At 53.1% G+C, this 103,465-nt stretch overlaps 7 protein-coding genes and 1 pseudogene across 11 annotated transcripts; 3 read left to right on the top strand and 5 right to left on the bottom strand.

Annotated features, from left to right (window-relative positions):
• Nucleotides 1-564: 564 nt before the first annotated feature.
• Nucleotides 565-10,699, bottom strand: RBM42 (RNA binding motif protein 42). Of its 3 annotated transcripts, XM_012437949.3 has the most exons (10): nucleotides 10,451-10,699; nucleotides 10,068-10,212; nucleotides 6,672-6,756; nucleotides 6,504-6,578; nucleotides 4,899-4,964; nucleotides 4,648-4,823; nucleotides 3,874-4,206; nucleotides 3,519-3,636; nucleotides 898-1,092; nucleotides 565-808 (listed from the first exon to the last, which is right to left on the bottom strand). In XM_012437949.3, the coding sequence occupies exons 1-10, from the start codon at nucleotides 10,576-10,578 to the stop codon at nucleotides 696-698; spliced, it is 1,434 nt and encodes a 477-aa protein (XP_012293372.1). In that variant the 5' UTR covers nucleotides 10,579-10,699; the 3' UTR covers nucleotides 565-695. The 3 variants fall into 3 exon arrangements, with proteins under 3 accessions (XP_012293372.1, XP_012293380.1, XP_064237537.1); XM_012437957.3 differs by lacking the exon at nucleotides 4,899-4,964 and having other exon boundaries at nucleotides 4,648-4,802; XM_064381467.1 differs by lacking the exon at nucleotides 4,899-4,964 and having other exon boundaries at nucleotides 10,451-10,587.
• A 4,832-nt stretch (nucleotides 10,700-15,531) lies between these two features.
• Nucleotides 15,532-28,198, bottom strand: HAUS5 (HAUS augmin like complex subunit 5). 2 transcript variants are annotated; one of them, XM_012437980.2, is made up of 19 exons: nucleotides 28,029-28,198; nucleotides 27,152-27,214; nucleotides 27,044-27,076; nucleotides 26,885-26,909; nucleotides 25,882-25,987; nucleotides 25,641-25,800; nucleotides 23,268-23,337; nucleotides 23,091-23,173; nucleotides 22,559-22,616; nucleotides 22,277-22,401; nucleotides 22,010-22,073; nucleotides 21,788-21,918; nucleotides 21,439-21,601; nucleotides 20,652-20,732; nucleotides 20,407-20,552; nucleotides 20,047-20,158; nucleotides 19,843-19,975; nucleotides 16,910-17,042; nucleotides 15,532-16,760 (listed from the first exon to the last, which is right to left on the bottom strand). In XM_012437980.2, exons 1-19 carry the CDS (start codon nucleotides 28,124-28,126, stop codon nucleotides 16,643-16,645), a joined length of 1,902 nt encoding a protein of 633 aa, XP_012293403.2. In that variant the 5' UTR covers nucleotides 28,127-28,198; the 3' UTR covers nucleotides 15,532-16,642. The 2 variants fall into 2 exon arrangements, with proteins under 2 accessions (XP_012293403.2, XP_012293387.2); XM_012437964.2 differs by having other exon boundaries at nucleotides 20,407-20,732.
• A 7,374-nt stretch (nucleotides 28,199-35,572) lies between these two features.
• Nucleotides 35,573-36,480, bottom strand: PMIS2 (PMIS2 transmembrane protein). Its single transcript, XM_064382128.1, has 2 exons — nucleotides 36,169-36,480; nucleotides 35,573-35,701 (listed from the first exon to the last, which is right to left on the bottom strand). Exons 1-2 carry the CDS (start codon nucleotides 36,478-36,480, stop codon nucleotides 35,573-35,575), a joined length of 441 nt encoding a protein of 146 aa, XP_064238198.1.
• Nucleotides 36,481-41,775: 5,295 nt separating this feature from the next.
• Nucleotides 41,776-42,656, top strand: LOC105707737 (protein NipSnap homolog 1-like; annotated as a pseudogene).
• Nucleotides 42,657-48,920: 6,264 nt separating this feature from the next.
• On the top strand, nucleotides 48,921-62,186 carry ATP4A (ATPase H+/K+ transporting subunit alpha). Its single transcript, XM_012437991.2, has 22 exons — nucleotides 48,921-48,961; nucleotides 49,052-49,195; nucleotides 49,311-49,370; nucleotides 49,914-50,117; nucleotides 51,773-51,886; nucleotides 52,100-52,352; nucleotides 52,620-52,888; nucleotides 53,484-53,682; nucleotides 53,996-54,105; nucleotides 54,186-54,320; nucleotides 54,785-54,977; nucleotides 55,511-55,686; nucleotides 56,784-56,920; nucleotides 57,007-57,157; nucleotides 57,272-57,440; nucleotides 57,530-57,684; nucleotides 58,514-58,637; nucleotides 59,043-59,188; nucleotides 60,642-60,775; nucleotides 61,115-61,216; nucleotides 61,301-61,392; nucleotides 61,592-62,186. The coding sequence occupies exons 1-22, from the start codon at nucleotides 48,950-48,952 to the stop codon at nucleotides 61,618-61,620; spliced, it is 3,108 nt and encodes a 1,035-aa protein (XP_012293414.1). The 5' UTR covers nucleotides 48,921-48,949; the 3' UTR covers nucleotides 61,621-62,186.
• A 2,677-nt stretch (nucleotides 62,187-64,863) lies between these two features.
• TMEM147 (transmembrane protein 147) lies at nucleotides 64,864-66,755 on the bottom strand. The gene is made up of 7 exons (XM_012437999.2): nucleotides 66,564-66,755; nucleotides 66,423-66,492; nucleotides 65,810-65,869; nucleotides 65,588-65,724; nucleotides 65,367-65,451; nucleotides 65,156-65,277; nucleotides 64,864-65,067 (listed from the first exon to the last, which is right to left on the bottom strand). The coding sequence occupies exons 1-7, from the start codon at nucleotides 66,638-66,640 to the stop codon at nucleotides 64,944-64,946; spliced, it is 675 nt and encodes a 224-aa protein (XP_012293422.1). The 5' UTR covers nucleotides 66,641-66,755; the 3' UTR covers nucleotides 64,864-64,943.
• A 251-nt stretch (nucleotides 66,756-67,006) lies between these two features.
• On the bottom strand, nucleotides 67,007-78,452 carry GAPDHS (glyceraldehyde-3-phosphate dehydrogenase, spermatogenic). The gene is made up of 11 exons (XM_012438007.2): nucleotides 78,305-78,452; nucleotides 75,546-75,720; nucleotides 73,842-73,938; nucleotides 73,562-73,668; nucleotides 69,917-70,007; nucleotides 69,718-69,836; nucleotides 69,313-69,394; nucleotides 68,868-69,019; nucleotides 68,537-68,699; nucleotides 67,381-67,478; nucleotides 67,007-67,289 (listed from the first exon to the last, which is right to left on the bottom strand). Exons 1-11 carry the CDS (start codon nucleotides 78,369-78,371, stop codon nucleotides 67,217-67,219), a joined length of 1,224 nt encoding a protein of 407 aa, XP_012293430.2. The 5' UTR covers nucleotides 78,372-78,452; the 3' UTR covers nucleotides 67,007-67,216.
• A 3,964-nt stretch (nucleotides 78,453-82,416) lies between these two features.
• SBSN (suprabasin) lies at nucleotides 82,417-87,398 on the top strand. 2 transcript variants are annotated; one of them, XM_012438932.2, is made up of 5 exons: nucleotides 82,417-82,821; nucleotides 84,013-84,240; nucleotides 85,865-85,930; nucleotides 86,034-86,078; nucleotides 87,232-87,398. In XM_012438932.2, the coding sequence occupies exons 1-5, from the start codon at nucleotides 82,447-82,449 to the stop codon at nucleotides 87,253-87,255; spliced, it is 738 nt and encodes a 245-aa protein (XP_012294355.2). In that variant the 5' UTR covers nucleotides 82,417-82,446; the 3' UTR covers nucleotides 87,256-87,398. The 2 variants fall into 2 exon arrangements, with proteins under 2 accessions (XP_012294355.2, XP_012294358.2); XM_012438935.2 differs by lacking the exon at nucleotides 84,013-84,240.
• Nucleotides 87,399-103,465: the final 16,067 nt, after the last annotated feature.

The raw sequence follows: 103,465 nt of genomic DNA on the forward strand, positions 1-103,465 counted from the left end.
CTGGAAAGCCCCACAAGAGACTTAGGGGTGGACAGTTCCTTCAGGAAGGGTCCCCTCACCCACAGGTCAGCGCTCTGGCACCCCCATCCTGCCCTGACCACTCTGGGCCCTCACTGTCAGGGCACTGGGCCTATTTTCTGCCACTGGACCTTGAACTCTAAGGGTGGAGGGCCCAGGACTTTCAGTCACCATCGTGTCCCCAAGCACTGTCCAGACCCTCGGTGAGAGTCTGCTGGATGGAAGAGGGCCGAGAAGGCTATTAGTTCCAGAAGGGTAGGGCCTAGAAGATCCCCTACCTTGGTGCTGAGAACACAGGAAGCAGCTGGAACACAGGTCTGGGCCTCAGCTTGTTTTCACCCTTGCCATCCACCCCTGTTCTCCTCTGGAATACTTGGCACTCAGCATGTGTGGAAGAGGTTTGAAGAGGGAATGGGAGCACAGGAAGGGCTCAGAAGCGCCTGCCTGGGTGTTCATCTGGGTAAACTCTCCAGGCTCCCTGCCACTTCCAGGTGTGGGGAAGCCAAGCCCTGCTCCCCACAGCATGCTTCCACACCCAGCCAGGGGTGGAAATGAACATAAATTTATTGAAACTGGTTTTGGGGTGGGAGGTGGATGGATAGCTGGGGGGTTTCCAAAGAGAACTGAGGAAGGAGCTAGCGCCCGGCCAGGTGGGAGCGGGTGCCCAGCCACAGACCCTATCTCAGGCCCAGCTTCTTCTTTTCCTTCTGCTTCTTGCGGACCACGTCCAGGTTCCGGTCCTTCCACATGCTCTTGCGAAGCTTGATGGGGCGCGAGCCCACATACTTCCCTGTGGGGACAGAGGGTTCAAGGCAGGCTCGGGTCAGGCTTAGGCCAGTGCCTGCCACACCCGATTTCCCCAGGAGCAGCCTCACCCACCATTCATCTCACGCATGGCGCGCACGTAGTCACTGGGGTCCTTGAAGCTGACGAAGCCGTAGCCCTTGGTCTTGCCTGTGCGCTTGTCACGGATCACCTTGGCCTTAAGGAAGGATGGGAAGCGGCTGAAGGCGCGTGCCAAGATGTCATCGTTCACCTCATTGCCCAGATCCCCACAGAAGATCCGGAAGTCATCTGGGGGGTGGGGGGACGATATCAGAAGATGCAGAGGCTTTGCCCGGTGTCTACCTTGTCTGAATGACCCCACCTTTTCAGAGGCATCCAGTCTCTGCCTAGGGACCTCTTAGTAATAATGGCCAACACCTACTGACCCTGTGCCAGGAGCTCGGCTGAGCACCTGGAGGGAGGTTTCCATTTCTGGCACTCCCAATGATGCTTTTACACTGAGGCACAGAAAGGTCAAGTCACTGCCCAAAGTGACACAAGCAGGAAGTGGCAGAGCTGGGAAAAGCAGCACCTGGCTTGAGTCCTTACTTTTAACCTTGAATTGCACTGCCCTCCCCACCCCAGGGCCACCTCACTCATTCCCCTGGTAACACTGCTCTCTGCCTCAGCCCTGGCCTTTCCTCTGAGCCTTGGTGTTCCTTGGTCCCCTGACACCCACTGGCTGACCATCATGGCACCTCAGGAACATGGGCTTCATCTTTCCTCAGCCCTGCTTCCCCTGCAGAGCCTGCCCTAACGCCCCCTTGAGACCTGGACATACACTGCCTGCTCCTCTGCCACGACTGCACCCAGCTGACATTCTCACGCTGCCTCTGGGTTGGGCCTGTGCCTCTGCCGAACATGCTCCGTCCCAATGAATTCCTGTCCCCACAAGGCGGGGGATGAGGAAGATGAGGCTTAAAAGGCTAAGTGAGCCAAGTGCAGTGGCTCACGCCTGTGATCCCAGCACTTTGGGAGGCCAAGACGGGTGGAATCACTTGAGGTTAAGAGTTCAAGACCAGCCTGACCAACATGGTGAAACCTCATCTCTACTAAAAAAAATAGAAAAATTAGCTGGGTATGGTGGTGAGTGCCTGTAATCCCAGCTACTCGAGAGGCTGAGGTGGGAGAATTGCTTGAACCCAGGAGGCGGAGGTTGCCGTGAGCCAAGATTGCACCACTGTACTCCAGCCTGGGCAACAGAGCGAGACTGTCTCAAGAAAAAAAAAAAAAAAAAAAAGGCTAAGTGACTTGCCCAAGGTCACAAAGCTAGGGTTTTCTCTGGGCCACGTAGATGTTCCAAGGAGAGAAGACAGAAGTCAAACACTGAGGCAGGAGGGGGTCCATGTCCTTCTTCAGCCATTGCTGTGGCTGCCCCATGGCTTCTGTGGTGATTTGGGACATTCTAAGCACACGTTAGGCCACGCCAGGAGCAAAGAACCGGACAAACGACGACTGCCCTGGATGTTTCCAAAAACATACACAAAACAAAGAGGTAGGAAAGCGACTGTTCTTAAGATATAATCGAGGGACATAAAATTGCATGCTTCCTGATTCAGGGCAAAAACATGAATAGCTCTAACAGAGTTTTAGGATGCCTAAGGAAATACGCATATAAACCTTATATATGCATATAAGATATGCATATAAGATACGACTGCAGAATCAGTTAATTTTCTTAGAGATGATAATGGTATTATGATATGCAAAAAATATCTCTTTTTCTTTTTTTGAGATGGAGTCTTGCTCTGTTGCCCAGGCTGGAGTGTAGTGGAGCGATCTTGGCTCACTGCAAACTCCACCTCCTGGGTTCAGGCAATTCTCCTATCTCAGCCTCCCAAGTAGCTGGGATGACAGGCACCTGCCACACGCCTGGCTATTTTTTATTTATTTATTTATTTTGAGACAGAGTTTTGCTCTTGTTGCCCAGGTTGGAGTGCAATGGCGCGATCTTGGCTTACCGCAATCTCCACCTCCCGGGTTCAAGGGATTCTCCTGCCTCAGCCTCCCGAGTAGATGGGATTATAGGCATGTATCACCATGCCCGGCTAATTTTGTACTTTTAGTAGAGACGCAGTTTCTCCATGTTGGTCAGGCTGGTCTCAAACTCCCATCTCAGGTGATCTGCCTGCCTCGGCCTCCCAAAGTGCTGGGGTTACAGGCATGAGCCACTGTGCCTGGCCAAAATATCTCTTTTCTTAGGAGATAAATACTGAGGTATTTAGAAGTGAAGTTATTATGTCAGTTATAACTTGCTTCCAATGACAAACCATCTACATACACAAAAAGGAAAAAAGTGAACACAGCAAAATGTTAATTGCAGAATCTAGGTGGTGGATAGAAGGCTGTTTACTGTGCTATTCTGTGTTTACAATTTTTCCTAAGAGTTGGGAGACAAAATGCTCTCTGACCTTTAGGAAGCCAGGTGCTTCCTGAGTAAAACAGGGGCTACAAAACCCCATGTCCCAGTTACCCCCACCAAGCTCCAGCCCATGGCTGGGTAAGGAACAGGCCCCTGAGCCACAGCCTCCCCTCCCCGAGGTAGGCTAACAACAGCACCCACTCTACTGAGATGGATGGAGTTACTGGGCTAACCCTCCCGGCCCGAGGCCAAGGATAGCAGCCTGGTTTGACCTTGGCCGACCCATGCCTGACCTCGAGCTTCAGCCACTTACCTGCATCCCACTCCAGCAGGCTGGGGTCCTCCCAGCTGCTCCCCGCTGCTGTGCGAATGCAGCGTTTCAATTTCTCTGGCTTCCCCTTCTTCTTGTCTTCACCCAGGGGCTCTGGGACCTGCAGAGAAGAGGGGAGGGGTGCAAAGGGCTTGGTATTGGGGTCTCCCACTGTCTTTTGGCCCCTGGGCCCCCTGCCACCGTGGTAAGGGCTGGATGTGCTTCTGGATGTGGGGAGCATGTGTCCACCTCCCTCCGCCCAGGTCCTACCACTGCCCAGTCTGTGGTATGGAAGTTCCTGGGACCCTGTCTGTCCCCCCATCCCCTCTATTCCCTCACTGCTAGACTCCCTGCTCACCTCGAGAGCCATGAGGCCAGGGGGTGGCTCTGGCCGAGGGGGCCGGGGCCGAGGACGCAGGGACAGGAGTTCAGGAATGCGCAGTGGGGGCAGGAGGCCTCGGACGACTTCCAGCGGGAGGGGCAGGGGCTCAGGCTCGGGCAGTGGCATGGCCAGGGCCAGCGGCAGGCTGGGCCCAATGACGGCAGGGCCAGCTGGGGCACCTCCTGCCCCCACGGCCACAGCCGCACTAGCCTCCTCCAGCCCAGCCGCCGCCGCCACCACTGCCTCTTCCTTTTCTTTCAGGCCTAGCCCCAGGCCTAGGCCCAGCTCTCGGGGTGCTGCTGGCTCTTCCTGTAGGTAAGAGGAGAGCATGACGAGGGCTGGCTCACAAGCTCAGACCTTACTCTCATCGCCATTCCATCCAACAAACAAGTGCCTGGGGCCCAGAGAGCAGCCCAGAGACACCCAGGCACAGAAGGAATCTCCAACCAGACAAATGCAGAGCAGGAGGAACACAGGCAGAGAGAGACAGACAGCCACAGACAAGAACATCGGGAACAATCACATGAGAAATACTCCAATAGCACGTGTTTCTCTCTGTACTCCCTTCACAGAAGGAGAGAATAGATTTTGTCACAGAAAGACAGATGCAGAAAGAGACAAAGGCAGAGGGAGAAGGTAGAGAAACGAAAAGCCAAGGGAGAGGCCGACTCAGACACAGCCCATAGGGCCAGGATGGATGGTGTCCCCGCCCACCACACCTCTGACCATTAGTTTCCTTTCCACACTCACCAGAGGGGGCCTCAGCGCAGCCATGGAGCCTAGTGGGGGCCCTGGAGCCCGAGCCATTGGTGGCAGCATCATGGGTGGTCCAGGGGGCCCAGGCAGAGGGGGGCCCACGAGGGCCTGGTGAGGGGGCCGCAGGGCCATAGGGCGGGGGCCGGCTGCTGCAGAGGAGAGAGCGGAATCTGTCAGGGTGTTAGTGGGGAGTTCCAGGGCCTGGGGGGAGATATGTGGCAGGGCTGATGACCCTGGCCCCTCACCTGCTCTCTGTAGCACGTGGGGGATGAAGGCTGGACGCAGGATAGGGGCCCTCTGGGGGGCCACAGCTGTGGGAGAGAGAGATGGGGGTGTGTGTCATGGGGGACAGGGGCACTTGGGGCAAGGTGTGCACATGTGTGTGTGCAGTCTCAGGATCCAAGAAATCCTGGAGAAGAGTCTGGGGAGCCCTCCTGGAGATATGGGGCCTCTCCCCTGGTTCAGTCCATGAAAATTTACCAGAGGTGCTCCTCCGGCTCAGCCCTGTGGCAGGCAATGCTGGGATACACCAACAGGCCCAGGGTCCTCAGGGAGCTCCTGGTCCAGAAGAGGAGGGAATGGCGGCATCACTAGACAAGGAGAGCCCACGGGGACCAGGGCTGGAAGCAGGGAAGCCCAGGCAGAGGGATCAGTGCTAAGAAACGGGAGCCTAGGGAGCCTCTGGCGCCCAGGGCCAGCCTCTGACCCAGCCAGGCCTAGGGAGGGCTTCCTGGAGAAAGGGACCTGTGAGCTGAGACCCGAAGGGCAATGAAGCATTAGGCAAAGGGTGAGTGGGAATATTATTGGCAGGGAGAAAACCTATAAGCAAAACCTCTTCCCTTTTCAGTTTAGTGTAGAAGAAGTGGGGATTAGAGAGCATGGTGAGAGGGGCTGCGCGGCCAGCAGGCACCCAAGCACAGCTTGTTTGTTTGTTTATTAAGCACAGCATTCTTGGCTGAGCCATGGGTATCCTGAGGGCAATGGGGAGCCATAGCAGGGTTGGAAGCTGGGCAGGGGAAGTCAGATTTGCATTTTAATCAAAACCATACTAAAAAGTAAAAGACATTACAACTTCTCAGAGATCATCAGATTAAAAAGTACTAACAGGATTTAGGTAATGTAAGTAGCATGTTTGGTTTAATAGAGATTATACCATAATTTTACATCCAAATAAGAACACGCATCCTTTTCATACATATAAGGAAGTAGTGTCCTACAAACTGACAATTGACAGTGCAAGTAAAGGTTACCTAAGGAACAAAAGGTGGAATGTGGAAAATGGCCTGGGGGAGGATGGCTGGAAGATTACAGCCAGGTGACAGTGAGCAGGGAGAGAAGGGACATCAACAAAAGCACTGCTGTCACATTCCAGAAATGTGCGGGCTGCTGGGATCTCTCTGCAAGGAGCTAGGTCACACAGGGTTGTGACTGCCAGAGGAAGAGCCTGGTGCTTGTCTGGTCGGTCTGTCCATCCCATCAACAGACAGTACACAATGCTTCCTATGCAGCAGATACTGAGACTTCTGCCCCTCATGGAGCTTACATTTCAGAGAAAGCAAAAGATGATAGCTATACTACATAAGAAATGGTATAGCTTGTTATAAGGTGTTAGGTGCTGTGGGAATTTGGGAATAGGACTGACAGCAGGAGGGTTGGTTTGCAATGGTCAGGTTGAAACAAAGTTGACTTGACATAATCAGGAAGGACATGATCAAATTTGTGCTTTAGGATGACAACATCAAGTTAGGGTGAAATGCAAAGGGTGATTTGAGCGAGGATTTAGGCAAGAGGCTGAAGTCATGTAAACAAGAGTGCCTGATTAAATGTGGGGTCCCTGGCCCCAGACTCACCTGCTCGCCGCAGGAACATGGCTTCTCGAGCCTCTGGACTGTCCAGGTGACTCCGATCTCCAGGGCCAAAGCCAACTATTGGGAGGGGAGAGACAAGGATGGTGGGAGGAGAGTCCTGGGCACACGTTTTTACCACCCGACCCCCTCACCTTGCCACTCTTTACTTACCAGGACCCACAAAAGGAGAGCCACCCACCATGGGAGGAACTACTGTGGCTGCAGCGGCTGCCCGGGCCTCCAGAGTCTGCTGGACCTGTCGGGGGAGAGGTCAGGGTGAGGGGCCTGACTCAGCACTCCCCATCTGCTGTGACTAGCTCACCCCAAGAGGCCAAGAGCTTCATGCTTAGTGCTCTGTATATGGCTATCTCAGGTCTCAGCTAAAATGCCACTTCTCGGGGAGGCTTTTGGGATCACACTAGGGCTCCCTGGCCCCGGCTTCTCTTACCACCTTATTTCATCTACCCTATAGCACTTAGCACTGACTGAAACTGTGTTCAGCTTGTCCTCCCCATCTCCTATGCACAACCTCCATGCAAGCCACCATTTGCTCCTGCCTAGATTACTGTATGAGCCCCTTCCTCCATCTCCTGGATTCTGCCCTCGTCCCTTACAGTCTATTCTTTTTTTTCTTTTTTGAGACTGAGTCTTAATCTGTTGCCCAAGCTGGAGTGCAGTGGCACCATTGTAGCCTACTGCAACCTCCACCTCCCAGGTTCAAGCCATTTTCCTGCCTAAGCCTCCTGAGTAGCTGGGATTATAGGCACGCACCACCACACATGGCTAATTTTTGTATTTTTTAGTAGAGTAGGGGTTTCACCATGTTGGCTAGGCTGATCTTGAACTCCTGACCTCAGGTGATCCACCTGCTTCAGCCTCCCAAAATGTTGAGATTACAGGTGTGAGCCACCATGTCCAGCTTACTGTCTATTTTTACACATCCAGAGCTAAGCTGTTAACCTCGAAGTTGGACCACATTATCTTTCTGCTCAAAATCTTTCAACAGCTCCCAATCTCACAGCACAAGCCAGGGTCCTTTTTTTTTGTTTTTTTTTGTTTTTTTTTTTGTTTTTTTTTTTTTGAGACAGAGTTTCCCTCGTTACCCAGGCTGGAGTGCAATGGCGCAATCTCGGCTCACCGCAACCTCCGCCTCCTGGGTTCAGGCAATTCTCCTGCCTCAGCCTGCTGAGTAGCTGGGATTACAGGCACGCGCCACTATGCCCAGCTAATTTTTTGTATTTTTAGTAGAGACGGGGTTTCACCATGTTGACCAGGATGGTCTCGATCTCTTGACCTCGTGATCCACCTGCCTCGGCCTCCCAAAGTGCTGGGATTACAGGCGTGAGCCGCTGCACCCGGCCGCCAGGGTCCTTTTTTTAAAAAAATTTTTTTTTGAGATGGAATCTCACGCTGTCGCCAGACTGGAGTGCAGTGGTGTGATCTCGGCTCACTGCAACCTCAGCCTCCCAGGTTCAAGCGATTTTCCTGCCCTAGCCTCTCTTGTAGCTGGGAATACAATCAAGTGCCACCACGCCCAGCTAATTTTTGTATTTTTAATAAAGATGGGATTTCACCATGTTGGCCAGGATTGTCTTGATCTCTTGACCTTGTGATCCACCCATCTCAGCCTCCCAAAGTGCTGGGATTACAGGTGTGAGCCACCACGCCGGACACCTCAGGACCTTTGCATTGGTAGTTTTCTGCTGGGAATGCTCTTCCCCTAGACATCTGCATGGTTCCCTCCACTGTCTCCTTTGTATCTTTGCTTAAATGTGATTTCCTCAGAAAGGGCTTCTGTGACTGTGCTAAGGAACTTCCATCTTTCTTAAAATACTTTTATTTATTTACTTATTTTGAGATGGAGTTTCACTCTGTTGACCAGGCTGGAGTGCAGTGGTGTGATCTCAGCTCACTGCAACCTCTGCCTCCCAGGTTCAAGCGACTCTCCTGCCTCAGCCTCCCAAGTAGCTGGGATTACAGGCATGTGCCACCAGGCCCGGCTAATTTTTGTATTTTTTTTTTCTTTCTTTCTTTCCTTTTTCTTTCTTTCTTTCTCCCCCACCCCCCGCCTTTCTTTCTTTCTGAGACAGAGTCTTGCTCTGTTGCCAGGCTGGAGTGCAGTGGCATGATCCCAGCTCACTGAAACCTCTGCCTCGAAGGTTCAAGCAATTCTCCTGCCTCAGCTTCCCAAGTAGCTGGGACTACAGGTGCATGCCACGACACCCAGCTATTTTTTTTGTTTTTAGTAGAGATGGGGTTTCACCATGTTGGCCAGGATGATCTTGATCTCTTGACCTTGTGATCCAATCACCTCAGTCTCCCAAAGTGCTGGGGTTACAGGTGTGAGCCACCCGGCCCGGCCAATTTTTGTATTTTTTTTAGTGGAAACCGTGTTTCACTAGGGAGGCCAGGCTGGTCTCCAACTCCTGACCTCAAGCAATCCGCCCACCTCAGCCTCCCAAAGTGCCAGGATTACAGGCCCCAAAAATACAGTGATTATTTTTGTTTTGTACTCAGCTATATGCTGAATGCCTAGAAAAATGACTGGTGCATAACAGGCACCTGATAATTATTTGTTGACAGAATGAACAAGTTTCATTTGCTCATTTTCATTTTTTAACTTTAAGTTTTTGCAGAGACTAGGTCTTGCTCTGTCACCCAGGCTGGAGTGCAGTGGCATGATCATAGCTCACTGCAGTCTTGAACTCCTGGGCTCAAACAATCCTCCTACCTCAGCCTCCCTAGTAGCTCTGACTACAGGCTTGTGCCACCAGGCCTGGCTAATTTTTCTGCTTTTTTTTTTGTAGAGACAGGATCTGTGTTGCCCAGGCTGACTCCTGGCCTCCAGCGATCTTCCTGCCTTGGCTCCCAAAATGCTGGGTTACAGGCGTGTCCAGCCTATCTTCATCATCATAATTTATCTCTCCTTCTCTACTATTCATATATGGTTGGCTATTGAGCACTTGAAATGTGACTAGGAATAAGGAACTATTAAATATAAATTTTAGGGCCGGGCGCAGTGGCTCAAGCCTGTAATCCCAGTACTTTGGGAGGCCGAGGCGGGTGGATCACAAGGTCAAGAAATCGAGACCACCCTGGTCAACACGGTGAACCCCGTCTCTACTAAAAATACAAAAAATTAGCTGGGCATGGTGGCGCGTGCCTGTAATCCCAGCTACTCGGGAGGCTGAGGCAGGAGAATTGCCTGAACCCAGGAGGCGGAGGTTGCAGTGAGCCGAGATCGCGCCATTGCACTCCAGCCTGGGTAACAAGAGCGAAACTCCGTCTCAAGAAAAAAATAAATAAATAAAATAAATAAATTTTAAATACATCAGAACATTTCCGTTATTGCAGAAAGCTCTACTGGACAGCATGCTCTAGAATATAAGCTCCCAAAGGGCAGAAATGTCTGTCTCAGTCATTACTGTGTTCTCAGTGCCTGGCACATAAAATATTTGTCATGCTAATTAGTCAACAAGCCAAAACGTCAACAGCTCTCTGTACACAAACACCTACTGTGTTCGAGGTATTGTGTTCCCTAACTTATATGCCTTAGCTCAACCGTACCTGCTGGTATGTGTTGGTCGCAATAATTGGGCGGATCACAGGAGCCGCTGGGACCTGCATCGCTTCTACCGTGGGGACCGTGGGCACTGCAGGCACAGCAGCTGGGATTCCGGGTACTGGAGCCCCCAGAACTTCCTGCTCAAAACTGGAGGAATAGAACAGACACCAGAGCTCAGGATCTCGTACCAATTTTGGAACTCTGGATATACTGCGCGGGGACCCTGACTCCTGCCAACCTCTCCCCTATCCCCACACCCACAATCCCGAAGGTCCCATTTCCCCATATGAGAGCCGTATCTCTGGCCAATCGAGGCCTGGAGGCTCCGGGATTCGGAGGCTCTGGCTCTGGGACGACTTTCATCTCTCCCTGTCCTGGGCCTTACAGGGCCATCTCCGCCTCCATTTCCTTCAAGCGTTCCTCGCCGCTCTTGCCCGGGATGCCAGTGCCAGGGCCAGGGACCACAGGTCCTCCTGCACCCGGGAGTCCCGGGGCTGGCCCCGCCCCAGCCATCGCTGCCGCCGTCGCTGTCGCCGCTACTACTGTCTCAGCCCGGCCGCCGCCGCCGCCGGTTCTGCTGTCTACTCTCCGCCTTCGTCAGGGTGGGCTCCCGAGGATGACGTCCAGCAAAAGCGACGGGAGCTGGCACATGACGTCATACGTCCGGGCGCGAGGGCCAATGAGACCTAGCCACACCCTCAGGGGGAATATAGGCCAATCAGAGTCAGAGAAGGACAAACAAACGCAAGAACCTGGGCCTATGACAGCGCAGCGAAGATAGGCGGTTCCGCCTTCCTGGAGGAACACAGGCTAATGAGAGCAAAGCAAAGTCAGTTGGTCCCGTCCCCAATGTGGAATCCGGACCTTTGAGAACGCAGGAAAGTTCGGAGGCCCCTCCCGTGCCACCGCGAAGTCCGTGCTGGAAGTTTTAAAAGACGCTGAAGTCGGCGTCAGCCTCAGGGTTGGGCAAGGCTAGGAGGCCTAGCGGGGGTCTGGGACTGAAGACTGGGGGCTCCTACCCTGGGGTAGGTTGACACTCGACCTGTGGTTCCCATGAAGACTAGAGATGCCCAGGAGGAAGCACTTGACCCTGGCTTCGTGGCGGAGGACACCTGAAGACATTTAAAGATGAGACGAGATGTTCAGGGTGGGAGCCAAGGCCCACACTAGTGCAACGCAGAGGGGCACGTGCGTAGGCTGGGTGCCTGGCCTTTCTTGGGCCACAGCTGACCCCTCTTTTTTTCCCCCGTAGCCCTCAAAGTGTTTTATTCTGATTATTTTCAAACATGCACATTAGAGGGACTAGTATAACAAACTCTTAAGTACCTCTCAAACGCTACCAATATTCGACACTTCTGGATTTCACTTGATCTATGCTTCTCTTTTTAATTTTAATTAATTAATTTTGAGACAAGAGTCTCGCTCTGTCGCCCAGGCTGCAGTGCAGCGGTGCCGTCTCGGTTTATTGCAACCTGCACCTCCCAGGTTCAAGCTATTCTCTTGCCTCAGCCTCCCGAGCAGCTGGGATTATAGGAGGGTGTCACGACGCCTGGCTCATTTTTGTGTTTTTAGAGGACACGGAGTTCCACCATGTTGGCCAGGCCGGTTGTGAACTCCAGACCTCAGGTGATCCGCCCGCCTCAGCTTCCCAAAGTGCTGGGATTACAGGCATTAGCCACCACTCCCAGCTATTGTATATGTATGTATGTATGTATTTTTGTATGTATTTATTTATTTAGAGGCGGAGTCTTGCTCTAGTCGTCCAGGCTGCAGTGCAGTGGTGCGATCTCGGCTCACTGCAACCTCCACCTCCTGGGTTCAAGCAATTCTCCTGCCTCAGCCTCCTGAGTAACTGGGACTACAGGCGTGTGCCACCACGCCCAGCTAATTTTTGTACTTTTAGTAGAGACGGGATTTCGCCATGTTGGCCAGGCTGGTCTCAAACTCCTTACCTCAAGTGATCTGTCCACCTCGGCCTCCCAAAGTGCTGGGATTGCAGGCGTGAGCCACTGCGCCTGGCCAACCAGAACTATTTTTTAAAAGTACCCTTAACTATGCCATTATGAATACAAATTAATTTCTTAGTATCATCTAACACCCAGACTGTTCAGTTTTCCCTGTCTCAAAAATGTCTTCATACAATAGTAAAATCAGGATCAAAACAAGGCCCAAACATTGCATTTGATTGTCTTTTTTTTCCTGTCAAAACTTAATTTTTGCTTGCTCCGATGTTTACTAACAAGAAAAACTTTAATTTTATTGGCTGCCTTGGTTTCTTGAAACTGCAGCCTGAATCAGTACAAATGAATACCTGCCTGCCTCCTTCCTTCCTTCCTTCCTTCCTTCCTTCCTCCCCTCCCTCCCTCCCTCCCTCTCTCTCTCTCTCTTTCTCCATTCCTCCTTTTGCCTTCTCTTTATTGAAGAAACGGGATCATTTATCCTATAGGGTGTCCCACCCATATTTTGAATTTAATTACATTCTTTAATTTTGTTTCGCTTGTTTCTGACTGCCTCCTGCCTCTTTCCCATATACTTGTAGTGAGAGCTAAGGCTGGATGAGATTTAGATTTAATTTGGTAAAAGCACACTTCATAGGTAATATTGTATGGTATCATATCCCATGGTGTCCTACTGGGGAATCCCATCAGAAGCACAAGATGTCTGGTTGCCTGCCTTCGGTGTCAGGATTGATCAGTGCTGTCATCCTGGTCTATCCATTTGAAGAAGCCTAATCAACCTTTCCCCCAATAGTTTTAGTAGCCCTTGATCATCATTACCTGTATCCATCACTTAATCAATGGCAAATGGTGGTTTTTGAATTCTATTATTCTCTCTGAAGTTATTAGTTGTGATTCTTCCATAAATAACCTCTTCATTAGAAATTTGGTTACCTTTGGCTGGGTGCGGTGGCTCATCCCTGTAATCCCAGCACTTTGGGAGGCCAAGGTGGGAAGATCACCTGAGGTCAGGAGTTTGAGACCAGCCTGGCCAACATGGCTAAACCCCATCCCTGCTAAAAATACAAAAATTAGCAGGCATAGTGGCATGCACCTGTAATCTCAGCTACTTGGGAGGCTGAAGCAGGAGAATCACTTGAACCCAGGAGCCGGAGGTTGCAGTGAACCAAGATCTCACCACTGCACTCCAGCTTGGGCAACAGTGGGAGACCCTATCTCAAAAAAATAAAAAACATTTTTTCGGTTCCTTGTTCACATATAAGAAAAATAGAGGGGCCGGGCACATTGGCTCACACCTGTAATCCCAGCACTTTGGGAGGCTGAGGCAGGTAGATCACCTGAGGTCATGAGTTCAAGACCAGCCTGACCAACATGGAGAAATCCTGTCTCTACTAAAAATACAAAATTAGCTGAGCATCGTGGTGCATGCCTGTAATCCCAGCTACTCAGGAGGCTGAAGCAGAAGAATCGCTTGAACCCGGTAGGCGGAGGTTGTAGTGAGCCAAGATCGTGCCTGTGCACTCTAGCCTGGGCAACAAGCAAAACTGTCTCTCTCACACACACACACACATACACATACACCCCACACACACAAAGAAAAATAGAGAACATGCTTCTTTCCTTCTTTTACATATAAAAAACATTTTCAAAATAATGAGTGGGTTTCTAGTACTTTTCAAAGGTGACTTCAATGAGGTATATGTGTATGAGTGTCAACATGAACTTACACATTCAGACATATTTGATGTGCTTCAAACCACTGTGGTACTTTTTTTTTTTTGAGACAGAGTTTTGCTCTTGTTGCCCAGGCTGGAGTGCAGTGGTGCGATTTTGGCTCACTGCAACCTCTGCCTCCTGGGTTGAAGCAATTCTTATGCCTCAGCCTCTTGAGTAGCTGGGATTACAGGCGTGAGACACTGCACCCAGCCCGACTGTGGTACTTTTTGCTGCTCAACATGTCCCACTTTTGGCCAGTGAGAGCCCTTCAGACTGGCTCCTGAGTCCCTTTGACTTGGCCACAGTAGTCTTGGAAGACTTCTTTGCTTCCTGGTACAAACTATCCTGTACACATTTTGCACATTTCTTGCCTCAGACCTGGAATCAGCTGTTTTCACAAGGGTCCCTGGTTCTTAGAAATAGTACTTAGAGACCACAGTCTGTACACTAGTGCTTCTCAGTGTTACTGAGGTGTCATTATATTTATTATATATATCAGACCTTTTTAGTGGACTTAACTAGGAGAATGTGTGTGTGTGTGTGTGTGTGTGTGTGTGTGTATTTCTCTGAAATGGAGTCTTGGTCTGTTGCACCGGCTGGAGTGCAATGGAGAGATCTTGCTCACCACCACCTCTGCCTCCCAGCTTCAAGCAATTCTCCTGTCTCAGCCTCCCGAGTAGCTGGGATTACAGCCAAGCACCACCACGCCCGCCTAATTTTGTATTTTTAGTAGAGACGGGGTTTCTCCATGTTGGCCAGACTGGTCTTGAACTTGTAACCCCAGGTGATCCACCCTCCTCGGCCTCCCAAAGCACTGGGATTATAGGCATGAGCCACCGCACCCAGCCTTGAAATACATATTTTTCAGAAAGAGAGAAATCATGACTTTCTTCTGATATTTCCAATTCAAATGAAAGATTATAGGGTATTTACTTCTTTGATTTTATATTTGTTATCTTTTTTCATTTACACTAAAAATCTTGGTCCCCAATGACATTAGATCTCTTCTTCTTTGCTTAATATATAATTTCAAAAACTGTAAGGTAGAGTCTCAAAAATTTAAATGGTCTATTTTATCAAAATAATAATGCCAGTGTTACTACTAACAATGTGACTCCTGTACGAAGTTTAAGATTTTGCTGAGTTCAATAGGAGGTGGGGGCTGGGAACTGTGCTGAGGAGAGAGAGGAGAGAGAGGAGGAGTGGGCTCACTAAGGTCAGTCATGGGAAAGCCAATGTGGACAGGCTGGGAAACAGCAGCCAGGGCAGGAGGAAAGCTGGCAGAAGGAAGGGGCTCTGGTGGCCAAGAGAGGAGCTGTGTGGGAGATGGACAGCGAGGTTCAAGATCATAAAGCTGACAAACTCCCAAATGTGAAAACTTACTGCAACACCAGTAAAACTACTGTCTGTGTTTGTCTTTTTTCTGGGATCAGGCAAATTAAATATAACGTTCACTTAATTTATGAAAAAAAAAATTATCGAGACAGGGGAAACTATAATCCCAGCAGGTGAAGAATTGGGAGACAGAGGCGGCAGATCACTTGAGGTCAAGAGTTGGAGAGCAGCCTGGTCAACATGGTGAAGCCCCGACTCTACAAAAAATACAAAAATTAGCAGGGCATGGTGGTGTGTGCCTGTAATCTTAGCTACTGGGGAGGCCAAGGCATGAGAATCACTTGAACCTGGGAGACGGGGGTTGCAGTGAATTGAGATCATACCACTGCACTCCAGCCTGGGCAACAGAGTGAGACTCCATCTCAAAACAAAACAAAAGAGAACAAAGACACATATGACAACGTGTCATAAGCCTTTCTATTAAACTACTGTGGTAATGGCACATGGAGGGTTAAATACAAAGCAGGTCTGGAGAGAAGCCAGATACAACCCAATTAAACATGGAAATTTAGTGCATAAAAAGGTAGTATCTCAAAAGCAGTAAGGCTTTGCTTTATAAATTGAGTAACCCACGCAGTGAAATGCACAGGCCTTAAGTCTACAGCTAGGTGAGTGCTGACAACTCTCCATACCTGTGTCATCTCTGCCGCCCTCGACACGGCACATTCCCATCACCTAAGACGTTTCTGCGTCTCCTCCTCAATTGATCTCTGCCACCCACCTTGCCTCAGAGACAACTGCTGCTGTGACTGGGAATTTCAATAAGTGTTACTAGGATCCCTGTAAAATAAAACAAAATTGGATCCACGTGCTAGGATAAATTCCAAATGGCTGATTTACATGTGAAAAAAGAAACTATACAAACTAAAAGGCAATTTCATCTTTTAATACATTCCTCCTCCCACCCTATACTGCCCCCCGCCAATGGCCCTTATTCCAGCACATTTTGGCTCAGGGCCTTTGCACGTGCTGGTGCCCTGAGCTGCAAGTCCTTCCTCGGCCACCCCCGTTGCTCCTGCTCACCACTTGGTGTGTGACCTGGGCAGTGTGGCCCTTGATTCAAATCACACCTCCTACCTCCTGCTGGATTTCCCACACAGCAGTTAACCTGCAGCATACTACATATATATTTTCCTTATCTCGTAAACTCCATCTCCCTGCCCTAGAACTCAACTCCTGGAAGGCAGGGCCTTCTCTTTTGTTCAGTGTGGACTCCCCAGCGCCTAAAGGAGGTGCTCAATTACTTTTTGCTGAGAATGAAAGTGACGAAGGGATCTCAGGGGTGCCCAGGGTGGGGTCCAGAGTACCCCATTCTCTTGGCTTTAGCAGGATGAAAGGATAGGGGCCAGGGAGCTGAGCGGAGCCGCAGAACAGCAAGTGAGGGGACTGCAGATGCTGGTGGGGATGACAGCCAAGGAATCCTGGCGCTGCTTTCTTCCAGGTGTCCTGGGGGAGGCGAGGTGTCGGGATGAACAGCGTGAAGTTCTGGGCTTCTGTGCGCCCTCTCTTCAGCTGCACAGCTTCTGCAGGGCCCCCTGGGCCTGAACCCAGCGCAGCCGCCACTGGGGCAGGGAGAGGCCCTGGCAGAGCTCCTCAGAGAGGGCAGCCTGGCCTGGCTGCTCCCACCTGGGAAAGGGCACAGCGTCAGAGGGGAGGCCTGGCCTTCCAGACCCTTTTTGGCCTCCCCGCAAAACCATGGCCTGCTCCTTCTCACCGGCCCCCTGGCCTGAGTCCTGACTTTTCTGTTTCCCACCCGCAGCACGTTCCCCTCTCACCAGTCCCCCACGACCCCCTGCAGCTCAGGGATTCGCTCCAGCGCCTGTTTCAGCAGCTTCTCCAGCCTCTTCAGAGCTTGCCCCAGGTTCTCTTTCTGCTCCTTTTCCTGGGATGCCTGGATCTGCAGCAGCTCTGAGGGTGAGAAGGCCGGGAGGCAGCTTTGAGTCCTCTGGCTCACTGGAACCTTACAGCAAAGGGTCCTCAAATCTCCAGTCCCCAAGTCTTGACCTCAGCATGTCTTGCAAACCACCTGTCCCTCTTCCCAGGTCCTCATCTCAAGGGCAGTTTCCCCCATTCAGCTGGCCTAGGCCTCTTCTGGATGCCTTCCTCCCTGAGAGCCCATCCATCTCCACGGCCTGTCTGCTCTGTCTCCTGAGCATTTCTTCCTCTCCTCTGCTCCAGGCCTTGGTCTCCACTCTGTTCACCCTTCGCATTACACCACAGTGATCTTCCTGAAGCCTAAATGTGATGCTCTCCCTCCCCTATCTAGAACCCCCCAAGGCTCCTCAGTGCCCCCAAGGCAGAGTCCAAGCTCTTTGGAAGGTATTTGAGTTTCATAATGTGGCAAGGCCTGGCCTATCCGCAGGGCCCACACGAGACAGCATCTTTCCTCCTGGAGGCCCTTCCAACACTCCTCACCCCAAGGCTTCCTCCTCCACCTCCTCCAGCTTCACCCTAGCGGTGCTTTCCCTCTGGGACTAGGACTGGGCCTACTCTCTCTCCATGTGCGCAGAACAGGCCCAGCTCAGCAAGTGCAGACGAGCAGCGTGATCATGCCTGCTGGGCCTGAATCCTGACCCCATCTCATCCCTGCCCTGTGACCTTGATCATGACACTGGCTCTTTCTTCAGCTCTGTCTGCTGTCAGGTAGAATTATTGGAGCTGTAGGCTAGTGGGGCACGGCCGACGGGAGAACTCGGGGGATGGGACACTTAGGGCTGGCTGAAGGGTTGAAGCTGATGGTGGTGGGGTTAGGGAGCTAGGAAGAATTAAGGATGACTCCTGGGTTTCTTGGTAAAGCACTTGGATGAGGAAGGTGAGTTTTTTTTTTTTTTTTTGAGACAGAGTTTTACTCTTGTTGCCCAGGCTGGAGTGCAGTGGCACAATCCTGGCTCACCACAACCTCCACCTCCCGGGTTCAAGTGATTCTCCTGCCTCAGCCTCCCAAGTATCTGGGATTACAGGCATGTACCACTATGCCTGGCTAATTTTGTATTTTTAGTAGAGATGGGGTTTCTCCATTTTGGTCAGACTGGTCTTGAACTTCTGACCTCAGGTGATCCGCCCATCTCCACCTCCCAAACTGCTGGGATTACAGGTGTGAGCCACCGTGCCTGGTGAGGGTTAGATCATTTAGGAAGGGAGGACACTAAGAAGTAGAGGAACAAAATTGTTTTCTGGAGTAGAGAGAACCAGGAGTTCCATGACAGATGTGTAAAGTTCAAGATGCCCATGATTACAAGAAATATAAAATTAGTCAGGCATGCTGGTGTATGCCTGTGGTCCCAACTACTTGGTAGGCTGAGGCAGAAGGATGGCTTGTGCCTGGGAAGTTGAGGCTGCAGTAAGCTGGGACGGAACCATTGCACTCCAGCTTGGGTGACAGAACGAGATCTTGTCTCCAAAAAAAAAACGCATTAAGGTAGGCAGAGGGCACAGTGGGCAGAGGCTGTGCGGGGTCTGGGGCTGCTTTCATTGCTCATGAACACACTGCTCCCTCCCCTCGTGGAGAGGTGGAGGGCAGGGAGCCCCAAACCCAGAGGCCTGAACACAGTCTCTTCCTCCAGTGCTGCTGGCACTGCCAGTCCATTGCTCAGCAGTTCTCCTCTTCCATCTGTTTATCCTTTCATTCTTTACTCCTTACTTCCATCGGGGGAAACCCCTGGGGTGCGGAGCTTCCTCCTCATTCCCCTTCAAGCCATCTGGGCTGGCAACTGGCAGATGCCCAGTGAGTATTTGCTGAGTGAATCCAGGAATGAACGACTTCTCTGAGCTTCAGTTTCTTCATCTGTTAACGGGGGGTCTTAAAAGTCCCTTTCCAGCAGGGATCGATGGCTCACGCCTGTAATCCCAGCACTTTGGGAGGCTGAGGCGGGCAGATCATGAGGTCAAGAGATTGAGACAATCCTGGCCAACATGGTAAAACCCCATCTATAGTAAAATACAAAAATTAGCTGGGCGTGGTGGCAGGCGCCTGTAGCCCCAGCTACTCAGGAGCCTGAGGCAGGAGAATGACTTGAATCTGAGAGGCTGAGGTTGCAGCGAGCCAAGATCGCGGCCACTGCACTCCAGCCTGGAGAGAGAAAGACTCCATCTCAATAAAAAAAAGTCCCTTTCCTCATCATAATGACTCCAAGAGACTGTGTGTGCACACAGACAATGATGCTAATCCCACTGGATATGCAGGGTGCTTACTGCATGCCAGGCAGTGTTCAGTGCCCTGTGTGGGTCCCCTGCCTGGATCTGCCCAGCACCTCGGTAAGACACTGTTATTATGCTTACTCCACTGAGGAGGATACTAAGGTGCCGGGAGGCCGCACAGCTAGGAAGAGACAGGGTGGAGAGGATTCCCAGGCTCCCAACTGTGTACTATGTCATGCTGATGAATGAACATGTGGAGAGCTGATAGGCAGTGTAGCTTAGTGGTTGGGAGCACAGACCCATTTCGGACCACCTGGATTAAAATTCTAGCTTTGCCATTTGGGCAACCTATTTACCTCTGTCTCAGTTCCCTTCTCTGTAAAATGGAGAAAACAGCAGTGCTTACCTCATGGGACTGCTGTGCTGTGCAGATGAAACAAGGGAGAATGTTTAAAGCCCTTAGCACACAGTGGGCACTGTGTAAGCAACAGGGTTGCTGGTAAGGACGCATGCAGGCTACTGGTAGTGGGAATGGGTGGGGAGGATGGATGGGGCAGCAGGGCAGGCCTACCCTGGGTGGAAGGGCCCGGTGGCAGGCTGGTCTTCATGTGGAGTAGATCCCAGCACCGGAGGCCCTGCTGGTCCTGCAGGAACAGAAGGTCCTGGCGAAGAGAGGCAGCTGCCGGCAGGAGCAGCTCTGAGGCCTGGAGGAGGAGGGAAAGACGGTCACCTTGGGCGGGGCTGGGGAGACAAGTCACAGGAGACCGGCACTCACCTTCCCTGGGGGCAGCCCCAGCTTGTGGCTCAGTGCTATGAGGCTGGAGCCCTTCGGGGATGTGGGGTGCAGCTGATGGATGGACGGTAGGACCGTGGGCAGGAGCTTCAACCTGGGGGTGGGAAGTCTGGGTTGGGTGGGCACTGAGAGGAGGCCTTGGGTTCTGGAGGATCTGGGGGCCCAGGAACTTCAAGGTGGGTCTGGGGACTAGGATGCCAGACCAGGGCTGGCGACCCGAGGGTGAGGTCTAGCAGCCTATGAACACTGGGGGTCTGGGTTATCTGTTTGAAAGAGGTTCAGAGAGTGACAGGCATCCATGGCAGGGGATGTGGGGCAGGGCTGGGGCAGCCCCAGGCTCACTCTCCAGGGCTGTGCCGCAGCAGCGGGCCCAACAGAACATGGGGCAGATGCCGGGCTTCCTCCTCCAGACAGCGCAGCAGCTCCCGGCTCTGCGGTGCCACTGCCTCAGATGCAGGGACCACCTTTCGCTCGACCAAAGTCAGCACCTGTGGGGAAGGGGAGAGATGGCTGGGGCAGACTGAGTCCATCCAGCCCCATCCCGGCAGATCCAGCCCTACCAAGACCTCACCCAACTCCCCTCTCACCTCCCCTGGGCTCTGGCACAGGCGGGTCTTACTGGCCGAGTTTCCCTTGATGAGCAGGCGGATCTGTTCCTGTGTCTCCTCCTGAGGAACCGGGATACCCCGAGACTCACTCCTCCCACCTCCCAGCCTCAGTGCGCCTCTCTGCTCAGGTCCTGCTTCTGCCTGGGAGTCTCACCTGGGCTCCTCTAGCCTAGGAGGTCCAGTTCTTTTTTTAAGTGACAGTATTCTCTCTTTTTTTTGTTTTTTTTTGAGACAGAGTTTCGCTCTTGTTGCCCAGGCTGGAATGCAGTGGCATGATCTCGGCTCACTACAACTTCTGCCTCCTGGGTTCAAGTGATTCTCCTGCCTCAGCCTCCCAAGTAGCTGGGTTTACAGGTCCAGATGCCTGCCACCACGCCTAGCTAATTTTTTGTATTTTTAGTAGAGACAGGGTTTCACCATGTAGGACAGGCTGGTCTCGAACTCCTGACCTCAGGTGATCCACCCATCTCAGCCTCTCAAAGTGCTGAGATTACAGGGGTGAGCCACCATGCCTGGCTTTTTTTTTTTTTTTCAAGTGACAGCATCTCGCTCTGTCACCCAGGCTGGAGTGCAGTGGTGTGATTGTACCTCACTTCAGCCTTGAACTCCTGGGCTCAGGTGATTCTCCCACCTCAGCCTCCCGAAGTGTGGAATCACAGGCATGCGCTACCACACCAGGTTCAGGCCCAGTTCTTAGCCACAGTTTTGAAGCCTCCTCTCTGGCCCTCTACAAGGCCCCGGCCTCTCCCCAGGCCCTGCCTCTCACCACCAGCTGGCGCCAGCGCAGGATCCGCTGCTGTTTGGCCTGTAGCTCCTTCAGCAGGAGCTGCCGATGCCCGGCTGCATCCTCCAGCTCCTGGCTCTGAGCACGCAGGGCCTTGAGCTCCACCCACAGGCCACAGCCCCGAAGCCCCAGTATCCATGCCTGCCTGCAGGGCAAGCAGAGGAGAGCAAAGGAGAGGAGGGCAACTGAGTCACACAGGGGACCATAAACAGGGAGAGAAACCGCAGGGAGAGGAGGCAGAGATAGGAGCCATAGGGGCTGAAAAAGTCCAATGGGCTGAGATACCCAGAAGCAAGATGGCCTAGAGGCCTTTGCCCCAGGGGCCCCTCACCTCTCACTGGATCCTAGGGCGCGTCTCTCCACCTCTTCCACCAGGCTCTGGAGGCACTGGGTCAGGACTTGATGCTCCTTCAGGAGGGCACTCCTCTGGGAGACCAGTGTACCCACAGTCCGCCAGCCCTCCTGCAAGGGGGGTATAGAGTCAGGGTGGGCATGGTGCATGGGTGAGGGGATTAAGAGGGTCTTAGAATGAGGGGGTGAGCCCTGGGGTCACCTGGATGAGATGAACCATGGACGGCAGGGTCTGGCTGGAGTCTGACTGGTCCGGGGCCTGGGGCCTGGGGTGGGGGCAGAGCTGCTGAGGGAGCCGTGCTGTGGCCTTGCCTCGGTACTCGAGGGTGGCCAGTATCAGTCCTGCCACCCCACCAGGCAGTGCGTTTCAGTCCCACCCATGAGCAGGTGGCCGGGCCAGGTCCTGACGCTGTCCCAGCTCACCCATCCACCAGGCCTTCCCCAACTGTAGGAACACCCTGCCCCACACCTGGATATCTCTGTATCGCCAAGCCCATCCGCACTGCACAGCGACCGAATCTCTGCCTCCCGTTCTGCAGCCAGGTGCTCCAAGGCAGCCAGGACGTGGCCCGGGGGGTGGTTTGTCAGCAGCGTCTAGGGGCAGGGAGGGTGAAGTCAGGGCAGGATGGGGGCAGGGCTGTGAGCTAAGACCCCATGGGAATGGGGCTGTCATCAAGAGTTAGGTCCTGGCACCCTAAGTTTTGATCATGGGGCCAGAGGGGGTGGGCTTTCTTGAGAGCCCCGCTCTCACCTCCACGGAGCTCAGCCACTGCTGGTAGGAAGTGCCAAAGTGGTCATCATGAGGGGTTCTGTGGGGTTGGATAAGGGGACAGAGAATGTTACAATACACATCAATTATCCTCTAGTTATCACCACCACCCTATAAGGTAGGGGCTGTCATCATCCCTATGCCTGCAACACTTGAGTTCCCCAATTATACCAACTTGGGGCCTTTACATGGGCTGTTCATCTGGGACACTCTCTGGACCCTTCACCCCAGGTAAGTCTCCTCACCAGAGAACCTCTCCCCTCCCTGCCTTGTTAGCTGGGAAGGGCACTGCCTCTGGGTGCTCAGAGCCTCTCAGGCCTCCCCATTCCCCCGACAGCCCTGACCTGGCTGTCACTATTAGTATGAGTCTGTCTCCTTCTCTTCCCAGCCTAGAAGTCCCCTTCTCTAGAATGTAGCCCAGAAGCTCAGTGTCTGAGGAATTAATAAACAAGAGACACCACCTCCCTCAAAGCCCAGGTTCTCTGCAGGATCTCTGGGGGCTGGGAACACTCACGGGAGGCTGCCCCTCTTGGCCTGGGGAAGCAGGAGGTTCTGCAGGAACTGGGCCCGGAGGGCGCAGGCTGCTCGGACATCACGCTAGGGAGAAGAAGAGGAAGGGACCTGAGGGGGACCCTGGCGTCTGCCTGACTCCAGGCTCCCTGTCCCTTCTCCCATGACGGGAGACTCTTACCAGGACCACAGGCTCCAGGCCCAGAGCTGCCGCCGTCAGGGATCCAAAGGTCACGTCTACTTTGGCTTTCCTGGAGGGAGAAGTGCAGCTGGGGCTAGGATCCCTGGGAATCTCAGTTTCTGTACCCCATCTTCTCTCACTACCAGCAAGGCCAGTCAGAAGAATCACTAAGCCTAGATCTCGGGAGCCATCTCCAGATTAGGCCACTGTCACCTCCCAGCTGGATTATTGCATTAGCCTCCCCACTGCTCTTGCCCCATGAGACTGTTCTCCACTCAGGAGTCAACGACTCTGTCAAAACTGAAGGATGATCATGTCCCTGCTCAAATCCCTTCAAAATAATGTGATGTTTCCCCAGTACATTCAGAATAACAATGGGCCCAGTGTGGTGGCTCATGCCTGTACCCCAGCACTTTGGGAGGCCGAGGTGGGTGAATCACTTGAGGTCAGGAGTTCGAGACCAGCCTGGCCAACATGGTGAAACCCTGTCTCTACTATAAATACAAAAATTGGCCAGATGTGGTGGCACATGTCCATAATCTCAGCTACTAGGGAGGCTGAGGCAGGAGAATCGCTTGAACTTGGGAGGCAGAGGTTGCAGTGAGCTGAGATCACGCCACTGCACTCCATTTCAAAAAAAAAAAACCCAAAACCCCAGAATAGTAACAATGGCTAATAGGCACTTTTGTAAGCACTTTACATGATTTATTCCACCTAATGATCATGCCTACCCTATAAGTTTGGTGTTAATATTATCCCCATTCCACAGATCTTAGAATCTGAGGCACATAGAAGTTAAATACCTTGCCCTAGGTCATCCAGTTTTTTTTTTTTTTTTTGAGACAGAGTTTTGCTCTTGTCATCCAGGCCGGAGTGCAGTGGCGCAGTCTTGGCTCATTGCAACCTCCTGTTCCTGGGTTCAAGTGATTCTCCTGCCTCAGCCTCCTGAGTAGCTGGGATTACAGGTGCCTGCCACCATGCCCAGCTAATTTTTGTATTTTTAGTAGAGATGGGTTTTTACCATGTTGGGCAGGCTGGTCTTGAATTCCTGACCTCAGGTGATCCACCTGCCTCAGCCTCCCAAAGTGTTGAGATTACAGTCATGAGCCACCACTCCCGGCCTAAGAGCACTCAATATATGTATTTTTTTGAGACAGAGCCAGGCGCCAGGCTGGAGTGCAGTGACGTGATCTCAGCTCACTGCAACCTCCAGCTCCTGGGTTCAAGCAATTCTCCTGCCTCAGTCTCCTGAGTAGCTGGGACTACAGGCACGCACCACCATGTCCAGCTAATTTTTTTATTTTTTAGTAGAGATGGGGTTTCACCATGTTGGCCAGAATGGTCTCAATCTCTTGACCTCATGATCTGCCCACCTCAGCCTCCCAAAGTGCTGGGATTACAGGCGTGAGCCACCACGCCCAGCCCAATTTTTTTTTTTTGAAATGGAGTCTCACTCTGTTGCCCAGGCTGGAGTGCAGTGGTACGATCTCGGCTCACTGCAGCCTCTGCCTCCTGAGTTCAAGTGATTCTTCTGCCTCAGCTTCCTGAGTAGCTGGGACTACAGGCATGTGCCATCACGCCCGGCTAATTTTTGTATTTTTTAGTAGAGACCGGGTTTCACTTTGTTGGCCAGGCCTGTCTCGAACTCCTGACCTCAACTGATCCACTGCCTTGGCCTCCCAAAGTGCTGGGTTTACAGGCGTGAGGCACTGTGACCGGCCTAAGGCCATCCAATTTTAAGTGGCCAAGGCAGGGCATGAACCAGTATCAGGGTAAAATCGCAATGCATCATCTACAGTTCTCTGTCCACTCCTTCACCCTCACCTCCTCAGGTTCTCTATCTTGCCTGAGAAACTGGAGCTGACTTGGCCCCCTGGCTGCTCTTCCTGCATGCTGAGTGCACTGCCTCTGCTCTTGCTATTCCCTCTCCACAGAAACTCCTCTCCCAACTCAGTGTTACCTCCTCAGAGGCCTTCCCTAACCACACTTGCTAGGGCAGCATCTCCCTCTCCCTTCTATTATAGGCTTTTCTTCACAGCACTCATCTCTACTGGAAATGATAGGGTCTGTTTGGTTCCTAGTTTACTATCTGTCTTCTCTGTATCAGAGTATAAGCTCCAGGAGGGCAGGGACTTGTTCTCTGTTTGTGGCTGTTTTCCCAGAGCTGGTGTTCTAGGTATACAAGTGGTATCATTCTAGGCACTAGAAATACAGGTGACTGAGATGACAAAACCTCCTGGTCTCATGGACCTTCCATCCTAAGGGTGGGAGCTGAGAATTCTGGAACCCAAGAAGGGATCAGGGCAGAGCCCTGGGGTCTCTAAGAGAATGTCCGGCGGCCCAGCCTGGTGAGGGTGGGTCCCTGAGGCCCACCTCTCCATGTCCTGCAGGCGCCTCAGTTGATTCTGCAGCCGCTGCATGGGATCTCGGAGCCTATGCTGCTGTCTTCGCATGGCCCCAGCTTGGGCCCGGAGGAGGAGAGCTCGACGCTGGGTGTCTTGTGTGTGCTGAAGTGCCTGCTCCATGGCCGTGTCTGTGGGAGGAACAGGGTAGCCATCAGCACCTTCCCTGCCCCACATTCTGCTGCTGCCCATCTTCTGGCCCCCTGGATTACCCTGAGCCTCAGTGTCTCGCTCCATCAGCTCCAGGCTCTGGTTGAGCTCCTGGATCTCTGCCCGCAGGCGGCTCACAGCAGCTTCCAGCTCTAACTTCCGACGGACCTGGGAGGATCAGATTCAGGGTCCGATGCACGGTCTGATCGGGGCTCAGCCTGGCCTGTCTTTGGAGGGGTACCAGGCTCCTCAACTGGTGGCAGAGGTTTTTGCTCAGCAGTTTCTGTGTCTGATGCAGAAGCATTAGGGTACTGGCTCCCTCCTTCCTCCTGGGATTGCCTCACCCACCCTTCCAGCCTGTTTCCTGACTGTGCTGGTGACACCCACATCTTTGTCCCAGTCCTGATCTCCTCCCAGAGCCCTGCACCTTGAAGTCCCAAGGCCTCCTGGAAGCCTCCCCTTAGATGTCATCTGAGCCCCTTGCACCCGCTAGGTCCCACACTGGCCTCAGCATCTCTCCCAAACCTGTCCCTTCTCTCCTCATCAGCTTTGCTGCCACATATCTATGCCCCACCCCTCCACCCCCAGCTAATTAATGCTACTCTTTTTTTTTTTTTTCTTTTTTTGAGACAGAGTCTTACTCTGTTGCCCAGGCTGCAGTGCAGTGGAGCGATCTTGGCTCAGTGCAGACTCTGCTTCCCAAGTTCAAACGATTCTCTTGCCTCAACCTCCCAAGTAGCTGGGATTACAGGTGTGCACCACTATGCCCAGCTAATTTTTGTATTTTTAGTAGAGACAGGGATTCAGCATGTTGGCCAGGCTGGTCTCGAACTCCTGACCTCAGGTGATCCACCCGCCTTGGCCTCCCAAAGTGCTGGGACTACAGGTGTGACCCACTGTGTCTGGCTGAGCTAATGCTATCTCCACTGGACTATAAAACCTGTGAGGACGGGGATCAGGGCTGTCTTGTGACCCAGTGTCACCCAGCACCTAGCTGGACTTAGAGCAGAAGATCTACAAGTCATTTTTTGGATGCAAGAGAATCTTGTAGCATATGCTTCTCACCTGTGGACTGTCCTGGTGGCCATACCTAGGAAAATGAGGCCAGAGTCAGTGGATGACAGGGGCTTGCAGGGGGGAGGGCAAGAAGTGTGACAGCATGGTAGGGACAGGGGTTGATGGCAGTGGGGAAGATAGGAAGGGATAGCCTTAAAAAGCAGTTACCAGAGTAGGTTTCCCCGGATCTTCTTGACAGTCCTACAGTGCAGAGGCAGAAGGAGAAGTTACTGTGGGTCTCACTGGTACCCCCTCCCCTGCTCCAGCCCAGCTTACCTCTGACTGTGCACATGCTGCATGATGTAGGCCCAGATGTCAGCCCCCTGGCCCAGACACAGCCTGTGGGGACAGTGTGTAAGCATATGCCTGGGGCAGCACGCAGGGTGCCGGATCCTCATCCTCATGGTAGTAGGGAAAGTCTTTACTAGGGAGTTCTTATTTCTGGGGGAAGGAAGGCCCATACATTTTTTTTTTCTTTTTTTTCTTTTTAAGAGACAGGGTCTTGCTCTGTTGCCCAGGCTGGAGTGCAGTGGTACAATCATAACTCACTGCAGCCTCAACCTCCTGGGCTCATGCGATGCTGCCACGTCAGCCTCCAGAGTAGGTAGGACTACAGGCAGGCACCACTACAACCGGCTAATTGGTAAAACATTTTTTTTTTTTTTTTGTAGGGACTGGATCTTTGCACTAAGTGTGGTGGTATTCTCATTCCGGGGGGCAGGAGAGGGGAGAGGGCGGCTGTGCTCCCTTTCTCCTGGGAGAGGGTTATCCAGTCACATCCAGAGGTGGAGGTGGGGGATGTACTGCCAGGAAGTGCGTTCTCATGATCAGGTGTGGGCATCACTCCTACAGAGTCAATCCCCATAGGGTGGCCACGGCTAACTCCTGAGTGTCCTCCTTGGTTAGGGTAAGTGTGGGAAGGGGAGGTGCTGCGGGGACAGCCTCACGCTGGACATCCTATTCCCACACGGAGAGGGGTCTTCGCTAACTCGTGGAGAATCCTCACCAGTGCCAGGGACCTCACTCTGGGGAGCCTCCCAGGGTAGGGAGCACTCAGTAACTCGGGTCCCTCTCGATGGAGAATGAGGGGTCGAGTTCTCCCGGAGACTCAATCTCCAGGGTGGGGAGTCCTCACTCCAGGAGGGATCCTCACCTGCGCAGCGTCGATTCTGGGGCCCGGGCCGTCACGGGCACCCCCATCTCTTCGGCTGCCCAGCAACCCAGTTCCCGCGCTTCCTGTGCTAGTTCCATGACAGAGCCACGGCGGTGCCACCGCCACCGCCTCTCTCAGCGTCTTCAAGTGTGGCGCCCGCCTCTGACGTCACGGACGCGCCATCGGTGACGTCATCGGTTGCCGGGCTAACTGTAGGACCCGGCGCTGCAAAGTCTTGGTGCTGAAAGGGTGGGTGTTGCAGCTCTCGCTTTTCCCGGGTGGGTCTCTTTGAGTGAAAGTGAAGAGAGCGTGGAGAGACGGCGGCCCCGCTCACCTTTCCTCGTTCTCCCGCTCACTACCAGCTAACCCGGAAGAGGCAAAACAGTCCCTGATGCTTCCCTTTCTTTCTTTTTTTTTTTAAGATGGAATCTTGCTCTGTTGCCCAGGATGGAGTGCAGTGGCGCGATCTCCGCTCACTGCAACCTTCGCCCCAAGGTTCAAGCGATTCTCCTGTCTCAGCCTCCCGAATAGCTGGGATTGCAAGTGCACCGCCATGCCCGGCTGATTTTTTGTTATTTTAATAGAGACGGGGTTTCACTGTGTTGCCCAGGCTTGTCTCGAACTCTTGAGCTCAGGCAATCCACCCGCCTCGACCTCCCAAAATGCTAGGATTACAGGCGTGAGCCACCGCGCCCGGGCACTTCCCTTTCTTTTCTTTTTCTTCTTTTAATTAAACATTTTTATTTTAGTAGAGATGAAATCTCACCAGTGTTGCGCAGGCTAGTCTCAACTTCTGGGCTCTTGAACTCCTGAGCTCAAGCTATCCTCCCGCCTCGGCCTTCCAAAGTGTTGGGATTGCAGGCGTGAGCCTCTGCACCCGCCCTCTTTATTTGCTTGACAAAGTGGCACTTGCATCCTAGGAGGACTGGAACCAGGCGATGAGATCCTGGACTTAATGCTCTTTGATTTCAGAAACAGGTTTCCCGGGCCGGGCGCAGTGGCTCACGCCTGTAATCCTAGCACTCTGGGAGGCCGAAGTGGGTGGATCACCTGAGATCAGGAGTTTAAGACCAACCTGGCCATCATTGTGAAACCCCATCTTAAAAATGAAAAAAGAAAAGAAAAGAAACAGGTTTCCCATGTCTGGGTGGAAGGTAGGGGCAGATAGCATGACCCTAACATTTCCCTGGCATCCATTTTCCCATTCATTCGTGCTTACCATTCCATAAACTCAGGGAGCTGACCCTGTGCTGGGTGATCCTGGGGACACCACTGTGACCAAGACAGCCCTGGTCCCTATTATATGGAGCTCACAGTTCAGTAGGGAGAGTGGCACACCACCAGGTAGGGGTGCTAAAAATAAGCAGCAGGGGTGGGTCAATTTGGGACACCGCAGGTGTGAGAGGTCTGTGGGATGCCCCAGAAAGTAGTAGGGCTGGAGTTCTGGAGAGCTCTTTGGGCTAGGACAGAGACGTGGAAGTGCTGGGTGTGAGACCCAGAGCAGAGGAAGATGCGGGCTTAGACCCGGCCCTGAGGAATGGCAGCATTTAGGGACCTTTCATTCAACATGCTTGCCTAGGTCACCACTTTATCCTCAGTGTCCAGTTCAGAGCTTGGCTTTCGAAATAGTTGTTGAATTAGGCCGGGTGTGGTGGCTCATGCCTGTAATCCCAGCACTTTGGGAGGCTGAGGTGGGTGAATCATTTGAAGTCAGGAGTTCGAGACCAGCCTGGCCAACATGGTGAAACCGTGTGTCTACTAAAAATAAAATCATCCAGGCATGGTGACTTGCACTTATAGTCCCAGCTACTTGGGAGGCTGAGGCAGGAGAATCGCTTGAACCCAGGAGGTAGAGGTTGCAGTGAGCCAAGGTCATGCCACTACACTCCAGCCTGGGTGACACAGTGAGACTCTGTCTCATAAATAAATAAACAGCTGTTGAGTCAGCAAGTGGGGGAGAGATGATGGGGTGAGACTAGAACTTGGTACCCAGGGAGGAGACTGGAGTAAGATAAGGGGTGAAGGGTGAGGACAATGCTGGGGCAGGGTGGGGCTGTTGGGCAAGGAGGAGGAGGCCAAGTAAATGGGTCATAAGTATGATGGACTGCAGGGAGGGAGGGGATTCAGGGTGAGGCTCAGGGCTCCTGGCCCGGGGATTGGATGGGGCAGACTTTGAAACAGGGACGTGTGAGGAAAAGCTGTTTTGGGAGAGATCCTGAGGACAGCATGGAGCCTCAGGAGTGTGAGGAGCCAGAGAGACTTCCAAGGGGCGGCTCAGGTCTCTGACCCAGGGGACCGTGATCACCACTGAGACAGGTTTGCAGGAAAAACTGAAGCCAGCTTCAGACACCTCTCGAGGACTGAGAGGCAGAAGAGAATGCCATGGGCTGATGCGATCCAGGTGGGCTTCCTGGAGGAAAGATTGGCAGCTGTGACTCCTGGATGTCTGGTTTATTCACAGCTGTCATTTGCCCCAATTATACCCATTCTTCTACCTGTGTGGAGGGTTTTTTTGCTATTAAAAAAAAACCAATTAGATACCACATCTGCCATGGGTCTATGAGCTTTTCAGGGGGCTCTTAACATGTTTGAGACCTTTAAAACATATTAAGAGAATGAAGTTGGGTGCAGTGGCCTGTACCTGTAATCCCAGCGCTTTGGCAGGCCAAGGTGGGAGGATTGCTGGAGCCTAGGAGTTTGAAACCAGTCTGAAGAACATAAGAGAGACTCCATCTCTAAAAAAAAATTTTTTTTTTAAGTTAGGTAGGTGTGGTGGCATGTGCTGGTGGTCCCAGTTACTTGGGAGGCTGATGAGGGAAGACCGCTTGAGCCCAGGAGTTCAGAGGCTACAGTGAGCTAGGATCATGCCACTGCACTCCAGCCTGGGCAACAGAGCAAGACCCTGTCTGAAAAAAAAAAAAAACCACGAATGGAAAGACAAGTCACAGACTAGGAGAAAATATTTGCAAAACACTTGTAAAGGAGTATCTAAAATATCTAAAATACATAAATAACTCTCAAAACGACAATAATTGGCTGGACACAGTGGCTCAGACCTATAATCCCAGCACTTTGGGAGACCCAGGTGTGAGGATTGTTTGAGCATAGGAGTTCGAGACCAGCCTGGGCAATATAGTGAGACCCCATCTTTACACAAGAAAAAGAAATTAGCCAGCCGTGGTGGTGTCGACCTGTAGTCCAGCTTCTCAGGAGGCTGAGGTGGGAGGATGGCTTGAGCGCAGGAATTTGAGGCTGCAGTGAGCTGTGATTATGCCACTGCATTCCAGCCTGGGTGACAGAGCAAGACCTTGTCTCAAAAAACAAAGCAGTCCAGGTGTGGTGGCTCATGCCTGTAATTCCAGCACTTTGGGAGGCAGAGGCAGGTGGATCACTTGAGGTCAAGAGTTTGAGACCAGCCTGGCCAACATCGTGAAACCCTGTCTTTACAAAAAATACAACAATTAGCTGGGCATGGTGGCGGTCACCTGTAATCCCAGCTACTTGGGAGGCTGAGGCAGGAGAATCATTGAACCCAGGAGGCGGAGGTTGCAGTGAGCCGAGATCATGCCACTGTACTCCAGCCTGGGTGACAGAGTAAGTCTCTCTCTCCAAAAAAAAAAAAAAAAAAAAATCCCTCCCAAAGTATGGGGATTACAGGCATGAGCCACCGTGCCCGGCCGTCATTAATTTTGATGGCAAAAGCCGCAATCATTTTTGCATCAACTACACACACACACACGTATATATATCTCATGTCACCTGTAGATAGAGATAGTTCTATGTCTTCCTTTCCAATCTATGTGCTTTTTTTCTTTTTTGAGATAGGGTCTCACACTGTTCCTCAGGCTGGAGTGCACTGTGGTGTGATCATAGCTCACTGCAGCCTCAGAGTCCTGGGCTCAAGTGATCTCCCTGCCTCAGCCCCCTGAGTAGCTAGGATTATAAGCTCATGCCACCACGCTTGGCTGATTTTTAAATATTTTTTGTAGAGATGGGGTCTTACTGTGTTGCCCAGGCTGGTCTTGGCCTCCTGGCCTCAAGTGATCCTCCTGCCTCAGCCTCCCAAAGTGTTAGGATAACAGACATGATCCCCTGCGCCGGGCTCTGTATGCCTTTTCTTCTTGCAGTGACTAGCACTTCCAGCACTATGTCAAATAGGAGTGTCAAGAGCAGACATCCTTTTCTTGTTCTTGAACTTAGAGGTATTCTGTCATTCACCATTAAGTATATCATATATTTAGTGTATTTAAATTTATTATAGTTATTATTATTTTTTTTTTTGAGAAGGAGTTTTGCTCTTATTGCCCAGGCTGGAGTGCAATGGCGTGATCTCGGCTCACTGCAACCTCTGCCTCCAGGGTTCAGGTGATTCTCCTGCCTCAGCCTCCCAAGTAGCTGGGGTTATAGGCATGCACCACCACACCTGGCTAATTTTTGTATTTTTAGTAAAGACAGGGTTTCACGATGTTGGCCAGGCTGGTCTCAAGCTCCTGACCTCAAGTGATCCACCCGCCTCAGCCTCCCAAAATGCTGGGATTATAGGAGTTAGCCACCATGCCCAGCCAGCGATTCTCCTGCCTCAGCCTCCTGAGTAGCTGGGATTACAGGCACGCACCACTATACATAGCTAATTTTTGTATTTTTAGTAGAGATGGGGTTTCACCATGTTGGCCAGGCTGGTCTCGAACTCTTGACCTCAAATGATCCGCCTGCCTTTGCCTCCCAAAGTGCTAGGATTAAAGGCATGAGCCACTGCGCCTGGCCAGATAAGATCTTAAAGACAGAACTTGGCAAGCAGATTCTAGAGCTCATCTAGAGAATAAAATACATGTAAGTTCCTAAGAAATCTTTGAGAAATGAGAGAAGACCTAACCAATCAGAAAACAAATAAAGCTATAAAACAGTAGTAATGCAAAATTGATTTTGGATCAGAAATAAAGTCTAGGAGCAGTCACACATTAATGTGAAAATTTTGTATATAGTAAAGGTGGTATTTAAAGTCAAGGGAAAGGATAGACAAATTAATGTTTCTTCTTGATTGGATATTCAATTGGAAAAATAAAATTTGATCCACTAACACGACAGACAACTAGGCATCATCCTGTCTTCAGGCATCCCCATAACATGGAGCATTGCCCCACAGACACACGGGATCTGCCCAGACACCCAGGCCCACAGAGGAGAAAGACAGCATCACAACGGTTAGAATTAAGGTGGACTAAAACCTTTGTTATTTCCTTCTATCCACCCAGCAAGACTGATGTCTCTGTTGGGTGTGAACTTGAAGCTATAATCCCAGATGTGCAAGGAATAGAACTGTATTCTTCTGCATCTGCACTGGTTCAGGTGGATTGCTGCTTGACCACATGAGGCAGTTGGGGGAAAGGAGACTGTTCCTAGAATGATTCAGGGATCCAGGCTAATGGGCTAATGGGGGCTCTGCCATGTCTACAACACGTGGCCTTCTTTTTTTTTTTTTTTTTTTTGAGACGGAGTTTCACTCTTGTTGCCTAGGCTGAGTGCAATGGTGTGATCTTGGCTCACCGCAACCTCTGCCTCCTGGTTCAAGTGATTCTCCTGCCTCAGCCTCCCAAGTAGCTGGGATTACAGGCATGCACCATCACGCCCAGCTAATTTTTGTATTTTTATTTATTTATTTACTTCTTTTTGATATGGAGTTTCGCTCTTGTTGCCCAGGTTGGAGTGCAATGGTGCTATCTTGGCTCACCACAACCTCCACCTCCCAGGTTAAAGTGATTCTCCTGCCTGAGCCTCCTGAGTAGCTGGGATTATAGGCATGCGCCACCATGCCCACCTAATTTTGCATTTTTAGTAGAGATGGGGTTTCTCCATGTTGGTCAGGCTGGTCTTGAACTCCCGGCCTCAGGTGATCTGCCTGCCTCGGCCTCCCAAAGTGCTGGGATTACAGGTGTGAGCCACCGCCCCTGGCAACAGATGGCTTTCTAAATCATCACATGGATATCACTTGTCCTGTTGGCCGGGGGAGGAGGAGCTTACAGGAGTGTCCCAGAAGACATTGAAAAGCCAGATTTGCTTGTGGTGTATGTCAGTTCTGCTCATATTCCACAGGACCAAAGCGCATTTCATGGCTGCAGAGGGGAACCTCTGAGATGTGGCCAAGCAATGTTCTGAGGACAAAAAAGTGATGGGCCCTGGGGGAGAGTGAGCAGTCTCGTCCCCAGCAGCTCCACTGAATTTCTACTGAGAATCCCTATTCTCTGTGGTGGTGGGAACTTAATTCTGCTAAATATTGCGCTAAATATTAACCTGATTCTGAACTTGGGGTTTTCCATGAAGCTTGGGCATTGGAAGCAGCCCCTGGGTGTCTGTAGCCCATGGTGTCCGTCTAGATCTCTGTTTTGCATCATGCAGGATGGCTCCCTGCTTATCCCTACTTTCCTCTGTAGTTCTCTCTCCACCTGGCACTCGGGATTCCTGTGGAACCCCCTTCTTTTCACCAGGCTGGGCCATGGGGTATCATCCTTGGCTGTCTGAGGTCATTTCTTTGTAAATGTCTCCACCATATAGCATATCTGAGCATATTTGAGAACTTGGAACTTTTCTAGGCCTTATCTGAGGGGAGGGAATACAGGTAATAGCTGGGGTCTCTGACACCCCTCTTCCTCAGATGCAGGTTCCAGGGGTTTCCTTATGGATGTACTATTATCTAATCTCTACATCCCCTTTTCCATGAGTAGTGAACCAACGCCTTTCTGGAGTGACGGAGAGGTGGTCTTCATCAGCTGTTCTGTCAAAGCTATTTGCATGTCTTGAGGACTTTCCATTCTTCCCCTAAGAGCTTGGCATTTGGATATCAGAAGCTGGAAGAGGTTTCTGTTTTCTTAGTGCTGCTCTGAGATACTAGACATCTCTAATTCCAGCTGAAATAAGAAGATTCCTAGAGAATACAACTGAATTCAGACTTAGGCCTGCTTTACAGACAAAGGAACTATGCTTGAGAAAACTATCTGTTCAGGGCTATACAGCTTTTCAGTTTCAGTGGTAAGTTTTTAACCCACATCTGCCTGAATTCTATGTCTGTGGGCTTCCCCATTAAGACAACCTGATTTTCACAGTCTAGGAAACAGCTGGAGGGAAATACAATACTGACCACTGACCCAGAAAACAATCATGGGCATGTACACACACACACACACACACACACACACACACACACACACACACGAAACCAGAACATTCCATTTCAGTTTTTTTGGTTTCAAGATTCTCTGGAAGAACGGCCCAGTGTCAAGGAGCTAAAGGGATCTAGGGCATTTAGTGTGGACCCCCTAGGGTGGATGAAGACAGCTCTGGAGCCGAGTGAGTTGAAGTAGTACAGGCAGGTGGTCTGGGTGTTCCCGGGCTGGTGGGTTTCTTGAATGTTGAGTTCCTTGGTTGGAGGGTTTCTTGGCTAGAAGATGTCTCAGCGGTTGAGTTTCTTGTTTGGTGGCTGACTTGGCAGGTCGGTGTTTTGGTGGGTGGCTTGGTTGGGGGGCAGACCCCTGGGTTACTATGCCTGGCCTTCAATAATACAGGACCAAGCCATAAATTATGCCTAAGCCGATCATTACCGCGAATGCACCCAGCCAACCAGTTCGGCCTGAGTTGGCGTAAGCTTCTTCCCATTCGCTGTTCTGGTCGGCCTTCGTAGTCTGTAGGGGTGGAAGCATAGATGTGGGTTTCTGAGTCCAGAAACCCTGGGCAGAAGAGTTGGAGACCTGTAGTCACTGAGGGAAAGCCCCTACGCAGGTCCCAGGACAGGAGCAGATGCCGGGGCCAAATGGAGGACAGGGCAGGCCGGGTGCGGTGGCTTACTCCTGTAATCTCAGCACTTTGGGAGGCCGAGGCGGGTGGATCACCTGAGGTCAGGAGTTTGAGACCTGCCTGGCCAACATGGGGAAACCCGTCTCTACTAAATATACAAAAATAAGCCGGGCATTGTGGTCCATGCCTGTTAATCCCAGCTACTTGGGAAGCTGAGGCAGGAGAATCGTTGGAACCCGGGAGGCAGAGATTGCTGTGAGCTGAGATTGCACCACTGCACTCCAGCGACAGAGTGAGACTGGGTTTCAAAAAAAAGAAAAAAAGCACAGAGGCTATAACTTGGGGATTATTTTACCTGGTAAGAGAAGTACACAGCTGCAAGTCCAAGCGGAGGGAATAAAAATATAGCCAAGATGGTCAAACATATGTGGTTTGGGGCATAAAATGCTAGTTCCTCTGCTGTCTGTGTAGGCTCTTGTGGCTTTTTGGGCGCCTCAGCTGGGGCACCTGGGGCAGCTGGAGCACCTGGGGCAGCTGGAAGACCTGGAGCAGCTGGAGCACCTGCGGCAGCGGGGGCACCAGGGGCAGCGGGGTCGCCTGGAGCAGCTTGGGTGCCTGGGGCAGCTGGCGCGTCAGGAGCAGGCTGGACGGCAGTTTTCGGGGCCATGACCTTTCCCCTAAGACAAAGACTCCAAGTGCCTTGAAAACGGAGCGCCAGACCCACTAGACTTCCCTTTGTGCTAAACAGAATCCCAGGACCCAAACCGACAAAGGCTGGAGCTTCACAATGGAGAAATCAGAACCCCACGTCCTGATTGGCTGCCTCGTTAGGGGGCGTGGCCCCGCCGTTCTCGGCCGCCCCAGGACTCAGAGCCTGGAGCCAATCAGGATGTGGGCTCCGCCCACCCTGGTAGGGATTGGTTGGAAGCCTAAGTGGCGGCTATCGGCTCCTCCTCCTCCCACTGATCTCTCTCTGCAGGCCTCGCTGGTGGGTGGTGCCAGGAGGGTCTCCCAGGAGCTGCGGAAGAGAGGAACTAGACAAGCCCAGTAAGAGAGAGATTTACCGAGGGGAGCAAAATGAGTAATGTCAGTGGATTGTAAAGTGGATTGTAAAGTCTTGAATTAAAGATGAATTCCGGTCTGGCGCGGTGGCCCATGCCTGTAACCCCAACGCTTTGGGAGCCCGAGGCGGGCGGATTACCTGTGGTCAGGAGTTCGAGACCAGCCTGGCCAACATGGTAAAACCCCATCTCTACTAAAAACACAAAAATTCGCTGGGCGTGGTGGCAGGCACCTGTAATCCCAGGTACTAGGGAGACTGAGGCAGCAGAATCACTTGAACCCGAGAAGCAGAGGTTGCAGTGAGCTGAGATTGCACCACTGCACTGCAACCTGGGCGACAGACTCAGTCTCAAAAAAAAAAAAAAAAAGAATTCTTTGGTCTATGCTGACAGAAGAAAGGAAAGAATAGAGAAAGAAGTTCAGTGAAAGGGGAAAGGTCTTTCTTAAAGTAGAACATCACCTAATGGAACGATGGAACAGGAAATCCCCAGTATTGTAGGCAGAAGTCTGAAGTGACCCCAAGATTCCTGCTTCCTGGTGTACACACTCCTCCAGTTACTCAGTCAAATACTAGTCTGTAGGCTTCCAGGAAGGCGTCTTGCAGATGCAATTAAGGTCTGAAATCAGTTAACTTTAAGTTAGGAAAAATATCCTCTATGGGCCTCACCTAATGAGGTTAGGAGCTCGAGACCGGCCTGGCCAACACGGTGAAACTTGTCTCTACTAAAAATACAAAAATGAGCCGGGCATTGTGGCCCACGCCTGTTAATCCCAGCTACTTGGGAAGCTGAGGCAGGAGAATTGTTGGAACCCAGGAGGCAGAGATTGCTGTGAGCCAAGATTGTACCACTGCACTCCAGCCTGGGCAACAGAGTTCTTGAAATGAGGTGAGTTCTTGAAAGGGACTGAGTCTTTTTGGCAAAAGAGGTTTCAGGTGTTAAGAGGATTGGAAGCAAGGAAAGGTCTCCACTGCTGATATGAAGATGTTGCCTGGACTACATAGGGAAGAATGCAGGCAGCCTCTGGCTGAGAATGGCTCCCAGCTGACGGCCAGCAAGGAAACGGGGTTCTTAGTACTGCAACAGCAAGGATGTGAATCCTGCCATCATCACATTCATTTGGAAGAAGATCCTGAGCTCCACATGAGAACCCAGCATAGCAGACACCTTAATTTTAGTCTTGGTAGATTCTGAGCAGAAGAGCAGCCATTCTGACCTACAGAACTACGAGTTAATAACAGTGTGGGAATTTGTTATGCACCATTAGAAAACATTGTCAAACACCATAGTAATTGCTGATTCAGGTAGGAGCTTTTAATGAATATTAATATGGTGGGGTTTTAGCTGATGCTTCCTTTAGCTTATGGTTCTAGTGGAGTAGAGGGTTTGAGGAGCCACTTTTCAGGAAGTTAGGAGTGGGTGGGAGGTGACACTATGCAGTCCACAAATGTAGACCTCAGTATGGCTTGTCCAAGACATAACCTGTGTACATAAGGCCAGTCCTAAACCTAGAAGTAGTCAGAAGAACAGTGACAACACATGCAATCCAGAAGTCAGGATATTCATGGAGGAAATTGGTTCAGAGCCTTTCAAAGGGCCAAGTGGATATTCCAGAACAAAACATGGGGCGCCGAGGTGGGGGAAAACAGAAGAAGTGAAGGTTGGGTGAGGTGAAGCATGTGTATTGGGTGCTGGCAAGTCCCTTGGCTGGTGGAACAAACAAAGACAGGCTTGGAAAGGAGCACATGGAAAAGTGTGTCAAACCCTGAGACATGCACTCTGGCTCTGAAGACGGGAATGAATTAGCTTCTTTGGTAAGCGCAGTATCAGAGGATCAGCAGGGGCAGGGCAGTGGCCATACTGCAGGGATCCAGGCAGTGAGCAAGAAGAGGGTAGTGTAGACAGAGTGTAGACATTGCTTTCCAAGAGCTTGGAGGCGAAAGAGAAAAGAGAAGCAGTGCAACAGCTGAGAAGAACATGGGTTCCAGTTTCTGGAATGTTGTAAGCCAACACCTGATGTCAGAGAGTCATTATATGGAAAAGTCAGTTGTACACACATGTTTATTGCAGCACAATTTGCAATTGCAAAAATGTGGAACCAGCCCAAATGCCCATCAATCAACGACTGGATAAAGAAACTGTGGTATATATATATGTGATGGAACACTACTCAGCCATAGGAAGGAATGAATTCATGGCATTCACAGCAACCTGGATGAGATTGGAGACTATTATTCTAAGTGAAGTAACTCAGGGATGGAAAACCAAACATTGTATGCTCTCACTCATAAGTAGGAGCTAAGTTATGAGGATGCAAAGGCATAAGAATGACGGTGGATTTTGGGGACTTGGGGAAAGGGTGGGAAGGAGATGAGGGATTGAAGACTACAAATTGGGTGCAGTGTATACCACTCAGGTGATGGTTGTACCAAAATCTTACAAATCACCACTAAAGGACTTACTCATGTAACAACCACCACTTGTTCCCAAAAACCTATGAAAAGAAAAAATTCAACAACAACAACAACAACAACAACAAACCTCAAGGAAAGAGTAGGATTTGCTGAATGGATGGAGGAAGTTTCAAGGGCTTTGAATCTTAGAGTTTACGGCCAATTAGAGGATGAGCAGGAGACGCTTTGCTTCACCATTTGCTTCACCATGGTAACTGCCTAGGCCACAGAAAGTTTCCTGTTGCCAGGTGAAAATGTGGAGATTTAAGGGTTCTCTTATTTGGGTTCAGAACATCCCAGCTTAGAACTTTGTCATCTTTGTTCCAGGGAAGCTAGTGGACATCAAGCTCTGTGTGGGACCCAGCTAAGCCTCTGTACCTTCATAATGCAGGACACATCTCCTAAAGACAAAGCCCAGAGGTTAGAGTGAGGCTGTTAGAGGGAACTGGCCACTTCTGCTCTTTCCCATTCATTCCTCTAGCCCAGTTGTTCTCAAACTTTAATTTGCATCAGAATTATGTGGAGGGCTTGTTAAAACACAGATGGCTGGGCATCACCGCTATAATTTCATAATCAGTAGGTCTGGGGTGGAGCTCAAGAATTTGTATTTTTAATAGATTCCCAGGTGCAACAAACAAACATATGAAAAAATGCTCATCATCACTGGTCATTAGAGAAATGCAAATGAAAACCAAACTGAGATACCATCTCACGCCAGTTTGGCGATCATTAAAAAATCTGGAGACAACCGATGCTGGAGAGGATGTGGACAAAAAGGAACACTTTTACACTGTTGGTGGGAGTGTAAATTAGTTCAATCATTATGGAAGACAGTGTGGCGATTCCTCAAGGATCTAGAAATAGAAATTCCATTTGACTCAGCAATCCCATTACTGGGTATATACCCAAAGGATTATAAATCATTCTATTATAAAGACACAGGGACACATATGTTTGTTGCGGTGCTGTTTACAATAGCAAAGACTTAGGCATCCACCCAAATGCCCATCAATGATAGACTGGACAAAGAAAATGTGGCACACATATACCATGGAATACTATGCAGCCATAAAAAATGATGAGTTCGTGTTCTTTGTAGAGACATGGATGAATCTAGAAACCATCATTCTCAGCAAACGGACACAAGAACAGAAAACCAAACACCACATGTTTTCACTCATAGGTGGGTGATGAACAGTGAGAACACTTGGGCACAGGGAAGGGAACAACACTCACTGGGCGAGATGGGGAGGGGGAGGGACAGTGGGGGGCGGGGCAGATGGGGAGGGATAACATTGGGAGAAATGCCTGATGCAGGCGACAGGGGGTGGGGGGAATGTGGCATGTATGTACTTATGCAACAATCCTGCAGGATGCAGGATGTGCACATGTACCCCAGAGCCCAAAGTACAATAAAAAAAATTGTAATCATATGTAATAAAATTACATATTATTATAATATGTAATTATTATAATAATATGTAATAAAATATATCATAATATAATTATATTATATCACATAATAGTAATAATTACTATTTCCATTATTTATTTGAGTGTTTTTCTTCTTTATCTCCCTGGAATTCCAGGAGAGCTATGGTCTTGTCTGCCTTAGTTACCATGTGGTCCTCAGGGGCCAGCCTGGGCCTAATGTACAGTAGCCTCCCTAATAGTGATAAATCTGTCCATTACACTTATATGCAATCTGGATGTGAGATCCACACACACTATATTGAACTGATCAGGAGTTCAAACTGGCAATAACACCAAAAAGGAGGAATGGCCGGGCACAGTGATTCAAGGCTATAATCCCAACACTTTGGGAAGCTGAGGTAGGAGGATTGCTTGAGGCCAGACGTTCAAGACCAGACTGGGCAACATAGTGAGATCTCTATAAAAAATAAAAAAATTAGCCAGGTGTGGTGGTGTATACTTGTGGTCCTAGTTACTGGAGAGACTGAAGCAGGAGGATCATTTGAGCCCAGGAGGTTGAGGCTGCAGAGAGCTACGATTGCACCACCTCATTCCAATCTGGATGACCTTAGAGACCCTGTCTCTAAGGGAAAAAAGAAAAAAAGGAAAAAAAAAGTGAGAAAAAATTTTAAAAGGACAAGTCACTACAACCTAGTCCCCTCATTCACTGAATCAATCCTGAGGGCTGGAAGAAAGGGAAGTGGCTGGGCCATGCCCCTTACACATATGGAACCAATCAGAAGCCAGATTGAAGCACTGGAGCCACGCCTATAAAGGAGTAGCCAATCATAATGAAGGAGAGGCCTATAGAGGCCACGCCCTGTGACTGAAATCAACAAAGCCGCCTCAGAGACTGAGGCGTGAAGGGAAGTCCTAGGGATATTGTCTAGGTTTGTGCTGAGTTATCAGAAAACAAAAAAGGGTTCGAGGCCAGCCTGGCCAACATAGTGAAACCCCCACCTTCGTGGCTCCAGCATGGCCCCGCGGCTGTGCAGCATCTCTGTGGCGGCGTGGCAGCATGGCGGTGTGATAGCGGCACGGCGGCGGTGCGGCGGCTGCGGGGGGGGCCCCACGCCGGGGACGTTGCGGCTGCAGCTGCGGCGCGTTTCTATTCTAAGGACGATGGAGGCAGCTGGTTTCGCTCCCTCTTTGCTCACAAGGTGGGTCCCCGAAGGATGCCCACTGCACCCTGCTGTCCAAGAAGGAAACCAACAACCTCTACAAGATCGTTTCACAGTGTAAAGCACGAATACCTGGACGCCTACAATAGCCTAACGGCGGCTGTGCTGCCCAGGCTGCACCTGGACGAGGACTACCCGTGCTCACTCGTGGGCAACGGGAACACGTGGCATGGGGAGCAGGACCACGCAGTGCACCTGTGGCGATTCTCAGGTGGCTACCCAGCCCTCAGGGACTGCATAAACAAGCTCAGAAAGAATAAGGAGTACCTGGAGTTCCGAAGGGAGCGGAGCCAGGTGCTGCTGTCCAGGAGAAACCAGTTGCTCTTCAAGTTCAGCTTCTGGAACAAGCCACAGCCCAGAGTGGGTCCCAACATCTATGAGCTGAGGATATACGAGCTCAAGCCGGGAACCATGACTGAGTCTGGGAACAACTGGGCTCGGGCCATCAAGTACCGGCAGGAGAACCGGGAGGCAGTGGGTGGCTTCTTCTCACAGATAGGAGGGCTCTACGTGGTGCCCGTCTCTGGGCCTATAAAGACCTGCAGCCTCGGGAGGCGACTAGAAACGCTGCCTGAAGGAAGAGGCTAGGATGAAAATGTCTACTGTACAGTACCCCTGGTGCGACACATGGAGTCTCGGATCATGATCCCCTTGAAGATTTCACGTCTCCAGTGATGCTGCCTCCACCTCCACCTCTGTCCCCTTCTCCCTCAGGGCAACTCGAGACAGTGGTGCTCCTGGTCCTGCTGACTCGGTTTTGTCTTGGCTCTGGGAGGACTCTGAGGGGCAGTGCTCAGCTCAGACAAGGGGAACTGAAGGAAGACAAGTTCTGAGGATTTACAGCTCTGCCCACGCCCTTTCCACCTTCCCTGCCTGCCTCCTTCCCCCTGCTAGAAGTAGTTTCTAATTTCCCTGAATGAAGGATAGCGATCTTTTAGGCCTTCTTATATCTTCTCCTAAGATTCCTCATCTCAAGGCTACCAGTCCCCAATTATCTTCCATTTTGCTTGCACAAAAGGTAGCATGTCCAGTGGCTACAGGTGGGGTGGGAAGAGAGGAGGCCAGGTCAGGCCCTCAGGAAGTCCCTGGTCTCCACTGGACCACCCATTTGCTAGACTGTCTGAGCCAAGTCCCTCCTGCTGGACAGAAGCCTGGAACAGCCAAAAACAAAACAAAACAACAAAAAACACCTCATCAGCATGGTCAGGAGGAGGTCCAGACATTCCACCCAGAGAGGCTGGGGAAAGGGATGGGAGCCAGGAAGGATTTAGGGAGGAGACAGACATGTAGCAGGAACTCAGAAGGTAGAACTTAGAATTCAGAACTTGGGCTTCAGCTGCAGAATTTGGAATCTGGAATAGAGAACTGGGAAGATAGAACAGAGATGACAGAAGACCACTTGAAGAGAGGTTCCTAATACTAGACAGAGAGTGGCTTGGCTGTTTCCCCTACATATCGGGGCTGAGAACTTAAAAGTGTAATTCCACTCCTATGCGGAAAGTCTCTCCTGCCCTCCCTCCTTCCTGCAGGCAAATGTACATGCCAGGGCCTGTTCCCTCACCCTATGTTACCTCTCCCCTACGTGACATTCTGTCAGCCCAATCCTCATTCTGCAGGGCCACCTGGTGTGTGGAAGGGCGTCAGTGACTCTGCGGGTCTCCTCAGTGACCCCCATATCTCATCATGAACCCTTGAGCAGCTTGATTCTGCCTCCCATCCAGGAAAACTTCTGCTGGAGTTGCTGATGGAACCAATTAAATATTTACTAGATAAAAAAATACAAAAATTAGCCAGGTGTGGTGGCATGCACCTGTAGTCCCAGCTACTGGGGAAAGCTGGGGGTGGGGGAATCACTTCAACCTGGGAGGTGGATGTTGCAGTGAGCCGAGACCATGCCATTGCGCTCCAGCCTGGGTGACAGAGTGAGACTCCATCTCAAACAAACAAAGAAGTGAAGGGCTCTGCACCCAGACCAGGACAGCAGGACGGCTGACCTTTCCAATCTGCATTGCACAAAGATGGGAGAGGAACAGAACACAGGGGCCTGGCGGCCAGCTTAGCTGGGCTGGGAGCCAGACGGTGTCCCCCAGCTCCTTGACAATTTTTTCAATTCTGACCACTGATTCTGATCACCTGCCCTGCCCCTGGTCTGGAGAGGCTGGAGAGGAGGGAGAGGCAAGGACCCTGCATGCCCAGCCCCTTCTTTTCATCCTCCCAGGGTCGAGGGGGCGGGGTGACCTGCTCAGGAGGTGAAGGGCATTGCTGGACCCATTATCTTATCAGGGAGACGCAAACACTGTACCAAAAGTCACGGTCACAATGACTTCTGTCACTTGGCAAACACTCCCCGAGGCCAGCCTGGGCCAGGCAATGCAGGGCACACAGTGGGGACAGAGACAGCCTGGGTCCTGCCCTCATGGATCTGGAGGGGGAGATGAAATGTCACCAACCCTGACAGTCCAGAGTGGTCAAGGCTGTGATGGAGGAATTATGGGGTCAGAGTCATCAGGACTGGGATGGGGGAAGCACAGGCAGGCAGGTGGGGGCTGTGATAGGGAAGTTCAGGGGTCTGTGGATGCCCAGGGAGGTGCCTGACCCAGCCTGGTGGGTAGTCCAAGAAGGCTTCCTGGAGGAAGGATTGCCTGTGCTTAACAGGAAAGGTGAGGAGCTGTTGAATATGGGGAAGAGGTAGGGTGCACGCTTCAGGTAGAGGAATTTGCACGTGCTGAGGTTTTGAAATGATCATTTGGAAAAGCAGAAGGCCTGGTGGGGAGGACCCCAATGCATGAAAGGGAAAAGTAGAACATGGGGAGGAGGAGGGATGGCCAGGGGTCTGATCCCATCAAAGTTTACAGGGCGCTGGGTCCCTAACAGTGTGTATGGCCACGGTTCTAGGAGAGTATTGTTCAAATTCCCCTTCAAACCCACATAATGTTCACCACCTACATTTTTTTATTTTTGAGAGTTTCATTCTGTCGCACAGACTGGAGTGCAGTGGTACAATCTTGGCTCACTGCAACCTCTGCCTCCTGGGTTTAAGTGATTCCCCTGCCTCAGCCTCCTGAGTAGCTGGGACTACAGGTGCCCGCCAATGCACTCAGTGAAGTTTTGTATTTTTAGTAGAATTTTTTTTTTTTTAAAGACAGAATCTCACTCTGTTGCCCAGGCTGGAACACAATGGAACAATCTCGGCTCAGGGCAAACTCTGCCTCCCGGGTTCAAGCAATTCTCTGCCTCAGCCTCCTGAGAAGATGGGATTACAGGCACCTGCCACCACACCCAGCTAATTTTTGTATTTTTAGTAGAGACGGGGTCTCGCCATCTTGGCCAGGCTGGTCTTGAACTCCTAACCTCATGATCCACCCATCTCGGCCTTCCAAGTGTTGGGATTACAGGCGTGAGCCACTGCGCCTGGCTAGAATTTTATATTTTAGTAGTTGGCCAGGCTGGTCTCGAACTCCTGACCTCCAGTGATCTGCCCATCTTGGCCTGCCTGTGCTGGGATTAGAGGCCTAAGCCACTGCTCCTGGCCCACCATCCATTTAATAGTTTGTCCTTTGCCCCCTCTTTCTCAAGAAAAGAACTTTTTTTTTCAAGTCTGACCACTAATTGTTCTCAAATAACTTTCCAATGTTCTGTGCGCCCCAGGCTCAGAGAAAGAGGGGTGGACCTTGCAGTGCTGTGGATCGTGTCACGCTTGCAACATTCTTGTGAGAAGCTTCCTTGTCCCTGAGTTGTGCTAGGGGTTGTCCATCCACCTGAAATGGCATTGTGTGGTCTACTCAGGCTGCACTCCAGGGTACCAGAGACTTGGAACACTTCCTAACTTATCCAGATCCTGCCTATGGACAAAGCTGTCTGTGTTCAGCTCCCAGAGACAGGGCTTAGTATTGCTTAGACACACGGTGAAATAATAAATTGCACAAGCAAAGACCCTCCCTGCAAACACACAGAATTTGGGTTTGAACTTGTATCTGAAGACTGCAAAATCAGGGGAGTAGGTAAAAGTATTTACCCATGAACCTAGCTGAGCAGGGATGGTCAGAATGGACAAAGCTGGCAGGCACAGTGGCTCACGCCTATATAAGGACATGTCCCAGTGCAGGGACATGAACTTGGCCCATTGCAACCTCCACCTCTCAGGTTCAAGTGATTCTCTTGCCTCAGCCTCCCAAGTAGCTGGGGTGACAGGTGCGAGCCAGTGGGTCCAGCTAATTTTTGTTTGTTTGATTGTTTGTTTGTTCGTTCTTTGAGACGGAGTCTCGTTCTGTCGCCCAGGCTGGAGTACGGTAGTACAATCTTGTCACTGCAACCTCTGCCTCCCAGGTTCAAGTGATTCTCCTGCCTTAGCCTCCTGAGTTAACTGGGACAACAGGTGTGCTCCACCGTGCCTGGCTAATTTTTTATATTATTTTAGTAGAGACGGGGTTTCACCATATAGACCAGGCTGGTCTCAAACTCCTGACCTAGTGATCTGCCCACCTCAGCCTTCCAGAGTGCTGAGATTACAGGTGTGAACCATGGCACCTGGCCCAGTTCTCCTTCTAATAAACACCAAACAAATAAAAAGAAAAGACAGCGTCAGGTTGGAGTAAGAGGTGTGAATACAGTGGGGCAAAGGAGCAGAACACAGTGGACTGCAGTATTACAGAGTGGACTCTCTGAAGAGGCGACATTTGAGCGGAGGCCTGAGGGAGGTGAGAAAGCCAATGCAGACATCTCAGGAAGGGGCCCAGCAGAAGGAGCTGGGAGTGCCAAGGTCCTGAAGCAGGAACGAACTCGGTCTGTGCAAAGCGCAGCAGAGAGGCCAGTGTCCCTGGAAACCTAGTAGCTACTGAGGCAGGGCAGGTGACCAGTACCAGATCTTGCTGGAAGGAGCGCAGGGTTTATTCTGAGTGGGAAGGGAAGTCTTTGGATGGTTGCAAGCAGAGGGGTGACGCAAGCCATCTGACACACACGGCTCAGAGCTGACCTGCGCACAAGCTGGGCACAGTGGCTCACACCTATAATCCCAGCATTCTGAGAGGCTGAGGTGGGTGGATCACCTGAGGTCAGTACTTTGAGACCAGCCTGGCCAACATGGTGAAACCTCGTCTCTACCAAAAATACAAAAATTAGCTGGGTGTGGTGGCATGCGCCTGTAATCCCAGCTACTCAGGAGACTGAGGCAGAATCCCTTGAACCAGGGAGTCAGAGGTTGCAGTGAGCCGAGAGTGCACCACTGCACTCCAGCTGGCGACAGAGCGAGACTCTGCCTAAAAAAAAGAAAGAGCTGACCCGCGCGTGGTGAGCAGGTGGACTCACTGCAAGGTCAGTGTGACTGTGGCCCCACGCTGCCTTCTCTTTGCGGGTTTCTTAGCATGCTGAGGATGACCAGCGTGTGGGTGCGGGGAGGGGCTACGGCTGCCCGACAGCTTTGTTTCCCAGGTGACCCGCCCCAGGGGAGAAGGACATTGCCAGGGCAGTTATCTTATCAGGCGCACTCTCACCTGCTCCTGGAGACACGCCCACCCCATAACATACCAAGGTCCCCACCATTCCACCAGGCCAGCCCCTCGCTGCTGCCCACAGAGGTCCCTACCTGAGGGATGAGGAGGGAGTCCCCAGGCCTCCTGGCATCCGTCACCAAGCACCAAGCTCAAGCCAAGACCCTTGGACACATCCATTCCACACGCTGCACCCCATCTGGGGTAGGGACAGGGGAACGGCTGAGACTGTAAAGGCTCTAGCTGGATGTGTGAGTGCCTCTGGGACCCTCCCGTAGTCCCTCTGAGTCTCAATTTCCCCCTCTGCACCACAGGAATGTTAGTGTCACCTGCACAGGGTTTTTTTTTTGCAAAGACCCATGAGGTCACACGTGCAGAACCTGGCACGTGTGTGGTGCTGCTGAGGTGAAGTTTGGGTTTTTCCATTGTTGGTGCCATAGAAGAGTCAGGCTCTGGGGTCAAGCCCGAGTTGGAACCCTGTCCCTAGGTTTTAGATGTTGAAGTCTCCTGCAAAGTCCTTGATGGGGGCTAAGAAGAGAACATTGCTTTACAGGGCTGCTGCTAGGAGCTAGGGAAACCATCTGAGTGACACACAGAGCACACGCAGCCCACAGTGAGGATTCAGGATTCAGTCAACGTTCAGCCACCACAGAGAGTGCTGTAAGCATGGCCAGGCACGGTGGCTCACGCCTGTAATCCGAGCACTTTGGGAGGCTGAGGTGGGTGGTTCACCTGAGGTCAGGAGTTCAAGACCAGCCTGGCCAACATGGGGAAACCTCGTCTCTACTAAAAGTACAAAAATTAGCCAGGAGTGGTAATGCATACCTGTAATTCCAGCTACTTAGGAGGCTGAGGCAGGAGAATCGCTTGAACCTGGGAGGCAGCGACTGCAGTGAGCCGAGACTGTGCCACTGCACTCCAACCTGGGCAACACAGTGAGACTCCATCTCAAAAACAACAACGACGAAAAGGAGTGTCGAGGCACCCTCCTCTTCCAGTTGATCAGGCCAGTGCTATTTAGACTAAAAGAGGACACTCTGCAGCCGGATGATCTGGTTCTCACTCCATCACGTCCAAACCTGTGATGGAGCCACAGGAGAGCGACTCAACCCCTCCGTGCCTCAGTTTCCCCATCTGTCAGGGGTCTTGTCCCCTCAAAGGTTGTTGGCAGGTTATGCAAGTTAGCACACAGAAGCCCTCAGCACAATGCCTAGCACATAATGAGCACCTTATGTTTGCTCTTCTTGTTGGAGCTTTCCCAGGGCCTCCCTGATATCAGGGCAGGTTGACGGGGGGGATCTGGCCCAGGGGGGGTGCAGCCCAGGAGGGAATGCCTGAGGCACCCAGGCCTGAAGGTCACCCTGAGGAGCCCTGTAATCAGCTGTCGTCAGGCGGTTCTGCTCCACCCCCCGCCCTCCTCGGGTATATCAGGGCTGGTCTAGGCCCAGGCTCTGTCGGGTGAGAGCGCAGGCACCGGGCACCATGGGGAAGGCCGTGAGTGGGGCCCAGGGGTCTGGGGAGCGGTGGGGACAGGGGTTCCAGTGGGATCTGAGGCCTCCCTCCCTCTATCCCGTCCATCCCCAGGAGAACTATGAGCTCTACTCGGTGGAGCTGGGCCCTGGCCCCGGCGGGGACATGGCTGCCAAGATGAGCAAGAAGAAGAAGGCGGGCGGCGGGGGTGGCAAGAGGAAGGAGAAACTGGAGAACATGAAGAAGGAGATGGAGATTGTGAGCTCCTGCTGGGGAAGGGCGGGAGCTGGGGGATGGGCTGGGAACTGAGCAGTGGGTGGGGAGGGGGCTAGGAGAGCCCAGAGCAAGCACCCTGCTCCACCCCACCACACAGAACGACCACCAGCTGTCAGTGGCGGAGCTGGAGCAGAAATACCAGACCAGTGCCACCAAGGTAAGCTGGAGACTGGGAGCATGCAGAAGGAGTGGGGAGAGAGGGAGGGAGAGGGAGACGGAAGAAGGGAGATGGAGGTGGGGGGAGAGAGAGAGGGAGAAAGAGAGAGGGAGAGATGGGGAGGAGAAGATATGGAGAAATGGACGGAGGGAGGGAGAGAGGAGAGAGGGAGAGAGAGAGGGAAGGAGAGAAGGAGGGAGAAGGAGGGAGAAGGAGAGAGGGAGGGAGGGAGATAGCATTAGAGAGAAAGGGCTAGACACAGAGACGGAGAGAGGAGTAGATGAAAAGAGCAAGACAGAGAAGTCAGACAGATACAGAGAGAGCAGCAGGAGAGACACAGAAAGGTGAGTGAGGAGAGACACAAAGGGAGAAATGAAGGAGGAAGGGAGAGATGGGGCAGGGGCAGGAATCAAGAGACAAAGAGAGATGAGAAGGAGCAGGACGGACAGAGCTGGGGAAAGGAAACCGAGGCGGGGGCTTCCCGCAGGGTGTGCATATGGAGGAAAGCCCCCAGCACCGCCTCGTCCTGCCCCTCTGTCTCAGGGCCTGTCTGCCAGCCTGGCTGCCGAGCTGCTGCTGCGGGATGGGCCCAACGCGCTGCGGCCGCCACGGGGCACCCCAGAGTACATCAAATTCGCGAGGCAGCTGGCCGGGGGCCTGCAGTGCCTCATGTGGGTGGCCGCCGCCATCTGCCTCATCGCCTTTGCCATCCAGGCCAGCGAGGGGGACCTCACCACCGATGACAACGTGAGTGGTGATGCGGGGGCAGCCTCGGGACACGGGGACCTGGGGACGGAAGACACTGAGCATGAGACTCAGGACAAGAGGGGCAGAGGATGGGGATACAGAAACACGAAAGGCCGTCTCAAGACAGGAGTCATGGGGGGTGGAGGACATTGGGATATGGATGGGGCCGACACAAGGACACAGGACGCAGGGACACTGGGGTGAGTCTCGGGTATGGGGACATGGGTGGGGGTATAAAGAGTATGGCAATGTGATACGTAAGAGATGGGACTTGGAGGCTGGGCGCGGTGGCTCATGCCTGTAATCCCAGCACTTTGGGAAACTGAGGCGGGTGGATCACCAGGTCAGGAGTTCAAGATCAGCCTGGCCAACATGGTGAAATGCCATCTGTACTAAAAATGCAAAAATTAGCCAGGCATGGTGGCAGGCACCGCTACTCAGGAGGCTGAGGCAGGAGAATCATTTGAACCCAGGAGGTGGAGGTTGCAGTGAGGCAAGACCATACCACTGCATACTAGCCTGGGCAGCACAGCAAGACTCTGTCTAAAAAAAAAAAAAAAAAGAGAGAGAGAGAGATGAGACTTGGGAAACAGGACACACAGACACAGGACAGACTGGGGTGAGGGGAACAGGGGACCCTGGGACTCAGACACGGGAAACCAGGGCAGGGACACAAGCTTCCAGACACAGCACATGGAGAGACACAAAACATGAGACATAGAAGCACAGAGATAGAGAGGAAATGGAGACGCAGGGCCGTGGACACTGGACACATGGCAGAGGTCAGGGCAAGGGACATGGGGACTCAGGGACACATGACATCGGACAGAGGCTCGAAAAGTCACAGCCACTGGACACAGGATGGGGACTCAGAAATACGCAGACATGGGAGAAACAGAACACACTGATCAGGGAGCTGGAACATGGGGGCCAGGGCCCCAGAGGACACAGACCATGACGCACAAGGTCTGCAGCACACACAGGGACGGGGATGTGAGGACGCAGGGATGAGGGGACACAGAGGGTGGCCGCAGATTATGGAAAACCCAGGATGTGAAACTGGAGACACGGGGAATACAGGCCACGGGGACAGCAGGAGGTGTGGGACAGTGGACATGGGGAACGCAAGGCTTGGGGACACAGGAGAAGGGAACGTGTCAGATCAAGGCACACAGTGACTTGGGGCACAAGTCACAGATATGGGGACTTGGAAGACTGAGGATTCAGGGTGTTGGAAATAGATGCTCGGTGCTGCAAAGAAAAATTAGCACTGAAACAAAGGATCTTTCAGCAATGTAATTTTTACTTCCTGGACTGCAGGAAGGGTACTCACGATCCTTTGTCTCAGTGCTAATTTTTCTTTGCGGCCCTGAGCATCTATTTCCAGCATCTATTCCAACAAGGGCCAGGGGATGTGAAATATACACAGGAACACAAGACACTGAGAAGACAGGGCAGGCGAGTGTGGGGTACAAGGGACATGGGGAGGGGGCCACAGGCCACAGGGAATGGTGCTTGGAGTTTTCTAGTAGGTGGGGAAAACCGTGGAGGTGACCCCAAGAATACCAGGCACCAGGGAGCGGGGGAGGGGGGGCGGTCTCAGGCAGACAGCTTCCAGCCCCTCCAAATAACCCCAATCCTGTCCCTGTCCCCAGCTGTACCTGGCAATTGCTCTCATCGCTGTAGTTGTCGTCACCGGCTGCTTTGGCTACTACCAGGAATTCAAGAGCACCAACATCATCGCCAGCTTCAAGAACCTTGTGCCACAGGTGGGTTCCTCAGCACCCAGCCACTCCAGATCCCAGAGACCCCTAATCTCTCCAGGAGGCTCCTGCAGCCTCCTCCCATTAGGCCCAACCTGCCCCCCATCCATTGCCTCCATCTCTCCCCATGGGTCCCCAATTCTCCCCACCCTCTACCTCTCCACATGCAGCAACTCCCACCCTCCCACCCCCCCATCCACCTAAACTCTTGCCCCGCAGCAAGCCACTGTCATCCGAGATGGAGACAAGTTCCAGATCAATGCTGACCAGCTGGTGGTGGGTGACCTGGTGGAGATGAAAGGCGGGGACAGAGTGCCCGCTGACATCCGCATCCTGGCGGCCCAGGGCTGTAAGGTGGACAACTCCTCGCTGACGGGGGAGTCTGAGCCGCAGACCCGCTCACCCGAGTGCACACACGAGAGCCCCCTGGAGACCCGCAACATCGCCTTCTTCTCCACCATGTGCCTTGAGGGTCTGTGAAGCCCCCGCCTGCCTGCCCAGTAACCACTGCCTCCACTGGCCCCTCTCCTGCTACCTTCTAGAACAGGGAGCGTGTTTCGTTGCCTTCCCCTGCATGACTGCCACCTCCCCGGGATATGCTGCCTCTCTGTCTCCCACTGTCGTTACCCTCTCCCCAGGTCACACCTTCTGCTGGTGGTGACTGGCTCTCCTTCAGCTCATAGAGCAGCACACACCCCACTGCCTCCCCATCCCTGAGTCACCCTTTGGCCCCCTGCAGGCACCGCGCAGGGCCTGGTGGTGAACACGGGCGACCGCACCATCATTGGGCGCATCGCGTCGCTGGCGTCGGGGGTGGAAAATGAGAAGACACCCATTGCTATCGAGATTGAGCATTTTGTGGACATCATCGCAGGCCTGGCCATACTCTTTGGTGCCACGTTTTTTATTGTGGCCATGTGCATCGGCTACACCTTCCTGCGGGCGATGGTCTTCTTCATGGCCATCGTGGTGGCCTACGTGCCTGAGGGGCTGCTGGCCACTGTCACAGTGAGTGGGGGCAGGCGGGGGCGCAGGGAGCTGAGGGGCCTGCCAAGCCATCTGCTCTTTCCTCCATGCTTCCCCATCACGTCCCTGCCTGTCCATCCGTCCACTCCACTCCCATCAACCCTCCCATCTTCCCATCAACCACCCATTCAGCAAGTGCTTCCTGAGGCGACCCTGGGCCATGTCCTGTGCCACACATCGAGGGCGCAGAGATGCCGAGGCTGGCCGGGTCCTTGACCAGAGGAGGCTGAGGTCCTGTGTGGGCAGCCAGCATGTCACCCAGCCTTCCACAATCAGCACCCAGCCCCAGACTAGCCACGAAGGAATCGGGGGGAAGGTTCCTTTTCTCATTTTGGTTGTGTGATGAGAATTTTCAGCACCTCGGCTAGGACACAGTATCTGGACAGACTGGGGAAGGAGTCCCAAACAAAGCACAGGCTGAACAAAAGCTGGGGGGCAAGAAAACGCCTGCTTTTTGCAGAAGCAAGTTGCACACACAGCCCCGCAGCTAGGGTAAAGCCTTCCTGGTGCTGTGAGGCTAGGAAGAGGGCTGGAAGCAAGGGTGGTCCCCAACCTATGGTGCTCACCCCTTCCCCAGGTCTGCCTCTCCCTGACAGCCAAGCGCCTGGCCAGTAAGAACTGCGTGGTCAAGAACCTGGAGGCGGTGGAGACATTGGGCTCCACGTCAGTGATCTGCTCGGACAAGACAGGGACGCTCACTCAGAACCGCATGACTGTGTCCCATCTGTGGTTTGACAACCACATCCACACAGCTGACACCACGGAAGACCAGTCAGGTGTGGGGAAGGGAGGGCACAGGCGCCAGGGCAGGATCTGGTGGATGGTGGATGGTGGAGACCTGAAGGGGGCTGGGGAGGTAGGGAGAGCTTTGTATGACGGGGGCGCGGCTCGGCTCCAGGTCTCAAAGGAGACTCGCTACTGGGTCTAGAGGGAAGGCTCATCCTAGGGTTGGGTCCCTCAGGGTTAGGTGTGCCCCAATCCCACCCAGGTCTGGGGAGGGGTCCCCCGACTTGAGCCTAGGAGGTGGGGTCTCGGTTCTGGTCCGGGAGAACCGCGGTGCGGGACCCAGCCTGGATGCCTGGTCTGCAGGGCAGACGTTTGACCAGTCCTCGGAGACGTGGCGGGCGCTGTGCCGGGTGCTCACCCTGTGCAACCGCGCCGCCTTCAAGTCCGGCCAGGACGCAGTGCCCGTGCCCAAGGTGAGAGCCGAGGGACCTCCAGGGAATACCGGGAGCCTGGTGCAGCCGGGTTCGCCCCTGACACCGGCCCCCGCTCCCAGCGCATCGTGATCGGAGACGCGTCGGAGACGGCGTTGCTCAAGTTCTCAGAGCTGACGCTGGGCAATGCCATGGGCTACCGCGACCGCTTCCCAAAAGTCTGCGAGATCCCCTTCAACTCCACCAACAAGTTCCAGGTGCGCAGCCTGCCCCGCCCACGGCGTGGTCCCGCCTACCTCGGGCTCCACCCATATCAGTCGCCTCCAGTCTCCTTTCCGCAGCCAAACCCCAACCTCATCTCCCAGTTTGGCTACGGCCCCGCCCACCGGATGCAAGGCCGCGCCCACCACCCAGCCCCGCCCACAGTCTCTGGGCAAGACTCTGCATGGGGAGCATCTCACTCTCCAAATCCTGCCCCAGCCCATCTCCGCACCCTAATTATGTTCATTCCTTGCACCTAGGACCCCAAATCTGTGCCTAGCCCTGCCTTAACGCTCACCCTGTATCAAGTACCCACCCTACAAGGTCCCCATCTTCCACCTTCACCCGTCCCCGCAGCTCTCAGGCCCCAACCCCGCGCTCTCGGCCCCGCCTCTCTCCTCAGCTCCGCCCATGCCCCCGCCCATGCCCCGCCCACAGCATCGCCCCTCCCCGCCCATAGCTGTCCATCCACACGCTGGAGGACCCGCGGGACCCGCGACACTTGCTGGTGATGAAGGGCGCCCCTGAGCGCGTGCTGGAGCGCTGCAGCTCCATCCTCATCAAGGGCCAGGAGCTGCCTCTGGATGAGCAGTGGCGTGAGGCCTTCCAGACCGCCTACCTCAGCCTGGGAGGCCTGGGTGAACGCGTGCTTGGTGAGACCCCTGGGCAGGGGAGGAGGCTCCAGGTGCGAGGAGGAGCTAGCGTACTTTGCCCACCCCTCCCCGCACAGCCCTGACGGTCCTCATCACTGGCTGCCGGCTGATCTGTCGCAGTCCACAGCCTCACCCCTGACTTTCCCTGTACCAGTCCCGACCCCCGTCTGTCCTCACCTGGACTTTTCATCCTTATCCTGACCTCTCCCACTTTTTGTCCTGACACCTTAAACTTCCCTGCCTCTACCCTAGAAAGCAGATCTGTGGTCTAATTCTGAGTCTTTTACTTGCTGCGTGACCTCCGGTAAGAAATGTCCCCTCTCTGAGCCTCAGTTTCCTCATCTGTAAGATGAGGATGGGCCTCACAGGGTGGTTGTGAGGGTAGATTCAGATAATGCAAGTGAAAGGGTCAGCACAGGGTCAGGTATCCATAGGTATTTGGTGCAAGGGGCCTGGTTATTTCACTCATTTCCTGGCCCTGCTAAGGAAGGGTCTGCCCAGGGCTCCTCCCTGACTTCCCTGTTTCCGATCAGGCTTCTGCCAGCTCTACCTGAATGAGAAGGACTACCCGCCTGGCTATGCCTTTGACGTGGAGGCCATGAACTTCCCATCTAGCGGCCTCTGCTTTGCCGGACTTGTATCCATGATCGACCCACCCCGGGCCACCGTTCCAGATGCTGTGCTCAAGTGTCGCACAGCAGGCATCCGGGTATGCCACTGTGGGGAGGAACAGGTGGGGTGAGGACAGAGGATGGCAGCAGCATTTGTGGATGAGGAACCCCATGATAAACCCACCTGAAACTGGCTTGAACCAAAATACGTTGATTTATGATACTGAAAAATTCTGGGGAATTAAGCTTCAGGTATAGCTGGATCCAGGAGCTCAGTGTCGTTAGGAATTTGCCTTTCTCTATGTCTCAGCTCTGCTGTTCTCTCTGCTGGCTTTATTTGCAAGCACTCCCTCCACTTGGGGACACACACACCCCTGCTCCAGCAGCTTGAACTTAACTCCCACCTGTTTAGCCACTTCACAGAAAAAAAGTATCTCTTTTGCACTAGTGCCAGATTGGGTCACTCATTCATCTCTGAGCCAGTCACTGTGGCTGGAAGATGGAACACCTTGATTGGCCAGGTCTGGGCTTACTTGTCCAGTCTTAGCCAGGGACCTCACTGCAACCGATGGTCTAGGGGAGAGAAGTGGCTCCCCAAGCACAAAACAGAGGTGGGGAAGCCATGGCTGGGCAGGCAATGCCCAAGCCCTTCCTGTGTCTCTAAGGCCCTGTTAGATCTGAGCCTTTCTAAGCTTGTTCCTTAGCTCTGTTTCCTTGTTCACTCCTCTGTGGTCATGCTGTCCTTCCTGCTGTTTCTCCAACAGTTCGGGCCTGTCCTCACCTCTGGGCCTTTGCACCTGCTGTTCCCTCTGCCAGGAGCACTCTTCCCCCAGCTTTCCATGTGGCCAATTCTCTCACCTCTTTCAGGTATCTGCTCAGATGTCACCTTCTCAATGAGCCCTTCCCTGGGCACACTTAAAATCGAGTCACCATTGCCTCCACCAAGCTTAATATGTGTTTTCTACCTTCTAACATACTATATAATTCATTCTTTATTTTCTGTCACGCCACTGGAATATTAGCTCCTCAAGGACAGGGATTTTCATCTCTTTTGTCTCTGCTATATCCCAGACATGTAGCAGGTGGTCACACTTGGTCAAGTAAATGAACATGTGTATCAGCAGATGTCTCCCAGGGAGGACAGGGAGATGGGGCTGATCTGAAGGGGTCAGGGATCTGCTGGTTCCCCCTACAGGTGATCATGGTGACAGGTGACCATCCCATCACCGCCAAGGCCATTGCAGCCAGTGTGGGCATCATCTCGGAAGGCAGCGAGACAGTGGAGGACATCGCTGCCCGCCTCCGTGTGCCCGTGGACCAGGTTAATCGCAAGTAAGCCCCCCCAAGGCCTCCCTGTGGTTCTCCCCACACATAGCACAGACTGAGGTCCCAGCAAGGTCCTTCCATCTCCTCCCCAGGGACGCCCGTGCCTGTGTGATCAATGGCATGCAGCTGAAGGATATGGACCCGTCGGAGCTGGTCGAGGCTCTGCGCACCCACCCTGAGATGGTGTTTGCACGCACCAGCCCCCAGCAGAAGCTGGTAATCGTGGAGAGCTGCCAGCGGCTGGTGAGCCCTGCCAATGAGGGCGGGCAGGCGGGCAGGCGGGCAGACAGGCAGGGCTGGTCCTGGGCTGGCCTCTCACTGACCACCTGCCCACCCACCTGCACCCACTGCCTGCAGGGTGCAATTGTGGCCGTCACGGGGGATGGTGTGAATGACTCCCCAGCCCTGAAGAAGGCAGACATCGGAGTAGCCATGGGCATCGCTGGCTCAGATGCTGCCAAAAATGCAGCCGATATGATCCTGCTAGATGACAACTTCGCCTCCATTGTGACAGGCGTGGAGCAGGGTCCGTGCCAGGGCAAGGAGGGGGCAGGCGGTGTGGGCACAGGAGAGAGAGGGCTGTGAAGAGGCTGAGGTGCCCTCCCTACCCCACAGGCCGACTGATCTTCGACAACCTGAAGAAGTCCATCGCCTACACATTGACCAAGAACATCCCGGAGCTGACACCCTACCTCATCTACATCACCGTCAGCGTGCCCCTGCCCCTCGGGTGCATCACCATCCTCTTCATTGAACTCTGCACTGACATCGTGAGTCCACAGCCCAGGGCCCCCACCCACATGGTGTCCAGAGACACTTGCCCGCGGATGGACAGGAGGGACAGAGACCGCCACAGACACTCTTGGGCACAGAGTGCCAGACAGGACCTGTGTGTGCAATGACAGCCAGTGCAGGACACACGAGTGGCAGGCAGGTGGACAGGCCTACGTGGACAGACCTACAGCCATGCACACACTCAGGTCGGCCCAGGCTGACCCATGCACACACAGGGACTCGGATACAGGTACTCAGACAGAGATGTAAACAGAACAGGTATCTGGCCAGACTTGAATCACAGACACATGACCCTAAACAGACATGGACAAATAAACACCCTCAGATAGACCCCACCAGACACAGACAGAAAAGAGCCACAGATACAGCCACGAAGGCAGCCAGATCCGCCTCCTGGGTTCAAGCAATTCTCCTGCCTCAGCCTCCTGAGCAGCTGGGCTTACAGGCACTCACCATCAAGCCCGGCTAATTTTTGTACTTTTAGTAAAAATGCGGTTTCGCCGTGTTGGCCAGGCTAGTCTTGAACTCCTGACCTCAGGTGATTCTCCTGCCTCGGCCTCCCAAAGTGCTGGGATTACAGGCATGAGCCACCGCGCCTGGCCAAAAAGCAGATGTTTTATGAAGACGGACACCAAGATGCCAATGCCCAGGCTGTCTAGGCTGGTGTGGCTGTGCCATCCCTGCAGGTCATACCTCCTAACCTCAGTCCTGTTCCTGCCCACAAGAGGGGGAAGGGGGACCCAGAGTGGAGGGGACAGGGACCCAGGCAAACCCTTAGTCCCAGTTCCTTCCACTCCTGGCCAGTTCCCATCTGTGTCCCTGGCATACGAAAAGGCCGAGAGTGACATCATGCACCTGCGTCCACGCAACCCGAAGCGCGACAGATTGGTCAACGAGCCCCTGGCTGCCTACTCCTACTTCCAGATTGGTGGGTGCCCATGGACTGGGGAGCCTGAGGGGCTCTGTGCTGGGCTGCTCGCCTGCTCCAGGCCCTGCCTTGGGCTCTGGCTGTTTCTGGACGTCAGTGTCTGCATTTGGTCCTGGGTCTCCATTGCCCTCTGTGTCCCTGTCGGTCTGTGATGGTCTCTCTGGTCCCCCTGTGTCTCTGCTGTCTCTGACCTTGTTCTCCATGACCCTGTCTCTGAGTCATGGCCTATTTGTCTTTTTGGGTCCTGGATGTGTCTTTTTTTTTCCTCTCTGTCCCTGCTTCTGTCTCTGCTGCTCTGTGTCTCTGTCACTGTTCCTGCGTCCCTGTCTCTCCACATGCCTTTCTTCCCGTATTCTTGTCTCTGTGTCCATCTCTGTCTCCCTGTGTCCCCTTGCCTCTCTCCAGGTGCCATTCAGTCCTTTGCTGGCTTCACTGACTACTTCACGGCCATGGCCCAGGAGGGCTGGTTCCCACTGCTGTGCGTGGGGCTGCGGCCGCAATGGGAGGACCACCACCTGCAAGATCTGCAGGACAGCTATGGCCAGGAGTGGGTGAGCCTCGCCCTGCCCACCCCATCTCTGGGCACTCTCCTTCCCAGGGCCATTTGCCTTGTGTGCGGCCTGCTTGCTCCTCCACATGTGACCGGGTTCAGCAGAAGCATCCTGGACACCCAGACTCCCTGCCAGCTCTGGGGGAAAGGGCCTTTCCCACCAACTGCAGCTCCAAACTCTTGCTTCTGATGATCGCAACTGCAGATGGGTGTCCCTGCCCTGACACTAATGCTCATCTCGAAGGTGGAATCGGGCCCCTATCCTGCAACTGTTTCCTCTAGTATCACTCCCACAGGGTATTTGCACATGTGGCCCATTTTAATGAAGGTTTAGAGCACAGTGAGGCTAGATCTGGCTAGCAAAGGTGTTTAGTTCATCTGTAGAGTTACATACAGACCAGGATATTTCCCTTAAACATTTACTGATGGTTAAAATAGACATTGAAGCCAGACTGCCTGGACTCACGGTCTGGTACTGCTCCTCACAAGCTGTGTAACCCTGGGCAGGTTGCTTTTCCTCTCTGTGTCTGTTTTCTCACCTGCCAAGTGGAGAGAATACCAGTGTCTACCTCAGTGGTTTTCAGTTTGTTTCCAGACCAGCCACATCAGCATCACCTGGGAACTTGTTTGAAAGGCAAAATTCTCAGGCCCGATCCCAGCCCTCTGGGAGCCTTTGCTGGGATTATCTTGCATGTTCAAGTTCCAGCACCGCTAATTTACCTCCTAGGGTTATCTGGAGGATTAAATGAGCTAATGCACGTGCAACACTCAGTACCTGGAGCAGCTGGCGATCCCCGCAGTTAGCTGGTATTAGAAGGGGTTGTATTGCCACGCATGGTGGCACATGCCTGTAATTCCAGCTACTTGGGAGGCTAAGGCAGGAGAATCCCCTGAGCCCGAGATGCGGAGGTTGCAGTGAGCTGAGGTTGTGCCACTGCACTCCAGCCTGGGTGACAGAGCGAGACTTCATCTCAAAAAAAAAAAAGAAGTAGCTGGGTCGAAGAAATGGACTGCATAATGGCTGCCCCCTTCAAATTGGGCATGTACCCTCTGTTCCCCAAAGGCCCTCCATGCCTTCCTCACTTATTTTTGCCATCCACCTGGCCCCTGGAATCACTGGACTTTGCAAATCCCATCTAAGGATTTCAATTCCCCTTTCCCAGGCCCTACCTATTGGGTGCCTCCCCACTTTCACTATGAAAGCAGTCCAGCCCAGCCTACTGTTTTCCCAGCCCTGTCACCCAAGCTCTGCAAGGCTGAGGTTTCCTGGCCCCACAAGTCTGGGGTCCTGGAAACCTGGCAGACCTTGCCTCTCTCCTTGCCCCCACCCATGAACCTCTGAGGCAAGGCAGAGAGAGTACTGAGGGGTTCGCAGCCCCCGGACCCTATGTCTGGGGGGCTGCAGAGGCTGTCCACAGGCACTCAGGCTACTTCCGTTTGTCCCTGGCCTGCAGACGTTCGGGCAGCGCCTGTACCAGCAGTACACCTGCTACACCGTGTTCTTCATCAGCATCGAGGTGTGCCAGATTGCCGACGTGCTCATCCGCAAGACGCGCCGCCTCTCTGCCTTCCAGCAGGGCTTCTTCAGGTGTCCCTGGCTGGCCCCCCTCCTGCCCTCCAGTCCCTGGTCCCAACTCCCATCAGATTCTGACTGTGGTTTGGAACAGCCGGCAAACACCAGTGGGTGCTGATGCCAGATGCTGACATGCCCTAACACTTTTCTAACTGACCAATAGCTCCCCCCGCGGCCCCTCCACATTTCACTGAAGGGCTGGTGCTGAGAGGCCCAGGCCACTCCAGTGTTCAGTGTGTAGAACACCTCCCTGCTGCTGCTGACATCAGACCTACTTTGACCCACAGTATCCTAATTTCCATCAGGTTCCCACTTCCTAATGGCCTGTCCCATCCTGCCGCCCCGCCCCCGCAGGAATAAGATCCTGGTGATCGCCATCGTGTTCCAGGTCTGCATCGGCTGCTTCCTGTGCTACTGCCCCGGCATGCCCAACATCTTCAACTTCATGCCCATTCGGTGAGAGGCTGTGAGCGGCGAGCAGAGGGAGGGGGCTGCGGGACACAGGCCTGGGATGGCCTTCACCTTGCCATGTGCCTTCAGGTTCCAGTGGTGGCTGGTCCCACTGCCCTACGGCATCCTCATCTTTGTCTATGACGAGATCCGGAAGCTTGGAGTTCGCTGTTGCCCAGGAAGTGAGTGTGGAGACTGGGGGCCTGGGGACGGGGGACTGAAATGTTTTAGAGCAGCTGCACCCACCTTTGATCCTCAACACGTGGCCTCCAAGCCTTTGACCCTCTATAGCAACCACCACTGATCCATGACCCCTGAGCCCCTGGCTCTGCCTAAGTGGCACCCCCAGCACTAAGTCTCCTTGTTCCCTCTCTCTCCAAGGCTGGTGGGACCAGGAACTCTACTATTAGAGGGACGACTGCCTTCAAGCATCCCTGCAACTGCCACAGCAAGTGGGGGCAGGGCTCCTGGGACCCTCTGGACAGCCACCAAGACATCTGAGCTACCAAGAATCCCAGCCCCACCAGTATCTGCTTCTGCAGTCCACGGCACCCCAACCTTGGAGGGAGCCTGCCCACTCCCCTTCCCCATCTCCAAGGCTTGCACCGCCTGGAGCAGCAGTACCTGGGCACAGTCGTCTGAGCTGGCCTCGGGAAAGCCCCCAGCTGCAGTGGCGGTGGGGCTCTGACAGGGAGTACAGCTGGCCGCTCCTGGAGGGTGTCTGTCCTTAGGACTCCAGTCTAGGCAGCAGGGCTGCCCAGGGGCCCTTTGTTAAAGACACGCTTGTGTCCTGCGAGATGGTAATAAAACCAGCTCATGCTGACTGTGCGGTATCTGGAGCCAGGCACTGTCCTCAGTGTCTCCCACAGTCCTACACACAGGGGCTGTTTATTCAGGGCTGTACCTCCAGTGCCTAGAACACAGCCTGGCACATAGTAGGTGCTCAATAAACCTGCCTTGGGGGAAATGATTCCTATTTCTTTGCCCAGGGTCACGGCATCTAAAGGCAAGCTGCGCCGTGACCACAGGCACCCCTACCACCTCTGGGCTTTCTCTATTCTCAGCACCCTTCTCCCTCCTGAGGGCTCGCGGACACAAGGGGCCCAAGTCATTTGTACATCAACCCACAGGTGTCTCCCCTCTGAGCCTACCTGCTTGCTCCTCTGTCCCAGCAGTGGCCAGTTTGTGACCAACTCCTTGAGGTCCCCTCTTCACACCCTTCACCTGAAAGGTTAACCCCTCTGACTGCTGGAGATACCTGTCCTCCCCATCTCCCAACCTCCCACCTCTGCTGCTCCTTTCCCAGTCTTCTCTGTTCACCTCTCTTCCACTTTCTTTTTTAGAGATGGGGTTTCACCACATTGGCCAGGCTGGTCTTGAACTCCTGACCTCGTGATCCACCCATCTCAGCCTCCCAAAGTGCTGAGATTACAGGCGTGAGCCACCGTGCCCAGCTTCTTCCTCTTTCTTATGGTTTTCTCTGGCTAGGGCCTGGGCTTCTCCTTCCTTGTGATCACAGCCCCCCAGGCCCCTGTGGCTTCAGTTATCTGCAGTGAGACCCACATCTGTCCCGAGCTTCCCCCAGTATCCGAGGTGACCTACACTGGCCTCTGCATCTTCCCCCAAACCTGCACCCGTGCACTGACTCAATCTGATAGTCCCACTGTCCCATCAGTGTGGTCCCTTCTCCCCTGGAAACATGGTGAGCCCTGGGGCTTACAAACCCCAAATTCCTGTTATCCTGGAACTCTTTGCTCCTCCCTTACCTGTTGTCGCCCCATGGCACCCGCTGCTGGTAAATAAATACACACAGTCCACTGATCACCAACACCCGGGCTTAGCTTCTAGCCACTCCCCACACCCCACCGGCCCTGCTCTGGTCCAGCCCTGGCCTCCTGGTCTCAGCCTCCCCACTCCAGATAACAGCCATGCAGAGCTCCCTAAAGCCATATCTGACCCTGTCCTTCTGCCTAGAGCTCTCCATGGTTCCCAAAGCCTTCTGTGATCTGACCCCTGCCAGCTTCTGTAGTCTCACAAGCCCCCCTTGAACTCATTCCAACCAGTTATGTTCCCTCAGGGAAAACAGGCCCTCCCCTCTGACCTCAAGACCATTACCTCTGCCTTGCCCCAGTCACTCATTCTTTAGGTCTCAGCTCGCATGTGCTCTGCTCAGGGGAGCCCATACTGCTTCCACGGCAGGTCAGGCGGCTCCTGTGGGTCCCCATAACCCGGGTGTTTCCCCATCATAACTCCAATCACCTGCAGCCTGGCTCACCAGAGTCCTGCCGCCTAGGCTTCACTGTCCTCTGCCAACTTAGCCCTAACCACTCCAGTCTCTCTCCCTGAACCCCATGTAAGCAGGGATTATTCCAGTTGGTAATTTCTGCAACTGACACTTGTCTCAAAATGTGTAAAGAGGTATGTGGGGCATGGAAGTGTGGGAGAAAGTGACCTTGTCACAAGTCCACCTAGATAGACTGCCCCATCTACTTCCTTTCCACATCAACATCAAGGTGATCAATCATTTTCAGCTCCCAAGAGACTTCTGAACCCTGTCTTTATTCCAAACCATGAGGAAGAGTGGGCCCAGATGGCGGCTGCCCTGCCTCAGGGCAAATGCTCCCTCTGGAAACACCGAGACGGTCATAGCGAGCTTTCCTAGGCGCAAGCTTAAATAATATCATGTGGAACCTCAACAGCCTGGTGGAGGAGGAGGGGCAACTGCCCTATCCTGCTCCCTGGGGCACCCCACTGAAACACCAGGGCTGGGGAGCACCTTCCTGAGTGGGAGGGTGTGCATCGAAGTGGAGCTTAAACATGACGTTCAAAGCTTCTGACACATCCCCCTCAGAGAGAGGTGGGGAATGGGGCAGGGAGCTGGCTTTAGTGGATCAAGGAAGGCTGAGGGCATGGGGTGCAGGGAGGGGGGCACCCAGGACAATGTCCAAGCTGGGAGCCCCACTGCTGTGCTTCTTGGCTGCAGCTGTCTTTCTACTCCACCCTGAGAAGGCTCAGGCTGGGATCTGATCTGCGGGCCACAGAACTGAGGGGCTCAGAGTCACGACTCTCCCCCCAGCCCCATGCTGACCCCATGGCTTGAACAATGTGAAGAATCTGACTGGGCAAATCATTCCAGGGAGCAGTTTCAGAAAAGCCGGTTTTGCTGGCTGGGTAAATCCAAAGGCCGAGCAATTGAACTGTCCACTGTGTAATAAGGGTCACAAGTGGGAGAATGACAAGCTTAGATTTCAGACAGACCCCCTGGCTGCCACACACAGGACAGACCGGAAGGGGACACTGGGGCCAGGTGCCTCAGAAGTAACCAGCCCGGGAAGGGCACACGTGGGGAGGCCCAGGTTGAGGCTGTAAGGAGAGGAAGAGCCCCCCAAGGACCCTCTCTGGAGTCTAGCTCCCCGCTATCACCTGTTCCCTGAGGGCCCTGGCCTCTGCCACTGCTCAGAGATCATCCAAATCTTCTGTCTACTCTCAGAAAACAAGGAGCCTGCGGAACTGCTCCAGGACACGGCACAAGTCAGTGACTGGCTAGCTTCCAGCTGGTCTACCTCCCTCCTGAGCCAGAACCAGGGCCTCTGGGACCCAGGTGGGCACGGTATTGGGAGACAGTTCCCAACAGAGAGAAATGGTGGCAGCAGCAGCTTTCCAAATACTGTTTACTTCACTAAAACCTGGAGCAAGGCAGGGAAAAGGTACGCCAATGTCTGAGACACCAAGCCTAGGAGTGCACGTTGACAACGGCGACATAGAGGGCCAAGGTGCTGAGGGCCAGCAGCCCCGTTACCACTGCCCGGGCCAGCAGGGCTGTCCAGCTGCCCAGCGAGCAGAGGTGGACAAAGGTCCTGTGGGAAAATGTCACAATGAGGGAGTGAGAATAGAATAGATAACCCATTCCCCTCTGGACCCAGCCACAAACCCCACCCAGCTCACTCCATAACAAAGGCCTTGTAGACACTAAGGAACATCAGCAGGAGGACAGCCGGCCGGAAGGTGTGGTACAGATCATAGCGTGTTATCATCCAGACCTGGGCAGAAGCGACGATGTAATGGACCTGGAGGGAAGCAGAAAGTTGGGGCCAGGCCTCGGGGAGGACTATGGCCACAAGCAGAAATGTGTGCAGGCAAGAGCAGGACTGCGTACCAGACTGATGTTGGAGTCTATGCTCATCTGGATGTACTTCCAGTCAAACTCAATGCCCCGGGCTCCGACCCATAAGGGAATGCAGCTGAGGAAGGCAAAGGATGGGATTCTCTAGTACCCAGACACCCTCCGCACCAGGCTCTGAGCCCCCGCCCTCCAGCACCCCCATGGAACCCAGGTGTCCCTTCTCAGGGGTCTGGGCTCCAGGCTGCTGCACGCACCGGGACATAATAAGCTCAGCGGTGGCCCAGCCTAGGGCAGCAACCATGATCTTGTACTCCCCCTTGCCGGCATTCCGGGACATGACAAGGTTTAGGCCTATCAGGTCGGCCACATCCACGCTGGCCTTCATGAACTCCTGAGGGTCAGGTTGAAGCTTAAGTAAGCACAGGGGACAGGGAGCCCCACTCCTGCACTCCCTCCCCTTCCCCGGCCCCTCTCACCCCAATGAAGTCATAGATGCCACCTTCCCAGGTGGGAAAGAAGGTGGCCAAGAACAGCATCTGAGAACAGAAAGCAGAAAGAGGTCACTTCAAGGTGAGGGGATCACGATCAACCACGTGGGTTTCGTGGGAAGTTCGTTTGTACAAGGAGGGCAGGACAGGTTTCGGGGGCCTATCTGGAAGAGGAACCACCAGATGATGGCAAGATTACAGGCATGGGAGAGATAGAGGATAGGTCCCCGGGTCCTCGAGGGGGATGGAAGTTTAAGTTCTGGGTGATCACAGGGCATCTGCGTCAGGTCTGAACGTGCTGCTCCTTGGGCAGTGTTAGCAGCTGGTGGGGAATCAGTGAATACTCTTAACTGCACCAAAAAAACCTCTTAGCCAAGCACACTACTGAGGTTTTCTCAATTTTACTAAGTGCTACGCAAAGTTGCTTCTAGGCCTCTTTTCAGGTCGTGCCCTCTTTAAAGTCCATCCTCTCTAGGTATCCCGACAAAATCCTATTGCGGAGTCCCGAAGGCGGTCCCACCATCGGGGATACGCAACGGGGGCGGGTCCCTGGGTCTGCAGAGCCTAGGGGCCAGACACGTGGGGTCTCGACGGCCCTCACCTTGCAGAGCTGCACAAAGAGGTAGGTGACTCCAGCCTGGACGCATTTCCAGAAGGCGTTGTACTCTGACCTGGAGAAGCGGGCGGTGAGGGTCGGCCCAGGCCCCGCACCCTCTCCGCCCCGCGCCCTTCCCGCACTCACAGGCCGCTGCACTTGTAGGTGATGAAATAAGGGAAGTAAGCGAGGGCGAAGCAGTTCCCGAAGTGAAACAGGGTCATAACGCCGGCCGCCCGGTCCCACCCGCGCGGGGATGGCGAGGCGGCGTCTCCCGCAAGCGGGTCTCCGGCTCCGCCGGCGCTTTCGCCGCGGTCAGGGCCTGGAGCCCACCTGACTGGCCGCGACCCGCGCGCGGCCTTCTGGGAGCCGTAGTCCCGGCGCGGGGCGTCGCGCCCAGTGACGTCAGAGCGCCCGTGGCCGGCCCTGGTTCAAAGCGCTCCTGGCCCAGCGCTGTGGGGAGCGACTTTCGGCCATGCGGGGTTTCCCCTGCCACCGCTGTCCCAGTCTCCCGAAGTGGAACCCGGCTTGGAGTCGAGCGCGACCCCTCGCCCGTGGGCGCAGGCGATGGAATAAGTGTGGGGCAGGCCTTAAACCCGAATCAGAACCCTCCGCGACCGGCGGCAGAGATGCGGGACGCAACTGTGAGCACTGTTCTTTATTTCACCATGGCCTCAGCGGCGTGGGGCGCCCACCCCGGGTGCCTTTCCTCCCCTGGAGAGCCAGAGAGCCAGATCCTGGAACGGGAGGCACAGGTTCCAGCCCTGGCCCCTGGGAGGGAAAGAAAGGACCTTCCCGCTTCACTTGTCTCGGCTAAACATGTGGCGGAGGAGGTCGACCACCCGGTGACTGTAGCCATATTCGTTGTCGTACCTGAGGAGGAGGGGTCGGGAGGTTCAAGGGGGTCCCTTCCGACCACCCCTTAGTTCCCTTCCTACTGAGTCTCCAGCCCTTTCCCCCTTACCATGAAATGAGCTTCACGAAATTGTCATTGAGCGCAATGCCGGCCTTAGCATCGAAGATGGACGAGCGGGTATCACCGAGGAAGTCCGTAGAGACGACCTGAGCGTCCGAATTTCAATAAGTGTGGGCGGCAGAGCAAGGACCTCCAGGAGCTCAGGCCCAGACTCTTAGGCACATCGTCCATCCATGCATTCATCTACAATATGTGATGTAGCCCTGCCGTGTCCAGTCTCTAGGACAGGGTATGACGAAGGCAGATGGGTGCTCTGTCTGTCGGGGTCTGGCCAGCGGGCACAGGTCACAGACACCCTCATGCTGTACCCATACATCTCTTTCCTAGGCATAATTCAGGCATTTGGAATGGGCCTGCATGGAGGGGCTCTCTGAGAGGTGGCCATGAGCGGGGTCTGGATGACTAGGAAGATCTGGCTGGCTCCAGCCCTCAGCATGTGTCTCAGGTGGAAGGAGCTGCAGGAATGGAGGACCTGAGAGTTTTAGCCCTAGTGTCATGAAAAGCCACAGGAGTGTTTTCACTCCTGAAAACGTTTATAATGTGATTCCATTAAAATGAACCATCCTGGTGACTGTGGGAAGGTGGACCTGCAGGAGCGAATGCAGGGAGACAGCACCAAGGTGGACGTGCAGGGGTCCACCATGACCACGACATCCACTTCTCACAGAGAAGGCGCCTGGTCATGGCCTGGCCTTACGTGAGTATTGAAAAAAATGGCAGCTGTTGTCTTCTGTTCACTAAGCATATATTAGTCACCTGCTGTATCCCATGCCGGAGCCACAAAAATGAAAACACAGCCCCTAAATCCCTGTTTTCTTGGATTGTACATGCCACTGGGGCCAACAGTGACCATAAAATGAAATTTCTGGTGAGGAATAGGCCCACAAAAACATCTTTTGAGGGATGCCTTGCTGAAGAGGGAGACTGAAGTAGAGACTTGGAGAAAGTGAGGACAGACTGTGTGACCGCTCAGGGGGCAAACATTCCAGATGAAAGGAACAGTAAGTGCAAAGGCCCTGAGGCAGGGAGGTCTCCCCACCCTGCAGTTTCTGTCTTGGCACACTGAGAGCAGCTCCCTGGCAAGTGGAAATCGTGTCCCCTGCCCAGAGGGTTCTTCCCAGGGTCTCCCCCACTCAGCACCTACCTCATCTTCGGTGTAGCCAAGGATGCCAGCCATGGGCCCCTTGGCTGCTGCTTTTACAGCCTCCTTGATGGCTGAGTAGGGGGCTGGCTGGGCGAGGCGGCAGGTCAGGTCCACGACAGACACATCCGGGGTTGGTACCCGGAATGCCATCCCTGTCAGCTTCCTGGAGAATCCCCCATGAGGGGCAGGAGTCAGAACTTAGGGACACCACCCTCCATTTCCCCTTGCCCTGAGACGGGGCCAGGCCCCTGCTTTCCCCTTAAGGACTGAGGGCCAGTCCAGTTCTCCCGGGGTGTGCCCCCACCCTGGTTGCAGCTTCTGGTCCTCATACCCTTTGAGTGCTGGGATGACTTTGGTCACGGCTTTGGCAGCCCCAGTGGAGGCTGGGATGATGTTCTGGTGGGCACCCCGCCCATCTCGCCAGGCCTTCCTTGATGGCCCGTCCACCGTCTTCTGGGTGGCTGTGTAGGAATGGACTGTGGTCTTGGGGAAGAAGAGGACCATGATGAGGCCTTCATGCTCCTAAGCTCCCATGCCGCTCTTTTCCAGGACTAGGGTGGTGGCCTAGGTGTGGAGGCTGGTGGGGCCACCACCACAGACCACAGGAGGGGCGTGTGCAGGCCAGGGTCCAGCCTTGCCTGAGGGTTGACTTCTGCACTGGTGGGCCTCTCCTCCCGAAACCAGCCTCTCCCTCTTAACTCCATACACTAAGCAAGGCCCTGGAAGAACAGGTTGGGTTTCCCTGCCATCCTTCCTGCCCCAGCCCCTCAACTCACCATCAACCCTTCCACGATCCCAAATTGCTCGTGGATGACCTTGGCGAGGGGGGCCAGGCAGTTGGTGGTGCAGGACGCGTTGCTGAAACAGCCAAGGTGTGCATGGGCACTTTGAGGTAAGACGCGGAGCTGCCCTCCACCCTTACCCATCTTGTGAAATGTCAGGATGAGGGTGAGAGGGATTGATGGGGACGCTGTCAGACTGAAGGAGGCTGGGGAGGCTCCCCAAGCTTGTCCTCCAGAAGTCACGCATTTTTAGCAGATAGTTTCGGGAAGGAGAAGCAGAAGCCAACTGACTAGGAATCCAGTGGGGCTGAGGGTGGGGAGGATGAGTCTACCCTCTTCTATAGCCTGGTGTGTCCTCGGGCGCCACCCACACACTGCAGGATGTCGCTGACCCCTTACCTGACAATGGTCATGGAGCCAGGGTTATAGTCATTTTCATTCACACCCATGACAAACGTTGGTGCATCCGGCGACGGCGCAGAGATGACCACGCGTTGAGCACCTGCTGAGATGTGGTCCTGGGGAGGAGGCGCAGGTGTCAGGTGCTTCTGGCGCCATCGTCCCCCTAGCCGGCCCTGGGCACACCTCCCCAGCTTACCGAAGCTGCCTCTACGGAGAGGTACACGCCTGTGGACTCCACCACGTAGGGGCTCCCAACAGCCCTCCAGGGGATCTGTTTGGGCTCCTTGCTGCGGGGTAGTGGCAGGGCTGAGTCAGTCTCCCCTGTGTGGGCCCCACCTTCAGAGTCCACAGCCTTCGCCATTTGGAAGGCTGAGTATGTGCCTTCCTGCAGGTGCCGGCCCGCCTGCAACCACTTGCGTCCCCCACCCCACACACCTACCTGCCCCAGATGGACCGCACCCTGCTGGCCTTGCTTTTCACCACTGCCCTGCTTCAGACCACTTTCCCTTTGTGGACTGCACCACCCCTGCTATGCCTGGGTACTGGCAGTGACCTCCCCAACTCAGCCCTCAAATTCCTCAGAGGCACCAACCCTAACGTGCCAGCCAGCCCAGACCCTTTCTTCATACCCTGCCCGGGACGTGGACTCTGTGACTGTGAGGCCTGCCCAGCTGCTTTCTGGCCCCCAGCGCTGACAACATCGTCATGAACCCTCCTGGACCCTCAGCTCCTGCAATAGGAAGCCGGCTGCCAAAGGCCAGGAGAGTCTCTGAAAACAGACACTGCATTAAAGAAAAAGCTCCTGGAGGAAGCCTGAAGCCTGAGGCAGCCTTGGGTCAGCAGTGGCTCCTGGTTTACATTAGAAAAGTAAGGGAGGTTTGGAGTTTCCTGTTTTCTAAATTTACGTTTTTACTTGGCATTTTGACACACGTTTGTATTTGAAACATACATCTAGTACTGCTGTTTTCTACTTGGCTTTAGCAACAAGCATTAAGTAAATTAACTGTATTCCGCTCTCTTCCTTCCTGGGTTTATCATGAGTAACCGGCTTTGCTTCTGTGATTCTCGGCCAGTGTTGGTCTGTTTCCATTGCCGTTGATCCTGCTTCCCTCAATGCGGGGGTTCAATCAGTGTTTGTGGTTGGTTGGTTTTGAGACAGGGTCTTCCTCTTGCCCAGGCTGGATTGGTGGTGCAGTCACACAGCTCACTGTAGCCTTGATCTTCCTGGCTCAAGCCATCCTCCTGCCTTGGCCTCCTAAGTAGCTGGGACTGCAGGCTCACACCACCATGCCCAGCTAATTTTTAAATTTTTTTGTAGAGATGGGGTCTCACTTTTGTTGCCCAGGGTGCTTTAGAACTCCTGGGCTCAAGTGGTGCTTGGCTTCCCACAAGTGTTGGGATTATAGGCGTGAGCCACTGTGCCTGGCTTCACGGTTTTTTGTTTGTTTGTTTTGTTTTTTTCAGGCAGAGTATCACTCTGTCACCCAGGCTGGAGTGCAGTGGCACGATTTTGACTCACTGCAACCTCTGCCTCCCAGGTTCAGCGATTCTTCTGCCTCAGCCTCCTGAGTAGCTGGGATTATAGGCGTGCGCCACTACGCCCGGCTAGTTTTTTTTTTTTTTTGTATTTTTAGTGGAGACGGGGTTTCGCCATGTTGGCCAGGCTGGTCTCAAACTCCTGACTTCCTCCCACCTCAGCCTCCCAAAGTGCTGGGATTATAGGCATAAGCCACTGTACCTGACCTCATGTTTTTTTTTTTTTTTAGTTAGCCATTTTATACATGTTTACTGAACATTTGCCCTGTGCCCATATTCTAAGTGCCTTACACGTATTAAAGTTACGTAACCTGCACAACCCAAGGAGGAAGTGCTACCCCTGTCAGGGCAGAGGGGAGGGGAGTGAGGCAGAGCCTGCTGGAGTGCAGGCAGGCTGGCCTCACCTTGGGTCTGCACTCTTGGCTCCACTGCCTGAATGAATGAATGGGCTGCCCCGCAGGGCCATAGCACATGGTTATCCTCTTTCTGTCAGTCCACTTTCCATCATCTAGCCCAACTAGCTCTTCTCAGATACCTCCTATTTCCTGCCTTCCAAATTAGGCACACTTCAGATTCCTCTGCAGCAATTGCTAAGTTGGCCTAAGGCAAACAGTGTGCCCCAGAAGACCCCAGGCCCTCCCCCAGGCTGTCATGGCCCCAGCCTCCTGCCCACTGGGCTGTTTTGAGGATTCCATTCATTCATTCAAAGGAAGTTCTGAATGTCTACCGGGGCCTGTACCTGCTAATGCCAGAGCAAAGGGTGGCACCAGTTGACAGAGCCCTCCTTGCAAGGCCATGGCCTTGTGGGAAGTGCCCCTTTAAGTGTCCACAAACACGTGTTCACTCCATTTGTGCCTGCAGCTACCGCTGTGGTGGGTTTGCTTATCATCCCCATCAGCTACAGGGCGGAACTGAGGCTCAGGCAAGTTTGGTCCCTTGCCCAAGGTCACCCAGCTAGCAGTGGCGGCGTGGGGTGGCATGGGGCAGAGTGCAGGCACACTGCCTGGCTTGTACAGCCCAACAGTGCAGGGATGGAGAGAGGACTGGGGAGGGGGACCTCATTGCACAAGTGACCAGAGAAGGCAGCACCTGAGTGGGGGCGGGGACGGAGGGGGCAGCTAGGTGGGGAAGGGAGATAGCTCCAAGTGGCAGGAATGGGGGTGGCCACCTTGAAGTCTGCGTGATGACTACAGTGCTGGAGTTGTTTTTGGTGTCATGATTTCAAACGGGTTAAGCAGCTTTCTTCCATTTTCACTGACTCTCCAGTCTCTGCGCCCCCACCCATAAACTTCCTGCACTCATCCCTGCCCCTTTATCACTTGCCCTACCCCCAGTAAGTACAAAGAGAGGGATGCTGGGGATCCCCGCTTGGGCCTGGACAGGGTTCTCTAGTGTGCCTGCGTCTATGTGCATGTGTGGGTGCGTGTGGGCAGCTGTGGGCGTGCGTGTTTAAAAGCCCCAGGCAGCCACAGAGCCAGGAGTGGCTAACGGTTTACATTAGAAAGGTGAATGTCAGACAAAAATAAAATTCTAAGCCCCCCACAACTAACTGAATGCAGCCCTTCTCTCGGCCCAGGGCATTCTAAATAAACTCGAAACACTCATTCAGGCTGTGATGGGAACAGGTGCTCGCACAAGCTTCATTATACCTCCTCCCTTTGGAGGAATTCAGCTACAGTTGACCAGCAGTGGCCAATGGGTGCTGAGTAAGTGTGGAGTTGACGGGGAAGCAAGAGTTGAGATCTGGACATGTTGACATGCCTATGAGAAAACGTGCGAATGATCGTTAAAGCAAAAGCATTCTAGGCAGGGCGCGATGGCTCATGCCTGTAATTCCAACACTCTGGGAGGCCAAGGTGGGAGGATTGCCTGGGGCCAGGAGTTTGAGATCAGCCTGGGCAAAATGGCCTCTACAAAAAATTAGCCAGGGCTGGTAGCTTGTGCCAACTACTTGGGAGGCTGAGGTGGGAGGATTGCTTGAGCCCAGGAGGTCAAGGCTGCGGTGAGCTATGATCACACCACTGCACTCCAGCCTGGGCAAGACAGTGATACCCTGTCTGTAAAATAAATAAATAAATAAAAAGAAAAAGCGTTCTTGAGTACAGTAAGGCATCTTTTCGGATTAGTACTTCTTAACCATTTTGGGGGTGAAGGACCTGAGACTCCCCTCTTCTAATCAGTACCTAGAGGCATGCACATGCAATTTGGCGGGTGGTTTCAGAACCCCAGGTGAGAGGCTGGGATCACCTCCACATCCCCTGCCGCAGTATGTCAGGGCTGTGCATCAGACAGATGCTCTCCTTACCACTGGTAGACAGAGATCTCATGGTTGTCCACCACCAGGTGTCCATTCCTGAATTCCACACTCCCCTTGTATCGGCCGTGGGTGGAGTCATGCTTAAACATGTACACCTGTGGGGGATGAAACAGCTCCTAGTCTTGGGGTGGCAGGGTGAGCATCCCTAGAGAGTCCCCCCTTTGGTGAAGGTCTCACATTGCAGCTGAGAGCCCTCCATACAGCTCCCCTGAACCCCCTTCCCACCCTAGTCCCACCCTGCTGTTCCTGCCCTCTGCCTGCTACTGACCATGTATTCTGGGTCAATGAATGGATCGTTCACAGCCACAACCTTAACACCCTTCTCCATGCAGGCGCGCAGCACCAGGCGACCGATGCGTCCAAATCTGGCCAGGGACGGACAGAGGAAGGGGTGGGAGAGAAGGGGTAATGGAGAGGAGGCTCCTTCAAGGAGACTGGTGGGAAACCTTAATCCAGGAGAAGAAGGCAACCACCTCTGTGCAGGCCACAGTCATCTCTTGCCAAGATAACCTCACCAGCCCCTTCACTGCTTTTGCAGCTCCCTCTCCTGATCCATTCCCTAACCCCATTCCTTTTTTTTTTTTTTGAGACGGAATCTAGCTCTTTTGCTCAGGCTGGAGTGCAGTGGCACTATCATGACTCATTGCGACCTCTCCCTCCTGGGTTCAAGTGATTCCCCTACCTCAGCCTCTCAAGTAGCTGGCACTACAGGTGCGTACAACCACACCTCGATAATTTTTGTATTTTTTTTTTTTTTTTTTTTTGAGACGGAGTTTCGCTCTTGTTACCCAGGCTGGAGTGCAATGGCACCATCTGGGCTCACCGCAACCTCCGCCTCCTGGGTTCAGGCAATTCTCCTACCTCAGCCTCCTGAGTAGCTGGGACTACAGGCGTGCGCCACCATGCCCGGCTAATTTTTTGTATTTTTAGTAGAGACGGGGTTTCACCACGTTGACCAGGATGGTCTCGATCTCTTGACCTTGTGATCCACCCGCCTCGGCCTCCCAAAGTGCTAGGATTACAGGCGTGAGCCACCGCGCCCGGCCCAATTTTTGTATTTTTAATAGAGATGGGGTTTTGCCATTTTGGCCAGGCTGGTCTCAAACTCCTGTCCCCAAGTTGATAAACCTGCATCAGCCTCCCAAAGTGTTGGGATTACAGGCGTGAGCCACTGCTGTGCCTGATTCCTAACCCCTATTTTTAACACACATATATATATATATATATATATATATATATATATATAGTAGAGACAGGGTCTCAGTATGTTGCCCATGCTGGTCTCAAATTCCTGGTCTTAAAGGATTTTCCTGCCTCAGCCTCCCAAAGTGCTGGGTTTACAGGTGTGAGCCTGGATGTATCTTTTAAAACTTCAAGACAGATTACGTCTCTTGGCATGAAAATATCCACGACTGTCCATCAGTAAAACAAGACCCACACTCCTTACTGTGGTGTAGCAGCATCTCCTGGGTTTCCCACCGGCCTCCCTCCTTTTCCCCTTTGCTTGGTGGACACCAGCCACTCTGACATCCTGGCTGTCCCTGAACACACTGAGCTCGCCTCGCCCCAGAGTCACTGCTTGTCTCGCTGCCTGGAAGACTCCTTCCCCACAGCAAGGTGCCCTGGGACCTGGCTGCCTCTCTTCACTCTGGCCCTATTCCAATGTCACCTTCTCCCCGAGGCCTTCCCTGACCACTGGCGAAGACTGCCGTCTCCAGCCTTACCTTTCCACTGGCTTCTACACTGTTCAAAACACACACCACTGCACAATCTCATTTCTTTGAAATTTCTGTCTTCCCCACCAGAATGTGGGCTGAGGGTGAGGCCTCATCTGACTTACTCTGGGCTATTTCTCCAGGGTTGTTGGAATGAAAGCATTGATGGGGGAAATGTGGAGGTGCCCCCAGTTAGCAGCCAGAGGAGGGGCTGGGCTCTAAGGCTTCAGACTGATCGGGGGCTGCAGTAGACTCACCCATTGATGCCCACAGTCAGCTCCCGGGCCACAATCTGAGGAGGAGGAGTAGCAGGGCGAGGAGGTGGCGGCGGCGGCGGCGGCGGCTTTATTTCCTCCCTGACTGGTGTGGGCTCTGGTTGTGGCGGGGGCTCTGCTTCAGCCTTGGGCTCAGGTGGGGGCGGTGCTCTGGTGACTGTGCAGGGGAAGGGAGGGAATGGGTTGCTTGACCACCAAAATGAAAGAGAATGAACTGTCTTTGCTGCCCAGAATCTGTTACTGGCTCCTGGCCCCTGGCCTCTAGTGACCAACTGTTTAACCCCGTGTTTCCCAAACCCACTTTCTCTACAGAATAAACTTGTTTAAAATATCACTGCCAAGGGCCCTTCCCCGGAGATTCTAATTAAATGGATATGTACTTTCAACATAGATTGCTTGCAGTGACATTGTCTGTGCCTCAGTTTCCTCCTCTGTAAGGAGAGATAAAAGTACTTTTCTGAGGGGGTCGTCGTGAGAATTAAATAAGTAATACTTGGAGTGCTTATGACCGAGCCCAGGAAACATCTGACACGAGTTAGTATTTTGGAGATTGTTCCCCAAACTTGTCTGATAATTGATTTAGCCTAGCGGTCCCCAAACTGTTCTGATAGGAATCAGCTGGGTGGCCGGGTGTGGTGGCTCATGCCTGTAATCTCAGCACTTTGGGAGGCCAAGGCGGGAGGATCACTTGAGGTCAGAGTTCAAGACTAGCCTGGCCAACATGGAGAAACCGCGTTCCCTACTAAAAAATACTGTAATCCCAGCTCCTCAGGGGGCTGAGGCAAGAAAATCTCTTGAACCTGGGAGGCAGAAGTTGCAGTGAGCTGAGATCCCACCACTGCACTCCAGCCTGGGCGACAGAGCAGGACTCTGTCTCAAAAAAAAAAGAATACCTGAGGAGGCCTCTTCTTAGAAAAATCGGACTCAGTAGGTGTGTACAGAGGCCCAGGAATCCTGCTTTTAATAAGCACTCCAGGCATTTCTTATCCCCAGGGAAGCTTAGAGAGTACTGTGTATCATACTCTGTGAAGCCCATGGAAGCACATATTGGCTCCCGCCTCTCCACACACTTCCACTCCCAGACTGCACTTAAAAACACCGCGCCTGGAGGTGCGCTTCCACCTGAGCTACAGAGGCGGGCTTGAGAAGAGGGGAGAAGTGGAGACTCCGGGGACCTGGTGGCGTTGTTGAGAGAGTTTCAAGCTGGAAACTCAAGCCTGGCTCAGCCCACAGACACCTGCTGCTGTGTGGACTTGGGCAAGTTAATGAACCTCTCAGGGCTGATCCTCCATCTAGGGGCTGCTGTGAGGGCTCAGTGAGATCTCAAGGCACACACATAGGAGCTGATTTCAATAGAAGAGGGAAGTCTGATCCTCCTCTATTGAAATGAGGATAGGAGACAGCAGGGAGTAGAAAGGGGCTGGAGGGGGACAGTGGGAGTCCAAGTTTTAGCACCAAATCAAAGGCACCTGGGAGGTGGTGGGTCTGGGAGCTGGGGGCCAGCCGGCCTGTCTCCCTGACCTCTCGCTGGTGCCACAGACCTTGTGGCCTGAGGCTGGACGATGGGTGTTTCCAGTGGCTGTCCAGGTTCATGAAGGTGTTAGTGTTTATTGGTGAACCTGAGGATGTTTGCATCCCTGGGGTTGTTTCTGCTGTTGGGGGAAGGGGATTTGCCCCCCTGGTTAAGAGTGGGAATCTGAGCCCAATGGGTGACCTTTCGAAAGAAAACTGAGATGGTCCTCCTCTCCCAGCGCCCCCAGCCTTGCACTCTCTTCCCCTCCACTGTAGGGGTGGGGTTCCTGGGTTGGAGAAAAGCCTGGGGTCAGCTGGGTGCTTCGTGGAGCTCCTCACTGTGTCCTCCCACTGAATCCCGAGAGGCATGCGCTATAAACCCACTTTACAGAGGGGAAATGAAGCCCGAGGCCACGGAGCAGTGATGCGCAGGGCAGGTGTTCAAGTCCCGTGGCTGTTAAGCCTCGTCTGCTTCTTTGTCTTTCAGGGTCTCCTGGACCCAAGCCCCGCCCCACTCCAGCCCTACCTACCCCTGTGGCCCCGCCTGTGGGAAGTGAGGGAACAGTGTGGGAGTGGGGGCAGCCCACCCAGAAGACCTGGTTCCTCTGATTAGAGTGAGTGAGTGAATGAGTGTCCGTGCACCACCGTTGTTGAGAAACTAAGGAAGTGGTTTGCCCTCTCTTAACCTCTGTTGGCCGCTCTGTAAACTGCAGGCACACACTGGCCTTCCCAGGTGGTGGTGAGGCTTCCCTGAGCGCTGGCCTGCGAAGTGGTCAGCAGTCTCTGGCAGGTTGCAAGTGTCCTTGCTTTGTGCATCACAGGGAGGGCAAAACCCATCTCACGCGAAGCACCTTGAACATTACTTTTATGTGGAAGCCCAGCCCACCCACACCCAGTTCTCCATAAGCCACTCCTAAGCCCGCCTGCTTCCCACCACTCTCAGGCTGCAGCCTCTGATGCGCCCCCGCTTCTGCCCTTTCCCCGGGGTGATAGTGGTGCGAAGCCCACTCAGCCCTGGGGGCGGACGTCTGGTCTCCAAGCCATCGCGGTAGACCCTACTCTGCCAGCACACCCCGGCGGGTGTGGAGGGAGGGAGGGTGGATGACCCCCTGGCCCCTGGATGGTGCACACTCCAGGAAGGGCAGTTGGGATGCGGCACTGGTTCGAGGGTGTGGATGCTCCCCACCACGCTTTCCACCCGCTCCCCGTGTCCCTGCTGCCTCCCTCACCTGGGCACGGCTGTCGCAGCAACTGGACAACGGTGACATTGGTGAGGATGACGTCGCGTTTCGACATGGCGTCTTATAAAGTTGTCATGGCCTGGCTGCCCCAGGACCCTCCGTGAGGTTACTGAGGAGAGTGCGGGGTGGCAGGGCTGGTGGGTCCTGGGCCTCTTGCCGTAATGTCACAGTGCCCAGTGATGTCACAATACCCAGTGACATCAACGAGGAGGCTGCCCAGGCCAGAGGCCACAGACCACCACATCCCATCCCTGTAGGGGCGTGGGACATCAGCACACTGTGCACCACCGTTCCATGGCCATGCACTGCCTCTGGAATGGAATCCCACTTTTAAAAATTATCATTTGTGGCTGGGCGCAGTGGCTCACACCTGTAATCCCAACTCTTTGGGAGGCCAAGGTGGGAGGATCACTTGAGCTCAAAAGTTTGAGACCAACATGGGCACTGTGGCAAAACCCCATATCTACAAAAAATAAAAAAAGTAGCTGGGTGTGGTGGTGCATACCTTTTGTCCTAGGGAGGCTGGGATGGGAGGATCACTTGAGCCTGGGAGGTCAAGGCTGCAGTAAGCTATGATTGAATCACTGCACTCCAGCCTGGGTGACAGAGCAAGATCTTGTCTGAAAAACAGAAAAAGGTGTTAGCCCAATAAACTATACTGAATGAATAAATGTCAATTCCTCAGGTTTCTTCTGATGGCCAATCTTTTTTTTTTTTCTTTTTTTTTGAGACAGAGTTTCACTCTTGTTGCCCGGCTGGAGTGCAGTAGTGTGATCTTAGCTCACTGCAACCTCTGCCTCCCGGGTTCAAGTGATTCTCCTGCCTCAGCCTCCCAAGTTGCTGGGACTACAGGTGCTCACCACTACACCTGGCTACTTTTTTTTTTTTTTTTTTTAGTAGAGTTGGGAGTTTCACCATATTGGCCAGGCTGGTCTTGAACTCCTGACCTCAGGCGATCCACCTGCCTCGGCCTCCCAAAATGCTGGGATTACAGGCGTGAACCACCTCGCCTGGCCCTGATCCCAACCTTATCGCACCCTCCACGTCATATCTTCTGGCAGCACCCATTCTTTTCCTTGTAGCTTTTCATGTAGTTTGTCGTGATCTATTGATCGGTTGATTTGTCTGATGTCGCCCCCTTGGGCTGTAAGCCCCCGCAGGGCTTATGTTCTTGTCTGTCTGTTCACGACTGTGCCTCCAGAACTTAGAACAACACAAAGCACGTTTTCAATAAACATCTGGGGAAGAACAAGCGGACAAACAGCTCCCTCCCCTGCAGCCCCGGGGGTAGGGGTTTGCTTGCACCTTGGTGACTCACAAGCAGGTACCCTCACCTGCACAGCAGGTTGACACGCAGCTGTGACCAAGGTTCTGGGGAGTGGGGGTTTGCGCCAGGAAGGAGTCACCATCCCAGAGAGAGGTGGATGCAAGAAGGGCAGAATGATATAACCTCCTCCTTCCGCCAGCATCCAGAGGAAATTCATTTGCCAAGCACCTGGCATGGGAGTGGGGCAGGGTGAGGCTCTCCTGCTTCCATGGCCTGGGAGAAGAACTGAAAGTAAACTAGGTGTATAGGTGAGGAGGTTTTAATTAACCCAGACCAAAACACAGACGATTAATTCAACAAAGAAGCTACATTTTGGTGTACAAGCAAAGAGGGGAAAAAACATAGCATCAACAAAACCAGGATTAAACAGGGGCTGATTTTGGCTGGGCGTGGTGGCTTATGCCTGTAATCCCAGCACTTTGGGAGGCTGAGGCAAGTGGATGCCTTGAGGTCAGGAGTTTGAGACCAGCCTGGCTAACATGGATGGTAAAACCCCAATTCTACTAAAAATACAAAAATAGCCAGGCATGGCGGCATGCGCCTGTAATCCTAGCTACTCAGGAGGCTGAGACACTAGAATTGCTTGAACCTGGGAGGCAGAGGTTGTGGTGAGTCGAGATTGTGCCACTGCACTCCAGCCTGGAGTCTCACTCCAGTCGCAACAAAGTGAGTCTCCATAAAGAAAAAAAAAAAAAGGACAACTCCAGGCCATTCTCAGTTACGGAGACAGTTGCCAAAGTCCTGAATTGAATCATGGTACATGGGAATAGAGAGACACATGGGTGGAGAGGGGTAGAGAAGATGGAACATAGTTCAAAGTGGAAGAAACCCCGTCTTTTGGTCCCCAGGTGGGTTAGGATTCTGACGCTCATCACCCACTCTTCTCCGCCCAGCCACCTCCTGGCATGGGAAACTCCATCATTTCGGCCCTGGACCAGGGCAGAAGAACCACACCTGAGTTTGCCAAGGAATTTGGCTCTGTCCCTGGAGTGTGAAACCAGGAAACAGATTTGATGAGCTCAAGCTTCTAGAGGTGGCACAATTAGTCACCCTGTATAGGCAGAGCCCAGAGAAGGCAGAAGCTCCTGGGTGTCTGTCCTGGGATTCCTGCCTTTGGGTGGAGTCAAGTGTCCAGGAGCTGGGGAGGAACCCTGGGTCCTCTGAGGGGAGTGGGCCTTGGTGCCCTTGTTTGAGCAAAGTCTGAAAACACGTGCAGATTCTCGCCACACCTGGGCACCCACACACATAGCTCTGCCACCCCTGGTGGCTCACACCCTGCACATTCCTTCCTCCCTGGCCTTCCCACCAGCAATCCCACCTCCGCCCCTCTCAGTCTCTCCCTTTGGCACCAAAACCCAAATATCTTTCACCCCTGCACCCACGGTACCTACCTCCTGGCTCTCGTTCTTCTAGTCTTAGCCTCCCTCCAAACTGGCTCCTAGATCCATCTGCTGCTCCAAGCCTGCCCACCACCACCTGCCCTTCCTTCCATTGCCCCTTTTCACGCCCGAGGCCAGACTCTCGGCTGTTTCCTCTCCAACCCAAGCCAATATGTCGACACTTGGGGCTTCAGGTTGGGGCTTAGGAGGATCCATGGGGGGAGGGCAGGAAGGATGAGTGCCTGGCCCCAGCCCAGGTTCTGGCTCACAGGCTCCTGCTGCCCCGGGTCTTCAGTCCCTCCCCGTGGCTGCCTCAACCGGCTTTTCAGGAGACACTGCGTCCTGTTCCAGCTCATGGCAATCAGCCCCCTGCCCATGCCCAAGGGCTGGGAGGCACAAGGTCTGGGTTCTGTGACAGGAATGGGATCCTACCTCCAAAATCTGTGACACTCCCCAAGGGACCCTATGCTACTCTGGCGACCCAGGCGCCCTTCCATCCAGCACCCTGTGAGACCTAGGCTTGGGCTTGGAGTCTCTTCCCTCAGCTTCTTCAAATTCATCCATTTGTCCAGTCATTACACACTTACTGAACCCCAGGCAGTGTTCAAGCTGCTAGGAATACAGCAGTGACCAACATGACCAATTTACATTCCTGCTAGGTGAGACAAGCAATAAAAAATAAAGGTAATTTCAGATTTTTTTTTTTTTTTGCTATGAAAACAAAAGGGTGATACTACAGAGTATAATTAAGGCCATGTTATGGTCAGGGGAGGTTTTCTTGAGAAGGTGGCATTTAAGTCAAGTATGGATGAGGAGGAGCCAGCCACGTGAAGATCTGGGTTCTGCATTCTAGGCAGAGAGAGGAGCACGTGCAAAGGCCCTGCAGCAGGAATGAGGCTGGAATGGAATGAGTGAGGGGCAGGGGCTGGCCCAGAAGAACAAGGTCTGATGACTCCCTCAATCCCCCTAGGATTCTCCCCTCTCCCGACAGTGCCTCCCATCATTCTAGCCCCTCATTGCTGGAGGAGGTGGAGGCTTAGATGCCTGAGATGAGTTTGGTGTTGAAGAATCATCTGCATCCCAGGGATGGAGAGTGGTGGAGGGTGGATTTGAGAGAGAGGAGGCCTGGACAGTGGGTGAGGAATGAAAAGAGGAGGTGGTTGGAAGGGCAGACACTCATCTCTGGGGTGGAGGGCAAGGAGCAAAGATGCCAGAGTCCTTCTCTATCCATGACTCACCCTCTCTTCCTCCTCCTCTTCATTGCTCAACTCCAAATTTCCCTGGGAAACACCTCCTTGACTGAGGACCAAGTCAGTGCCTCACAGGGGTAATTGAGTCATGAGGGGTGGAGAAGAGGGAGTTAGATAAATAGCAGCGTGGCTTACCCAGCTCCTCTCTGCATCCTCCCCCACCTTCCCAGCAATATGCATCTCGCACGTCTGGTCAGCTCCTGCTCCCTCCTTCTGCTATTGGGGGCCCTGCCTGGATGGGCGGCCAACGATGACCCCATTGAGAAGGTCATTGAAGGGATCAACCGAGGGCTAAGCAATGCAGAGAGAGAGGTGGGCAAGGCCCTGGAAGGCATTAACAATGGAATCACGCACGCTGGAAGGGAAGTGGAGAAGGTTTTCAACGGACTTAGCAACATGGGGAGCCAGGCCGGCAAGGAGTTGGACAAAGGCGTCCAGGGGCTCAACCACGGCATGGACAAGGTAGCTCATGAGATCAACCATGGTATCGGACAAGCAGGAAAGGAAGCAGAGAAGTTTGCCCATGGGGTCAACAACGCTGCTGGACAGGTTGGGAAGGAGGCAGACAAACTGATACACCACGGGGTCCATCACGGGGCCAACCTGGCAGGAAGTGAGGCAGGGAGGTTTGGCCAGGGGGCACACCACGCTGCGGGGCAGGCCGGAAACGAGGCTGGGAGGTTTGGCCAGGGGGCACACCACGCTGCAGAGCAGGCCGGAAAAGAGGCAGGGAGGTTTGGCCAGGGGGCACACCACGCTGCGGAGCAGGCCGGAAAAGAGGCAGGGAGGTTTGGCCAGGGGGCACACCACGCTGCGGAGCAGGCCGGAAAAGAGGCTGGGAGGTTTGGCCAGGGGGCACACCACGCTGCAGAGCAGGCCGGAAAAGAGGCAGGGAGGTTTGGCCAGGGGGCACACCACGCTGCGGAGCAGGCCGGAAAAGAGGCAGGGAGGTTTGGCCAGGGGGCACACCACGCTGCGGGGCAGGCTGGAAACGAGGCTGGGAGATTTGGCCAGGGGATCCATCATGGGCTCAATGAGGGCTGGAAGGAGACAGAGAAGTTTGGGCAGGGGATCCACCATGCTGCCGGTCAGGCTGGGAAGGAGGCAGAGAAGTTTGGGCAGGGGATCCACCATGCTGCCGGTCAGTTTGGGAAGGACGCAGAGAAGCTCGGCCAGGGGGTCCACCATGCTGCCTCACAGGTGGGGAAGGAGGGTGACAGAATAGTCCAAGGCCTCCATCATGGCGTTAGTCAGGCTGGAAGGGAGGGAGGGCAGTTTGGCCGTGACATTCACTACTCAGCAGGGCAGGCTGGGAAAGAGGGAGACATGGCAATCCATGGTGTCCAACCTGGGGTCAACCAGGCCGGAAAGGAGGCAGGGCAGTTTGGCCAGGGAGTTCATCATACCCTTGAACAGGCTGGAAAGGAAGCAGACAAAGCTGTCCCGGGGTTCCACACTGGGGTCAACCAGGCCGGGAAGCAGGCAGGACAGTTTGGCCAGGGAGTTCATCATACCCTTGAAGAGGCCGGAAGGGAAGCAGACAAAGCTGTCCAGGGGTTCCACACTGGGGTCAACCAGGCCGGGAAGGAGGCAGGGCAGTTTGGCCAGGGAGTTCCTCATACCCTTGAACAGGCTGGAAGGGAAGCAGACAAAGCTGTCCAGGGGTTCCACACTGGGGTCAACCAGGCCGGGAAGGAGGCAGGGCAGTTTGGCCAGGGAGTTCATCATACCCTTGAACAGGCTGGAAAGGAAGCAGACAAAGCCATCCAGGGGTTCCACACTGGGGTCAACCAGGCCGGGAAGGAAGCAGAGAAACTTGGCCAAGGGGTCAACCATGCTGCTGACCAGGCCGGAAAGGAAGTGGAGAAGCTTGGCCAAGGTGCCCACCATGCTGCTGGCCAGGCCGGGAAGGAGCAGCAGAATGTTCATAATGGGGTCAACCAAGCCAGCAAGGAGCAGCTGCTGAATGTAGGTGAACAGGGATGGGGAAATGGGGGACAGGGGGTTGGGGGGAGGGAAAGGTTAAACCCCTGGGACATTTGTTGGGGGGGTCCATGTAGCCTTCGTTTGGTGAAAGCCTGGGCAGCTATATCACTGTGCTTCTCCCCATTCCCCATCTCCCTTACAAAGGAGCTGGTGGCAGCTAGTCAGATGGAGTGAGCCACCTTATCTGCAAAGCACGTATCAGACAGGGTGGTGGGTACCCCGTCCCACCTTCAGGGAGCTGCCCTCCTGATTAAGGGGGCCTCAAATGGGGACCGGGAAGCGCCTCCTGGGGAATGAGAAATAGTTCCTGAGATCAAGATCCAGTACAGTGCAAAGGGATTGAGTGCTGAGAAAACCCGGTTGGGAGAGGGAGCATGAGGTAGCTTGTGGAGATGAGCCCTGGCCTCTGTAATCTTCATAACAACCCTCTGACGTAGTTAAGATAAGGCTGCTGACGCCCTGATGCCCAGATAAGGAAACGGAGGCTCAGAGAGGTTAGGGGACCTGCCAAGGTCCTGGGCTAGTGCCCAGCTTTGCAGAGGGCAGGCCAGGGTTCTCTTCCCCTACCTTGCCCAGCCAGGAGAGGTTTTCTGGAAGGTTTCTCTCACTCATTTATGTAGAGGGAACAGAGGCCGGGTGCAGTGGCTCATGCCTGTAATCCCAGCACTTTGGGAGGCCAAGGCAGGTGGATCACTTGAGGTCAGGAGTTCAAGAGCAGACTGGCCAACTTGGTGAAACCCCCATCTCTACTAAAAATACAAAAATTACCTGGGCGTGGTGGTGGGTGCCTGTAATCCCAGCTACTCGGGAGGCTGAGTCAGGAGACTTGCTTAAACTTGCGAAGTGGAGGTTGCAGTGAGCCAAGATCATACCACTGCACTGTAGCCTGGGCAACAGTGAGACTCCATCTCAATAAATAAATAAATAAAATAAGTAGACGGAACAGAGACGAGGTGGGCAACTAGCACCACTGATAACAGAACAGGCACCAAGGAGGGAGTGTGGGAGCAGGAGAGGGTGGACTCCTGTGCGCCCCCACACTCCAGGGATCCACAAGATATGACTAGCTCAGACCTGGAAGCCCAGAGCCACATCTGCCGCCAGACAGAGCCAGGGATGGGTGGGTGGGGAGGAACGGTGCAGTAGAGGAGTGGCCGCGGCAGGCTGCGGGATTTGGGGCTGGTAACAGCAGCCGGGGGTTGGGGCGCTGCTGGCGTGCATGGCTGAGTGTCTAGGGCTGGGTTAAGGACAGTGATCAGCGGTGTTAAGGATGCAGCTAGACAGGGTATAGAAAGGTAGATTTGAGGTCAGGGCTGAGGTTAAACTAAGGTCCTGATAGTCACATGGGTCCCCTACCTTCCCTTTCCACCAGGCCCCTCCTCAGTGACTAAGGGCACTTGGTTAAGGAAATGAAAAGGGGCTTTGGGAAGGAGAAGGCAGCAGGAGGCAGAATGCCCACAGTGAGGAGGCAGTGGGTTAAGCTGCACCTCCCACCCCAGCCCCAGTCACCCTGGATGGGACCAGGTCACTGGGGAAAAGGAATGGGGAGACCCCCACCGCCCGCAGGATTGAGGGGTTGTAACAAGAGTCTGGGCTTTGTCCACAGGGCAACCATCATGGCGGATCTTCCGGCCATCAAGGAGGGACCGCAACCACGCCGTTAGCCTCTGGGGTAAGGGCGGACCCCAGGGTAGGGGAGAGGAGGCCCCTGGGAGTTCCCTAGCATGGCTGTGGGTCAGATGCTGGAGACTGACCTTCTTGTCCTTGAATTGCAGGCCTCGGTCAACACGCCTTTCATCAACCTTCCTGCTCTGTGGAGGGTGAGTGTCACACTGTGTCTCCTTCCTGCTCTGCGTCCTGATAGATACTCTAACCCTGACCCCTTCCCTTTGTTTGGACAGCTCCCCGGAGACCAGACCTGCAGGCTCTGCAGAGACCCTCCAACCTGATTCCCAGCCCTGGGCTTCCCTCTCTCCACCCGCTCCCTCCCCTTCACACCCTGCCCTCATCTTTTGGGTGCTTTTCATTTCCACTGAGGCAAACACAAGCTGGCAGAAGAGACCTCTGGGCCCAGGTGCCCCTGGGAGCCAGGGAGGGAGGAGGGTGGCTGGCTGTTCTCATTTCCTCTCTCTCCCTGTCCTCGTTCCTTGATTCCCATTTGCTGACTGGTTTCCCTCCTGTCCCCACTCTGCTGCCTCTGCTCCATGCTGGGAGGGGGAACCTGTGGCTTTGTCCTCTCCCTGATGTGACGTCACCCCATTGTAGAGGCTCCTGTGGAATCCTGGTTCCCACTTGGGGCTCAAAGTAACCTCCTGACTCTCTCTCTTTGTTTTAATTTATTGACATGGAGTCTCACTCTGTCTCTAGGCTGGAGTGCAGTGGTACAATCTCAGCTCACTGCAACCTCTGCCTCCTGGGTTCAAGCAATTCTTCTGCCTCAGCCTCCTGAGTATCTGGGATTACAGGCACCTGCCACCATGCCCGGCTAATTTTTGTATTTTTAGTAGAGACAGTTTCACCATGTTGACCAGGCTGGTCTCGAACTCCTGACCTCAAGTGATCTGCCTGACTTGGCCTCCCAAAGGGCTGGGATTACAGGCATGAGCCTCTTTTTGCATTTATTCTATTTGCTGCCTGAGACTGGGCACAGGCCAGGGTGAGGGTGTGTCAAGGAGGTGGAAGGCCCACCCTTGCGTATCCTGGGCTACAGGGTTAAGAGAGCATCCTCTGAGGCTAAACATATGAGGCTTGTTGGTTCCTGCAGAGGCCCCAGCCCCTCTGCCTGGGAGGGCTGGCTTCCTTGTGCTCTTAAGTCTAGATGCTGCCTTCCTGAAGCTGTTCCCCAGAACCTAACTCCGGGGCCAGAGCAGCCAGTGCTCCTCGAGCTTCTCCCATGGGGCGAGGCTGAGGTCCGGCCCACCCCTGCTTCACAACCGTGGACCCTGCATTCACCCCTGCTCTCCTCTCTTCTAGGGCATCGCCAACATCATTCCCTAAACTGACACCCCACCTTGCTGGGAGACTAATGCTGCCGTTGTCACATCAGCTGACATGACCTGGAGGGGCTTGGGGTGGGGGGCAGGTTTCTGGAGTCCCTGAAGGGGGTCCTACTGGGATTTGTGAATAAACTCGATACACTATGCCGTCTCTTCGTGGTCCCCTGGGCTCCCTAAGGAGGGATGGACAGGGAGACAGGAGGGACTTGTCTTTTCTTGTTACTTTGCTTAAGGAGTCGGGTCGTCCGATGCACAGGGTGCGTTGAGCTGGAGATTTTAGGCTGATCAGCCATAAGCGGGCAGGTAACAGGGACAAACTATGCCTTGCTGGAGTGCAAAGTTCGTGCTTGCTACTGGCAGGAGGACTTGTGCAGGGAAAACCACCACAGGCCACTGGTGGGACAGACATGCCGGGAGAGAATGGCCTGGGCCCAGGAGGTAGCACCCTCAGTCGGGGGTTGGGAGGCCAAAGAATAACAACAATGACTTGTCTGTATCGTGCAGTTAAGACTTGCCAGGCTGCCTGCCGGGAGCGTCACCTGCATGACATCACTGACTCCTCCCACCCACCCAGTTAGGTGAAAGGCACTGCTATTGCCCCATTTTATAGAGAAGCATGAGGGGGCTTGCACAGGTTAAGAAACCGACGAAGTTTACACAGTAAGTCGGGGGAGTGAAAGAGTGAAGAGCTACAGAGGATATTCTGGGAAAACAGAGGTCTTTGCCCTTTGGCATCAGCAGGGAGGGGGAATTGGTGAATAAGAAAAGAGATGGGTAGGGGAGCCTCTCCGGAAGGAGGGGGAAGGATGGAAGGCTCAGGGGGAAGACTCGCTGGTGACAGGAGCCACCTGAGTGAAGGGACAGGAGGCCCCATTTTCAGATCTGTGGACCATTCACAGCCCAGAGGAACAATGATTACAATTACTGAGTATAGAGTGTGCTATAGCTGGCCTGGAGCCAGAACCTGAGCAATGCCATTTTATAAGACAAAGCTGTGTCTCCAAAATGAGTTGTAATAACTGCCCCATTCTCTTTGCAATAACTGCTGACTTGGTTTCTGTAAATAAGACTGCTAGTTTGCTCTGGATAATGTCCACCAGGTGAAGTTGTTTACCTTTCTCATCAGTAACTGACAGAATTGCCGGCCTTTGCTTATCGGAATGCACAGCCCAAGCTAATCTCATCTTGGCCCCTGTGAACTAAGATCTGTAATTTCCACCGGTACCCAAACCATGTGTAAACTAACGTTTATCTTGACTTTTGTGAATCATTTATGTAGCAATTAAAGTGACAATAAGCCCCCGAGCCCTCGGAATGTCCGGAGGCCCCCACCCCCGTCCCTGCCCAGGAGATGATTTACAGAATCCACCAGCCCTTGGAATGTCTGGAGCCCATTGATCCCCCTCCCCGCTCCTCAACCCCACTCCCAAGGTGGTCTTTCGGGTATAAAAAGCCTTGACACTCTCCCCTCAGGGCAGCGGGTTTGAGAGATGTGAGTCCTCCATGGTTGCCGGCAATAAAGACCCTGCAATTTGGCATACTTTTGTCTTGGTGAATTATTTTAATCTCGCATCCCAATACTACATTATTCTGGAGGCCACAGCAAGAAATTATCTCATCACCAGACAAAAGCCATCTCAGAATCTCACCCGGGTGGCCGCTTCTGCCTCAGGGGACTCTAGGGGAGACGCCCCCTGAGCTATCTCAGGGCCCCGGAGCGCCACCAAGGAGGCAAAGCGACTGCACGGCTGACATTCACCCAAAATTCCTCAGGGTCCTAAAAACCTCCGGAGGTAAGTTTGGTCTGGGAACTAGTTCAAAGGATGGGCCTGAGTCGGGGGACTGACGAGTCATTGCAACTCTGACCTGGCAAGCCTCACTGAGACATCACTTGAGGCTTCTGGTGGCTGGCACAGTGGGTGCCAGCCTTCTGGTGGCTGTCATAGTGGGTGGCAGCCTTTTGGTAGCTGGCACAGTGGGTGTCAGCCTTCATGTGGCTGGTACAGGGGGTATCAGCCTTTTAGTAGCTGGCACAGGGGGTGTCAGCCTTTGTGTGGCTGGTGCAGGGGGTATCAGCCTTTTGGTAGCTGGTGCAGTGGGCGTCAGCCTTCGTGTGGCTGGTGCAGGGGGTATCAGCCTTCTGGTAGCTGATATAGTGGGTATCAGCATTCGATTGTTTTCTGTAACCTCTGTGTGAGTGAGAGAGTGAGTGTGTATATATGTAGTCCCACGGCTGAAAGCTACGGGGCTTGTGTGGGCCTTCACCCGTGGTTCCACGGGGGTGTCATATGGCATAACGGTGATTCACCTCAGAGCTGTCCTATTCGGACTTCCATCCTGAGGTGACCAGGCCTGGGGGTTATACAGGTACATCTTTCGCTAAGACGCCCCTGAAATATTCCTCCGGGAATGTGGCCGGGCAGGCATATGACTGGTCTCCCATCTGGGGGGCACCCATCCTTTGTCTGTCACTCTTGTATGTGGTCCTGTCCTGTCTGTAAGTTTGTCAGTTTTATTAGACTCCTGCTAGCAGACATACACTGGTTCAGGCCATCTTCCCTTGAGGTAGAGGATGTTTTACAGTGGTTGATGGACCTCTGGATGCAGGGAACTTTTATTGATTACACTCCAGCAGAAATTACTCTTTTTCCTTCTTTGTCATCTTTTTCTTCTATCACTGAGGCCTCACTCTTTCTTCTTTCGCCATGTGGCAGATAGTCTTAACTGTAGTTGTCTTTATTCTCTTCCTTGTTAGAATTATTGTGGCCTGTAAATTCTCCCAGCCACCTCCCCCGGGAAAAGAGTACCTGTGCCCATCCTGGGTCTGATTCCATGTCAGGGAGGCAGTTGTGCCCTCAAAACCTCAGAAGTAGTTTCTTTGGGGTCGTAGGAAACAAAGCCCTAGATCAGAGTCTACGAGTGTTCTTTCTCAGGCTGGGGTGGAAAAACTGGTAACTGTCTATTCTGCCAGAAAAGTGTCCAATGTTGTTACGGGCAGTGCCCAACGGTACATCACAGAGAGGAGAGAGTAGAGGAGAGGAGAAAAGAGACAGAGAGGACAGAGAGAGAGAGGGAGAGAGAGAGAGAGGAGAGAGGAGAGGAGAGAGACAGGAGACAGAGAGAGAGAGGGAGAGAGAGAGAGAGGAGAGAGGAGAGGAGAGAGAGACAGAGAGAGAGGAGGGAAAAGAGGGATTTGATGTTTTTTAGGGTCCCTGTGTGAAGGCGATCAAAAAGCCACAGGGGCGGGAATCTCGCAGCTGGCCTAGCGGCTGCAAGCTCCATTTTAAACTGACACAAAAACCATTTTTTTCTTTCTCTCCTGTCAGCCAGAAGCCCCCCCCCCCCATGTGAGGCAGGCCACACCGCCTCAGGGTGCAGCATTTGCATCCCGAATCTGGCTTTAAAAAGCTTTCTAACCCTTTATAATGCAAGTGACTTGTTAGCGCAGTTAAAATTGGCTCTCTGCAACAGAACTTTTCCATTTGAGTTGGCTTAAAACAAACAAACAAACAAACAAAGAATAGCTAATACAGGTTCCAGGACCCCAGAGAGAAAAGAAAGAGAAAAAAAAACACTAAATGGGCTCGTCACAGTCCCGACCATGCACCCCCCTCCGGTGCATGACGGCAAATTTTAAAACAGGGTTCTCTGGCCAGTATGGTGTTAAACTAACCCTACAGAGGCTTCAGACTCTCTGTGAATTGGAGTGGCCAGCCTTTGGGGTAGGCTGGCCAGATACGGGGACATACGACCCCAAGATAACTCAGGCTGTCTGAGACATCGTGACAGGGTCCCCGGGCCACCCTGATCAATTTCCATACATTAATCAATGGCTAGAATTAATCCAACACCCTCCTCCTTGACTTAAAAAATGTACAAAATGGGCCAGACTTCAGGTTATGTTAGCAAGCCCACAGAAGAGCCCCTCGGCAACGGCTATTCTTCCAGCCCCTGCTGAGAACCAAGAGATGCCTCCACCGTATTCTCGGCCCTTGGGGACAGGGTCCCGACACCCCTCTCCAGACAGAACTAATGATCGGCCCTTGTCTCCTCTCCACACTTAAAGCGGGGACCCACACCCGCCAAAGCTGCTGCCCCTCCGGGAAGCACCTCCCGCAAATGGCAGCAGCTGGGGCAGCCCCTTCTTTGTTCATATCCCTTTTTCCTCTAGTGATTTATATAACTGGAAAGTGATAGAAATCAAAGAAAGGGCCAAACACTAAGTGCTGGCACAAGCTTTATTAAGAGTAAGGGAAAAGCTGCCAGGATGCACCCAAAATTGGTGCGCAGCACCTGTGGCGTGGCAAAGGGGATTCTTAAGGCCCGCGAGCCAGGAGATGCCTCCAGTGTGAGAGACTGTGGGGGGGTGGGGAGGTGCTGGGGAACTGCTGAGTTTAGTAGTTCCTGGGAAGTGTTCGTGCTGGGGAACTGCTAAGATGGCAAGAGGGGAAGGGTTAGAAACCTGCTCAGATGAAATGTTCCCTGGGAGGGGGTCATGCTAGGAGGCTGGGCAACTTAAGGCGGTGGCAGGGTTTTACAATAGGTAAGTTCCGTAAGAAGGCTCAACATTCTCTGAGAAGCCCCAGGCTTTGACAGGGCTCTTAGAATCTGTACTCTAGACTCATCGCCCCACTTAAGACAACTGCCAACAATTATTACTAATTCTGTTCACCACAGAAGAGAGAAGTAAAATTAGACAAGAAGCCCATAAAGCAATACTTGGGACGGGGAAAGGGTCAGTAGAAGACCGCCAGGAGCAAATTAATGAAATCTTCCCTTCCACCAGGCCCGAATGGGACCCAAACACCTCAGCAGGCCTGCAGGCTTTGAACATTTTTCACCGGTACTTATTAGAGGGGGTTAAGGGGGCAGCCCGGAAACCTACCAATCTCTCCAGGGTAGGGAATGTGACCCAAGGTCCACAGGAGTCCCCAGTCACTTTCCTAGAGCACCTGCAGGATGCCTACTGTACCTACACCCTCATAGACCCCGAAGCCCTGGAAAATCAGCGGGCCATCAACCTGGCTTTCGTTTCCCAATCTGCCCCAGACATAAAAAGAAAATTGCAAAAATTAGAGGGGTTCTAGGGAATAAATTTAACTCAGTTGTTGAAGATTGCCCAAAAAGTCTTTAACAATAGAGACACCTTAGAGGCTAAGCAAGATAAGAGAGTTACTAAGGCAGTGATAGCACTCCAGGGAACCCGAGTTATCTCACGAGGACCAGGAGACCAGCAGAGAGGCCTCAGGGAACAAAGACCCAGATTAAGGCACAACCAATGTGCACTCTGCCGATGAGAGGGACACTGAAAAACGAATGTACTTAATCCAGTAGCCTCCGGATGGCCAGTGTGCCTATTGGTCAAAGCTGACTTTGCGGCAGGGGTTAAACTTAGTGGCACCCCATGCAGTGGAGTCGCTACTCCGTGGAGCTCCGGGAAAATGGATGTCAAATGCCCGCGTAGTCCAATACCAAGCCTTACTTTTGGACCAGCCCCGCATAAAATTTTCAAAAACCACAGTTTTAATCCCCGCCACATTGCTACCTGACAGCGAGCCAGAGGAGCCCATACCAAACTGCCAACAGACAATAGATGTCCTCCACGCTGCGTAACCAGATCTCACCGACGTCCCCCTGCAGAACCCAGAGGAGGTACTGTATACAGATGGCAGCAGTTTCATGGTCAACGGAGTCAGGTACGCCGGGGCAGCTGTGGTCACCCTCGACTGGGTTATTTGGGCTCAGGCTCTTCCACATGGAACCTCAGCTCAAAAGGCAGAGCTCATAGCTCTGATAAAGGCCTTGAGCTGGGCGGAGGGAAAAACTGTCAACATATATACTGATAGCCGGTATGCCTTTGCTACTGCCCATGTACATGGAGCCATTTGTAGAGAAAGAGGGTTGCTTACCTCAAAAGGAAAAATTACCAAAAACAGGGAAGAAATCCTTGCTCTACTAGAAGCTATATAAAAGCCCAAAGCAGTGGCAGTAATACACTGCACAGGACACCAGAAAGGAGATTCACCAGAGGCAAGGGGAAATAGGGCAGCAGACCTACAAGCCAGACAGACAGCCTTGGGACCGGTGAAACCTCTAACTCCTCTCGTGACCCTGCCGGCCCCAACCCTGCCCTCTACCCCTATATACTCACCTGATAAAGAAAACTTTGCTAAAGAACAGGGGGGACGACAAGATTCCACAGGATGGTGGATTCTACCGGACTCAAAGATTGTGCTCCCTGAGGCTCTAGGATGGACTCTAGTTAAGGACACACACCAGGCCACTCACTTAGGGCAAACAAAACTAACTGAGCTGCTGAGGGCCAAATACTACATTCCACATTTATACGAGATTGTTAGGAAAACTACTACTCGTTGTGATGTATGTGCCCGGGTAAATCCAGGAGGCAGTAGGTCTAGTCAGGCAGGGATAAGGCTTAGGGGAGCTAGCCCAGGGGAACACTGGGAGGTAGATTTTACTGAAATAAAGCCCCCAGCGTGCGGCTACAAATATCTCCTTGTGTTCGTAGACACTTTCTCAGGATTAGTCGAAGCTTTTCCCACTAGGTCAGAAACTGCACTGGTAGTAAAAAAAATTGTTACAGGACCTGGTTCCTCAATTTGGCTTGCACTTGACACTGGGATGAGATAATGGCCCTGCATTTCCAGCACAGTTTTCTCAGGGCCTAGCCAAGGCCCTGGGCATAACCTGGAAACTACACTGTGCCTATTGCCCCCAGAGTTCAGGGCAGGTTGAAAGGATGAACCGGACCATAAAGAAAACTTTAAAAAAATTTATTCTAGAGACCGGTGAAAACTGGGTCAACCTGCTTCCTTTTGTTCTCCTCCGTACCCGATGTACTCCCTATAAAAAAAGGCTTCACTCCTTTTAAAATTATGTTTGGGAGGCCCCCTCCCTTACTCCCCAAACTTGCGAACGCCATACATGCTGAAGTCCATAACCATACACTCCTTAAGTCCTTGCAGGCACTCCAGTCTGTTCAGTCCCAGGTGCACACGCTCATCAGGGAGACTCAACCTACCCCAGCGGACCTCACTGATCAGCCAGTACACCCCTTCCAGTCTGGGGACAAGGTCCTAATAAAAAGATTCACCACCTCTGGCCTAACTCCTCACTGGAAAGGACCCTACACCGTGATCCTGGTCACCCCCACGGCAGTCAAGGTGGATAGACTGACTGCCTGGATTCACCACTCACACGTCAAGACTGCCCCCATGCAAGATGGGAAGTGGCTCCATCCTCAATGGACCCCCTAAAGCTAAGACTTTCACGCTCTTTGCGGTTATCATCCTTGTCCCCTTAATTCCTGCGGTAGACCCTCAAAGGGGGCCCTCCCCTTGATCCCCATCTACTACCAGTGGGTCCTTACTGAGGGCTCCACTAGAAAATATGTTAGTTCCTCCTCAAATTTATCCAGGAAAGAATAGATTCGGTAAAGTTAATGGTCCTAAGATCCAACTATGGGCCCTTATGTCAAAAAGAGGAAACCTATTAAAGATTTAATACGTGTTAAAAGAACAGGGGGGAATGTGCTATAGCTGGCCTGGAGCCAGAACCTGAGCAATGCCATTTTATAAGACAAAGCTGTGTCTCCAAAATGAGTTGTAATAACTGCCCCATTCTCTTTGCAATAACTGCTGACTTGGTTTCTGTAAATAAGACCGCTAGTCTGCTCTGGATAATGTCCACCAGGTGAAGTTGTTTACCTTTCTCATCAGTAACTGACAGAATTGCTGGCCTTTGCTTATCAGAATGCACAGCCCAAGCTAATCTCATCTTGGCCCCTGTGAACTAAGATCTGTAATTTCCACCGGTACCCAAACCATGTGTAAACTAACGTTTGTCTTGACTTTTGTGAATCATTTATGTAGCAATTAAAGTGACAATAAGCCCCCGAGCCCTCGGAATGTCCGGAGCCCCCCCACCCCCCCCATCCTTGCCCAGGAGGTGATTTACAGAATCCACCAGCCCTCGGAATGTCTGGAGCCCGTTGATCCCCCTCCCCGCTCCTCAACCCCACTCCAAAGGTGGTCTTTCGGGTATAAAACGCCATGACACTCTCCACTCAGGGCCGCGGGTTAGAGAGACGTGAGTCCTCCATGGTCGCCGGCAATAAAGACCCTGCAATTTGGCATACTTTTGTCTTGGTGAATTATTTTAATCTCACATCCCAATACTACAAGAGCACTTGCTAGACTCAAGGTACTGTGTAGAGTTGTTCATATTCTTTTTTTTTTTGAGACAGGATCTTGCTTTTTCACCCAGGCTGGAGTGTAGAGCCATGATCATGGCTCACTGCAGCCTCAACCTCCTGGGCTCAAGCAATCCTCCCACCTCGGCCTCCTGAGTAGCTGGAACTACAGGCACGTGCCACCACACCTGGCTAATTAATTTTTTTTTTTTTTTTGGCCGGTCGTGGTGGCTCATGCCTGTAATCCCAGCACTTTGGGAGGCTGAGATGGGTGGATCATGAGAGCAGGAGTTTGAGAGCAGCCTGACCAACATGAGGAAACCCCATCTCTACTAAAAATACAAAAAAAGAAAAAAAATTAGTGGAGTGTGGTGGCACATGCCTGTAATCCCAGTTATTCAGGAGGCTAAGGCAGGAGAATCGCTTGAACCCAGGAGATGGAGGTTGCAGTGAGCCAAGATCGTGCCACTGCACTCCAGCCTGGGCGACAGGGTGAGACTCTGTCTCTCAAAAAAAAAAAAAAATTTTTTTTTTTTGAGAGACGGGGCCTCACTATATTGCCCAGGCTGTTCTCAAGCTCCTGGGCTCAAGGGGCTCAAGAGATTCTGCTGCCTCAGCCTCCCAAAGTGGTGGGATTACAGACATGAGCCACTTCGTCTGGCCTGTTCATGTTCTTTAACCATTTAAGTCTCCCATAACCCAAAGACAAAAGCCCTCTTATCGTCACCATTGTATGAATGAGGACGCCCTCGGATCAGTGGGAGGAGGGCGCTGGCTGAGAAAGCAGCAGGCCTGGGTCTGGCTCCCTCTGTCGCCAGCAGCTGACCTCTCATGGTTGCCCCTGAAGTCTCTGTAACACTCCCAGGCACTCACCTGGGTGCTGGGAGGCTTGCGTTCCAATCAGAAGCAGAGGTCTGAAGGCAGCCTATTTCCACCTCTAGGGGCCACGATTTCCTTCTGTATAAAGGGAGGCAGGGATTCTACAAGTCTTGCTTCCAGCTCCAAAATTCCATTAATTGTGGGACCAAAAATAAGAGACAGTGTTCTTGCCCTGGAGGAATTCACAGCGTTCCTGGGAGGCAAGGCCTGTAAACAGAATATGAATGCAAACACACGAAGCCCTGTGTCAGTAAGAGCTCAATGGGGTGCGGGGGGGGGGGCCCTGCATTTGTACAAAAATGTGATGCGCGGGACTCCATGTTTGGGTCCCCTTCCATGAACACTCCCTTCACGGAAGCCGCCTTTCTCTCTCCTGGATTTCCCCTCTGGAGTCCCGTTCCACACTCTCTCGTGGAAGCCTGTCTTCCCCTCCTAAACTCCATCTCTCTATTCCCTTCCACTCAGTGTGGACGCTGCTTTCCTCTCCTGGATTCCATCTTTCTGGATTCTCTCACTCAGTGTGGGAGTTAGTTGTTTCTCTCTCTCTAAATAAATCACTTTGTACAACACTTCTTGAGTTCGGCATTTACTGCACACCGTGCCATGGTCTCCTCACCCATACTTAGGAAGTGACTGACCAAGAACCTGGAGAAATATCCTCTCAGGGGAACAGAGGGGGCACCCCTGAACCCCAATATTACATTTTCATGAGCCAGCCAGAAGAGGGGTACAGCCAGGAGAGGGGTACACCAGGAAAGGGATACAGCCAGAGGAAAAGACTTCAAAACTGTGAGTAAAACAGGCCCCATTCTGTCCTGTCTCTTTAAGAACACCTGAAGTGGCCGCAGCCAGGCAGGGAACCTGAGTGGTGGCACCTCAGAGGCACGACCCAGCCGGTCTTAAGCAGCGCGGCCCAGCCCTCTTAAGTGGGGCGGGCCAGCCAGAATTAAAAGTGCAGTTTTTTTTTTTTTTTTTTTTACCTCCAAGCTCTCTCTCTGCTTTCCCTCTCCTTCTCTATCCTTCAGATGTTATCTCTGGGACCAAAACCTGCAGGAGCCTTTGGGGTGGAAAAGGTGAGAACACCCGCTTTCTGCTCCTTCCCCGCAGGGAACAGCCCAGCCCAGGGGGCGGAACTGAGCATGCGCAGCCTTTGGCTGGAGAAAAACTGCGGGGAGGGGCGAGGTACAGCCCCAGCCTGCAGGGGACCGTGAGCGCGGCGCGTGGTTCTGGCTGGGCTCTCCGGTGTTCTCCAGTCCCAGGCAGCAGGGCCCATCCTGGGAAGGACCATTTTTGGTCATTCTGTCTACCCCAACGCAGTTAAGGTAGTGGAAATTAACTCATGGATTCATCACACTGGGCTGAAGCCTTGGCTACCTCCTGAGGAAAGTCATAGACCCTCCACTCCGCAGCCTGAAGTTCCAGGAGACAACCCTTCATCCACCTGTGAGCCATTAGAAGAGTTACATATGCTTTTCCAACAAGATCCTCAGGAAAGCAACCACTCAACCATGAGGTCACGAAATCCTGCCACTGCAACCCCAGGTGTCCTTGGCTTGTGGGCTCTATCGTGGACCTCTAGATCAACTTGCATCCCTAAAGGCTCCCCTCTGGAGGAAACCTCAACTGCAGGGCCCCTTCTATGCCCCATTTCAGCAGGAAGTAGTTAGGGAGGATCAACGCCCGTGTTCCAACAGAAGTTGGCCTTTCCTGCTCAGAGGTGAGGAATGAGGGAATGTGTTTTCTTTTCAGGGTCCACAAGGGGGCGTAGTTTTAAGGGCAAGAACTTCCCAGTACCATGTCCCCCTCCCATCTCTCTCCATCCAGGAGATTTAATGGTTTATGTTTAAATTTCATGGGCACGGGAAGAAACTGAGAGTCAATCACTCCAGCGGAAGTTCTAAGGAACTCCTTTCATTGGCCAGGGGTCTTAGAGAACGTGGGGCTTCCTCCCAGGTTAAAAGTCCCCTTCTTCCACACCCTTTCAGACTCCGTGTTTGGGTCCCCTTCCACAAACACTCCCTTCATGGAAGCCGCCTTTCTCTCTCCTGGATTTCCCCTCTGGAGTCCCGTTCCACACTCTCTCGTGGAAGCCTGTCTTCCCCTCCTAAACTCCATCTCTCTCTAGTCCCTTCCACTCAGTGTGGAAGCTGCTTTCCTCTCCTGGATTCCATCTTTCTGGATTCTCTCACTCAGTGTGACAGTTAGTTTCTTTCTCTCTCCTCCTGTTTCTCTCTCTCTCTTTAAATAAAATCACTTTCTACAAAAAAAAAAAAAAAAAAGTGATGCACCTCACTTTCTAGTTGCTGCGTTTTTTCATATTTTGTGGAATACCACCATTTCCTTACATATGCTCCTTCTCTCTACCTGCAATATTGTATTTCAAAATCATTCCAAACTTTGTGAAAAGATGAAAGAGTTTTACAGTGAACACCAGCATTCTCACTACTTAGATTTTACCATACTTGCTTGATCACACATCTGTCCATTTAGTCCCATATCACACATTTTTGTTGCATTTCAAAGTAAACTGTAAACATATATTTGCTGCATTTTGTCTTATTTATTTATTTATTTTTGAGACAGAGTCTCACTCTGTCTCCAAGGCTGGAGTGCAGTGGTGTGATCTCAGCTCACTGCAACCTCCACCTCCTGGGTTCAAGTGATTCTCCTGACTCAGCCTCCTGAGTAGCTAGGATTACAGGCACGCACTACCATGCCTGGCTGGTCTCGAACTCCTGACCTCGTGATCCGCCCGCCTCAGCGTCCCAAACTGCTAGGATTACAGGCATGAGCCACTGCGCCAGGGCTGTCTTATTTATTTTTTGAGACAGAGTCTTGCTCTGTTGTTCACGCCGGAGTGCAATATCAGGGTCATGGATAACTGCAGCCTCAACCTCCTGGGCTCAAGCAGTCCTCCCGCCTCTGCCTCCCAAAGTGCTGGGATTACAGGTGTGAGCCACAGCACCCAGCTGCTTGCTGCATTGACATAAATAGAACCTTCCATTCATGTCAGATACTGATCGAGGGTCTGCTCTGTGCTGGACATCATTTCACAGGTATTGGAGGAGTCCCTACTTAAGGGAACCCTCGAGTGGTGGCTTTTGAAAAAGCAACATTCAAGGGACTCTTTCTTTCTTTTTTTTTTTTTTTTGAGACAGAGTCTTACTCTGTCGACAGGTGCCAGGCTGGAGTGCAGTGGCACGATCTCAGCTCACTGCAACCTCCGCCTCCCAGGTTCAAGCAAGTCTCCTGCCTCAGCCTCAGCCTGGGACTACAGGCACGTGCCACCACACCCAGCTAATTTTTGTATTTTAGTAGAGACGGGGTTTTACTATGTTGACCAGGATGGTCTCAATCTCTTGACCTCGTGATCCACCCGCCTTGGCCTCCCAAAGTACTGGGATTACAGACATGACCCATCGCACCTGGCCAAGGGACTCTTTCTTTTGTGAAGTAAAAGTTTTCATTGACTTAAAAATTTTTTTATTTAAAAAATATATACATACTAGGTATAATTTTTTTTTTTTGAGACAGAGTCTCACTCTGTCATCCAGGCTGGAATGCAGTGGGGGCAATCTTGGCTCACTGCAACCTCCACCTCCTGGGCTCCAGTAATTCTCCTGCCTCAGCCTCCCTTACAGGTGTGCACCACCTCACTTGACTAATTTTTGTATTTTTAGTACAGACGGGGTTTCGCCGTGTTGGCCAGGCTGGTCTCGAACTCCTGACCTCAAGTGATCCGGCCGCCTCGTCCTCTCAAAGTGCTGGGATTACAGGCATGAGCCACCACGCTTGGCCATCGCCCGGCTGATTGACTATTTTTAGGCACATTTTCTTGCTGAAAATACCAAAGAGATGCAAGATAATTGATATGCACTGAGTCAGTCCTGGGAGGCTGCTGACAAAGGAGAGCTTTGAGTCAGTTTTGAGGGTACAAGAGGCCCTGCTCTCTCCTGCCTGGAGGTCTTTTGTGCTGTTCCCTCTGCTGAGAACACTCCCCATGCCCCTCGGCCCCCGGTGCTGCCTCTTCCCCCCACTTTGCATCTCAGCTGCCCTGACTGCTCAACCTGAGCTACAGCCACCCTGTCACTCTCTCTCATAGCCCCAATCTTGTTTTTCCTGTTGCTTATGATCGTCTGTAATCATATTACAAAATTATATCCATTTCCCGCCAGATGAAGAGGTTCAAGTGGTGATGTCAAGGCCAGGCACGAATGTCTGGCAAGGAGCAGAAGGCAAGCCACTGGCTTGAGCAGATTGGGAAAGGCCATGGAATGAGTGTGAGCAAGACACAGGCTGCTTTGCCTGATATGGGTGGAGCCAGGCTAGGGAGAAACACAGAGAGGAAGGGCCGGTTTCTGCAGATGTTGAAGAACAGGGAGAGGAGTTTGGGTGTGGCGCTCACGGGCATCTTTTATAGGGTTGGTGCTAAGCTCTTACAGACATGATTCATTTCATCCCCACAACCACCCATGAGGCAAGTACCATGCTCATCCCTCGCAGATGCTGAAGAAGAGGCACAGGGAAGGGAGCCTGTTGCCTGAGGCCACCCAGCTAGTAAGTGGTGATGGCCAGGTTCTAGTTCAAGGGCACGTCTCTGCTGGACATCTCTAGCAGTGAGGTGGCATGCTGCCCTGTGACCCCCAGGAAGGGGCAGGGGGCTACTTCCAAATGAGTGCTTTTTTTTTTTTTTTTTGACAGAGTCTTGCTCTGTTGCCCAGGCTGGAGTGCAGTGGCACGATCTCGGCTCACTGCAACCTCCGAATCCTAGGTTCAGGGGATTCTCCTGCCTCTGCCTCCCAAGTAGCTGGGACTACAGGCACCTGCCACCCTGCCCGGCTAATTTTTGTATTTTTAGTAGAGACGGGTTTTCACCATGTTGGCCAGACTGGTCTCAAACTCCTCACCATACGTGATCTGCCCACCTCAGCCTCCCAAAGTACTGGGATTATAGGCATGAGCCACCGCTCTCAGCCTCTTTTATTTTTATTTTTTTATTTTTTAAGGCAGAGTCTTGTTCTGTTGCTCAGGCTGGAGTGCAGTGGCGTGATCTCAACTCACTGCAACCTCCAAATCCCAGGTTCAGGAGATTCTCCTACCTCAGTCTCCTGAGTAGATGGGATTACAGGCGCCTGCCACCATGCCCAAATAATTTTTGTATTTTTAGTAGGGATGGGGTTTCACCATGTTGACCAGACTGGTCTCGAACTCCTGACCTTAGGTGCTCCACCTGCTTTGGCCTCCCAAAGTGCTGGAATTACAGGTGTGAGCCACCGTGCCTGGCCCCAGGTGAGTGTTCTTTAAAAGTAAGTTTCTGCATCTGACATTAAAAAGAAAATGAGGCAGGGTCTTGCTCTGTCACCCAGGCTGGAGTGCAGTGGTGCAATTATGGCTCACTGCAACCTCTGCCTCCTGGGTTCAAGTGATCCATGTGCCTCAGCCTCCTGAGTAGCTGGGACTACGGGCACACACCACTACACTTTGGTAATTTTTGTGTTTTTTGTAGAGATGGGGTCTCACCATGTTGCCCAGCCTGGTCTGGAACGCTTGGGCTCAAGCAATCTTCCCTCCTTGGCCTCCCAAGTTTCTGGGATTACAGGCATGAGCCATGCATCTGGCATTTTCAGAATGTGTGCATGTGTGTCTCAAGATTAAACTGCCAAGAAAACATTCCAGCCACAACAATGTGATCAGCACTGCCGAGAACATATATTGAGTGCTTCTGAGTGCCAGACACTTCTCTAAGCAATTTACATGTATTACTTCACTTAATCCTCACATTTATCCCTCTTTACAGATGACAAAACAGTTGCACAGAGGGTTACGATCATGGTGAGTAAGCAGTGGAGCCGGGGTTTGAATTTACACTCTGGAATAGGCACCGCGGATGAGGTGAGACTGCAGGTGCCAGTTTGAGACCTGGGACCCCACAGAAGGGAGAGAGACATCACCCACACCCATGGCGTCATCTTCCCACTAGTCCAGCCTCCGTTCTCCGTGAAGCCTCTTCCCTGGTCTCTGTACTCTACAACCCCCTACGATCTGTTCCCCGGGGAACCCCGTTAGCACCCGTGGCAGCCCAGAACCCTCGGCTGGTTCTACCTCATTCAGAGTAAAAATAAAAGTCAAGTTGGCTGGGCACGTGCCTCACGCCTGTAATCCTAGTACTTTGGGAGGCCGAGGCAGGTGGATCACCTGAGGTCAGGAGTTTGAGACCAGCCTGGCCAACACGGCGAAACCCTGACTCTACTAACAATACAAAAAGTAGCCAGGCGTGGTGGCGGGCACCTGTAATTTCAGCTACTCGGGAGGCTAAGGCAGGAGAATCACTTGAACCCAGAAGGAGGTTGCAGTGAGCCAAGATTGCGCCATTGCACTCCAGCCTGAGCGACAGAGCGAGACCCTGTCTCCAAAAAAAAAAAAAGTCTAAGTCTTTATAATGATCCCCAAGACCCCAGGATCTTTACCTCTTTGACTTCATCTTCTCCCATCCCGACACTGCTCCAGCCACAATGGTCCTTAAATACAGGCAGGCTCCTGTTCCTGCTGCCTGGAATCCACTAACCCCAGCTACCGCCAGGGCTCACTCGCCTACTCCCTGCAGGGATCAGCTCACAGGTCACATCTCAAAGAGCCTTTCCTGAGTGCCCTATTTAAAGCACCTCTCTGTTGTCTATTGCCAAACTTCCCCCACCATGAGTGTAAGCTCTGCAAGGAGAATGCTTTTTTTTGAGACAAGGTCTCACTCGGTCACCCAGGCTGGAGTGCAGTGGTGCGATCACAGCAGCCTCCTCCTCCAGAGCTCAAGCGGTCCTCTCGCCTCAGCCTCTGGAGTAGCTGGAACTACAAATGTGCAACACCACACTTGACCAACCACTTTTTAAAAAACATTTTTTAGAGATGCGATCTCTCTCTGTTGCCCATGCTGGCCTCGAACTTCTGACCTCAAGTGATCCACCCACTTTGGCCTTCCAAAATGCTGGGATTACAGACGTGAGCCACTGCGCCCAGCCGGAGAATGGTTTCTACGCTGTATCCCCAGTGCCTGGAATAGGCATGGCATGGAGCAGGTAGTCAATAAATATTTGCTGAATGAATGATGTGGTGAATTAGAGAGAAG

Source organism: Aotus nancymaae, unplaced genomic scaffold, assembly GCF_030222135.1.
Source record: "Aotus nancymaae isolate 86718 unplaced genomic scaffold, 86718_ANA_hifiasm-v0.15.2.pri h1tg000028l, whole genome shotgun sequence".
NCBI lineage: Eukaryota > Metazoa > Chordata > Mammalia > Primates > Aotidae > Aotus > Aotus nancymaae.

Bases quoted from the DNA above. Each gene is read 5' to 3' on its own strand.
- RBM42 (XM_012437949.3), bottom strand. From the start codon at position 10,578: ATGGCTGGGGCGGGGCCAGCCCCGGGACTCCCGGGTGCAGGAGGACCT. The intron at 6,757-10,067 runs GTACGGTTGAGC...CTCCCCCGACAG, and splicing joins CGACCAACACATACCAGCAG to GTCCAGCAGACTCTGGAGGC. The intron at 3,637-3,873 runs GTGAGCAGGGAG...TCTTCTCTGCAG, and splicing joins CTGGCCTCATGGCTCTCGAG to GTCCCAGAGCCCCTGGGTGA.
- HAUS5 (XM_012437964.2), bottom strand. From the start codon at position 28,126: ATGGAACTAGCACAGGAAGCGCGGGAACTGGGTTGCTGGGCAGCCGAA. The intron at 25,988-26,884 runs GTGAGAAGCATA...TGATCCTCCCAG, and splicing joins GCCACCAGGACAGTCCACAG to GTCCGTCGGAAGTTAGAGCT. The intron at 17,043-19,842 runs GTAGGCCTGCCC...TCTCACCCTCAG, and splicing joins ACCGGGCCCTTCCACCCAGG to AGCTGCTGCAGATCCAGGCA.
- PMIS2 (XM_064382128.1), bottom strand. From the start codon at position 36,480: ATGGCCCCGAAAACTGCCGTCCAGCCTGCTCCTGACGCGCCAGCTGCC. The intron at 35,702-36,168 runs GTAAAATAATCC...CCACCCCTACAG, and splicing joins CTGTGTACTTCTCTTACCAG to ACTACGAAGGCCGACCAGAA.
- ATP4A (XM_012437991.2), top strand. The intron at 50,118-51,772 runs GTGAGTGGTGAT...CCCTGTCCCCAG, and splicing joins ACCTCACCACCGATGACAAC to CTGTACCTGGCAATTGCTCT. The intron at 52,889-53,483 runs GTGAGTGGGGGC...CCCCTTCCCCAG, and splicing joins GGCTGCTGGCCACTGTCACA to GTCTGCCTCTCCCTGACAGC.
- TMEM147 (XM_012437999.2), bottom strand. From the start codon at position 66,640: ATGACCCTGTTTCACTTCGGGAACTGCTTCGCCCTCGCTTACTTCCCT. The intron at 65,725-65,809 runs GTGAGAGGGGCC...CCTGACCCTCAG, and splicing joins GCATCTATGACTTCATTGGG to GAGTTCATGAAGGCCAGCGT. The intron at 65,278-65,366 runs GTACGCAGTCCT...GCTTCCCTCCAG, and splicing joins TAGACTCCAACATCAGTCTG to GTCCATTACATCGTCGCTTC.
- GAPDHS (XM_012438007.2), bottom strand. From the start codon at position 78,371: ATGTCGAAACGCGACGTCATCCTCACCAATGTCACCGTTGTCCAGTTG. The intron at 73,669-73,841 runs GTCAGTAGCAGG...CATCCCCCACAG, and splicing joins TCATTGACCCAGAATACATG to GTGTACATGTTTAAGCATGA. The intron at 67,479-68,536 runs GTAGGTGCTGAG...TCGGACGCTCAG, and splicing joins TTGGCTACACCGAAGATGAG to GTCGTCTCTACGGACTTCCT.
- SBSN (XM_012438932.2), top strand. From the start codon at position 82,447: ATGCATCTCGCACGTCTGGTCAGCTCCTGCTCCCTCCTTCTGCTATTG. The intron at 82,822-84,012 runs GTTGGGAAGGAG...ACCCTTGAACAG, and splicing joins TCAACAACGCTGCTGGACAG to GCTGGAAAGGAAGCAGACAA. The intron at 84,241-85,864 runs GTAGGTGAACAG...CTTTGTCCACAG, and splicing joins GCAAGGAGCAGCTGCTGAAT to GGCAACCATCATGGCGGATC.